Consider the following 144,179-nt stretch of genomic DNA (forward strand, 5'->3'; position numbering starts at 1 on the left):
GGGGCCCCGGGCACGACATCCAACCCGGTGACTTCGTCTTAGTGCGTAACTTCCAGCGCACCAAGAGTCTGGAGCCCCGGTGGACGGGCCCCCTGCAAGTCCTGATCACCACCCGAACAGCTCTTCGAGTGGAGGGGAAACGCAATTGGCTGCATGCACACCACTGCAAGAAGGTATCACCGACCCTGACAACCACGGACAACATTACCGCCCAAGAGGAACTTCTGGACAAAGACCGACCATCCCTGAGTCGCTGCCCGGATACAGAGACACTTGAATTGATTGAATATCCCGATCCCACTGTGCCATCCAAAGAAGGGTATAACTTGCGACGAAAGGAGAGAACTTCGGCTAAGCAGACCACAGGCTAAGTGGAAATCTCAGAGCGGTAGCCTAGTCACCTCAAAGGCCACCAGGAGAGAAACTAAAACAAAGTCTGTGGTTCTGCCCGCTACCAAGTCTCTTGAAGGTGATGGAAGCGCCCGACATGAAGATGATGGAAGCAACCGGACGTCCGAAGATCCACTACAAAAACCCAAAGACTGACCGAATGCACAGCTTTAAGACAATAGCACTTTTCATTTCCCTTCTCTTTTGCCTTCTCCTCGTGGTCACCTTCTGGATCATGGAGGAGAGCACACCCGCTCATAACACATTGCTGACCACCGTTCAACCTACCACCACGAAAGAACACCATCTGATCTCACTTTCACCCCAACTCCGAGAAAGGCGTAAGGAGTTCTGGAATAACTCTTTTGTGCAGTTGCTCCACCAACACAATCTTGCCACCAACGCCACTAACTGCTGGATCTGTGGATTGCTACCCCATGCCACTGGGCACTCAATCCCTTTCATCCCTTCACCTTTTTCTGTCCATGGTTCCTGCCTCGCCTGGCTGATCCTCCTGCAGGAGAGCTACAAGGACAATGCCACTTCCGGCAGAACCATGTCACACTTCTACCATGGGTTCTGGCTGAACAAAACTGGTAGAACTTCCGCCCTCTTCTGCCCTCTGAGATCGAACACTTCCTTTCACATGGACATCCCCGCCAAAGAACGAGTTGAAATGCAAGTGTTCAACAATCCAGCCAGACCCACCTTCTCTTACCTCCGAAAACGGACGGCCGCCACCCTAACAGTGGCCCTGTCCGTCATCAACATCACTGGATCTGTATGCCTCGAAGGCCTGGGGGCACAGCTGGTGGGCCACAGCTCCTGCCTCATCACCCGAACATTGGACTCAGTTGACCCACCCTCCTTTGTTGCCTCCCCGAATATGTACTTCGTCTGTGGTACTAAGGCCTACACCTGGCTCCCGAAAGGTTGGGGAGGCACCTGCTACATCGCCTTCGTCCTTCCCCCGACATATGTGGCTCCAGCAAACCATCACCGACAGAAACGTGCCAAAGACATTGTACAAGCCGACTCCGCCGGAGCACAGTTCATGGACGCAGTAAAAGGTCTTGTTCCGCTCTGGGGTCCGATGGCAAACAGCCGTGCCATCCGCCACTTAACCCAGGCAGTCGAAACAGCAATGAACATTACAGCTGGCGCCCTCGCCAACAACACCGCTGAGCTTCAGGCCGTCCGCCTGGTGGCTCTTCAGAACCGCCTTGTTCTAGATGTGGTTCTGGCTGATCGTGGAGGAGCATGCCGCATCATTGGGTCCAGCTGTTGTACCTACGTACCAGATAACTCACCCTCAGTCTACAAAGCAATTGAACACCTCCACAGACTGTCCACAGAGGTCCATCAAGAGCAAGAAGAATGGTCGCTGGGGAGTTGGTTTTGGGACACTATTAAGAGTTGGGGATGGAGGCTGTTTTCATTTATCCTAATACCGATTGTGATACTATGTGGATGTTGTTTGGGGATTCAGTGTCTGCCACCTTTATGTTCGCTTTTTATGAACTGCATCCGCCCTAAGACTTTGAACTTTGAAACAGAGCGGATGAAAGCCCTTTATGAGGTGGAAGTCCGCAGTATTATGGGGATAAATCCGAACTAGACAAGCTGGCGAGATATGTTAAAAGGGAGGACTGTGGAAATTTAGCGTGCAAACTGAACATTATCTGCGCCATCTTGCCTCTCCCCAGCGCCACGCACAGCGAATGCACGACCGCCATTTTAGGCACCCCACTCTCTCCCCGCTCACTCTCGATCGCCAGCGCTTTCCCCTGGCGCTGCGAGCATCCCCCGCGCGCCGGCCACCCCCGCTCTCTCATATAGGCCATAAACCCTCTCCTTCTGCGCGACCCTGCTACGGAACCACATCCGACCGACATCCCATACATGGTCATGCCTCTCCTTTGATAACCCCCTTCCTCTGCGCCCCATTGTCCGAACTGGTCCCAGGCCATCACCTAGCCCTGCGGATGCAGTTTATTGCCCCTACTGTAAGGGAAACACCCCGCATCAAAGGGATTACAGTAGATCAAAGCCCCTACCCCCTGAGACCCGGCCGGTTGCACACACCCCCGGGAATTAGCGGAATTCCCTGCTGCGCGATAGCCATCTCCCACTGCGGGTAGGGTGGGAACCTCTACTGTAACTATGTGTGGGATCGGATCTGAGCCGGGGCTTCAGGGGATGTTCTTTCATGCATCAAGAGAATCTCAAGAATGTACTATGTGTAATAAAGCAATAAACCGGTGTATAAGAGACCAGGTCTCAGAGATGCGGTTAGAGCACCTCGTGACGATACCTTGCTGTCTGATCTGATGTGTTCTGCTCCGACGGAATAAAACTTTGTTTCCTGCCTTCCAGTCTCCGGCGCCTGCCTCTTTCATTGGTAAATTATCGAGTGGTATGAGAGGCGATTACCGCCGGGCAAATACTTGAAAGATTATCGACTCAAACTGCCGCTACCATTTAACAATAGGCACAGGTGCCCTTGGGTGCATCGGGCTGGTGCATTACCTGCCTACAAGCCAGGTCCTGTGTCCAAACTCTACTGCACACACCTGAAGCTAAGTGGCTCAGTTTCTGTCCATGGTCAGGCCTGGCATCCAGAGCCCAATGCATTGCCCTTAACCAAAAATCACCAGCAGTGGACTGGTGACACAGGAGCTGTTGCTGGCCTCGCTTCAGGTGGTTTGGTGTGGTAGTGTATGCGAAAATATAATTTTAAATAGATAAGTAGGCTTCGTAGAGTTACTTTGTATCTGTATCTTGTAGGTTGGCTTCACAAGCATGAATCTTGTAAATTCTGCCAATCAAGTTTGAATGTATAGAAAGACGTGAATAGTTGGTAAACGGGTTCTATTTGTTCTGTTGTCTTGAATTTGAAAATTGGGTGTGCTGGCAGCTTTTTATATGAGAATGCGGAAGCATGATCAGCATGGTTGGAGAGATGGTGGCAAGGCAGTTCCCTGAGGAGTGGAAAATGGCTTTTGATTAGAAAAAAAGAAATTCTGTGCGCAGAATCCACGAGTTCGAGCGAATTCAGTGAGTTATTTTAAAAATGCAAGTGGCGTGGTTAGTTGCAGTACCCATTGAAAATGCATTTTTTTGACTAGCTATTAGCTTTGATGACATTTGATGAATTAACCTAAAATTTGGAAGACATTTAGCACGTTTATCTTACTTTTGGTGCAACAATTGTCGGTAAGCTCAAACAAAGGAGTAAGGGGGGGGCAAAACGTATTAATTTGATATGAACTTTGGAGCTCTTTGAGGAATCAATGAAAGTGAATTAGATCCTGGTTTGTAACACATCACTGTTAGCAAAAAGTAGCAGTTTGGATTAACCAGTTAAGCGTGATCGGGTGCTTCAAGGAGGTGTGTGACCTGCTTACAGTCATGATTTGTGTTGGGTCCTTGCCATGAGTCACCACAGCGGATGATCTTCTTTGTGTCTCTCTGGGACTGTCTACAGTGATATGACTTGGGCTAAAGGCTTACTGAATACAGTCACTGAACAGCAAGAGCCAGGTCTTCTCCCCTATTGCCACTACTAACTGTGCATTCACAACACCTACTTTAATAGCAGGTATACTTTGCAACAGTTATAGGTGTGTGAATTGAGCTCATCTACATTTCCTAATGTCATCTAGTATATGTATAGCATGCAACTGTCACGCTTGTGGCCTCGTAGCACTCTGAGACCACCCATGTGATAACAAGGGTACTGTACATTTGGTTGGAGTGCATGTTGTTGAAGTGTGTGTAAATGGGAAGACTTGGGTGTGGTAAATGTGTTCTGAGCATGTGGTCTGATTGTGTTGCAGGGAACATGTTGCTACTAGTATTCACGCTGATGTTGGTAGGGTATATGAGTGGTAATAGTGTGCTTAAGGCAGCATTTATTCAATGTACTCAAATGAGGAGACGGCTGGGTCATATATAAAGATCTCACCAGGTTCTCTTATATGTATTAATCTTTAGTTATTTGGCATTGATCGAAGCATGCATGCCCTCATGGACCATTCTAGTAATGGTCACCAGCAGGGTCGGGCTGGTTTAGACATTTTTGCCAGGTCTGATTTTGGTTTACAATTTTGTCCTACTTGCGTTTGTGGCCAAATTTCACATCTGATGTTTTCTGTTTTTTCGAGATTGAGGTTAAGATGCTTAACAGTCATGAAGTCTTTTATGATGATCAAAAAGGGTGCCGGCCTTCAGGTTTGATTAAGTACTTGATCTTAAAGATGAATTGTATGTCATCTGTGAAACTGATACCAGTAAGACCTCAAGATTGAAACAAGATTGAATCAATCAAGGCAGAAGTAGATGTTGAGTAGGGGATTGGAGATTACTGAAATGTGAGGGACCCAGTATCTAGGCAATAGATTCCTAACAGCAGGCAGATGATATAGTTACAGTTTGCCAAAAATCCTCTCTCCAATCCAAGATTTTATCATGAATACTCACTCACATTGAGTAGTCTGGCCATTATTGTTCACTGATTGAACGTGTTGAATGCAGCAGCGAGGTCTGTCAGGGTTAGAACAGCCGCCATATGTAGGGAACATCCTTATGTCAACAACCCGTTCATGTTGGAATATATACCTACGCAAACAGTAGCCCCCCCATATTCCTGAGTTATCCCTTTGGGCGTTGCCCAGTTGCATGGACCTAGGTTCCTTGGACTAATGCGGGTCTAACGACCTGGGATGACCTGTTCTCAGACAAGATTCTTTGCACGTGTGAGATCCTAACAGATGATTATGGGATACCGGAAGCCTCCTTTGTCTTGTATGCTTCACTCATTTAACACTTACATAAGGTCTGGGGTAAAACATATGATGAGCCTGAAATATCTAGAACCTTCCAAATTATAATTAAACATGGAGCTGGCCGCCTTGCTATTACACTGTTATATGATTCCATACGCAGGGACTGGTATGTTCCCCTCACCGCACTCCGTGCTTAATGGGACGGGGAGTCTCAACAAGCAGTGGGCGCAATGTTTGGAGGTGCCAAAGTGCGTCTCCATGAACGCCAGACTTAAGTACACCCATTTGAATTTCCTCCATCATACACACCTTATCCCCCACAGACTTGCACAGATGTACCCCGGGCTCCACCGACTCCTGCTCATGCTGTCATAACTCTGATGCTAACTTCACCCACATGGTATGGTGGTGTACATACTTGACATCTTATTGGTCGACGATAGCAGAGGTTTTAGCGGAGGCAGTGGGTGAAGCAGTACCAATGGATGCTCCACATTTTTTGCTAGGGATCCCCTCCAGTACGAAAGGCGCCCAATAAGTTCCTTGACCTGGCGCTGGTGACGGCCAAACACAGAATAGCCATGAACAGGAAACCATTGACATAACACACATTGCATTGTGGGTGGCAGACATACAACACGACATTGTGGCAGAAATGGAGATATTGCAGGGTGCCATGTCAGGGCATACTGCCACACCTAACCCTCCAGACTGGAAAACATACCTAGCAGCGATTGAGGTTAGACTACGGGGTGATAGTCCCTGAATGGCAGAATGCACTGGGGCCACCATGCATGGGGGGATTACACGGGTCACCCTGGCTGCCCCTACCAGCAGGACGAACACTCCCATACCTTCCAATCGTGTCCCCCATTACCTTAGTTGATATTGGTTATCCTTATGGTTGCTGAACCCACTGATCTTCTCTACTTCACTATACATAAATACTGATAACACATAACATTCCGTAGGGGCACATTGTTATACTCTTATTATGGTATATGTCATGACTATATTTTTTTTTTGTATTGGGTCTCGCACAATGGCCAATTCTTGCTCTAATGTCTTTCCACAGCTAGGCAGCTTGTGTGACACCACACAAGGTATACATTTTGTACACTGTGATAGTCCTGTTACAGGTTATGTAAAGAAGGTACAAAGAAATGTGTATTATGTTGGTAATGTACATTTCTATATTGCATAATGTCCATCATTTATTGTATGGTTTTCAATCAATAAAAAAGAAATATTTAAAAAAAAGAACAGCTGCCGTATTAAAATCAGCCTGGGCTCTAAGCTCATCTACAGTAGACACTAGGAAGGTTTTAGTCCCTCTGCAGGTGCAGAAGACGGCCTCTGCTCCAGAGAACTTTTTTTTCTCAATAAAATCTAAAGTCTTAATATAGGTAACTTTCTTTATGAGAATGTACACCGTCTTTTCTATGTTTTGGCAAAAAGCACCCATTTGCTATTGATCTGTGATTATCACTCAGGGTTCTGTCCCGAGCTGGCTGTTTAAGAAAAGGTTTAATAAATGTGCATTTCAAGTCAAATGGGATACTACCAGTAGGGAGTGGCATTAGTGTAGGTTGGTTGTTTGCACCTTTAAGCTCAGGCATATGTGGTCCTTTAACCATTCCCATGGCATCAGTCCAAGGCATCAGAAAGTGTTAGCAAGGGGTCCCTTTATCTGTAAATTTTTCAGTTTTTCTGAAATCCTCTTTTTCTACGCATGAGGGAAAAGAGAGGCGGTGATTTTGTTTTGGGTTTGTAATAGGTGGGCACATCGATTTTTTTTTTTTTTTTGGGTGTTGCCTCTAAATTTGCTCAAGTGCTCTGCTGGTGACTCTGAGGGGTGCATCTCCTCAGCAAACCATTTCACTGCCCAAGGGTAAGTCGAGGGTTGATGAATTTCCCGAGGGTGATTGTGTCAAATGCTTTAGAAAGTAGCTGATTGAGGTTTGCATGTGCTGATTCTAGGTCTAAGGAGCTGGTCTTGAGCTGGTCACAACAAAGTCCAGAATACTCAGGAAAATAACTTTCTAAACATGATCGTGTATTGTTGGAGAAAAGAGGTATTTGGAGTTGTGGAATTTCAGTGCTGCGATGTCGAAAGCAATGACCAGATGACCACCCCAGTTTAGGGATGAGGTTTGTAAGTAGATACAATGCTTTTAGTAATTGGGACATTTTGGTGCTGTGATTTTTTTTCCCAACATGTATGTGTTATTATTAAGCTGAATACAGAAGTATGCTTACGTTATGAAATGTCCCTTCAATTATAGAAAGACAGCAGGAGAAACAATAGGAAGGTGATTCCTGGTTTCCTTCCAGTGGTCTATACTAATTAGGGTTTCATTGATAATGGCCACCAACAAGCTCATCTGAGACTCCCAATATGGGCACCCAGCAAACAACTATCCATAGGAACAGAAAGAAGTACAGGCGGAACAACTAGAGGTAGAAGGACCAGAGGGGAGGGGGGGGGGGGTCAGTGCGCAGGTGTGGAGACATGGTTGAAATGAGTATGGGCAAAGGCACACGGGGGGCAGACAAAGAAGCCCATCGTACCGGAAACAGCCTGGGCCTTTACAACACAGTCCGAACCACGAATGTGTCTTTAGAACATATTACTTCACCACGCAGGTGGTTACAACGACTTACCTTAGAAAAGCATTGTTGGACTGACGTTGGACTTTAAGTCAAACACTTTCTCTACTGTTGCAAAGAATGGAGTTGGAATAGTAAGTTATACTATTCCAAAGTCCAGCGCTTTCCCTTAGGAAAGTTGTTGTGTGGTTCGAACTGTGTTGAAAAGACATTGTTTAATGAGCAGTGTGGCAGGTTACATTTTACATTTGACAGTGGAGCATGACATGGTTTCTGGGGTTTAGGTGGTTCAAACAGATGGTCTCCTGGAGTGGTAGGTTTATGATTTACAAGAAAGGACTCCCATACTTCGAATAGATGCATTTTGTTTTTAAGTTTATTGGTGGTCCGTTCATAACTAGCTGCTTTGTAGAGTTCACTCAACCTTTCAGTACACAGCAGTGTAGTAAGCTACCACCAATGATGAGGTAAGCTCAATATATCTACAGGGAGTGAAGTCAAGAGCCATCGGTGATCACGCGTCTTCGGGGGGGTCTGATACATATAAAAGAGATTACAGCAATCAGCAGTACACCTCCAACAGCGGTCATGGTTCAGGAGTTTCGCCCTATGAGGTTTCCAGGGAGACCAGTACCAGTTGTTCACAATTTTGAAATAAAGAAATTTCAATCTGCACACCCTTAGAACGTTGTCATGATCAAGAGCACAGCCGTTAAATCCTCCAATGAGTAGCCCTTACCTAGAAGCACTTGCCATGCAAGTCTTGTCTCGTTAAGGGAGGGGACAGAGTGTAGAGTTTTCTTGAGGATCCCACATAATTCCAAAACCCCGCTCTGGCATTGGCCTAGCTTGTTTATGTATTGGAGAATGGGTGATAGGGTAACTCTTCCGTGGAAGTTCCATATGTGGTGCATAAACAGTGGGATAATTGGTGGTACCACCAGTGATCTGTGTTCTGGAGCCCAAATTCTAGTTGTAACTCAGGGAATTGCTTGAATAGCCTGTCAGGAAACAATTGATCTATTTGTTTGAAACCCATCTTGTACCAGGACAGTGAAGTGGTCTCCCACCAATACGAAAGGTACCGTGATTCCATAGTGGTGGAGAAAGGTGGGTTTATCCATATACTTGTGGGCCTCACTCCAGGCCACCACCAAGGCCATTAGGATTGGATTCAAGGTGACCGTAGGATTAGAGATGACGAAATACGAATGTGGGAACTGTTTGGAGCAGTTAAGGAAATGGCATTCAAGCATACCCATTTTGGGTTTCCCACCTACCCCTCAAAAATGCAGCTAGTTGGAACAAATGAAAGGCCAGGCTGTGAGGGAGTCATCAGCCACTATCAACCACCTCCTGCCCTATCTGCCCTCAGGCGGGATGCGTGGAGCCTTGGTTTCTATCCACTCCAGATGTAGGATCTAATATGTGTCTCTATACGTCCTTGGAGCTGTCATGGGACTCTGAGAGCTATGGTACTAAATAGATAGTTGAATCGGGGCGCCACAGTCATCTTCATTGTCTGCACTTTCCTAATAGCAACAGGTTAAAGTGTGTGCACTTCAGAAAGTCCTGCTAAGTACGTTCCATCATGGGTGAGGAGGTTATCTTCTTCAATGAGAAAAAGACCTTCATTTATTAATATTCCAAAGCAGTGAAGCCCCCTGATGTATATTTTATCTTATTGCCATGTATACTGGCATTGGTGATGGCTCTAGATATAGGGAGTGCCTCACACTTAGACCAATTGGTTTTGTAGCCTGTGAGGCAGGATAAATCATTAATAAGAGACATCACTGTGGCTATGGAGGATTGTGGGTGGGACAGTAGAAGCAGAATCTTATCCATGTAGAGTAGGTAGTTTACCTCTCCAGCTGCAGTGGGGATCCTTTCTACATCTGGCTAAAGGTTGATTGCCGCTGCTAAAGGTTCTAAGGACATGAAGAAGGGAAGAGTGAGTAGAGGACGATCCCTGCCGAGTCCCACACCCAATCTTGAAGGCATCCAAGAGGAATCCCCCTCATGCTACCTCCACTGTGGGTGTGTCATAAAGGAGGGTGCAACTTCTGTATGAAATCCTCACCCTGGCCAATGTGAGACATGGTCCGGCAAAATAGATACTGCCACTCCACCCAGTCAAATGCTTTCTCAGTGTCCAGCGAGAACGCCAGCATCTCCGTAAGGTCATTTCTCTATTGCCATAAAAGGTGCACCGGTGTCGGCAGGTGGTTCTGGGAGCTACAACCTGGAACATACCCCACCTGAGATTCATGGATAAGCCGAGGGATCACTTTACCAAGCCTCATAGGCTCATAGCCAGTATTTTAGCCATAATCTTTAAGCCCACATTAAGAAGAGAAACTGTGCAGTAGCTGGCACAGTCCACCGTATCCTTGCTTTTCTCAAGAAGAAGAGTAATTGCAGCCCTACTGTAGATCATTAACCTCAGCCTCCCAGAATAGGTCAACCAGGGTGCAAGGAGGTCCTTTCACAGTTAATAGAACCCCTTGGAAACCCATCTTCCCTTTGGACCTTGCACATTGGAAATGCAGATCCACCACCTCTTTCTCCATCAATTCCCCTGCGAGGGGGACGTGACCCACCTCATATAGGACAGGTAAGTGTAGCAGTGCCTAGAAGCCCTCAATTTGTACCGGAGTGGTCCCTCTTTCCGAGGTGTACAGGAAAGTGTAATTGGTAGCAACCCAGTTGACGATGTCTCTAGCGTATACAAGCTGATGTCCTGATGCATCATGTATCCCAGGGGTGATTGTTGAGATCCCCACTGCAGCAGTTGAATCAACGCCATTGGAGTACGAGCAGCACTTGATTAGCTGCCACAGTAAAAAATTATTTTAGGTGAATTTTTCCGAGTTCCAGCTGCTTCAGCAGTGCATGCGTGGATGTTGCTGTGCAACTCACTGTAAGGATGTGGACAGTCGACTCCAGAGAGTGGGGGTCCATCCGGGCCTTAAACGTCACCAGCAGCAAGTCCTGCCACATTCTCCCTCCCAGAGTTGCCTTACCCCTGGCCCAAAGGACCCTGTGTGACTCCACCGACCCTGTTGCTTTTATGTTGAAGAGAAGGTGGGTTACATTTGTTCGAACTAGAAATGCACCTTGGCCTGACTGTTACATTTTTAACAGGCCCTGGGTTAATTTGCATTAATTTCCCCTCTTGTAGTTGCACAGTGAGCAACATAAATATGGATTAGAATGCTGCTTGCTCCTCTAATGGTAAAACAATCCTCATTTCTCAAGATCTCTCTCTCTCTCTCTCTTTCTCTCCAGTAATCTGACATGCTGGCAAGAGTGCAGAATTTGCAACTTTCTTCCAATAATCTCTTTCCAGGTTTCTTTTCTGACGTATATTTACCATCATAAACATGCATGTGAAGCTGCAAACTTTTTCTTTCATGAGTTTTCCGTAATTCTTGTGAACTGTGCACTAACTACCCACAGTTCACAAAGTTTTTTGCACTGGCGTTTTTACATAAAAATCAAAAGTGTTGACACCCGGGGCGTGGCTAGCAGCCAAGGAGAATGGCGGCTAGTTAGTGGGGCTTCTGCATCCCTGCCGTATATCCTACATCATCCTGAGTCCTTCAAAGAAACAAACTCACTTGAGGGTGACCCAATAGCTTTGTGACCCGCTGCTGCCAAGAACTGGAAGGCTGGACTCCTCTGTGGCGTGTAGACAGCGAAACTCGGCCGAACAGCGGTGCAGATATTAACATGGCGACGTGAAGACGCCCGATCACAGCACCACGATCGACGTAGGAACGGAATGCCAGAGGCTCTACAGGTGGCACATCAATAGTACGGGGTGAAGACCTCCATAGTTCCGGTGGGGGAGCCGGGGGTAGCGTGGAGTTACAGCGCCGGACCGGAGGTAACGGGCGGGAGCCGTGGGGCAGAACCACAAATCTAGGCCCCAGCTTTGGCGACCTGCTGGGCACAGGCCCAGCCTGATTTCAAGCGTGTACCCTGCCATCAAGGAGACTACGGCCAGACAAACAACACAGCCTGGGGGCAGGTTGGGCACGGGAGGAGGATGACCAGACTGTCCCGTTGCGGCACCCCCCTCCTCCTGCTACACGGGGTGGAAATCTGACCCTCGCAGCTGGCACAACCCGCGTGGATGGCCTAGATGGGGGACAGGTGACTGAGGATGACCGGTGGTGTGTAACCCCCCTCTGTACATCAACTTGCTGCTAGCAACCACTGGAGTGCAAAGCGATGGCGGGGGTTTGCACTTGAGGTAGGAGAGTGGGACCACTCGCGGCGACACTGCCGCCATGTAGCTTCCGGAGGTGAGCTCCCTGGGGTAGAAGGAGGCTCAGATGCGATAAAGGGTGCAGAAGACGGACGGGCGGAGTCCTGGGAGTTGTGGCTGGAGGACGCACATACCCAAGGTGACAAGTGGTAAAGACGGCGCAAGCCGACCTCCCCGCATACCGAAAGAGCCGGCAGATCCCCTGACAGAGAGTGGAAAGCCCCCACAGACTGACTGGAACTCTGTGCAGATGCAGCTTTGACCAGCTAGGACTCCATGAGAACGTGAGGCCAGCCACCAGTGCGCAGTAAGTGCAACCCCGAAAGCCAAGAAGCGCTCTGATCGTATTGGGGCCTTCTATTGGAGAACTCACCTGAACACAGTTGGCGGTGGGGGAGGAGACCTAGGGAAACCTGACAGGCCACCAGCGGAAGTGAGTTGCTTGCTGGGTAGGCGGCAGGGATTACCAGGCTTGCTCCTGCTTCGCTGCTGGCCCACACAATAAGGCTCAATTATGGCGACGGGCAGGGGTCCGAAGACAAATGCACAAAATAAACTCACTCGGAGATGCCAGGCACGCAGGGAGACCCCAAACAGGGGCCGGAGCCCACACTTCATGATGTCATGGAAGCCATAAGCGGCGTGCGCACCTCCCTCGATTCAGTCACAGTGGAAGTGTCCCTCATAAGGGCGGATTTTCGCAAAATGGATGAAAGGGTGAAGGAACTCAAAATTGTTGCTATGTCACTGCAAACAGACACGTCCCAACTTCAAACACAGGTGGCTGAGTTGCAGACCAGGCAGGAGAGAATAGCGCAACAGCTGGACGAGTATGAGGGGCGGGCCCGGCAAAATAACGTACGAATACTGGGAGTTCCAGAGCGGGCGTAGGGGCCAGCAGCTGATCTCGATGTTGAAGATTTAATAACAAACTACCTAAAGCCCAAGAGTTTGTCGCTGTATTTTTCAATTGAATGAGCTCATCGTGTACCAGGGGGTAGGCCGAAGCCCGGGGCCTCCCCGAGACCCATCATAGCCCGTGTCTTCAATTATAGAGACAGAGATATCATATTACAGACAGCAAGATCCAGCCCTCCACTTAAGGTTGAAAACAGCGACGTCACTTTCTTCCCGGACTTCACGGCCAAGGTCCAGGCCCAACGACAGAGCTTTCAGGCGGTGAAAAAAGAACTTCGAGACCGCAAAGTGAAGTATGCCATGCTCTTTCCGGCGAAGCTCAGAGTGAAATCAGATGGCAAGACGTGGTTCTTCGCATCGCCGGAGGAGGGGTGGGACTGGCTGGAAGGATGGCGTAGAGTGGGGAGCCAATGTCGCAACAACAATGGTGGACCCCGGCCACACAGAGAAGACACCGGGGCTCCACTTGCCGAGAATCATGCTGCCCTGATGGGGAAAGAGTCATCACACAAGTAGTGCTTAAACCCGAGATCAAGATGGCATGCTGTTCGGAGACCATGCAAGTACCGCAGCGATGGTGAGACTGTTCCTATGAACTGCTTTAAACTGTGGGTTGCCCGAGTTTTACCTATATGACTGCCAGCCATGAATGCACATAATTGAGAGATGTGCTTCCTAGCCACCTTCTTTCTACGAATGGCAGAATGACTGTGATAGACAAGACGTACAATGGAGTCAGCGGGGATGGGGGTGTACTCAACCCGCACCTTTCAGTATTTGTGGGAGGGAGAGAGGCACTCTGCCTAGTTGGGGAGTGTGTAGTTTTAAATCCACAGGCAGGAGGGCAGGGAGGGGGGCAGATGAGGGGGGAGGGATGGGCGTTCTTTTTTCAAAGTTTGGTTGATCTACTCAGTAATAATTGTATATGGTCATGTACCAATTTCATTGCTGACCTAAGTCATGGGGGAGACATGAAGAATAGTATTGAACTAGAGCAGCTTGTACCAGATGTAACTCATGTACTACTTTTGACCTGTCAAGTTATGCTTCTCTGCTTGCTGAATGATAGGGGATGAAAGGGATGTGTCACTCTCTATACTTACCTGGAATGTGAATGGGGGGAGATAAAATCAGACATGGAATTGTTCAGCAGTATTTGAAACACCATTCTCCAGTCGTGGTCCTGCTACAGGCGATGCATCTAGTAGGAAATAAATGTAAAGCCCTTACACGTTGGGGATATAAACTTCTAGTGCATGCTGACTACACCACAGGCTCTCGGGTAACCGGTATTTTAGTTAAGAAAAACCTGGCCCTTATAGCTCACCATTCGTGGGCAGACCCCGGTGGACGATTTGCCGTTCTGGAGGCCCAATGGGAGGGAAGAGGGCTCTCAATATAATCTCACTATACCTACCACCGGCACTAGGTAAAGAAGCCCTAGCAGACCGTGGTAAAATACTAACTGACCTTCCCGTGGGCACTTTAATCATGGGGGGAGATTATACCCTAACCATAGATGACACACTTGATAGGCACCCGCAACGGCCGGGGGCGAGATCAAACGTGCTTATGGCGGAATTTATCATAGCTATGGGCCTAATAGATGTAGGACGCGCACTTCACCTGAATACACCGCAATTCACCTATTTCTCCAACGCACATAAGAGTTCATCCCACATTGGCTATTTCCTGCGACATACGGCCTCAATAGGTAATTTTAGACTCCCCCAGGTTCTGCTGAGAGGGATCTCGGATCATTCCCCGGTTCGGATTGAATTCTCACATTGGGAGCGGCAGCCGCGTCCTACTATTGTCCTCAAGCAATAGTTGTTGAAAATACCAGACATTAAGGAGGAGTTATGCACACAAACCAGGAACTACTTTGAAGACAATTTAGGGTTGGTTCGTTCGGCACTCACTATATGGGAGGCATTCAAAGTGGTTTTGAAGGGGCAGGCCCTATCTCTAAAAACTGGCTACATACAGAACAAACGTCGTCTACTACTTCAGTTGGAAGATGAGCTCAAGCAACTTGAATTAGATCATACAAATGAGCCAACAGAAGACACACAACATCGTCTCACGCTCAAACAGGAGGAATACAAACTTCAAGCTAGGGAACATATGATGGCCAAGCATCTAAATACACAACACAGACTATATGAATTGGGTGATCGGGCTGGGAAAACATTGGCGTGGTTAGAGAAAAGAAAACAGGGGGATCGATGGGTGCCGAAGCTAACACTACCTAATGGTGCGACAATTATCCACCCCAGAGATATAGCGGAGGCATTTGCAGACCACTTCGAAGAAATGTACTCCCCCTTTACCACTTACACTGCAGAATACTCCCACCAACTCCTCTCTGACAGTGTCTTACCTACACTCTCCGAGTCAGAGAGAGACACTCTTGAAAGTGACCTATCAGATGATGAAATTCAGAAAGCCATTAGTCAAATCCGATCTGGGAAAGCGATGGGGCCTAACGGCACACCAATCGAGTTCTTGAAGGCAGTGACCTCCTAAGTAGCCCCACATCTACGAGCTATGTATAATGAGAGCTACGAGACCGGAAAATTGCCCAATGATCAGTCTCTTGCTACCATAGTAGTTATCCGTAAACCGGGGAAGCCCAGGAATAAATGCGGCTCATACAGACCGATCTCATTGATCAACGTGGAAGCCAAGGTATTGGCGAAGGTGCTTGCCACTAGGCTAGTTGCAGTGATGTCTTCCTTAGTTCACCCAGACCAATCGGGCTTTATGCCTTGTAGGAATACGGCACTTAATATCTGTTGTCTCCATAGCGTATTTGCACGCAGAGATTATTTGGAGGAGGATGCAGTGGTCCTTTCATTGGATGCCTCTATGGCATTCGATTCTATAGAATGGCCTTACCTATTCGCGTTCTAACGAGGTTGGGATTTGGTCCGAAGTTTCTGGGCTGGGTGCAACTGCTCTATACAGATATACAGGGACAAATAAGAGTTAATAATTTTACGTCCCGTGCCTTTACACTGCGAAGGGGTACCCGACAGGGCTGTCCACTATCGCCACTGATATTTTCCCTCATGCTGGAACCACTCGCAGCATGGATACGACTAGATGTAAGGGTAAGGGGGCCGAATGGTCAATAGACCAGGAGGATAGAGTATCGTTATACGCTGATGATATACCCCTATAAATCCATACATGCTGTCCTGAACATATTCACGAACTTTGGGAAGTACTCCGGCTATGCGATTAACTGGAGCAAATCTGTACTGTTTGTGCTTCGGGGGCAGGTTCCTCGTCTTCCGGCGAACTGTATGATAGAAGTGGCTAAGGATGGTGTCCGATATTTAGGAATCTATGTCACAGTCATAACCTGGCTCCTCCGCTGGCCCGGTTGCGAGCAGATGTAAAACACTGGAGGTCCCTTCCTCTGTCCCTTGTGGGCCGCACTGCCTTCTTTAAGATGCTGGCTCTCCCGCGGTTTTTATATACTCTTCTGAATTGTCCGAATCGTGTTCCAGATACATATTTCGCAGCAGTGGAGAGTGAGGTCCGTACATTGCTGTGGTACGGCAGGGCCCCATGTGTGTCATTGAAAAAGTTAACGAAAGGGTGGTATGATGGAGGCATAGCCCTTCCTGACCTTAAACTATACTACTGGGCTTCACAGCTGGTATTGGTGAACCACTAGATATACCACCCCCCTAATGATCCGGCGTATGTGCTGGGCAGCTACCAAACTGGGCGGACCGGCTACTTGGGAGCACTGTATTCCAAAGTCAAGAAACATAGATACATTGGGCCCGCTTCCCACACGATAGGTATCTGGCACCAAGTGAATTCCCGTTTAGGCTGGGCAAACACACTTACAAAAGCTACACCACTGTGGCAAGCCCAGAGACTGGGTACCCTATGTCGCCAACCTGGGTTTGACAAGTGGGACATGATCGGAATCTCAGTAGTGGGAGATTTGATCAAAAAGGGTTCCATTCTTAGTTTCGAGGAACTTAAGGGGCGTTACCACATGGCACAAGGGGAACTGTTCCGTTATTTGCAGATCAGACACGCCCTTCTGGTGGTTTTCACAGACCTCAAAGACATAACAGAGTGTCACCATTGGAGGACCGATTGTTAGACGGACCGCTGCCCTCGAAGGCCATATCCCTAACCTATAAAAGAATTATGTAATAACTTGCCCGACACCTTCAAGAAACTTAGAGAGAAGTGGCAAAGCGACATAGGACCCATTGATAATGAGGACTGGCAGGAGGCCCTGATGTCCCCTATGGAGGCGGCTATCACCCTCCACTTCCGACTGATTCAACCCAAGATCCTACATCGGTCCTATTTGACAGGGGTCGTCCTGGCCAAAATAGGCGCCAGGGCGGACGCGCTCTGTCTCAGGGGGTGCAAACAGGTGGCCACCTTTTACCACACGATCTGGGACTGCCCTGCTGTGAAGCCTATATGGGAGGGAGCCACAACCCGAATTCAAACTGCACTGGGGAAGACGTTAGTTCTTACACCACAGCTGGGCTTGCTTAACATATGGGCAGCCACAGACCTCACAGAAATTGAGCAACAGATGACAACACTAGGATATACCTTGGTTAAGGGAGAGATAGCACGAAATTGGGGGGCTGCAAACGCACCATCCATCCAGTTGTGGGTGAAGGAGCTTGATAGATATATGGTGGAGGAAAAGGAAGTATTCGCAACACGTGGCTGCCCTAAAAAGTGGGGTAAGAAATGGAAGGCATGGAATATGTATCGAGGAAATATATGTATATCACCAGTGGTAGAATTGAAAATGCGAAGAACTGAACTCAGAGACGTGCCACAATTGTAACTGTAATTCACTATCCCCTACTTATGTATAATATGTTTGACAACTACATAGACAGAGAAAGGTACAATGTATATGATTGTTATTAAGTTCAATAAAAAGATATATTTTTTTGAAATGTTGACACCCCACTTTAGCAGTTGCAAAAAAATAAAGATCGCCAACAACATACATCCATTTTCAAATTTGTGAAGAAAACAGTTTTAAAGTTAACTCACAAGAAAAATGGCACATTCTTTATAGCACCAACCAGTCGTTGCTAGGAAATATGGGGAGAGGATGTAGCTTTATGGCTAGAGCTGTCGACCTCGGACCTGGGGAACCGGGTTCGAATCTCGGCAACGACGCTCAACATCCTGTGATTCTGGGCAAATCACCTAATCTCCCGGTGCCTAGCAAAACAAGCATTGGCATAGCCAATAGGTCTCGCTTTTGGGACCTTATAAGTATTTAGTTATGCAGATGAATATCCTTGCTGCAACAACATCAACTGTTGCATGGCTAAAAATGTATAAGGTCCCAAAGGCGAGACTTATCGGCTATGCCAATGCTTGTTCACATTTCATGTCGGTGAAACTTTGTTGTCGCTTTTGATATAAACTACATCTATCCATCAGAAACTCCTCAGTTTGAGCTTGAGTAGTGTACATCTGCTCATTAATTACTGAATTTGACCAAACAATGCCTGTCACTGTGTCTATATTTCCTGGAGGTAAAAAAGCATTCCCATTTTTACATTTTAGCAATTTCATATGCCACAAGTCTAGCACCAAGGTGGTTAATACCATTTCCCCATCTCTTGCCGTGGTTTGTTACATGACAAACGTACCTCTTCTAAAGTAGGGTGGCTGCTACTCAATACTGCTGAAAGAAGCTGACATACGGCACTCCAATGAGAGGGCACCAGATTGCTGCTAGCTTTAATTTACTGATATGTGTGAACATACTACAAACCACACTTTGTTTGGCTAGATGGTTGGTTTTGCGAAATCCAAACAAAACGCTTTGCATGCAGACTACAAAACTAGCATCGCCATTAGCCAGTGGGTCTTATCTACGCGAGATGTATTGATTTTGCCAATGCAGCAAACTCCACACAACGGCATTAATGCAGGCTGGCTGCCCCTCAGAGGTGAGACGTAGAAGGCACAAGCCCTAGCCCGGCTAAGAACCCAGCTGGGAACCCGGCCAAATTTAACTGGGACCTACTTCTGGAGCATCGGAACAGCTGGGTTGCTTCCCATGAGAGACCAGGAAACTTGCCTGAATTGCTGGAATTAGTCGGAATTGGAGTTGGTGAGTTGTGCTTCCTGGGGGTGGGGAGGGCTGTGAAAAGTGATACACAGTTGGCAGCCCAGGTAGTCACACACACGCCTAAGTGCCAAATCAGCGCCACTTCTCATCTTCTTTCACCCTAAAGACTGCCCCAGCTTCCTCAAGGCACAGCCGGCCACCAAGGGTCAAAGCAGCAGGTGCTCTTTCAGTCAAGCACGCTTGCTGCCAGCAGTAGGGAGCTACACTAAAAAAACGGCGCACAGTTTACTGCCCAATCGCCACACACATCGTGCTGCGTACTATAACTTACTGCTCCAAGATGATAACAAGCATTTGCAATGTAATCGGTCCGATTGCATTGCAAATACTTACGTTTAAAAATGAGCGCGGCGCCGCTTCACGGACACCGCGCTCGGTTTCTTTATATATTTCTTAACTTCAACACTGAGCGCGGTGTCCTTGAAGCGGGCGCTGTGCTCAGTTCTAAAGTTAAGAAATATATAAATAAACTGAGCGCGGTGTCCGTGAAGCGGCGCCGCCCTCAGTTTCAAAGTTAAACGAGTGAGGCTCAGAGAGCATTTCCCTTGCGGGAGCGAGCCAAGGGCACAATCTGTTTGCAAGTTAATTACAAACAGATGGTTTCAAGCTCGCTCCCGCAAGGGAATCGCCAAACGTGCATGCGTTGCCATTGAAAGCAAGCCAGAATGCCGATGAGGGCGATCGCGTATCACTGAAAGAGATTGAAAGAGATTGCAGATTCAAAAGTGTATGTCCACATGTTTTCCTGGCTGTAAACTAAGACGCCAAACTGCTCGGATTCTCTCTTTAAATAATTGGAGTTCATCAAACAAGCCCCGATACGCTAATGTGCTTTAACACCAAGATTGACTACTTAAGATCCCAGAAACAACCGCTAAGACGGCAATTGACTACAAATCTGTTTGGAAATCGCTAACAAACGAAACTCAGGGGTCAACTTTTTAATATACTAGTCCTGAAGATGGTCTTACCAACGAAAGTCTAAAGAACGAAACGTCGACTCGTACACTTTTGTCTTGTAAAATAATCAACTGCAATTGTGAAAAAGTGTATAAAATTATTACAGTGAAGGCATGAATAATTGAAAGTCTCCTTCCAATATGACTGTAATTGTTCTATTTCAAGTACCCACTATGAAGCTTGATGATAAACTTTATTAGTTTTATACACACCCGTGTTTTCTCCTTTTTCTTTGCTGTTTTGGATTAATTTGTTTTAATTTTTTCAGGGATATATACTCTTTTGAGATGTATCTTTATGTGATTGGTTCATAATCAGATAGAACTGCATTGTTAAAATATAAATTGCCAAAAAGAAATTAATCTGTAAGCAAATTACAAAACCTTACATCTAGCTGAGATTTTGAACTACATAACTAAGTATTTTAATAAACCCCTTGAAGGCCCTTCTCACCTGTTCGCTCTTTCAGTCAAGCACGCTTGCTGCCAGCAGTAGGGATCTACACTAAAAAAAACGGTGCACCGTTTATTGCGCAATCGCCACGCACATCGTGCTTCGTACTTTAACTTACTGCTCCCAGATGATAACAAGCATTTGCAATGTAATCGGTCCGATTGCATTGCAAATGCTTATGTTCAAAACTGAGCATGGCGCCGCTTCACGGACACCGCGCTCGGTTTCTTTATATATTTCTTAACTTCAACACTGAGCACGGTGTCCTTGAAGCGGGCGCTGTGCTCAGTTCTAAAGTTAAGAAATATATAATTAAACCGAGCGTGGTGTCCGTGAAGCGGCGCCACCTTCAGTTTCAAAGTTAAACGAGCGAAACTCGCAGAGCATTTCCCTTGCGGGAGCGAGCCAAGGGCACCATCTCTTTACAAGTTAATTACAAACAGATGGTTTCAAGCCCGCTCCCGCAAGGAAATCGCCAAACGTGCACACGTTGCCATTGAAAGCAATGCGTGCACGTTTTTGGCCAAAAAAGCGAGTCGATTACAAGAGGTCCCCTCCTATGCAGCCCATGCGTGCTGCGTAGGCGAGACCTAAAAATGAATGCGTTCATCTGTAACAAAACTGGTGCTCATGTAAAGCACTCTGATACCTGATATCTCGATCCGTAGGAGACTTTGCTTACATAATAAAAACTTTGCACGCACCTTAAGGACCACAGCCACATACAAGTCCAGTAAAGTACTGTAATTTTTATATAGTGCTTACTACCCATATGTGGCGCTCTGAAGCGCTCATTCTACAGACTCGGTGTGAGGTGCAACAGCATTTTGAGTGAACTGAATTGTTCAATGCGCCTCCTGCAGGGTACCTGCACAAAACCGTTAGCAGGAAATCTCTATGCAAACTTCAAGTGCTGAACTATTTAGAGGAAGGCTCCACACAGAGTCAGGGCGACACCCACCATGCATTCCACAATGACTGCATGCTGTTGGTTCTGAACGAGCTACTTGCATCAATCAACAAGTACTCAATGGGCCTGATTCACAAAGATTTTGCTTTTAATTACTCCTGGCTTACTCACAAATGCCAGAAAAAGAGTCAGTACTACTCCTGGCTTACTTCTGGAATACAAGAGTAAACAGAAGTAGTACAGGTGTAAATCACACTAACTTATAGCAAAATTACTGCTCCAAACAAGAATCACTGGTAATCCGTTAAGTAACTGTCCTAAGGCACATTTACTACACATATCACTGATGAATATGGCCAGGCAGTGGCTTAGGGAACCCCCCACTTTAGCGGCTTAAGCAGGAGCTACCAAGCTGGTGACGACATGAACATTAAATAGTTGTTTATGGGCCTCTTGTGTAAGGGAGGGCGTAGTTCGCGAAGTAGCACTTCGCGAAGCTACGCAAAGTGAAGTTCGCACTACGCGAGCTACGCGTAGCACTTCGCGAACTGCGTAGTAACATGTTCGCACTGTGCAAGATGTTGTTTTCAATGATTGCACAGTGCGGACAAGCAACCGGCACTGTGCAATCATTGAAAATGGCATCTTGCACAGTGCGAGCTGTAGTTTTCTGCTGCTCGAGTAGATTTTTACTCGAGCGGCAGCTTTCTCAACGCGAACTGGTAGTTTCTCATCGCGAGCGGTCGCGAGCATACGCGACCCCTTGCAATGAGAAACCTGACCTCCTCGCGTTGGGAATCTCGCCGGGAGGTTTATTTTCGATGCTCGCGATCGCGAACAAGGAAAAAGTCTCGCCGGGATGTCATTTTGCTTGCTCGCGGTCGCCAACTTGACGTTGAGGACCGCGAGCAAGCAAAAAATGACCGCAGCACTACGCAACACTATGCTACGCGTGTTCGCACTGTGCTACGTGCAGTTCGCGTAGTGCGAAGTAGCGCGAACTTCGCAAAGTACGCGAGCGTAGCGTAGTGCTACGCCCAGGCCTACTCTTGTTTTTGCAGGTATGCAGACAAAATGCTAATAAATGAAACTGATAGGAAATACCATGAGAGAGGGTTGAGGGCCTTTATCTGGCACGCACAGGGAAGGAAACACAGAAAGAAAGAAAAAACACTGGAAAACGCAAGGAGAGGAATACATTGTAAAATAATGAGCAGAGGTGTAGTTTGAATATCAAATATCGTAGAACGGTGCCCCCTGTAAGTACTTTAATGTCCAAGAGTGAGGGGGAAAAAGCAAAAACACTCAAGTAGATACTCCTGCCTGACCTATATCTTTTTACTAGCGGCCTACTAAAGGCTCAACACTAGGGCTATTCCCAAAACATTAGTCTTTCCATATATAGTTGTACAAAAATGAATGATTTTTATTAAAATAATTTTTTCATTTCATATGTATTCATCCTTTTCTCTTTTTTCATAGAAAAAACTGGTGTTTTTAAATGTTTTGTTCAAGAGCTCAATCAGTGAAAAAATGTACAATTCTATTTTCAAGTCACAATATATAGAAGAAGGATCAAATTCATAGAAAACATTTCAATTTTAACATGTACAAAAAATATTGTTTACAGGTAAAATACACGGAAAGACATGTAAATACATTCTAATAATTCATACATATGACCCCAAAGAAAACCATTAATCAATCAAACTCACCAACCAAACCACAATCTCACAATCTAAACACTCACACACAAACAAAAATCCTGGGGAAACTTATATCCTTTTGTATGACATACACTGCTGATTATCAAGCGGACTGATTAAATCTCAGGGTTGTCCACTGTTGTGTTGTCTTGAAGGAGTTTCCCTTAATCTGGCCAACGTACGTTTCGGTGGATGTACATTGCTACCACCTTCATCAGGACCACTCTTTGTGAATTACTTAAAGGTGAGTGGGTAGGAGTCCTCTGTGGATAAATCATAAAGATGGATTGGCTACAGTCAAATCTAGGGAACTGCCCTATGTGTACTGTATTTATATTACTAATTTATTAAGATGTGATTTTATCCTAAAGTGCAAAAGACTTGTATGTGCTCTTAACTGTAATCCGAGTGATGGGTTCCATCATGCTGTGGGATTAAATAGGTTTTATAAATAATATCTATATTCACCATGTGGTCCCCTTAGAAAAACTCAAGGTTACAAAGTGCTATTCCATGCACCAAGCCATCAGAGTGAGGAGGGGGAAGTGAGCAAAGGAAATAAGCTAAGCAAAGATAAAAGGTGGATGAGGGAGAAAAAAAGGAAATAAGAACAGAAAAAGAAAAGAAAAAAAGAAGAAGAAGAAAAAAGGAAGAAAAAAGAGACATCTCTCATATGGCACCTTGTCATTCAGAGCTGGGAGTCAAGGTCCTCACTCTTGTAGATTTATTAGCATGACTCGTAGTTCGCAGGCCAATGTTATTACAACTGGTCTATACAGCAAAATTCCTCCTTTTTGGTTTGGAAGAGGGAGTTGGCTTTTTATACCTCAGTATCCAACTCTATAGGGTAACCTGACATACCATTGTGTGTCTTTTTTTCTTTTCTTTTTCTTTTTCTCTTCTTCTTATTTCCTTTTTTTCTCCCTCATCCACCTTTTATCTTTGCTTAGCTTATTTCCTTTGCTCACTTTCCCCTTCTTCTCACTCAGACGGCTTTGTGCATGGAATAGCACGTTTTAGCCTTGAGTTTTTCTCTTGGGGACCAAATGGTGAATATAGATATTATTCTGAAAGGGAGTGGCGGAAGTCTTATGATGCCGGAAAAAAATCAAGGTATCTCTCCACAGTCAAACACTATCACAGAGCTGTGTGCAGAGCTCGGGCTGCCTTCTATTCACATGAATTCAGAGCAAGTCCTAATCCATCCAAACTAATCTTTAAGGTCCTAAAGGACCTGATGGCTAAAAAAGTTCATTCGGCTGAAATTAGCTCGGTGGCTCATTGCGAAGATCTGGCTTTGTTTTTTCTTGGAAAAATTCAAGCCATTTACCGTGCCTTTCCCACTTCTGAGCCAGTTGTTGAATGTACCAGCCCCACACCAATCATAGGTGACACATTGGAGGTATTTCCTAGTTTATCAATGGACACACTTTTAAAACTAGCCCAGAAGGTCAAATCTGGCTCGCCTATGGATCCCATGAGGCCAGCTCAGTTTAGAGATTCCGCCACTATCTGCCTTCCTCCATTACGCCATCTCTTAAACCTCTCGCTTTCTACGGGTGTTGTTCCAACTAAATGGAAACAGGCTGTTGTAACACCCATTCTGAAAAAGCCTACATCGGATCCATCTAAACTCGAGAACTATCGCCCGATCTCCCTCCTCCCTCCTCCCTTGGGCTTCCAAAGTTGTCGAGTCCCATGTGAACGAGGTCCTGACTAAACACCTCATAGGGGCAAACATTCTGGACCCTTCCCAGAATGGTTTTCGGGCTGGTCACAGCACCGAGACCGCCCTGCTCTTTATGACAGAACATCTGCGTGTTACGCTTGATTCAGGTCAGACTGCGGCACTGTTATTGTTGGATCTCAGTGCCGCATTTGACACGGTTTCGCATGGGATTTTAATTCAACGACTCAGGGAGGCGGGTGTTATGGGCCTTGCTCTTGATTGGTTCCGTTCCTTTCTCATTGGTCGGACCTTTAAGGTAGCCACGCCGCCTTTTGAATCTAAGTCCAATTCGCTGGAGATGGGTGTGCCTCAGGGTTCGTTGTTGAGCCCCACATTGTTTAATCTATATGTGAGGCCGCTAGCGGAGGTCGTCAAGCATTGGGGTATGACTATGGTCTCCCATGCAGACGACACGCAGCTGGCGGTCGTCCTAAGTGGGGACTCCGACCTGGATGCACCCAGATTCCGGGATGGGCTATCGGCAGTGGCTAGATGGATGAATATCAACTGTCTCCAATTGAATGCTAAAAAACCTGAGGTCATGATCGTGGGCAAGCGGACGGATCTGTGGGGTGATAGGTGGTGGCTTTCGGAATTGGGTGCGACTCCTGTGCCAGTGTCAGAGGTAAAAAACCTGGGAGTGTGGCTAGACTCTGCCTTGAGTTTTAGTGTCCATACAAAAAAAGTGGCGGCCACCTGCTTTGGCATTCTGCGAGGGTTGCGTCCACTCCTGAGGTTTTTCGATGCCCCCACCAGACAGCTGGTCATCCAGGCATCCATATTATCGTGGCTGGATTATGCCAGCTCACTTCTGTTGGGGGCTAATCAGGCTGAAATAGCAAGGATGCAACGTGTTCAGAATGCCGCTGCAAGAGCCCTGATAGGTTTACCAAGGTCCTGCTCTGCGGAAAGCACCATCCGTGCTTTGCACTGGTTACCTATGGTGCAGAGGATTCAGTTTAAGACCTTGTGTCTTTCTTATAAGATCCTCAGGAAGACTTCTCCCCAGATCCTTTCCACTTTTTTGGTCCCTTACGTGCCCCAGCGCCCCCTTAGATCTTTAGGTCAAAACCTGGTGGTGGTCCCGCGGTTCAGGCTTTGTAGGGCTGGTGGAAGGTCCTTTCGGGTCCTGGCCGCAAAGCTGTGGAACTCTCTTCCGCCCTATTTGCGTGGAATTGACGAACTCTTGAAGTTTAGGAGGGCCATTTAGACGTATTTGTTTCCCTCCCTAGGTTAGTATTCTGTTTCTGCGCGAGTTTCCTCCTTTTCGGTTCTGTTGTGTTTGGGACTTCCTTTTCTAAGCGCCGGGACGCCCCTTAGCTGGGGCAGCCGTGCGCTATAAAAGTGCTGGTAACATAACATAACATAACATTTATAAACACTATCTAATCCCACAGCATGATGGAACCCACCAATCGGATTACAGTTAAGAGCACATACAAGTCTTTTGCACTTGAGGATAAAATCACATTTTAATTAATTAGTAATATAAATACAGTACACATAGGGAAGTTCCCTAGATTTGATTGTAACCAATCCATCTTTATGATTTATCCACAGAGGACCCCTATCCACTCACCTTAAAGTAATTCACAAAGAGTGGTCCTGATGAAGGTGGTAGCAATGTACATCCACCGAAACGTACGTTAGCCAGATTAAGGGAAACTCCTTCAAGACAACACAACAGTGGACAACCCTGAGATTTAATCAGTCCGCTCGATCATCAGCATTTTATGTCATACAAATGGATAGAAGTTGCCCCAGGATGTTCGTTTGTGTGTGAGTGTTTTGATTGTGAGATTGTGGTTTGGTTGGTGAGTTTGATTGATTGATGGTTTTCTTTGGGGTCAAATGTATGAATTATTAGAATGTATTTACATGTCTTTCCGTGTATCTTTTTCCAGTACAATATTTTTTGTACATTTGAAAATTGGAATATTTTCTATGAATGTGATCCTTCTTCTATATATTGTGACTTGAAAATAGAATTGTACATGTTTTCACTGATTGAGCTCTTAAACAATTATTTTTGTTTAACTGTCTATGAAAAAATGAAAAAATGATGAATACATAAAAAATGAAAAATATATTTTAATAAAAATCATTCATTTTTGTACAACTATGTATGGAAAGACTAATGTATTGGGAATAGCCCTGGTGTTGAGCCTTTAGTAGGCCGCTAGTAAAAAGATATAGATCAGGCAGGAGTATCTACTTCAGAGGCGTAGTTTGGTCAGTAAGACTGGGGTGTGTGAGCCTCAGATTTTCTGACAATCATGTTGACATATCATGTTAATTATTATATGAGAATCAGCGCATCAGGAGGGCCAATGGATAGGGAATATTTGTGTGGGTTGTGAGGGGTACTTAAAACACAGTATTTTGTAAAATGTCCACATTTTAAGACCTTCAAAACAGAAGAGTGTGTGTCTTTTTGTCTGAGTGAGTATTTAAAAATCCCAGGTGAAATAGGGATATCTAACCATACCCTAATAAAAGCTCCGGTACCCAACTATTTACTAAATAATACATTTATTAGGGGGGGTGTAACACCCAAAACCCCCCACTGAAGCTATGCCCTCGATAATGAGCTTGAGAACCCCTGATAATGAGCATGAGCGAGAGAAAGATATGAAAGAAAAAGTAAAAATGAAACAAAAAAGTTGGGTATTATGGATGGGTGCAATGTGAAAGGAAAGATGGAAGAAGGGTGAAAAGAAGTATGAAAGGGCGAAAGAATGACTGGATGAAACTGTGAATGGATTGAAAGATGGAAGGGTGAAAGGTGGGATGGAAGAGTGAAAGGATTGACTGGTGAACATCTGAATGGATGATTAGAAGAGTGAGTTGATGGATGGTTAGAAGATGGAAGTATACATGAACCTATTGATGGGTGGATGGGTGAAAAGATGGATAGAGGGATGGATGGGGCAATGTGTGGGTAGATGAAAAGATGAAGGGACGTACAGATGGAGGGATAAATAAATGGAAGGGTAAATGGATGGATAGATGGAAGGAGAGTGAAAGCAACTCTTCTAAGGAGACTCACATTGGCTCGCTTTGCATGCTCAGCCCAATTAGAGATATGTTTCAAGTGGGGGGAATTTTAATTTTCTGGCAATTCCCTTGTGAGCAGGCCAAAGACGCTGCTGCAGCCAGTGTTGAAACTATTCAAGTTCTCACTCTCTCCTTCTATGGCTTTGTTTCAGTCGCTTCTTTCACCCCCTCTTAATTTCTCATCTAACACTTGTTGATTTTCTTTCTTATGGTTTACTTATTCTTCACTCTCGTGACACATCTCACTTTTGTTCCCTCTCCTCTTTTCTTCCTTTCTCTTCAATCTAATCTTTCTTGATATTTTTCAATACATTTTTCTCCAACACTCATATCTTATCTCAATTTCATAAACATCTCCCTTTAATTCTCTCTTCTTCCAATATATCTCTTTCCCTCTTTTTCTCGTTGGTATCCCCTTTCTCGTTTCCCTCTTCCCGCCTTCTCTACTCGTTCTACTCCCCATTCTCTCCCTCCTTGCATTTATGTTGTTCTGTGTATCCCATTCTCCTTCCCATCTGGTCTCTTAGTTCTTATTTTTCATTCATTTCTTGTTTTCTTCTCTGACAGTTGTATTGCTTCAGCTCACATTTCCTCTTTGTCCTCTCGCTTTGACACGTTTATTCACCACCATGCCTAAAGTAACTGCATCACCCTGAGAGGGCATGATTTTTAGGTCTCGCCTAGCTATTGCGTTTACGCAATCGCGATGCGAGACTCTAGTAAGAGGGGCTCCCAAAAGTGCTCCCAAAAGTGGATTGCATGGCGAGCACGCGCACACTCACGTGCATCGTGCCGCCATGCAATCCATTTGGGGAAGCGCTACAGCCCACTGGCGCGTGCACTGGCAACGGGCGTGCGGTTACGCGCACAATGACGAGCAGAGGCGCCATATGGCTTTCCTCTCTCGTCATGGTGCGCGAACCTCGCACACCACTCGCCAGCCAGCCTGCTTTCACTTTTGCGCCTCAGTCTTGATATGTAAAGCCGAGGTTGCATTCCCAACGGCGGCCAACTTTGAAGCTGGGAACCAGGTATGAGTGTGGCGGGGGCTCGAACATTCTGTGATTGTAGACAAATCACAATCTCCCGGTGCTGAAAAATGCATCCCTCTGTAATGCAATTGGTGCTCATGTAAAGCGCGCCGATACTTTCAAGTCAAGTTCGCACTATATTTAAAAAAACAGATGATAACGTGTATCTTTTAATTTTGTTATATTGCTCCAGTGGAGAACCTTCTTTTATTTACATTAAATGATGGCTGCCGCGCATCTTCTTGTGCGCAGCTCGTCCAAATGATTTTTGTTTTTTTTTTTACTTTCAATAATGGCGCCCGCACATCTCCTTGCAGCGGGTCACCCAACACGTTTTTTTTTTTATAACTGTGGCCTTCCCAAGATTAGGAAGCAGGCATACCGAACTTTTTTTTTTAATACCGTGGCCTGCCCAAGATCAGTGTATCAGGAAGCAGGCATACCAAACCGGCACCTCCTCACCAATTCCCCTTGGCCAACAGCAACCCTCATGCCGGGTGTCACACTTAACATGTTAGCACGGCTCCCTTTCCTATTGGAACATGTGCGCCCCCGCATTTGGCAAGTCGTTTTTATATGTAAAGCCGAGGTTGCATTCCCAACGGCGGCCAACTTTGAAGCTGGGAACCAGGTATGAGTGTGGCGGGGGCTCGAACATTCTGTGATTGTAGACAAATCACAATCTCCCGGTGCTGAAAAATGCGTCCCTCTGTAATGCAATTGGTGCTCATGTAAAGCGCGTCGATACTTTCAAGTCAAGTTCACACTATATTAAAAAAAAACAGATGGTAACATGTATCTTTTAATTTTGATATATTGCTCCAGTGGAGAACCTTCTTTTATTTACATTAAAAGATGGCTGCCGCGCATCTTCTTGTGCGCAGCTCGCTCAAATGTTTTTTTGGTTTTTTTAAACTTTCAATAATGGCGCCCGCACATCTCCTTGCAGCGGGTCACCCAACACGTTTTTTATTTTTAGAACTGTGGCCTTCCCAAGATTAGGAAGCAGGCATACCGAACCGGCACCTCCTCACCACTTCCCGTCAGCCAACAGCAACCCCCATGCCCGGCCTGCACAGAGGACTACACTGCCATGGCACAGCTGTACCGACTCCCTGCCCCGTACTGTTACCCCGCGGTGCAGCCACAGGACAGTGCCTACATTCCCGCGTCTGCCCCACAACACGTTGTTCCTGCCATGGAGGTTACCCACAGCCGGGTGCAGTTAATCAGTAAAGGGGCCCGAAGGCATGTGGCATCGCAGAATAAGAATGGATGTGCTACAGGTAGGCTTTTTTATTTATTTATTTGCTTGCACTTTTATATAGCGCAAACTTTATCCGAAAGTATCAGAGGGCTTTTAATCGGCACCAATTGATTTACAGTCAGACACAAGCCTAGCATTAAAGAGAGCAGGCATGCACAGCGGGGGGAGCGCCGGCGTTTATAAAGTATGTGCTTAACCACGGTGCATGTTTGGTGAATTATGTAAAACTGCGCAGCCTAAAGTTGGGATGCCGGGGTGGGCTTGTACTTGGTTCCCTGGTTCTACAGTGCACCACTTGAAGTGCACGGGTGTAACACAGTTAAATCCCACCATGGAGGATTGACAACGTCCTCAAGAATTTATTTATTAAGGGCTGCGTGGATGGTTGTAAAAATGCTCCCATATATTAACAAGCATTTACAATTAAATAGGTCTCGCATTTGAAAGAGTTTAAGCTATTGGCATTGTAAATGACAATGCCTTTTATTTATCAGTTTTTAAAAACAACACATTAATAAAAGGCATTGTCATTTACAAATGCCAATAGCTCAAACTTTCGCAAATGCGAGACCTAATGCATTGCAAATGCTTGTTGCTATTGTGTTTTCGCCCGTGTTGTCCTTTCTAAGTCGTTTCTCGTTTTTCTCGCTCTTTGGCTGCACTTCTAAACGTCTTCTTTCATCTTTTTCTAGTTCAGTACTCAGTTTCCTGTATGACTCTCTTCCAGTTTATCTCCTTCTCGTGAAGTCCCTATCTTCTCATCCTAACTTTTGTTTTTTGTTGCTCATCCTTTCACCCACCTATGCCTGTTTCTTCCTTCCTCGCCTAGTCGCTCTCCCCTCCCCGCCCCTTATGCATCTCCAGAGTTGGAGTGCGTGTGTTTAGACTCCCCCCTCAGCTGTCGGACTAGTGTCAGGTACAGCCTTGCGAGAAGGAATGAAAGGGCAGGCCAGGGGGAGCGGACAGACACGCGGATTTCTGGATTGCCAGTTTCAGCATTAGCACGCAGTCTCTGCATCCTCCGCACGCAACGGGGAGGTGACTGACAGAAGGCACTTTAAAGGTTACTTTTTTCTCACTTTCTCCGGATCATCTCGGAAGCTCCCTGGGGACCCTGCACGACGTCCCACGTAGATTATTACTAGCACGCTGCCCGCGCGGACGAGGAAATAAAGACCAACCAACAGCCTGGGACGGAGCCGGGCTGCCTGCAGCCAATGCACACAGAGGCCCCCAGCCGTGACGAGCAGAGCCGGGATTTGTCCGGCCCCAGAGGAAGCTCCCTCACGCCGCGCTGGCAGCAGGGGGGCGCTATATAAGGCCCGGGCACGGTTACGGCTGCAGACTTTATCCTAAGAGTTGCGTGCAGCAAACTACAGCATCTGCACACCTCCTCTTAGGGCTGGACTGTAGATACACAGTGCAGCTACCTGGCGCTGCACCGGTGGTACCTGCACGGGTCAGGTGTTCTCTTCTGGTGGGAGTGTCCTCTCACACGGAGGTCTGGTGGCAGAACCTAGACTTCAGGACCCGCCGGGAAAGCTCCTCTACCTGCCGGAGGCGTGAGCGGCGACTACCTACCTGTGTGCCTACGTGCAGCTTCTGAGCACACCCAGCGCCTGGTGTCCCCTTGCTGCTGCGAAGCGCTGTTCACCCGCAAGGCCGAGGTCCAAGACAGCAAAGAGCGACCCAAGCTTTCAGCAACAGGTCAGTCTGGAATTGTATGAATTAACCCCCACCCACCCTGCTAGTGGCACTGTTGTTATGGAAAACGCGCTGCAATTGTCAATGACGTACAGAAGACACTGTCCGATGCCTCTGTTGATAGAAGCTCTTGTGTTCTCGCCAGTGCGCACTTTGTGGTGGCCCTGAGTGAGAAGCAGTAATGGTGGTACCTTATTTGAATGAGAAAACGAATGAATAAAGTGCCTAATGCAGATTTCAATCTCTATCGCAAAAAGAAACACTTTGTGTGCAGTTGTTACCTTTTAATTATGTGTTGCCATTTTTACAATTGGGTACGTTTTGATGGGTTAAGTGGAATTCAGTTGTATTATATATTTATTTGGTCGGGAAAGCTGCGCGTAAAGTTTGCCACTATTCTGAATATTTCTTATCTTTGTAGCTGCACTGTTTGCCCCGGGGGGAGCCAAATCCTCCCCACACTCAAACTGCACCTTGCATGGCTGATATTTGGAGAGCGACGGAGCATGTCTAGTTACTGTTGCGTGTGTTTTCCTTCCTAGAGAGCGCGCACATTGACATATTTTCGTTTTGATAACACAGCTGGTATGGACGCACTGAGCGCACAGGTGATATAATTGTCTTGCTCTTAAAATACCGTTGTGGAAATATGTGTATTGGTTTTTATGATGAGTATATGCGATATAGTGGACATGCCGCCAACTTCAGACCCTGAAGGGGCCAGAATACAAACATTTTGCACAACTGTCGTAGACATTTGCACCAATTTTTACACCATCTGACCAGTGCAAGAACGACGCTCTTATCGACCAGCCGGTGCATAAGCAGGTGTTTGCTTCCGACGATGAATGCAGGCGTTTTTGAAGTGGCGAACCTGTGCCAATTCGGTAGTGCACTGGTCAGTGCAAATGGCGGTACACCATATATTCGGCACTGAGGCATTTATGCGACACACATGACCTTTTTTACTCTGTTTTGCCACTTGTTAATGTATCCGAAAGTTATTTAGCGCTCACTTTGCAACTACATCTTAAGAACTCTTTGGATCTTTGTCAAAACACTTCCTCTTCCCCAGTCAATGAGCATATCTGACTCACTTATGTGAGAATTATCCAAATGCACGAATGACAAGCTGTATAAGTAACATTTTTGCTGTAATCTTGTAGATAGTCTGTATTTAATTAATTGAGGTGATTCCTGGACAGTTTTTTTTTAAAGATGAACGAGCATTTGAGTTGGTAATGTGCTGGCATAGACAGCAATGACATTCACTGAGTTGATACTAGCTTCTCTTCCAGAACCAGACTCGTTGATTAAAGTTATTGTCGGGGAAGTGGGCGGGGCGGTCTCTTTTTTACAGCGGAGGCAGCTTGTTTAATGGCTTAAATGTTTACTTGTGTAGAATTCTGCTGCTTTTTGACCACGCCTCTTCCCTACTCCAACTTCCACTTATTGTAACGTAAGGTCATTTATTTAGCGGTTACTACCATGACGATGCGTTAAGGCGCTTTTATAGGGTAGAGGGTGGAGGTAATGTACACCCCCTACCACCACCAAGAACTAAGACAGGAATACCCGCCGCACCCCGCACAGCAGCCCTAGCACGTCCTTGTGGAGGGAGCGTGGGTGCGCGTCCGTGCGTCATGAGCGGGGGCCATATCTGGAAGTTGTCCCCTTTTCACCGCCGTGGAGTGGCCCGTGAGGAGCCGGAAGGCTCGCTCGTCGTGCCTCCGGTCTGAACACGTTCACTCCAGCTAACCTCTGGAGCAGAGCGTGACCTGGCGTGTTTTCTCAGAGGCAGAAACTGCACCCCTGCCATGACAGGGGGCATGAACGGACTCATTGTCCGAGAAAGAGCTCGACGCGCTTGACCGGTGTTTAACTTGTAAAAAAAAAAAATAGCAGGGCTCTGGCGCCGTGGTTGGCGAATGCCAAGGGTGCCCAGTGGCGTAGCTATCATAGTGCAGCAGGTGCGTTGTCGCCGGAGCGCCTATTTTACTACGAAAAATGGCTGTTTTCCCTACAAAACCAGGGCATGGTGGGACAAATCCTTTGCTAGCATTAGGGCTCTGGACACTCTTGCTACGCCAGTGAGGCAGCCTGATCTTCATTCTATCTCGTACCCCTTTCTTCCACCACCCACCTTCCTGCCTCCTCATCTCACTCGTATAGGTTCTTTTTCAATTCCAACCCTCTTTTCCCACGTTGTCACTGTTTTTATATATTTCTCTTTCTCCATATTTCCCTCTTTCTAACCCCTTGATCTGGGTCAAAGTCTGATGAGGAAAAGGGATAGCCGGTACCAAAAAACGAGTCCTGGTGCCCACCACCGGCACAAATTAAGCACTGCCAAGAGAGGTAGCAGGCAATCTGCTTTGTGAGAGGGTGCGTTTTGTGAATAGCTGCGGCCGACTTCTGTAGCCAGAGAAAAAGAGAGTGCACTGGGGACGGGTCATGGAGAGAAAAAGCGCTTCAACGCCTAGCCAGGGGTAGTAAGCGCTACATAAATGCAATTTACGATACAAAACGATATGTACACATTGATTTCTCTTCAGTGGGAGCCAGGAGGAAGCCGATCACAGTGTGCTCTTATCACGCGGCAGCGCACATTGTCCCCGCCCCACACCCGTACATTAGGTGAGAGGCGCGCCTCACACACGCTGTATTATAGTTAATAAGAACAATTATAGCACATTATTGGGCGGGAGAGAGAACATATGTTGTCTTATTGTTGACACCAGCAGATTTTGAAATCACCGGCTTGGGAGAGAGCGCGCGTTGTTTTATGCAGATGCAATGGAGAACGGACCCGGAGAGTAGGGGAGAGTTTCCAATAAGCTGGTTTAAGGAAGAGCTGGCGAGCGCGCGCCTAGTGACGCCACTGAACTAGGGAGAGACAGTGCAGTGTGACCCCAATGGAGATAGAATATATATAAAAGTGACTGGCACAACAGACGAATGGATGAAGAGGGATGACCGACAGCCACTATATGTAAGTATAACTCCTTTTTAGTTAATAAAACAAAAGGTATTGGCTAACAGCAGACCTAAAAATTGCAAAATGGGGTTAGGATATATACTGAATTAGCCCGATGCAGAATTATTTTACATTTACCAATTACAGCCCACAAAATGCATAGAGGTTTGACTATAGAGAGGAATTGACACTTCTTCATCGATGTGAGAAGCTAGGGTTCTTATTGTAGTAGAAACAGGGAGAGCGCATGTGCATCAATCAATCAGTAGATTTGTAGAGCGCTGCTTGTCACCCATTAGGGTAACTAGGCGCTGGCACGGTCCAGTTGATTAGCCAGGTCTTCAGGGACTTTCAGAACTCTGGAAGAGATGGGGCGGTCCGTAGAGGAAAGGGAAGCTCGTTCCATGTCTTCGCTGCAAGGTAGGAGAAGGAGCGAAATCCCCACCTGCTACGTCGGATGCAGAGGTGAGGGTTAGAGAAAGGGGCGTGGAGCGGAGGTGTCTGGTGGGCTGATGGAAGTTCAGGAGTTGGTTAGAGTAGGCGGGTCCGTAGTTGTGTAGGGCCTTGTATGCATGGGTCAGGAGCATGAACTATTAAAGAGCGTGCATCAGGGCAATCCTAAAAGGAGTGAGATAATTTACAGAAGTAATCTTACACAGTGGAGGCGTAAAGTAAATACCATATAGAGAACAGGAATCTTGTGACCTTGTACAGAAAGTACAAAGATGTGGGAAACCCTATAGACCCTTGGAGGCTTGGGCAGTTTTATAGAGAGTAACAAGTGCCTACAAGAGGTTTCGTTTCACTATGCTAAGTTTTTAAGTGTATCAGACACAGACTCATTTATTTTGTTCAGTTAACATTGATTCTGAACCTGAGAATAATCAAAACATTTATCTATCATATAGGTGCTAAACTCCAATCATGAAACTCATATCAAAAGGACACAGGAATATCTTATTTTCAAAAGTAGATACATTTTATACAAGTAAAAACCAAAGGGTACTGATTACAAAAGTTAATACAGCAAAAACAACATGAAAGGAGGAATGTATAGATTAGCCTACAATTCATGTATATGTACATCTATTCCTATACTTTTCAGGTAACGTGTCTAAGCATACAAGTACAGTTACTGCTTCATCAAATTGTCAGGAAATAGATGGAAAGTCAACGTTTCGGTCTGTCGTGGTGTTAATCCGTCAGACCATCATCAAGACGTACAATCAGTTTGCATGAAAAAGACCCTTATATTAGTGGTCAGATTTTAATATAAGATCATGTGCAGTTCGAAAATTGCCTTGAGAACATCCCGATTGATGATACCATACGCGTTGCTACTTTTTTCAAATTTTAAACAGCAATATCACATATTGAATCAGCTGTATTGCTTAAATAAAAGCAGGGAGTGGCTTATTGCCTTAGAGTGACTTTCACGTCAATGAAGTCCAGCCTCTGGTAAAGCAGTTTACCAATTTTTGAACTGCACATGGTCCTATATTAAAATCTGACCACTAATATAAGGGTCTTTTTTATGCAAACTGATTGTACGTCCTGATGATGGTCTGACAGATTAACACCACGACAGACCGAAACGTCGACTTTTCATCCTGACAATTTGATGAAGCAGTAACTGTACTTTGTATGCTTAGACACGTTACCTGAAAAGTATAGGAATAGATGTACATATACATGAATTGTCGGCTAATCTATACATTCCTCCTTTCATGTTGTTTTTGCTGTATTAACTTTTGTGATCAGTACCCTTTGGTTTTTACTTATATAAAATGCATCTACTTTTGAAAAAAAGATATTCCCGTGTCCTTTTGATATGAGTTTCATGATTGGAGTTTAGCACCTATATGATAGATAAATGTTTTGATTATTCTCAGGTTCAGAATCAATGGTAACTGAACAAAATAAATTAGTCTGTGTCTGATACACTTAAAAACTTAGTATAGTGAAATGAAACCCCTTGTAGGCACTTGTTACTCTCTTGTACAGAAAGATCATGCATCAAGAATCATGCACTGTAAAAGGAAGGCATGCGTCAAAGTATCCCTATAGGCAGATCATGCATATAGAAACCATAGAGAGAGGACAAATCCATTCAATACGAAAGAGACATTATACATTAAATTGGAAACGATTCCAGTCCGGATCTTCCAGAAAGCTCGCAGCCAGTGTTGTTGAAGCTACTGCAAAGGTGCAAGTGACTCTCGGCTCTCTGCCGCTTCCCGCTTCCTACTTACCACGCCAATATTTTAGTCACTTTCAACCCGCCAAGCGTGCGGGGGAGTTGGGGAGCAGCGGCGGATTCCTTTGAACTTTTATCGGCTCCACAACCGCCCTGGAGGGCAGGACGGCAGTCATCGAGCCCGTTGGAGCTTGGTTGCGTAGGAGCCGTTTGAGCCGGGGGCAGCGGGAGTCATTCTACCCGTTCCACCGTTTCTGACTGGAGAGTGCAGGATTTCCGTGCTTGCTCGAGGTCAGCTGCAGGGGAGGCGCAGGCGGAGCTGGGAGCCAGTGGTCTGCGATCTTTTTGCACTCCGAAGGTGGACGCCTGAGTTTCATCAGTTTCATCAGGAACTCTGGTTCATCTTGTATGCCTGCACGCCTGTACGTGCACGCTTGTACGTCTAGGGGCAGGAGCCTCTCCAGGTGCGCTTTTAGTTAACTACAAACCCGTATTGGACCTGTATTGGACTCATATTGAGCTTTTCTGCAGACCCGGTGTGGCCTCTTCCACTTGTGTTAGACTTTTGCACTACCCCAGACTGCTCTGGTGCTCCTTCGGCCTTCGGAAGATTGAGTTGCCGAGGATTGAGCCGCGGCTGAAACCGTGCATGGTTTAAACTCGCTTGTAGGCTCCCTGTCACTGTCCCGCCACTGTCCAGGATAGCCCGGAAAGCAGCTCGTGAGGGGTTGCCATCACCACCGTCGCTCACCTCCCCTCCCCAGACCAGATCCCCGACCCTCAACCCCACTAACGTTGTGCCAGGGGTACAGGTGCGGTCCCCCCTGAGAGAGTGCATGTGGTGTGGGGGGGTAGCGGCTTGCTTAGGAGTTCCAGTTCCTGTTTTCAGACTCACTGGCACATGGCGTACTAAAAGGAAGTTTATAGCCACTTAGTGGATTTCTCAAGCACACAGACCACATAAGAGGATTGCCGCTCGTAGGCTTGTCGCTGCTTGCACGTTACTTGGGCAGCTGTTGCTGGACTTCGTGGGTCATTGTGGGCTCCGCCTGTGTACGCTATGCTGTTTGGGGGCTGTTAACATCTTGGATTATTCCTAACCGGGACTGCGAGGACCAGGCTGCTTGGCGGTGTTCGCAGCTGTCTCCTCTTCCCGGCCCCTCCCTCTGCAGGCTTTTAACGCCTCGCGGCCCCCACTTCGCGAGTGCCGCTCGTAGGCTTGTCGCTGCTTGCACTTTACTTGGGCAGCTGTTGCTGGACTTCGTGGGTCATTGTGGGCTCCGCCTGTGGACGCTATGCTGTTTGGGGGCTGTTAACATCTTGGATTATTCCTAACCGGGACTGCGAGGACCAGTCTGCTTGGCGGTGTTCGCAGCTGTCTCCTCTTCCCGGCCCCTCCCTCTGCAGGCTTTTAACGCCTCGCGGCCCCCGCTTCCCGAGTGCCGCTCGTAGGCTTGTCGCTGCTTGTACGTTACTTGGGCAGCTGTTGCTGGACTTCGTGGGTCATTGTGGGCTCCGCCTGTGGACGCTATGCTTTTTGGGGGCTGTTAACATCTTGGATTATTCCTAACCGGGACTGCGAGGACCAGGCTGCTTGGTGGTGTTCGCAGCTGTCTCCTCTTCCCGGCCCCTCCCTCTGCAGGCTTTTAACGCCTCGCGGCCCCCGCTTCGCGAGTGCCGCTCGTAGGCTTGTCGCTGCTTGCACGTTACTTGGGCAGCTGTTGCTGGACTTCGTGGGTCATTGTGGGCTCCGCCTGTGGACGCTATGCTGTTTGGGGGCTGTTAACATCTTGGATTATTCCTAACCGGGACTGCGAGGACCAGGCTGCTTGGCGGTGTTCGCAGCTGTCTCCTCTTCCCGGCCCCTCCCTCTGCAGGCTTTTAACGCCTCGCGGCCCCCGCTTCGCGAGTGCCGCTCGTAGGCTTGTCGCTGCTTGCACGTTACTTGGGCAGCTGTTGCTGGACTTCGTGGGTCATTGTGGGCTCCGCCTGTGGACGCTATGCTGTTTGGGGGCTGTTAACATCTTGGATTATTCCTAACCGGGACTGCGAGGACCAGGCTGCTTGGCGGTGTTCGCAGCTGTCTCCTCTTTCCGGCCCCTCCCTCTGCAGGCTTTTAACGCCTCGCGGCCCCCGCTTCGCGAGTGCCGCTCGTAGGCTTGTCGCTGCTTGTACGTTACTTGGGCAGCTGTTGCTGGACTTCGTGGGTCATTGTGGGCTCCGCCTGTGGACGCTATGCTGTTTGGGGGCTGTTAACATCTTGGATTATTCCTAACCGGGACTGCGAGGACCAGGCTGCTTGGCGGTGTTCGCAGCTGTCTCCTCTTCCCGGCCCCTCCCTTTCTGACCCACTTTCCTCATTGCGCAGCTCTGCTTCCGCGCGCAAGCAGGACGCGCGCGGGTCGTAGCCCGGGGCGAAGACCGGGCAAAGAGCGGGCCGTTTGAGGCCGTTAGAGGACGGGAGAGACTGGGCCTGGGCCAGTTCCCCTGACCCACTTCGGGACCGTATCTGGATTTAAAAGGGTAATTTGTGCTGACTTACTTCAGAGATGATGACCAGGGAAACAAGGAGCAAAAGCGTTATCGGCTGTTGCTGCTACAACAAAGGGAACATTGGATAATTACTTTGTGAAAGCTGGCTCCCTACTAATTGAGGATATTACGCTTCTCGAGAGGCGAATATCCCAGGAATTAGACCGGGTGAGGAGATCGTCAATGGGTCCCTTAGCTCAGGCAAAGTCTCCTGAGGCAAGCCCAGATCTCATCGTGTTGGATATGGGGGTAGAAGGCACAAATGACCCCTCCAGGACTTTGGACATTTTAAATTGTACCTCCCAGTTAAGCATGAAAGACCTTAGTGATTCTGTAGATCTTAGTATGCTAACTCTCCCGCCAGCTCAACCCCACCCCATACTTACTACCACCCTTAATTCTGACCCTGAAAAGGTTAATTCTACAGGTCCTAATGTGAATAAGCGGAAGGGGATTAGAGAAGGTGCAATTCCGAAAAAGAGAGGAGGGACCAAGAACAAGGGTGGCCGGAAGCTGAATATCTCCCCCCCGCATCCGCTATCAAATAGTCCACGTTTAAACACAAGGGGAAGAACGCAAACTGCTAGAGCTCAGGCCTCGCCTTTAAATTTTCCGGGGGAGAAAAGCACTCATCCCAATCAGAATTCTCCCGAGTCCATTGAGGAGGATGTCACCCTTGCTGATATAGGCGTACTTATAAGAAACCTTTTAAGCCCCCTGGAAGAAAGGCTAATTAAAATTGAGGCCAGGTTAGTGGCTATAGAAAAGTCGACAGTGCAACTAGCTGATAGTTTTAAAGCAGCTAGCAGTGGTGGGGCCAAGGTTTCTGCCAGAGAGACAAAAGAGGGACCTTCCCAGGCTACCAACCAGGCCAAAAGTGTTATTTACACAGCGCAGCAGGCAAAATCTACCCCGCCCATAATCACTAATATACTTCCTGAGGCTATTGTCCCTCAAAATCCTGCAGAACAGCATAATCACTCATCCCCTTCCCCAACTAGTGCTAAACAAACCAGGGATAATAACCCCGCCCCTATCAAACCACCGAATGCTGCAGAACAAATGGCTGAGGATGTTAATAAGAGGACGAAGCCTAGACTAGTACATCTTCCCCCAGAGGCAGCACCATATACTGTAGTTCTAGCAGGGATACCAGAATTGAATATTTCCTCCAAAGAATCCACCGCTTCACTGAAGAACAAGGTGATAAATTGGCTATCTACACACAGACCACTCCCGGAAGGCATATCGAGCATAGTCCTCATGGTTCGAAGGGTGCCTTGGCTGGGTAGCTCAACTAAATCCATAAATGGTGATTGTGTTATAGTTAGTTTTAGAGATCATAGGACAGTCCAGCATATATGCGGATGGATATCAGAGGATGAGGGGAGCACCATTCAATCCTTACCTCTTTCTTTTTTTTATCCCCCTCGGGTTTATGATAGAGAGGACGAGATTTGGGGGCCTCGGATACAAACACTGGCTGGCTGGAAAGATGGGAATAGAAGGGGAGTTTTCTATCATCCCAGAAGCCAATATCAAGGATCCCCTGAAATCAATGCTCAGTGCACTAACATAGAGAGAGGGGGTGGGGGGCTGACAAGTGGATGGAGAGAATTCCCCAACTCCAGAAGACACCAGCAAACCCACTACACCACGAACATGGATGACGAGGGATGGGAAACTTGCCATAGGAGGGGAGGCAACTGGGGCTCTAATGAGCAAGATTATCACCCCCAGAGATTTGCCCAGCCATTTTATCTCCCAATGCAGAACAGGTATAGCCAACTGGATAAGGTAGACTGACTATTCACACGTAGAAGCAGCCAGTGCAATTATATACCATCGGAGGGGGTGGTGGTGGGAAATAGATCAGAGATAGAGCTGGACGATGCCCAAGCACATTACGGCGATTTGGGTAATTTTACTGGTGAGTCACGAAACAATGTCGGGGAAGAAACAAGCTACCCCCTAGTATATACAGAGACCATGGCCAGTGACAAAGGGAATGATTCCATCCATACCACTATTGCAAACAACAGGCCTCTCCCACAAAAAATACTGTCATGGAATGTGGCAGGCCTGGGAAACAAGTCCAATTGCCAGGAATGGATCGAATATATCAACTCTAAAGACTTATGCATGTTCCAAGAAACTTGGGAGAGGGAGGAACACCTAAGGCAGGGTTTCGCAGTTTTCTCCATTCCTGCGAAATGGGGGTGCAGGGGTCGTCCATCGGGAGGCCTTGAAACTTGGGTCGCAGTCCATTTGGGATGCCAGGTCACGCGTTTCCCATTGGCATCAGAGGACATACTTGTGGTTATACTGGAATGGTCCAACTGCTGCAGACTAGCAGTGGTAAATGTATATTCGAGGCCGGTTACTATATCGCAGGAGTCCCCTACCATTGAAGAACTGTCGGATGTTCTGGGTGAACTCCCCAAGGGGACCCCTTTTGTAGTGGGTGGGGACTTGAACTCACACTTCGAGCCCCTAGCTGGTCTCCTGGATGGGGCTTCCCTAGAGGAAGATGCAAGTTGGCGAGTTCCACCGACAGTATCTATACCCCCCAAAGCTTGGACCCCTCTTGCACTCCAGATCACTGCCCTAACTCTGAAACATGGGGTGAGGGCCTGTAATGGGCGTGTTAAATCGGATATCCCGAGCAAACCCACGTTCAACCGGAAGGGATGGGAGTCAAGATTAGATTACATTTTAGTATAATTATCCTCGTGGTCGCATGTCATTGACTTTAGGGTAATAGACAAAGAAGATAGCGACCACAATGCTTTGGAATTGGACTTTCTCCTTCCTGGCCGGGATCATGGGGAAGTAGAATTGCCGAAGATAAACCCGGACCTAGCCCTAGAAAGCAATAGGAGGAGAATCAAGTGGGAGAAATTAGCTGCAAACACAGTTAAGCTCCCTCGGTTCTACAATAATTTTATCCCTATATTGGAAAAAATGGGTAGCTAAATGATGAACCTAGCTCAAGGGAGAAAAATAATCAAATCTGGTTGATGCATGAAGAAGTCGTTAAGACTCTGACTGCAGATTTATTCAATAATGGACCAAGGAGGGCGGGTGGCAAGACCCAGCGCTCATGGTATAATGCAGCGTGTCGCAGGGCAAGGAGGGATCTTTTGTCGAGTATCAAGAATCGTAAAAGTAGGCCTGAGATTCAAGCTAGGAGATGTGAATACAAGAAGCTGGTCTTTAATGCCAAGATTGAGTGGGACCAGAACAAATGGGAAGAACTTGCTAGCTCCCTAGCCTCCATGGACTCACAGAGGTTTTGGAGAATTGTTAATACAGGTTCTGAGGAACTCGTCTCGGCAATAGAACCGAATATCTCCCCTAAGTCGTGGCAGGAGCACTTCAAGTCTCTTTATTCAGTGGAAGTAGGGCATGGAGACTGTAAAACCCCACCCGTATATAACTACCCGGAAGGGGACCCATTCACCGAAAAGGAGGTCCGGGTTGCCATATTAGGCCTGTCAACTGGCAAGGCACCCGGTCTGGATGGTCTCCCTGGTGACCTTTTCAAACAGGAGCCAGATATATGGGCCCCTTATCTCCTGGTATTGTTCAATGCGGTTTTAAAGGGGATGGAGGTGCCCTGTACTTGACTGGGCGCAGAGGTGGTTCCGATTTTCAAGAAAGGCTCGCCTCTGCTCCCATCCAACTACAGGCCCATCAGCCTGATAGATGTGTCCCAAAAACTTTTTGGGAGGCTCATTTTAGATCGTCTCCAGAATTGGATAGAGGAAACCGCCACCCTGAGCCCATATCAGGCCGGGTTCAGAAAGGGGGTATCCACCATGGACCAAATTTTTCGCCTCAACCTTATCTATTGGAGGACGGCACTCGTCGAGGGGGGCAGCTTGTTCACGGTGTTCGTGGACTTGCGTGCCGCCTTCGACTTGGTGCCTTGATCCAAACTCTGGAATGTCCTTGAGGATCTGGGAGTCCCGCCAGACATCCTGGCCATCCTGATTAAACTACACCAGGACAATTACGCGCAGGTCAGGTGCGGCAGGATGGGGGGCTTAACAGAAAGATTCCCCGTTGACAGGGGGGTGAGGCAGGGATGCGTACTCGCACCTACCCTGTTCTGTCTCTTTGTCAACGGGGTAATAGCCCACCTGTCCAGGATAGAAGACATTGACGCCCCCAGATTGAATGGCAGCAGGGTGCCCGCCATAATGTTTGCGGATGACACCCTTGCTGCTGTCTAAATCCCCTATGGGAATTCAACGGATAGTGGATGGGTTCTTGCAATTTTGTACTGAGAGGGGCCTTGAAATTAATGCCTCCAAGACAAAATATATGATTTTGAACCCTACCCCCTCAACACGTCCTAACCCATTGTTGGGTACAGTGCGCTTGGAGAGGGTTTCCACTTTTGAATATTTGGGGGTAACCCTGAATGAGAAAATGACATGGGGGACACATATCATCAAGGCAAATATGAAGCTTTCACAGAAAGTGGGTGGTATTTCCAGAATGGTGGGCAAATCTATATACCGCCCACTGGGCCCCATGATACAGATTTATAAATCCCAAGCTCGGGGCTCAGTTACATACGGCGGCGAATTATGGGGTCACACTCCTGCTAAAAACCTAACAAGTACAGAGAACACATTTCTCAGGCAGTTGGTGGCTCTCCCTCCTAGTACGCCATTGCTCCCTCTGAGATTGGACCTAGGACTTAGGCCCATCGCCGAGGAACTTGGCCTAAAACCATTATCTTTTTGGCAACGATTATGGAGTAGCGAGGATCTAAGCGATTATAGAAGCGAGCTACAGGAGTTCCTGGCCTTACCGAACATTAGTAATATCCCATGGCTAACTTACATAAAAAGATCTTGTGAAAGTTTAGGTCTAACGGAATTATGGACCGACCCCGCAAACTCAAGCGCGAGGATCCCTCGAAAGACACTTTCTAAACTTTACTATCAGTCGAAGTTGAACACCGCTTTAGACAACACACGGGTGGGCTCACTGACTAATTTATTCATACAATCAAAAGATTCCTACCTAATGGAAAGTGTTTTGGATGGCATGGCACCTGTGCTGGCAAGAAAGCTCTTCCTACAGTGGAGATATGGCTCTCTACCCTTGAGGGCTTTCACCACCACTTGGTCCCAACCTCCAACAAGTGAGCAATGCCCAGCCTGTACATATCCTCGGGAAAGCGATTTACATGTGGTCCTTTTCTGTAAAGCCTATCGAAGAGCGAGGAAGCATTGGCTTCTACCCATTCTTAAAAATAAGGGGTTTAGGAAATTCTTGCCTGCGTTTAGAATATTAAAATCTGATTTGTCACCTCCGATTGTCTTTGCAGTGGCAAAGTTTCTAATGGCCATGCCATGTCCGATCTAGTCTTTTAAAAGAGGGGGGGGTCGTATAATGTTAAATGATTTTAGAACACCCTTTCCCATGTTTTTAAACGTCTGTTTTATGAAATTTTTGAAAGTTATTGTTTACATGTAAATGTTTATAACATTGGAAACTTTTAAATTTTAATAATTGTCAAGTATTTATATCTTTGATGATCTAAATGATCGAAAATAAAGATTTGATTGATTGACATTAAATTCACACTACAGGGAAAATGTGCATCTATTAACCTTAGTGAACTAGCATGCATCAAAGTAACCCTACAGATGGAGCTTACATCGAGTAACCCTATAGAAAGCACGCATTAACATCACAATAAACACAAAGCATACATCTAAGTAACACTGCAGACAGAGAGTACACTTCAATTATCAACATAGAGAGCTTTGGCCAAGTGACCACTACAGTGAGAATATATCAACCTAACCTTATACACAAAAAATTACATCAGTCGCACCCTCTAGAGAAGGACCTTGCAACAGGGTAACCCTATAAAGAGTGTCTGTATGAATCTCACCCAATAGGGAGAGTATTCAAAAATGTAATCCCAACGAGAGAGAGAATGTAATGAAGTAAACCTGTAGGGGCAGAGAGTGTTTGCATCAAGTCAACCCCATAGACAGAGAACATACATTAAGTAAACTCTATAGGGGTGTAATGTAGGGAGTTAAGTCTGCATTGAGAAAGAACGTACATTATTGAAATTCTATAGAGGGATAACATACATCTTGTAATACCTTCAGCTGAGTGGAGCGCAGAGATCTCACTCAGCTGTCTCCTTGGAAGCACAGTACCTGCTCTCCGTGAGCGCTGCAGTGTTGACTGCATGGGACTGACCTAGCCGACGGCATGCAGTGTCCTCTCTGCTGTTGCGCTGGCTTTGTTCAACATTTGGTTTGCTCCGGCAACCCTAGGGCAGGGCTAGTTTCCTTTGCGTCTAACTAATTGCTGCAGCAACCAGTGTGGCTGCACTAAGAGGCGTGGCAGCGGTTCCTTCACACGGGGCAATGTCAGTCCTCTGTGCCTGCCGTATTTTGCAGACTCCAGGAGTGGCAACCAGTGCTGGCCCCACCCTGGGTTATCGAACAGGAGCAGGCCCTAGGTGCAGGCTGCCAGAAAAGTGCCAAGTGAAACACCAGGTGCTTGAGTTGAAGGGTGAAATGTAAAGCACTCACAGTGTACTAATCTTGGACAAAAAGAAAGGGCCAAAGAGAGCACTCCATATGCTGGGAGGCAGTTCCCAAAACACGTTTCTTCTTTACCATAAACGGGTGAAGGACAGTCGAACCCTTCTTCTGCCTCATACAGGAGCAGCAACTGCAGGCCAATCCACCCCTCATACAACAGAAAGGGTAGCGCTTCCCACGTAGCTCTTCAGTTCTTCAGCAGGTTACTTTGGGATCCAGCAAGGCTCTTTTCTTGAAGTCTTTGATTTCCCTGAGACTAACAGGAGGCAAGCACACACAAGATCTTGGAGATTCTTCCCAAGTAGGATACTGCAGCAGGGCAAAAAGAGTCAGTCCTTTTCATCCACCACAGACAGAAGCAGCAACTGAAGGCCAATCCACACCTCACACAGAAAAGGCGGCGCTCCTCACATAGCTCTTCAGCTCTTCTTCTTGGTAGGGTCCTCTAGTTTCCAGAGGAAATCTAGGGTCTTGGGGTCTAAGGTCTCACACTTATACCCCAGTTTCCCGTTGTTCACTTTTCTTCAGAGACTCTGAGCTCAGTCCAAATCAGTTCTATCCTCCCTTGTCCAGCTTAACTGCAGGGGGTAGACACAGCATTGTGCAAGGGAGACACAGCCTATTCAGGTGCTAGCAAAACTCCTCCCTCCACTCTAAATGCAGACCAGGTCTATTCAGCCTAGCGATGAGTCACCCAGGCAAGGCAGGGCACACCTAATTCCCCCTTGTGACTGTCCAGAGTGAATGCACATCCCCAGATCCTGTAATAAAAATCTGAAATAACCTGGTATTTGTAAAGCGCAAACTAATCACTCCCAAGGGTCTCAAGGCGCTGGGGGCCGTTCGGGAGATTAAGCGAGCTATTGCCCAGAGTCACAGGGTGCTGGGCTGAGCTGCCGCTGGGAATCTAACCGTGAGTCCCGTTCTCCGGGGTCAGCCACCCTACCCGCTGTGCCACACCTCTCTGGTCACTCCAAAACCAGACGGTGAATACACAAACAGGCAGAGGTACGCAGAATGGTAAGCAAGAAAACGCAGACTTTCTAAAAGTGGCATTTTCAAACACACAATTGTAAAATCACCTTTACTAAAAGGTGTGTGATTAAATCATGAGTTCAGAGAGCCTAAACTCCACTTCTCCATCTTGTCCCAATTGAAAGTTTTACATGTAAAATATTACAGTGCAGCTCCAATGATAGCCTATGGGACATACAGCCTTTCAACAGTGAAAACCGTAATACACAATATTTCACTATCAGGACATGTAACACACAACAACAACATGTCCTACCTTTCACATACACAGCACCCTGCCCATGGTGGTACCTTCGACCTACCTGAGGGGTTCCTTACATAAAGGGAAGGTTTGGGCGTAGCAAGTGGGTGCATTTGCCAGGTCGACAGGGCAGTTCAAAACTGCATGCAAGAAGTCAATTATGATGTGTTTTGACCCAGGGTCTTCATCACATGACTTCAGGAGTTGTCAGTTGCTTACATATATTTGTATGCATTTTATATGTGTGTGTGTGTGTGTGTGTGTGTGTGTGTATCAGTGGCGGCTCCTCCGTTAAGATGGAGGAGGATCACCCCACTGCTCTCAGCAGTGAAAAAAGGAAAAATAAAATGGTAATAAAACATGTTATTATCATTTTATTTATCCTTGTTGAGCTAAGTTCAAAGCGGGCTGGGGCTGGGCCATTCTCGTTGACAGCAGCAGTGGTGACACTGCTGCAAATGCGCATGTAGGTTTGGCAACATGCGCATTTATATCTCTCCACCCGAGCTGTGTTGCTCAGCTGGGTGGAAACAGGCACAGACTTCCAGGGCATGACTGAGCATCAGGCAAGGCTGCTTAGACCAATCCTGGTACTCCTAAGTGGTTTTTAACTTTTTTTATTTTCCCCCCACACTGCTTCCTGCACTGCCCCCCCACACTTTTTTTCCACGGCAGCCACTACTTACGGTCACCAGTAGGTAGTTATAGTTAGGACCTAGTTCCCATAGGAAGATGTCATTTTCAGGTGGCTATATCATTGGCGCTGCTTGATGAATCTCCATGAAATTCTCCCACAAAATGTGCCTGGTACTTTAAATGGAGTCTGGAAAGTCTCAGGGTGATCCGTCAAGTGGGGGCTGAGAAAATGGTGCCCCAAAATGCATTTTACACATGTTAATTCCCATAAAACCTTTGAACAAGCCTACAGACCGAACTGCTGGACGGAATTACACCAAATTTTACAGGAAGCTAGATGTTTGTACGCAGATTGCGCTTTTTGTGATTTACTGTAAATCTGTTTGGAAGTTTTTGAGATACTAACTGGAGAGCATATTTGTATAGCTGGGGATGCAAATTACTTGAATATTCCCTCATGAGTAATCCCCAGATTCACGCTCACTGGTGAACTTCTGATTGGCTGGGCGCACCTTCACAAAAGTTGCTATTTTGTTTGTCGGGGAAACGGTCCTCTGGAGGAAAATGTATTTGCAAACTCAATGAAGGGGTCAGGAGAGAGGTTTCCTGACCCCTTGTACATATTATAAAAAAGGAGTGAGCATGTGTCATGGGGTCAGAAATCCATTAATCCCTCGTAAGGCTCAGCGAGGCCCCCGTGTAACTCCACAGGGGATCCGCGGAGCTTGCCCAGAATCACAGCATGTTGAGCGTCCCTGCCGACACTAGAACCTGATTTGCCAGCTCCGAGGTCAACCGCTCTAGCCATTAGGCCACATCCTCTCACCTGTGAGTGAGTAGCTGTGTGGGTAAGTGAGATGCTGTGTGAGTGGCTATATTGATGAGTGAGTGGGTGTGTCTGTGGCTTCATGGATGAGTGAGAGTGGTGATGTGAGTGGCTCTATGGGTGGGTAAGTGGGTGTGCAGTGACTGTATGGGTGAGTGATTGGGTGTTTGAATGGCTATTTGAGTGAGTGACTGGGTGTGTAAGTTGCTGTATGGGTGAGTGAGTGGGTGTTTGAGCGGGTGTTTTGTTAAGTGAGTTAGTGTGTGAGTGGCTGTATAGGAGAGTGAGTGTCTGTGTGAAGGGCTGTAAGGGTGAATGAGCAGATGTGTAAGTGCTTGTATGTATGTGTGAATTGGTATGTAGATGATTGTGTGTGAGTGTATGGGTGAGTGAGTTGCTGTGTTGAGAGGCTGTATGGATGAGTGACTGGGTGTGTGAGTGACTGTGAAGGTGAATACATTGTGTGAGTAGCTGTATGGCTTAGTATGTGGCTGTGTGAGTGTGGCTGTATGGGTGAGTGACTGGTTGTATGAGTAGCTGTATGGGTGAGTGAATGGTTGTATAAGTGGATGCACAAGTGAGTGAATGGGTGTGTGAATGCCTTTGTGGAGGAGTGAGTGGGTGTGTGAGTACTGGTGTGGGTCTGTGAATATGTATGTGAGTAGTTGTGTGGATATGTGAGTGGATGTAAGAGAGGTTGTATGGGGGTGTGAGTGCCTGTGTGAGTGGTTCTGTGGATGATATCATCGGTGATGTCATTTGAGATATATAGGTTACATTGTCAGAGGATTGAAATTTCCACTGTGTTTGGTCATGGGGATGCAAAGAAAAAAAGGGGGGTCTAAAAACATGCTTAAAATTCAATGCATTTTACAAAAACTTTTGTATTTCACGCAGCGGCAAAATGGCTGCACGGATTGTAATCAAATTTCACAGCAATGTACGTAAGAATATGGAGATGATTCTTTTTGCTATTCCAAGTGATGTTGTTATGAAGAGGTTATGAAGTTATAAGGACCGACAACTTAGTGATATCTTGTAGCACAATACTACTAAAAGTAGCAAGGAAGCCCAAAAAATAAAATAAACTGCAAATGTAAGTTTGTAAAGTGATGTTATTATGAAGAGGGTATGAAGTTATAAGGACCGACAACTTAGTGATATCTTGTAGCACAATACTACTAAAAATAGCAAGGAAGCCCAAAAACTAAAATAAACTGCAAATGTAAAGTTTCAAATTTACCACAGGATCAAATGAAAGACTCATTTATGGTCACATGCTACTAGAAACCTATAAACAAATACAGAACAAATAGAGTACATCTTAATCTACATACGTTTTCTTTGCATGCTCTCAGGCTCACAAAATAAACCTGGCCCAACAAGCCAAACAAAAACCATCTTTCTTATGCACCCCGTGTAACAAAATGTAAAATTGGCCTAGCAGTGAGCCACACAAACTACTATTTGGAGGGCATGATAATTGGCCACTAGGAAAACATAATAATTATAATTTTTATAGCAATAACAATGATTGCATTTCATTCACTTAGTTTTCACATGTAGCACAATCCTACTAAAAGTAGCAAGGAAGCCCAAAGAATAAACTAGACTGAGTATGTAAAATTTCAGATTTACTACACAAAGAACCTAAAGACCCATTTATGGTCACATGCTAATGGAAACCTATAAACAAGTACATAACTAATAGAATACATCTAAATCTTCATAAGTTTTCATGGCATTATCTATTGCTCACAAAGTAAAACTGTGCCCAACAAGTCAAACAAAAAACATCTTCCTTATGTACTCCTGTGGAACCAAATGGAACAAGCATTGGCATAGCCAATAGGTCTTGCTTTTGGGATCTTATCAGTGTTTAGCCATGCAACATTTGATGTTGTTTAATGAAGGATATTGTGCTGGATAACTAAACACTTACAATGTCCCAAAGGCGAAACCTATTGGCTATGCATTGGGGCGCCTTTTAAGTGTTTAGGTAGAGCTATTGACTTTGCCAATGTTTCTAAGCTGTGCTGTAGAGAAGTGTGGCTGCTGTGCAGTATGCTAAGAAATTGTAATTAAAAAGTGTAAGAAGCACTGAGTGATGCTGTGGTGTCATTGAGTGATGCTGTGCTGGCCCTGAGCGATGTTGTGGTGGCCCTGAGTGATGCTGTGTTGGCCCTGGTGATGCTGTGGTGTTCCTGAGTGATGCTGTGGTGGTGCTGAGTGATGCTGTGCTGATGCTGTGGTGAAGGTGAGTGAGGCTGTGATGGCCCTAAGTGAGGCTGTGATGGCCCTAAGTGATGCTGTGATGGCCCTAAGTGATGCTGTGGTGGCCCTGAGTGATGCTGTGGTGGCCCTGGGTGATGCTGTTGTCGTTCTGAGTGATGCTGTGGTGGCACGAGTGATTCTGTGGTGGCCCTGAGTGATGCTGTGCGGGCCCTAAGTGATGCTGTGATGGCCCTAAGTGATGCTGTGGAGGCCCTGAGTGATGCTGTGGTGGCCCTGAGTGATGCTGTGGTGGTGCTGAGTGATGCTGTGGTGGTGCTGAGTGATGCTGTGGTGGCCCCGAGTGATGCTGTGGTGGCCCTGAGTGATGCTGTGGTGGTGCTGAGTGATGATGTGGTGCTGCTGACTGATGCTGTGGTGATGTTGACTGATGCTGTGGTGGCCCTGAGTGATGCTATGGTGGTGCTGAGTGATGCTGTGGTGACCCTGAGTGACGCTGTGGTGGTGCTGACTGATGCTGTGGTGGTGTTGAGTGACTTTGTGCTGGCCCTGAGTGATGCTGTGGTGGCCCTGAGTGATGCTGTGGTGGTGCTGACTGTTGCTGTGGTGATGCTGATTGACGCTGTGGCGCTGCAAAGTGATGCTGTGGTCGTCCAGAGTGATGCTGGTACTGGGGATAGCATCAGTTAAAGTTACAGACCCTATGTTACTGTAACGTCTGCCCGCCTAAATATCTCCATAAAAACTTCAACACAGCTGAACAGCTCATCTTAAACACGGGCCTCAGGTGCTATACTTGACGCGATGTCTGCTACCGGAAGGTACAAGTGTTTAAGAAAATAAGCCCGCCGACCAATGTGGTCTTAAGTAAATAACATTACGCTTTTGGAGACTGCCTATGAAAACAAGGTCCTTTGGGTGTCCAAGACTCCCAACTGTGACCATCAGGAGGCTAATGAATAAGGTGCAAATAAAAGATAAGTATGGATGTGCTACTCTCTCATCACTGCATTGATGTATGAAAGTGAAGCTAAACTTCCCCTCTTTACCCCGCGGACCACACTCTACACCCACACTTGCAGCCATGCATGCTCCAGTCTACAACAGAGTGGAAAGAACGAAGCCCAAAGCAGCCACAAACGGCAGCATGGGCATATACAACTGTCGTTATTTGATGACAATAACCAATAATTCCCTTGTGAACTGATTCCCGAAACTACATCCACGATGTATTCGCCACTGAACAACGAGTGCATAACACTCAAGAATGACCCAGCTGAGCAAGGCAGCAAACACAAAAGGTCCATAGACAGAAAGAAATAAAATATGTATGAAACATGCACTGCAAAGAGTGCATGGAGCAACGCAACAAACCACGCCGATCATATGACTGACAATGAGGACGTTATCGATAATAAAAAAAGGTGGACCGTGTCACATTAGGCGCGCTTAGCAGCACCAATCTGAAGAATGAAAATGCGCAGCTACTTATCCGTAATTTGTACAAACTGCTACCACGATTAAACAAGAATTATGCTGTGAGGCATGAGAGACTGGAAGTAAGAAAGCTGGACGGCGGCAGACAGGGCGCGCGAGAAGAACTAACAGGAAACGTTGCGTGTGAAACACGGGGACGCGAGGGCAAGGTCCGACGGCGCTGGAACTGGGAGCAAGGAGGGCATAGGAGGGAAAGACTGGAGAAGACGAAGGTGAGGCATAGAGGGGAGGAGCCAAGGTGCAGGAGAAAGGAGAGCGCGAGTGTCACAGAGGAACTGTGGGAGGGGAACAAGGAGACAGATGGACGGACGCGAAGAAGAGAAAGGGGAGGGAACAGAGACAGGCGGGAGGAGTAAAGAAGGTAAAGGGCGGGTTGTGGGTGGGGCGAGGGAGGGGCGCAAAGAAGGAAAACAGGACAGAGAGGCACATGGAGGGGTGGAGCGAGGCGCACGCACTTGTGTGCGTAATTGCAAGCTGGTGGCAGGGGAAAAGCCTTTGGTTTGGTAGCACTTCGAAATGCCACTGACTAAATGTCTCAGCCAGACCAGCGCATGCGCTGGATCAGGCGAGACCTAAAAATTACCTAGCAGTGAGCTACACAAACTACTATATGGAGGGCATGATAATTGGCCAGTAGGAAAAATAATAATGATCTTAATTTTTATAACAATGATTGGCTTTCATTCTCTTTGGGCGTTATATGTAAAACAATTCCACTAAAATTAGCAAGGAAGCCCAAAAAACCAGACTGCATATGTAAAGTTTCAGAATTACTACATGAACAACAAAAAGACACATTTATGGTCACATGATTATGTAAAACAATAAACAAATACACAACAAATACAATAGATAAAAAGAAAGATATCACTTTAAATCTGATTGCCACTTTGTAGCTATAGTTAGTATTCCTAAAGATAGGAATTCCTCGTATATTATTAACTCCCTAATAACTTTCCACCCATATGACGAGTCACCACAAAACTTTCCAGACTTATAGCATTTTTACATCTTCAGATGATGTACATTTCTGTGGTAAATGGTTAAGGGGGTATAAAGATAAAAGGGGTCCCAAAACACATTTTTCCTCCAGGGCATTTTCCATACACTATTGTATTTGACATAGCACAAAAACGGCTAAATGGATTTACATGAAATTTGGTAGGATTGTACACAATGGTGCAGAGATGATGCTTTTAGGGTACTGCAGCTAAGTAGGATATTTTCTAAGTTATAAGCCATTTTAACTTAGTGATATCTATCACTGCGGTACTTTTGGGGAATTTCACAAAAGTTTGTGAGACTACCGTGGTACATGGCCATAAACTTATTTAATAATATATAAAAAATATAAATACATTTCCCTGCCTATTAATACTTTAATAAAGTGGTAATAGGTAGGGGCCGACTCCTTACCTATATCTTAGTCTCTAACACTGAACACAGCCAAAGTGTGATAAAAACAATATGGCTGCCTTTTCATTCTCTAAAAACAGTCATTACCCAGTTATATACTGGCTTGTCGTCGCTATGTACCACAGTATACTGCAGAATTAGCACAGTATTCCATGGCCCAAAATATAACTAAAGCCTAGCTGTATTATTGGAATTAGATACCCTTGCGTCATGCATGGAGTCAGATTTATAAAGCAACATAAGGCCACCATGCGAGGCCCTGAGTTAATTGGTAAACCTGGAGAAATGCAAGGCAGCACAATTGGCTGTTCTGAGTTACTCTGCGCACCATATTCTATATTGCTGTAAATTTCACATTCATATATATTCCACACCACTGTAGCCCCTCCACTATACGCTATTGCACTCTACTCCACTCCACTCTGCACTTCTCCACTCTACAAGACTCCACTCTACAACTCTACACCTCCCCACTCTCCGCTATTACACTGTATGCAACGCCACTGTATGTCACTACACTCAACTCTTACACTGTAAGCAACTCCACTCTACGCTCTCCAGTCTATGTCACTCCACTGTAGGCCACTCCACTAGATGGTACTCCACTATACTTTATTCCACGCTACGCCACTCCACTCCACTCTACAACACTCCATTGTACGCTATTCCACTGTATTTCACTCCACTGTACACTATTCCACTCTATGCCTCTCCAGTGTATGGCATGCCACTCTGTGCCACTTCATTCTATGCTATTTGATTTACACCAATCAAATGTATGCAACTCCACTGCATGCTTTTACACTCTACATCACCCCACTGCACGCCATTTCACTCTACACCACTCCATCATATGCCACTCCACTGTACACTACTCCACTATACACTATTACACTCTATGCCACTCTACTGTACAACACTTCGCTCTACGCCATGCCACTCTACTCTATTACACTGTATGCAACTCCACTCTAAGCCACTTCAGTATACACCACTCTACTGTAAGTCACTCCGCCATTCGCTACTCCAGTATATGCTGTTCCACTCTCTGCCATTCCTTTGTTTGCCACCCCACTCTATGCTATTTCACTGTATGTCACTCCACTGTATGCTACTCCACTGTAGGCCACTCCAATGTTATACCGCTCCATTCTACTCCAATTCATTCTACGATATTCCGTTGGATGCTACTCCACTGTACACCACTCCACTGTATGCTATTACACAGTTTTACGCACTTAAAATGCTTTGATGCATAAATTGAATATCCATGAGCAAATATCTTTTTTGAATGTCGCCTCTTGTTCTTGTTCTGTTATCTAGCTTTAAATGTATTTGTTTCCAGGTATTTTGGACACATTAAGTCAATAAATAACCACACAGTAAGGCATTGAAAAAGGGTGTACCCAAGGTGCTATTTCAGTAGTGACTTTAAACTGTGCTTTCATTTTAGGTTGCTTGCGATGGTTTACCCCAGAATGGGCATGGGTTGTGTTATTTCATGAGGATCCTTACATTTGATACACCATGAATAAATCAATGTTTTTCTAATATGGATCTATCTTTTATGAATGTGTTGGGATGTACCTTAATTGAGAAAACCTAGTCCTGCTCATTCATTTTGTTTTCCATCTGAAAAAAGCGATTTTTGAGTTATTGAGTACACAGCATTAAACTGCAGCTCTATAAAGAATTACTTCCTTTATACATTTTTAAAGAACTGGTAAAGTGATTTCATCTATTCCTTACAGGTCAGCCCTGCAAGAATGTATGAGGAACTCTCCACGCCCTGCCTGGCACTGCTGCTCTCTGCCCTGCTTACCATCTACCTCTGGAAGTGGCTGAGAAGGAAGGATCTAAACGGCAGGACAGCCCCCCCGGGCCCATTCCCCTGGCCAGTGATTGGGAATGCAATCCAGTTAGGGAAAGCTCCACACGTCGCCTTCGTTGGTCTTGCTAAGAAGTATGGCGATGTCTTCCAGATTAAGCTGGGAAGCCGCATTGTGGTTGTGCTGAATGGCGAGCATGCTATCCACGAGGCCTTGATCAAGAAAGGCAAGGATTTCGCTGGGCGGCCTGATTTTCTCTCCTTTCACGTGGTGTCTGGAGGCAGGAGCCTGGCTTTTGGGAACTACTGCGAGCGTTGGAAGGTGCACCGCCGGATGGCACAGTCCACTGTGCGGGTCTTCTCCACAATCAACATGTGCACCAAGAAGGACTTCGAGCGTCACGTGCTGGCTGAGGTGCGTGATCTAATCAAGGTATTTGTTGAGCGCAGTGTCAATGGTGCGCACTTTCACCCTGGGCACAACGCAGTGGTTGCCGTAGCCAATGTGATGAGCGCTCTCTGCTTTGGCGCCCGCTATAGCCACAATGATACTGAATTCCGCGCGTTGCTTAGCAGCAATGAACAGTTCGGCAAGACTGTGGGTGCCGGAAGCCTGGTTGATGTCATGCCTTGGTTGCGACTTTTTCCAAATCCTGTGCGCACGGTCTACAGCAATTTCCTGGCCGTCAATCACCGCTTCTACAGCTTTGTTTACCACAAGTTCATGCAGCACCAGAGCACAGTGTCCAAGGGGATCACACGCGACATGATGGACGCCTTCATCCATATTCTGGGAGGAGGACAAGATCAGACCAATGGTCTAAAGCTGCTGACTAGTGAATACATCCCATCTACCATCACTGATATCTTTGGGGCTAGTCAAGACACTCTGTCTGTGGCCCTGCAGTGGCTCATCCTCTTCCTCGTCAGGTAAGGTTTTACCTGCTTCATTATATTTTTCGAGTAACACTTCTATAGAGACACTTATGGTTAACTTGTTGTCATCTGAAACCTGCTTCTTAAACTCAAGAAACAACAAAAAAGGCTAAATGTATGGTTGGCATCTTTAACATGGAGCATTCTTGGTTGATTTGCATGGTTGATTACTTAGCAGTCACGTAAAACTATTTTGAAGGGTCATGTTGAGTCATAAGTCCAACTGACATGGCTCGGGCCCTTTGTGTTCATTTTCTAATGGTCTGTTGTTCTCCCATATGCTTTCCCAGCAGGACATGAATCAAATATTCATAACCAGAGCAGTATTTTTTAACTGTCTCTATACAAGGTCACCCATGTCTGGTCCTGTGTGCGGGTATGTTAAGAGGCCTTGGGAGAGAGTAGGGCGATTATGGACACTGGTTCTATTTTCATACACAAATCATTGTTTTCTCGTGTGTTACTCTAATCAGTTCAAAAGAAGCAAAACAAGACTACATCACCCAGAATGCATTAGTTTATCACATAATACTTCAGAACAAGACACAGTGCATAAAGTGTACTGGAGGGATGGGGTAACCCTAATCGAGAGTAACTAGTTCTACCTAAAATTGCCTTCCACTGCTTTTGCCAACTGCAAGTTGTTAACATGGCCCTTTTTGCCAACTAACCACATCACTTACAGCAAACAGTGGCGGCTGCCTTGGAACAGGGGTGGTGAGGAGGGAGATGAAAAAATAAATAAAATAAACGTAACTTCGCCGCTGCACACCTCTACCCCATCCTCGGCTGTACGCCTCTCCTCCGTCCTCACTCTGCTGCACACCGGAAGCAGCCATGCTCCCGGACTCTCCCAGGCAATCACAAAGCTGCATCAGGAGTGTCGTGATTGGTCTGAGCAGCCTGTTTGGCAGTGCCTGGGAGCTTGGGCCTGTTCTCCACTGGGCTGTGCAATACAGCCAGGTGGAGAACATGCTAAGTCAGATGACTGTTTGGCCGGCCCAAGAGGGCCGGTCAAACAGTCATACGCACTTAGGGAGTGCAAACCACTCCCGCTCTCTCTGACGGTGGCGAGCCCAGCCCCACCCTAACTTTGCTTTGAGTGGCACAGAAAAATAAAATGATATTAACTCCTTGTTATTATCATTTTCTTTTTCTTTTTTGCGCTGCTTGAAGGCCAGTGGGACAACGCTCCTCCGCCTTAGCAGAGGAGCCGCCACTGCCAGCCAAATCCCCTCCCCACAAATAAATACTTCCAACTATTGGATAACGTATGGAATGTGGCAGCTATTGTAAGTGTGAAGAGGAGAGGAGACGAGATGAGACAAGTCTTGACTAGGGTGAGGGGTAAATGCTGAGGCGATGGGTGGTAGAGGTAGGAAAAGGGAGAGGAGAGTATATGAATGTCTTCCTAAATCTCTGTTAGATAAAGCCTCCTGTTTTAACTCTCAGTCCCAGTAGAGTCTTTTGCTGCTGTAATGTCTGAAACGTGGAGTATGCCTCCCAAATTTAAAAATGGTGATACCTGGAAGGTCCCAATATTGGGAGTACCACCTGGGGTTCTCTACGGTCCAGGTGGATTGGTGGTGGCAAAAGAGGTCAAATTATATGAGAGCAGCAGATTCAATGGGGCAAAGCCGGGGGCTAATCAGGGAGTAGATGAGTGGGATGGAGTGTAACTTCCCCAGAGATTTTCACTGTACCTATGATGTATATAGTGCACTGCCCACCAAACCCTAAAAGACCCCTACATTTGTCTGTTTCTTTTAGCACAGGGGCACACCATTGCTATTGTGCAAAACTGTGTTTGCACATCATCCACACACTGTACATGAATCTATATGCCGTAGTACAAGGAGGAGGATTCAAATTTATGACACATACATTTAAAAAAATAAAATGAAACAAGCACTATAATCAGAATTGATTGTCTACACATAGCGCATTTTGTGTTTCAGTCCAGTAAATACATCAAAGTTAAAGTAGCAAAATTAGTAATGAAAGAACCAAGATAATCTGCTATGGACTGATGCCATGTAGAATTGTGGATCAATACCAATAACAGGGTAGTTTTACAAGGATTATATTCAAGAGGCGGCAGAAGAGAAGCCTGAGTTGACTATAATGTCACTTGAAATCCTTAGGTGGAAAACGCCCCACTATAGATTATTCCCACCTACAATTTTATGCTATGTTTGCCACCCTCAAGTGCACTATTTGTAAGCTGAACACATGGAGTAGCTGTGCAGGCAGAGAGAAGATTTTGAGCGCCACAAAATGTGTACTTCTTCACTTCACTACCATCTTCTACGGGCACTTTCCCTGTCAACTGCATACTAGCCCCCTAAGTAAGTCTCTATCCAGATATGATTACAAAATAATTCTTGGATCATATCTTTCTCATGCATTTCCCTCAGCAACACCCTTCCTTCCTCTCCCAAAAGTAGAGAAAAGAGCCTGATAACATGCCAGCCTCCCCAACCCTTCTCACTGCCTTCCTCTTATTCCTAACGCTCAATCTGATACAGACTTCTACCTGCAGATTCCTTACCTTTCGAATTTCCCCAGGCATCAAACTGTATCAGGAATTGTTTCGTGAGCAGTACCCCAGCGTGCCTGTAGGTAGCATCCATCTGCTCTGCACTCATCGGTGGCAGGAAGTGACGTTGCGGTACCTATATATTGGCGACACAGAAGCACGCTGACATAAGTTATTTTCTTTCCATGCGAGCCAGCGCTGATCCGTAGAAGAGCTACCGCTCTATCCTTTTTGACAGGCTTCTTTGATGTTTTGTCAACTATTTTTGAGGTTTACCTCCTGTTGTGTCGAGGATGTCTTCCCGCAAGTTGGTTTTTGAGCTCTGTGGTGCCTGTCACCGACCGATGTCATAACGTGCCTGCACCTCGTGTACTTTAGCGTCTGGAGTGCAATCACAATACTAAGTCGTATTCCACTTGCTGGGCCATGGCCCTGAAGGCTTTGAGGGAGTGTTCCCTGAAGCCCTGAAGCTGCTATAACAGCCCAGCATGCAACTCCACCGAAGTCAAGATCCCAGTCGAGGAGAAGGTCCCGAAGTGTTTGCAGAGGCCAAAGTCCCACCCGTCCCATTTTTAGTCCTTCAGACACTCGGGTAGAAGACACAAAAAGAAGAGCAAGAAGTCAAAGCACTTTTCAACTTCTCCTCATACATCGGCTGACAAGACGAGGGAGCCTCAAAGTTCTAGTCCTCGTTACCTAGAACCTGCATCTGAGCCTACTGTGCACCTCCCCAAATATCAGAAGGCCAGAGTGACCCCCGCCCAACTGAAAAAGTTCTATGAGGCCATATGCCTCATATTTGGACATCCCAACTCGATTGACACGCCTTGGTGTCCTGTGAAGTTGGAAGGGGTCCCATTTGGTTCTGCATCAGCAGCTCCAGTGGGGTCCCAGAGATCTATTCCTGGATCTGGACCAACACTGGTCATGTCATCTCGATCTTCCCCAGCTCCAATGCTACTCGTGCTGCCGGTGCCCCCCGCGGGACCATCCCCATTGTCATCTGCTACTCCGACACAGCCAGTAAGGCGTCACCCAACACTGACTCCGATGCCGGTAGGAGCCTTGCCTCCTAGATCGGAGCCTAAGCCTTATTTTTATTGGCTAGTCCTTGACGAAGACTGTGAGGGGTTGCTGGACCCTTTAGAATACCAGCCTTAAGAAGAACAAAATGTGGACTGATGTAAGGACCTGGGTGAGGCCAGCGGCATGGATACGTCTCCAGATGCTGGTCTGATTTCTCCCCCTACCGTGGCTACGGGGGAGGAAGCTTCTTATGCAATGGTGGTGCGGAGGATGGCTGAGGTCCTTGACCTTCAGCTACCCACTGTAACAGTCAAGACTAATCTCTTGACAAAGGTGCTGCAACCGGGCCTCTCCACATCAGAACCCTTACTCCCATTCAATGACACCCTCACTGATGTTCTGTTGGGTACCTGGTCCAAACCCAGCACAGAGACTCCTGTAAATAGGACAATTGCCCACCGCCATCGCACCGCACCAGGGACCCAAACTTCCTCACGCAACACCCTACCCCTGAGAGCTTGGTGGTCCAAGCCTCCATCTCCCAAGGTGCTTTCCCTAACGCTGCCCTAGATAGGGTGTTCAAGAGGATGGACTCATTTGGGAAGATGTTGTCATTCGCCAGCCTGGCATTGCGCTCCATGATCACCGCATGCCTTTTGGGCTATTATTCCCACACTTTGTGGGATACAGTTGCACAAGTGCTGCCACAGATCCCAGAGGAGTTGCGAGCTGTACTCTCCCAAGCTTTCACCAACGGGAGAGACGCGGAAAAGTTCAGTATTCAATGCAGACTTGACACAAGCAACTCACTAGGCAGAGTGGTTTCCATGACAGCTGCCCTTAGGCGCCACACCTGGCTGAGGACAACTGGCTGTTCAGGGAATGTCCAAGCTTCCCATATGGACATGCTCTTCTATTGCACCCGTCTCTTTGGCGACAAGGCAGATTCATCAGCCAAGCGCTTTAAGGATTCTTGTGCTACAGCCCGGTCCTTAGACCTCTCTCCTGTCCCATGTCCACCTCAATCTGCCTTTCATCCTTTCATGGCTACGAAAGGGGCTTCCAGCCACATTCCTGCCCAGCCACTGCACCGAGCAGGCTCCCTAGCTTCTGTGTGGCGAAGGGCACGGAACCCACAGACTTAGTGGGTCAGGCGGCCAGCGGCCTGGTCAGTCCGCTACCCCACTACTGTAACAACCTCCAAACCCTCCTAGTCTAACCCTTTACCACCATGGGCACCCAGTTGACAGCAGAATTGCGCATCACCTGCCCCACTGGTAGTCCATAACATCTGACAGGTGGGTTTTTGCAGATTCTCAGAAGGGGCTACTTTCTCCCATTTGAGACTACACCTCCCACATGCCACAATCTCACCAATCGGCTTATGGAGTATCATCTGTTTGTTCTCCATGAGGAGTTCATGGCTCTCTTGGCCAAGGGAGTCATGGAGAGGGTTCCTGTGCCAGAAGTAGAATGCGGTTGTTATTCCCACTACTTTCTGGTATCCAATAAGGACAAAGGGATTCATCCTATCCTTGATCTCCAAACTCTCAATCTCCTCCTCAAAACTGAAAAATTCAAAATGGTCACGTTGGCTCAGGTCTTGTCCGACCTGGTCCCAGGAGACTGAATGGTAGCATTGGACTTGCAGGATGCTTATTTTCATATTCCCGTCCTACCGGCCTTCTAGTGCTATCTGCGGTTTACGGTAGGCCACTAGCACTTTACCAGACTTCCTTTTGGCCTTACCAGTGCCCCTCGGGTGTTCACCAAGGTGATGGATATAGCTCATCTGCAGAGGTCAGGGGTGCCCATCTTCCCCTACCTCGAAACTGGCTGCTGAAGGCAGGCTCGCCCCAGGCTGTCATCCCCCACCTCCAGACTATGGCAAATCTTCTGTACTCGCTGGAGTTCACTATCAAAATGCCAAAGTCACATCTGACTCCCTCCCAGATGCTCCATTTCACTGAAGCTGTTCTGGACACAGTGCAGTTTTATGCTTATTCTCCCGAGTGGTGAGTCCAGGATATTCAGGCTATGATATCAATATTTCAGCCTCTATCCTGGGTTTCAGTGAGACTGACTCTGAGGCTGTTAGGCCTCATGGCCTCCTACATACAGCTAGTGACACATGCTAGATGGCATATGCAAGCTCTGCAGTGGGACCTGAAGTTCTAGTGGGCACAGCATCAGGGGAATCTCTCCGACCTGTTCCAGATCTCGGAGGGAACTGCGAATGATCTGCAGTGCTGGCTAGTGAACCGTGAGTGGGTCAGAGGCAAACCCTCTCCCTTCCTCAACAAAATCTCACAGTAGTGACAGATGCATCACTCTTGGGATGAGGTGGCCATCTGGGAGAAGTGGAGATCAGAGGACTTTAGTCTCCGGCAGAATCCATACTCAACATCAGCCTCCTGAAGCTTCATCCGACTGGTATTGAATGTCTTTCTGCCCTCCATCAGAGGACGGCTGGTGCAAGTGTTCACAGATAACACCACCGCCATGTGGTACTTCAACAAACAGGGCTGTGTCATGGACTTTTTGTCAAGAGGCCCAGAGTCTCTGCATATGGCTGGAACAGCAGGGCATATCCCTGGTGGTTCAATACCAGTGGATTCTCTGAACACCAGAGCTGACAAACTCAGCCGAAGTTGACTAGTGGATTACGAATGGCACCTCCACCCCGAGGTGGTGCAAGGTCTCTGTCAACAGTGGGGAGAGCCTTGGTTAGATCTGTTTGCCTCTGCTAAGAAAGCGCAATCTCAGTAGTTTTGCGCGCTAGAGATTCCAGGGCAGACATTTGTTCAGAGATGCTTCTCGTCTCAAGTGGAGCTCAGGCCTCCTGTACACGTTTCCACCCATATCACTATTACCCAGAGTTCTCAAGAAGATGAAGAACGACCGGGCCCAAGTAATCCTTGTGGCTCCAGACTGGGCACAGAGAGTCTGGTATCCCCAGTTACTGAGCATGGCCATCGATCATCTGATTAGGTTAACCATTGGGGAAGATCGTCTGTCGCAACAGTAAGGGAGGGTTCTCCACCTGAACCTGTACACTCTCTGCCCTCTTGCGTGGAGATTTAGTGGCAACAGTTGACAGCTTTAGACCTTCCCCCAAAGTCTGTAATGCGGTGTGCGCCTGCAGTTGGAACCAATTTGTGGCATGGTGTGCAGAAAAATCAATTGATCACTCTTCTGAAGTTCTGCTTTTCCTTCGTTCTCTTGCCCAGCAGGGCTCTGCTCTGGGCATTATTAAGGGCTCACAATCAAAAGATGGGGGGAGGTAGAGTTAAAGGTTAGGTTCACCCTCCTAACTGAATGAAGTTTCACAAAATCTGGAATACCAGAATAAGAAACCTAACCATAGGGAAGAACAGTGTTTTCATTGGAAATGTATGAAAATTATCTTTCAAGAAAGAAAAATTATTTTCTAGATTCCCCTCAGCCACCAGGGTTGCCCCAGGTGGCATGCTTCATCATTGGGGTCCTCCAGATCCGCTGCGGATTGAGGCGTGCTGCGACTTGTGGAACTACGTTGGAGCACTAAATCATGAAAAATGTGTAGTGAAGTGGAGTGGAGAAACAAAAAAGATTAAAAATGCCTAACTAGTGTGCTAATATTTTATTCCTGCCCCTAGTTGGTATGTCTAAAAACAGGGGTTAATAAGAGAGACGGCTAACTATAATGAGTATAGAGTCCCTAGTATTGGGTCGACATATTTTGAGCTGTACCCTCAAAGCTCTTCTTCAGGACCACACGAGGGCCAGCCTTGTGCGTACCACTCCTAAGTAAACCTATAGTTAGGAATTAATGAGGTGCACACCTACTGCGTATACACATAATACATACGGTTAATCACTGACACATAGTATTTTAGTTTAGGCAGAATTATGCCTCATGATCTGCAGGGGTAGAGGGGCTTGTAGTCACACCTTCGTCAAAGCGCACCTCTGGCAAATCACCTAATGGCACCCCCGGAAACCCTGTCCTTCCCTATGGTTAGGTTTCTTATTCTGGTATTCCATATTTTGTGAAACACAAAACATTATTAAGGGCTATCTATCTGCCATTTCTGCCTTTTTATGGTAGCCTGATCAACACTCTTTATTCAGGTCCCCTATGGTACATAGGTTCCTAAAGGGTCTTACTAATCTCTTCCCTCCTTCACCATTCATTATGGTGTGGGACCCAAATTTGTTTTTTCCTTTTTTGATGTGTGCTCCTTTTGAGCCTCTACACGATTGTCCCCTCCGGCTCCTCAACTTGAAAGCAGCCTGCCTTGTGGCAATTACATCTGCCTGTAGAGTAAGTGAGCTGCAGGCCTTGTCATCTAAGCCACCTTACCTCTCAGTTGATCCTGACATAGTGGTGTTTCGCACAAATGCCTCTTTTCTACCAAAAGTGGTCACCCCTTTTCATGTAGGCCAATATATCACCTTGCCTACCTTTGATGCACCTCCACATCCCTCTAAAGAAGAGGAACGTCTCCACCGTTTGGACCCAAAAAGAGCACTGTCATTCTACCTTGAAAGTACATGTGAGTTCCGGGTGATGACCAACTCTTCGTGGGCAAGCAGCATCTGATGGTTTGTGGGCTATGTCCACTAGAGCTAAAATGGTCACCACTGCGTTAGCATAAGGCGTTCCTGTCCTTGATAGCTGCCAGGCAGGCAGAAACGTGGGCTTCCATTAAACATTACTGTCTGGACAGTCAGGTCCGCAGGTATGGGCACTATGCCCGTCGGTCCCGCCGGAGTTTCTCAGTTGAAATTAGTTTGCAGATCCTCCTCCAGGGATGGTATTGCTTGGGTATCTATGAAAAAGGTAAGGAATATGTGGCTAGAAATCTCTGTCAGATTAACAAGTTACTTACCTTCAGTAACGCTTTATCTGGTAGAGACTATATCTAGCTGCAGATTTCTCACCCAATCATCCTCCCCACTCTGCGAACGGATTTCGAGGAATAGGGATGACTCCTGTCAGGGCCCTAGTTTTTACATAACAGTGATCAGTGTTCTTCATGGCTCCGCACTTCTGCTGTGAAAAGTTGTGAAAAGTAACTGACATCAGCACGCCTGTGTGGCGCCTATATAGGAACCGCAAGGCCACTTCCAACTCGAGCGACGCCGATGACGGACGTGGAGCCGATCAACGCCACTTACCAGCGCTCAGGGTTACTGCTCACAAAAAATCTTCCAGATCAAGTCTGACACCTAGGAAATTCAAAATGTAAGGAATCTGTGGCTAGATATAGTCTCTATCCGATAAGAAGCTAACAAAGGTAAGTAACTTGTTCTTCACAAAGACTACGCCACTGGAGTCAAGCTATCCTGGCTGAAGAGGGGTGAAACCCCGAAACCGGTCCTAGGATGCTTGATTCCGGTCCAGGGAAGACATGGCTTGGCAGTTCGGGCTGGACTGTTCCCATGAGGCACAGGGTCAAGACTGATTTGCATATGGCCATGTCTGAACTGGGGTGACGTGGTGAGCAAAATAACGATGGATTAAACCCAGATCTGTGACTGGGGGTGAATGTTTTGCCAATGTGTAACATTCCGTCCATCATCTTGTGTGTTTTGCTGTTCGCCCTATGTGGGAAGGGTATGCCCAGACGTGGGTCCCATGCTCACTACGCCACTGGAGTCAAGCTATCCTGGCTGAAGAGGGGTGACACCCTGAAACCGGTCCTAGGATGCTTGATTCCGGTCCAGGGAAGACATTACCTGCAGTTCGGGCAGGACTGTTCCCATGAGGCACAGGGTCAAGACTGATTTGCATATGGCCATGTCTGAACTGGGGTGACGTGGTGAGCAAAATAACGATGAATTAAACCCAGATCTGTGACTGGGGGTGAATGTTTTGCCAATGTGCAACATTCCATCCATCATCTTTTGTGTTTTGCTATAGGAAGTAGTACTACAGGAGCATTTTTTAAATACTTTTACGTGTTGTGGACAATCCATAAAATGGTCAACTCCCTATTAGTAAAAATGGAAAAAGACCACAGTCCTTTCAATTTCTACAAATTGTATCTGAATATTTCCATTTCATTACCATTTTAGACTCTTTTAGGGGCAATTCAGAAAGGCATGTTTAAAGGACATAAAAGAGCATTACAGGAGTACTGCTTTAAATACTCCAAAATACCTTTTTAAATATCCCCCTCAATGATTGACAAAAACAGCTAGCATGATGCATCATGCTCCATCACCTTTGGTGACCAAGCCACGCTCTGTTCAAATACAGAAAAAGTACCTGGTGTCCTGCAGCTGTAAACCACCACCTTCTGAGCCTTTTCTCCACCTGTCTAGGCAAATGCAATGCTCTGTGCTGTCAATGAGACAGTGGAATACATTTGCCATGGTGACTGTGGCTCAGACCAAGTCAGTATCAGAAGAGATTGATATCTCCTGTCAGCCTTGGATATGCACAGATCTGTAGCTGGTAAAGTAAATAGCGGTTGGTGGTGAAAGATTACTGACCACATTCCATCGTCTCCCTCATGCTTCTGGAGACAAAAGGGGCAGCCAGGAAAGAGCGGAACATCATATGCCATTCCACCAACTCTTGGGTGCTCGGAGACCTAGTAATGGTGGCAGATTAGTGTCCACCATACACATAGCTTCAATGTTGCTAGATCTGACTAAAGACAGCTTAAGGACTTTGTAGCAAGAGAGCTCATGTCATCTACACCTAAAAAAAAAGCTTTACACAAATAGTGTAGGCTTTGGGTTAGTATCTTTGAATCATTAGGTTTCCTGTTTTTTTTCATTTTAGGTGTTAGTTTGAAGGGCTGTCAATCAAGCCAATGGCGTTTTAGGTATACATTCTGCCATTTAGTTTACATTGTGACTTTATTGTTGGACTTAAAATTAGTTCCTTACTCATCAGTTATGAATTTTAAGATGCATCATGCCTGGAGACTACCCCACAGCTGCTTCTGGGTGCTCCGATCCCATTGTCCGCCATTGCCTTGACCATCATTATGGGAACTTGAGGCAATTTGTTTGGCATTTGGCAACAGAGCGGCATTTGAAGCATAATCCATGACGATTATAATTTTTTTAAAGCATATTTATGTTGGCAGACTCCTGCTTCTGGACCAGTGGCGTAGCTAGGCACTTTACCGCCCGTGGCAGTCCCTGCCTTTGCCGCCCCATGGCCGTGCTGAAGGGGAGGGGGGTGGGGTGTTGGCGATGATTCCTGCATTAGCCGTTCCTGTGGCAAACTCATGAAGGCGGGGGGCTCCGCCCCCAAAACACATGCTGCGCAGGGTGGACCGCCCCCACCCCTCCCCTTGCTATGCCACTGCTCTGGACCACTGCAAAAAATAAACATTTACCTTGCTGACCAGCTCCTGCCGTCCTGTCATTGGGCTACTGCTGTGTCCAGCGCACTCAGTGGCTTCCTGTCAGCTGCCGCAGAGCCACTGCTGGACGTCTGCATGTACAGCAGCTTCCTTGCATCTGATGCTGACCCACGGCATGCATTGGCAAAACCAGTAGGCCTGGCTTATATAACTGAAAATCTACTCCTTTCCAATACTTGTGTTTTTTTCACTGCTCTGACATAAGAGCAGTGAGTAACCGGATTTGAAAATTGATATTGTACCCAGGGGCATCCAATGGAAGCCACAAACATGGTTGTGCTTCACGTTCTATGGTTAAGGTGGTGAAAACCCAATTAATGTGCATGTTTAAGAAAACAATGCTTAATTCTATATTACAATCACACATTTCTGGCAGTTTGTCTGCCTGGGCTTGGCACAGCCTGCAGCCACTGGGCACCATTTCTGAAGTCAGGGATTCTGTCACGCACTCAAGTCCGCTAACTCATTTATGCATGTGGAAGGCAAAATACGGCTTGTAACTGTGCCTCTCAGAAGGGGCGCAGCTACAATTGATGCAGCAGGTGCAGTGGAACCGGGACCCAGAGCCCTGAGGGCCCCACTGAACCCTGATCATTTCTATATTTACTGCCTTAACAGCAGTCCAAAATACAATTTTCCTTGCTTCGGTACTGCCTTCCAGTAGACAGGGTTGTATTAAGGTTACCATCGTCAGAGACGTTTTAAGGCACGGGCTAAGTGGGCACTGGCCTAGGGCGCCATGCTGTAAGGGGAGCCCTGACACAGCCAGCTCTGCAGAGAGTCTTGCCCTGAAGACCTTGAATAATTCTTCGACAAATTGTTTTAAATACCCCTTTCCTTTAACTTATTTTTAATGTGGGTGATGTGTGAGAGTTTATTACAGACATTTTGCAGAGAAATGTTGTTTGTTTCATGCAACCTCCATAAAAAGGACCTCACAAATGAGAAATGGGAGGGTGTCACAGAAATTATTTGCAGTAATATTAGTGAGTTGCTGCTGTGTTACAATATTGAAAACACACATCACTATCCCTGGATATCAGATGTAAACACATTTAGAATATGGACCAGTATGCCTGTGCACTGTCAATGCCATGGCCAAAGACGGCCTGAAGGAGCTGAAATTGCATCATAAATTCAAAACTGTTCTGAACAGGGGCCCCCAAAATCGGTTTGGCCTAGGGCCCCGAAAATCCCTAAAATGTCCCTGACCATCGTGCATACAGAAAAAACGCCATAATTACTCGCGATGACCTATCTCCTCTTAGAGTTTCAGTGAGATACACTCAAGGATTGGGTTCAGTGCATAAACGTATCAGACTGTACACACTGGCATATTTATTAAAAAGTCCCGCTCTGCTTGATTGCAAAAGAGCAGGAATGCACCATATTTAACAAGGGTGCCTGTAGTGCAAGAGCGACACAACTCAACTTATAAATATAGCCCGAGTGTGCAATATTGGAAGTTGAAGCAATACATACTGCACTGGTGATGAGTGTACTGCTGATAACATAAGCAACATGTACCTGACTCCCAAAGAAAATCAGTGACACTAGACTGTAGTAGGCGCCAACATAAGCATTTTGCTAATTTCCGCAGCATGCCTATGCAGTTATATCTCTCTTTTTTTTTTACCCGCCATGCAGAGTGATTTTCAATTCCTACCATAGTGTTCCCATTTATAGTACTGTAAATGCACAATTTGTCACTAGTCACTCAAACTTCACTTGAAAGTAGTCTTAAAGTCCTACACTTTTTCCCATGGGTGCAACAGATCTGTTGCGCTTACAAAGTTCCCCTTTGTGATTTAATTAACGCCAAACTCTACCTGCTCATTCCCTTGGGGCACAGATGCACATACCACGCAGCACATCACCAATATTTTTTATATAATACATGGAATTCTGCAATCCCTGCATAAAAACTCTTCTCAAATTTCTTTATAATCATCAACTTGTAATTAACCAAGTCACCAATTATAAAGAAAATACTTTAGAACGCAACTGTAATAACTTATTGTAGTTGAATTCTGAGGTTACAATGTCTTCTGCCAACTCTGGCAGCAAGGAGAAAGGCAGGTCATGCCACAGAGCATAATTAAATCAGCTGGTTAAAGAATTAAAGAAAACTTTGTTTTTATTTCTTCTGCTCAACAGAAAGAAAGTATTTATGGCAACATGTATATATTTTGCATTTCTTAGGTAATCATAGAAAAGTTAGATTTTGCGTGTTTCTACATATTCCGAGCTAGTGCAACTTTTGGCTTTTTTAAAAAAACTGACTTGTTTGTAACTGATTCGGATATCTTTTTGCAACAAATATCTACAAATATCTAACAGATTTTTGGTGTGGTTAATTTTGCACTAGAGATTCTATTTGTATCGTTCCTATTTGCACACATGCTAACTCTTTCATATGGAAGAGCTACAAATCAAGGATTTAATTGGTTTGCAGGAAAGGTGATGGTGTGTCCTTGTATTATATGAGATAAAGTGTCCCCTACTGTACATGATAAGGATGTGGGACGTGACCTCCGAGTTCCAGAATCTTATAAAGGAACTCGGCGTTCGGCTTCTTTCCACTATATTGCTATGGAACCCCACTGAGTCTCGCATTGCTGCCAAGTTACCAGGCCAGGACGGGAAACAGCCTTTACCACGAAGGCTTTTCTACGCGTTATGTTTACAACGGTACACTTACCTCGTAAACGTCTTTACAACGCGTATTGTCCACGACCGTCTTTACCACGCAAGCAACGTCTTCACGGAACGTCTTCTTCCTCATCCGATTCAGTCCTTTTTTAGTGTCGGCGAAGACGTAAGAAAGAGGCAAAAAAAAGAAAAGAGGGGGCTTGGGGGGGTCTCCCCCCCCCCCCAAAAAAAATGCGTGGTAAAGGAATAATCGAGGTAAAGGATATGCGTAGAAAAATCACCGTTGTAACGCATTTGTGGTAAAGGCATGCGTTGCAATGGAATGCGTAACGACATATATTCAGCCAGGACCACACCTGATGGATGTACTGCGCCAGTCCAGGTTTCTTCTTTGAATTCTGGGACATGCAGTCTTGTTTAATTAACTATAAATCAGAACTACAAGTCCTAGAATTCAAAGGGAAAATCTGGACCTAGTGCAGCACATCACGCATGGACCTGGAAGCTTGGCAGCTATGCTTAGTACTGAGCGAATATTAACGTGATTGCGCACTTCCACTCATAGCAGCCGACATATACAAAAGTTGTGCAAACAAAATGCTCAGGTGTTCCATGCTCATGTCTGGGTAGCTCACCAAAACCAGGTTTTTCGTTCCATTATGAGACTCGTAAACCTGATTTCTTTACGGGCTCAACAGGACGACAAATCCCAGAATGCAAAAAAAAAAAAAAGAAACCCGGACTGTCTGACCTGGGGAATATCAGAGCTCTGAACAAGTGCTGCCCAGCTTTAAAACACTTTTGGTTTTGCTTGTGGATTTCCTTGCACTCTTAGCAGCTGCTTAAGTAACCCACTTTTCTGCATTAACAACACCGCAGGTAACAATTTCCCCTTCACAGGCACATTTACAATGTTCAGAACTCGATTAGAGTCCTGAACACCCACAAACCCCTCTTTGTGGCGCGCTGTAGGCCAAAGAATAACAAGGCCTGAGTATCACGGTAGTTTAGAATTAACTTGCGCCATGACCCTGGGAACGCTGCCACAGACAATCATGACTAAACGAAAGAGTAATAAAAAAAGAACAACCGGGGATTCTTTAGGAAATGCAATAAATTAACAGAATAACAAGTGCTGTGAAAAAAAAGAGCTGCAGAAAAAATACATGTATGGAAGGAATCATATCCGCTTACTCGATATGAGGGGGATCTCGCGGCGGGAAGTGGGGTACGTACGTGTTCAAGAATGCTGAAATGGAGTCCGTGCAGCACATTACAAACCTGTTACACATTTCTCCACTAACGTGACTGCTTCATGTAGTTGCGTGACAGTGAAGAACAACTTAAAACATGCTCGGAATGGGCGTACCAGGTGAGCTGCCTTCCGATAGCAGACAGCCGCTCACCTTGACTCAAGTCTGTGCTTCGGCACAAGTGTTCTGTTGATTCAGGAGTGGCAGCGCCTTTTCAACCCCGAGAGCTCAATAACATGCACATGCCTTGCACGACAGTTTCCTTTTCATCCTTTGTTTGCATTTGCCTGGACGGATATGGCTTATCTTTGCATGTTAATCATTTTCACTCGTATTGATTTTCAGCATGCGTTGATCTGCATTGATCTGCAGGGGTCCACCCCAAGTGGACCCCTGTGGTGCGGTGACCTCTTCGGCACAGGGGGTCTCGTCTCCTAAGAGGTGCAGGAGTTCAGTGCAGAATGTCCTCCTGTAGGATTAGGGGAGGAGTAGGCAAAATGATTGCGTTTGCTTTGCTTGGTCACTGAGTGTGCGTAGAAATAACCAAGGTTTGAGCGCGCCTGTGTGTGGTTTCTATGTCTTGTGGGATTATGGTGTGCAACAACTGCTCACCCATATTGGGGTTAATTTTGCCCGATGGGGATGATTGACATAAACCTCACCCCTATTTTACTCGGTCTCTGTGTGTCCACAACAGTAACCACTGTCCTTGTGTGTCTGCATTATTCCAACGTATTCTGGGGTTATGGCGTGGAACTCGTGGTCACCCGTGTTTGGGGTTATTCTGTCCCGTGAAGATGATTGGTATGAACCTTACCTCAATTCCTGCTCGGTTACTGTGTGTCCATAACAGCAACCACTCTCCAGGTGTATCTGTGCATGGATTTTATGGGCCAGATGTACCTCCATTGGAAATTGCGACTCGCAAATTGCGCCAAATTGCAAGTCGCAATATGCGAGTCGCAATTTCCAATGTACGACAGTGTCTGAGACACTGTTTGCGATTCCCAATGGGGTCGCAAATTGCATGCCTCATGAATATAAATGAGCCTGTCACAATTCGCGAACCCATTGGGAATTGCTGGCACTCCCAGCGATGGTGGCCTTTTGGGGTCAACAGACCTCCATGTCTGGGACTGCTTTTAAATAAAGCAGTTTTTTTTTTTAAATGCAGCCCGTTTTCCTTAAAGGGAAATGGCATGCATTTAAAAAAAGAAAAATATAACTTTTCATTTTAATTTTTTAAGGGCAGGTGCCTGCCCTTAAAAAATGTGTGTGCATGCATTCCCAAAGGGGAAGGGGTCCCCTGGTAACCCCTTTCTGTTCGCGAGTGCTTTACCACCCTCTGAGAAGGGTGGTAAACTGCGAGTTTTTTTTGCGACCGCAATTGCCGTTGCAAAACATTCTTACATAGCATGTGGGGTCGCTATTAGAAAGAGAATGCCCCTTCCTAATAGCGAGTCGCTTAACACTATTTTGCGAGTCGCAAATTATTTGCGACTCGCAAAATAGGGTTATTGTGACTCGCAAAATAAGGCTAGTACATGTCCCACAGGTTTTTTGCATGCGTAAACGGGTCTAAAACCCATTTGCGCATGCAAAATTCCGTTGTACATCTGGCCCCTATGTCTTCTGTGATTATGGGATTCAACAGGATCTCATCCATACCTGCATTTGTTCTGTACAGTGGTGGTAGACAACTTGCGGTTCACCACCAATCTTTGCTCGGTCAATGTGCGTGCATAGTTATATTTCCATTGTCTAGGTTTTTGTCCGGGCACTGTTTTGATGTCTACTGGCATTATGTTGTGCAATATGTGCAAACTCATGACAAGAATTACTCTGTCCAATGGAGGTAGATGGCATGAGACTTACCCCTCTTCTTGCTCAGTCACTTTGTGTGCTTAGCATAACATAACATAGCATGTGTATTTGTAAAGCGCACGTTCACCCAGATGGGTATCTTGGCGCTGAATAACAGATGTTTATTGTTGCCCAACTCAATGGTACTCATTTTATCGACCTTAGAAAAATGAAAGGCTGAGTGGGCCACCAGGATTTGAAACTGTGAACATGAGGTCGAACGCAGGCCACTACAGTGGACACATTAATCCACTAAACCACCAGATGCGACTCTGCGGGTCCACTGCCTAGGCGCAACTCTAACATGTTCCCGGATTATGGTTTGCAGCAAGTGCTCACCAATGCCTGGGCTATGCTAGTCAGTGGAGGTGGCTGCCATGAGGCTCAAGCCAGTCCTTGCTCTATCAGTGTTTGTGTACAGCTAGAAAGAGAAACAAGGGGGGGAGTAGAGAGGTTCCACTCAACGAGTGGTGGAGGTGGATACTTCCTCCCAACCAAGCGTACTTAAACAAAGGGATCCACCCGCATGTATAACATACCAAGAGATTCCCATTCATACCATGTGTGTCCCACGGTCGTGGAGAATACACATCTGTTGTTAAAATACCCCTCACACACCAAAAGGGCCCTTGGTGTCATGCTTCATCATAGGGGTCTTCCCGCCCCTCTACGGGACGGGGCGTGCTACGACCAGCGTGTACGTGGGAGCACTGTTCTTGGTAGGACTACTATGTGTAGTGCAGGGGTGTGCAAGGAAGGGTCAGGAGTGAGTGGAGAGTGATGTTAAAAAATACCTGGCTTACTGGACTAGGAAAAATTTTTTATTCTGCCATCTAAGCTGGTATTAGTAAAAATGTGGGGATGGAGGGTGTATGCCTCAATGAGCTTGACCTCCTGATGTCGACATGTTTCGAAGCTTACCCCAAGCTTCTTCGTCAGGACCTAAGAAGATCCCTTCCAACAATGCACTGTGATGTGGTGAGAAATAGTGGGTGTAAAAATAAACATAGGAGGTAAATAGCCTCCAAAAGTTGGTACCGCCCCACTGGGTCTTACGTACTCCTTGTGACCTAAATGGAGAAAATGGTATGATATGAGAGACATACAGGACATTACTGTTATAAGGACAGACGCTCATTCCGTGGTGTTTAAAACAGTGATCTGAAAAGGAAGTGAGCAATGATCGTCTTCTAGCCTTATCACGTGATCTGTGATAAAAAACATAGTGTGACATACTACATTTAAAATACACAATAACAAAACAACAGAAAACACACACTCTACTCATAAAGGAAACGAAGTTCCTGTAGGGCGAAAATGTCATTTGTGGTTGTTTGCATGCCCAACAAAGCAGAGAAATGAACACATACTTGCTGCAAAAAGGATAATTTCCTCATGAGCTCATTTACCGGGTGGTTGAAGTGCCAAAATAGGCTACCTAAATAGCGAGAGAGAGGAAAATGTACTCCCTTTGTCATTTTTAGAAGGTTGACCTTCCACCTGCCGGCTGTGCCGTACTTACGCCTCCTAGGATCAATGTCCTGCTGGAAAAACCACCCCGGTCGGCTCCGTCGATAAATTAAGATCAGAGTAAATGTACTTTAAATACCCCCTCCAATCAGGGAATGAGTGTCAGAAAACGCCCCGTATGGCGGACCAATAGACGGTCCCTGCTAGTAGAGTAACCTAAAGCGCGCAGGCGCTGCTGCACGAGACCCGGAGCCGGAAGGTAGAGGCAGACGGGTCATTGCAATGAGACTGTAAGGACCCCCAGGGAGGTGTCTAAGTAGGTGCCTGATGGAGCGCCTTACATAAACTCATAATTAAAAGAGTAAAAGAGGCTATGGGGTGTGTGTAAAGGATAATCTACATAACACAAAATCGAGTGTAATGGGACCTAGCAAAATAAATGAACTATGGAAGATATCATTATTAAGAAAATAATTAGGTGTCCAAATACTTTGCCTGTAACATACGGATTAACAGATATTGATCTGGAAGGTTGATATAAAAATAAATCTAAACATATGTAACAGGTAGGAAAAATGCCCCAACCAAGCCTAGTGAAGACACACAGCTGGTGTATGGCTGCATCAAGAGGTATGTGTATGTATCGGATAGCTACTACAGGGGGGCTTCGGCTGTGGTCAGGGGGCAAATGACAAGTACATGTAAAAACGAAAAGAGATAACCCAGTGGTCCTGGAGTGGTACCATGCTGGTTCTAGGCAGATACGAGGGGCAAAAGAGAAGGAAAGAAGGCAGACTTGAAGGGGTATCTCTAGTCAGGTAGATAACCGGTAGTTGAACAGTGCTTAGTTAAGTATGATGACGGTGGTTATACTCGGAACTGATTCCATGGTATATCCTCATTTAGTCCATGGATGTGTGTTTTGAGACGGAACACCCAACGTTGTTCCTTCTCTAGGAGGCTGTGTTCGTTACTCAATTGTTCTATCACTGTCCACTGTAAATCATCTATACAGTGGCTTTTGGAAATATAGTGATTGGACATCTTGGTAGTGCTCCTACCACATCTGACATTGCTGCGATGTTCGCCAATACGTACCTTGATTGGTCTGGATGTCATACCCACATACTCAAGGCCACACGGACAAGTAATTAGATACACAACATTTTTGCTGTTGCAATTCGTGAAGCTCCTCTGATCCCACTTATCGCCATTCCGGAATGTAATGTGTGTACTTTTTCTCGTCAGATGACAAGTGCTGCAGTTCCCACAGGGATGATGCCCCTGTACTGGGGGTAGTAGACCAACAGGTCTTGGTCGAGATATGTTCTTAGGTCTTGTATGAACAAGCATGTCTCTTAAGTTGCGTCCCCGCTTGTGGGCAAACATAGGTTTCGTTATGTTTAATCCGCAGGAATTGAGTAGACGCCAGTGTTTATTCACTATCTTAGTGATCTGGTTAGAATGTGTATTGTAAGTTGTTACACATATCGGTCTCTCATCGATCTGGTTTGCCACTTTGTCTTCCAAAAGAGCCTCTCTGTTATTATTCCTTGCTCTTTTTAAGGCTTTGTCAACGATTTTCTTAGGGTAATTGCGTTTCATCAGTTTGGTACGTAGTTCAGATGCTTGTTGTTTGAAGTCACTGAGTTCAGTACAGTTTCTCCGCAGACGCAGGAACTGGCCGTACGGTAAGTTTTCCCTCAGGTGACGGGGGTGAAAACTGTCAAACAGACACACTGTGTGTAAATTTCAGAAAAGCATTCTGTTGGTTAAGCCACAGCATGAATGCCTCTGTTGATTCCATGTCGCCCTCCCCACCTTGTAGTCTGGTGATGGAATGTGTTTCATTGGCTCTCACCCGCAATTTCTTTATGTATGCTGACAACATATATGAACAACGTCACGGTACCAGCATGGGGAGTACCTTTGCTCCAAGTCTAGCCGGGCTCTATGTACACCATCTGGAAACCAACAAGATCCTACACACGACGAACCCATACCTTGCTCACATCAAAGTATGGAAAAGGTACATTGACGATGTCTTGGTCGTGTGGGAGGGCGACATGGAATCAACAGAGGCATTCATGCTGTGGCTTAACCAACAGAATGCTTTTCTGAAATTTACACACAGTGTGTCAGCGGAAAACCTGGTATTCTTGGACCTGAATATCTACCCTGAACAGGGGAAACTCAAAACCACGACACACTTTAAAGCAACAGCTAAGAACTGTTTACTTCTGTTTGACAGTTTTCACCCCCGTCACCTGAGGGAAAACTTACCGTACGGCCAGTTCCTGCGTCTGCGGAGAAACTGTACTGAACTCAGTGACTTCAAACAACAAGCATCTGAACTACGTACCAAACTGATGAAACGCAATTACCCTAAGAAAATCGTTGACAAAGCCTTAAAAAGAGCAAGGAATAATAACAGAGAGGCTCTTTTGGAAGACAAAGTGGCAAACCAGATCGATGAGAGACCGATATGTGTAACAACTTACAATACACATTCTAACCAGATCACTAAGATAGTGAATAAACACTGGCGTCTACTCAATTCCTGCGGATTAAACATAACGAAACCTATGTTTGCCCACAAGCGGGGACGCAACTTAAGAGACATGCTTGTTCATACAAGACCTAAGAACATATCTCGACCAAGACCTGTTGGTCTACTACCCCCAGTACAGGGGCATCATCCCTGTGGGAACTGCAGCACTTGTCATCTGACGAGAAAAAGTACACACATTACATTCCGGAATGGCGATAAGTGGGATCAGAGGAGCTTCACGAATTGCAACAGCAAAAATGTTGTGTATCTAATTACTTGTCCGTGTGGCCTTGAGTATGTGGGTATGACATCCAGACCAATCAAGGTACGTATTGGCGAACATCGCAGCAATGTCAGATGTGGTAGGAGCACTACCAAGATGTCCAATCACTATATTTCCAAAAGCCACTGTATAGATGATTTACAGTGGACAGTGATAGAACAATTGAGTAACGAACACAGCCTCCTAGAGAAGGAACAACGTTGGGTGTTCCGTCTCAAAACACACATCCATGGACTAAATGAGGATATACCATGGAATCAGTTCCGAGTATAACCACCGTCATCATACTTAACTAAGCACTGTTCAACTACCGGTTATCTACCTGACTAGAGATACCCCTTCAAGTCTGCCTTCTTTCCTTCTCTTTTGCCCCTCGTATCTGCCTAGAACCAGCATGGTACCACTCCAGGACCACTGGGTTATCTCTTTTCGTTTTTACATGTACTTGTCATTTGCCCCCTGACCACAGCCGAAGCCCCCCTGTAGTAGCTATCCGATACATACACATACCTCTTGATGCAGCCATACACCAGCTGTGTGTCTTCACTAGGCTTGGTTGGGGCATTTTTCCTACCTGTTACATATGTTTAGATTTATTTTTATATCAACCTTCCAGATCAATATCTGTTAATCCGTATGTTACAGGCAAAGTATTTGGACACCTAATTATTTTCTTAATAATGATATCTTCCATAGTTCATTTATTTTGCTAGGTCCCATTACACTCGATTTTGTGTTATGTAGATTATCCTTTACACACACCCCATAGCCTCTTTTACTCTTTTAATTATGAGTTTATGTAAGGCGCTCCATCAGGCACCTACTTAGACACCTCCCTGGGGGTCCTTACAGTCTCATTGCAATGACCCGTCTGCCTCTACCTTCCGGCTCCGGGTCTCGTGCAGCAGCGCCTGCGCGCTTTAGGTTACTCTACTAGCAGGGACCGTCTATTGGTCCGCCATACGGGGCGTTTTCTGACACTCATTCCCTGATTGGAGGGGGTATTTAAAGTACATTTACTCTGATCTTAATTTATCGACGGAGCCGACCGGGGTGGTTTTTCCAGCAGGACATTGATCCTAGGAGGCGTAAGTACGGCACAGCCGGCAGGTGGAAGGTCAACCTTCTAAAAATGACAAAGGGAGTACATTTTCCTCTCTCTCGCTATTTAGGTAGCCTATTTTGGCACTTCAACCACCCGGTAAATGAGCTCATGAGGAAATTATCCTTTTTGCAGCAAGTATGTGTTCATTTCTCTGCTTTGTTGGGCATGCAAACAACCACAAATGACATTTTCGCCCTACAGGAACTTCGTTTCCTTTATGAGTAGAGTGTGTGTTTTCTGTTGTTTTGTTATTGTGTATTTTAAATGTAGTATGTCACACTATGTTTTTTATCACAGATCACGTGATAAGGCTAGAAGACGATCATTGCTCACTTCCTTTTCAGATCACTGTTTTAAACACCACGGAATGAGCGTCTGTCCTTATAACAGTAATGTCCTGTATGTCTCTCATATCATACCATTTTCTCCATTTAGGTCACAAGGAGTACGTAAGACCCAGTGGGGCGGTACCAACTTTTGGAGGCTATTTACCTCCTATGTTTATTTTTACACCCACTATTTCTCACCACATCACAGTGCATTGTTGGAAGGGATCTTCTTAGGTCCTGACGAAGAAGCTTGGGGTAAGCTTCGAAACATGTCGACATCAGGAGGTCAAGCTCATTGAGGCATACACCCTCCATCCCCACATTTTTACTAATACCAGCTTAGATGGCAGAATAAAAATTTTTTCCTAGTCCAGTAAGCCAGGTATTTTTTAACATCACTCTCCACTCACTCCTGACCCTTCCTTGCACACCCCTGCACTACACATAGTAGTCCTACCAAGAACAGTGCTCCCACGTACACGCTGGTCGTAGCACGCCCCGTCCCGTAGAGGGGCGGGAAGACCCCTATGATGAAGCATGACACCAAGGGCCCTTTTGGTGTGTGAGGGGTATTTTAACAACAGATGTGTATTCTCCACGACCGTGGGACACACATGGTATGAATGGGAATCTCTTGGTATGTTATACATGCGGGTGGATCCCTTTGTTTAAGTGTGTACAGCTAGAACCACTGTTCATATATGTCTGTGTGTGCTTTCAATGTCTTCTGAGCTTATGGTGTCCAGCGTGTGCTCATCCATGCTTGGTTTTGTTCTGTATCATGTCGGTAGATAGCATAGGGAAGACCCAATCATTGCTCAGTCACACTGTTTGCATATTATTAATCAATGTCCAGCTGTGTTTGTACGAGGTTATGATATTTTCTGGGATTATCATGTGCAGCAAACTCACACATTCATGGGGATGCTGTGTACATGGAGGCAGATGGCTTGGCATGGGATTTACTCCGAGTCTTGGTCGATCATTGTCTGTTCATAGTATTAGCCTCTGTCCAGGAGTGTCAATACATGGTTCCCATGTCTTCTGGGATTATAGTGCGAAGCAAGCATGAACGGGCCATAGATTGGACTGTTTCAATAAAGCCAGTCTTTAAAGTGCTTTGAAGTAGTATTGTGATAATTCCTTTCTGATGGGGCTAAATGAGATCGCAAATAAACAGATTCCAGAATCCTGAAGTTTGGATTGCCCAGTTGTGAAATATGAGGTCCTGAGGGCTTGGAACACCTGGTGACCACTGGTGCGGGTAAACATCTTATCTACCACTCAGTCCCATTGCACTGGCTCTCAGATTAGTTTCCCTAAGTTGTCAAACTCCTGGAATGTGTCCTGTGGATCAAACCAAAAGGTATTGGCAAGGAAAATATGAGGCCCATGAATTGTGGTCATGGCTGCAGCAATACTGTAGCACAGTTGGCTAGTAAAGGACGCCAAGAACCAAGAGGGACGTTATATCTGAAGATCCAAGAAGGCCATTCTTTCTTTAGACGTGTGAGAGTTCATGTTTGCTGGGAATTGGAGTTCATTGCCAGCATTCTTCTTCGCAGCATGCTTTTTGCTTGCACCCAGCATGAATCTAGTCAATACCAGCCCTTCTTCGCTGAAAGTGAGAGGATTTAAATTGCTGCTCTTGCACACAGACCACAAATAGCAGTCGGCAAAGTAACCAGGCCCACTCCATGACAGCCACTGACAGATCAAGTAGGGTCAACACTCAGATGCAGTACTGATGACGGGTGGTGAGCAGTCATTTCTGGATGTTTTAGATTGCTGTTTTGAGCCAAGGCTTGGATACAATGCCCATTTGCAGAAACTAAAGGAGGTGGCCAATTTCACTTGAGAGAGGAGTTATAAAGAGACCATAGAGATGACTAGGCAGAGATTATTTTCTATGAAAGGAGAGCTTCTCATGTGAGATTTGTATTTTCTTGGACATGTACCTAGGAGAGAAAAGACATACTACTTTATAGGGCAAATTGCCATTTTGAAAGTACATCCAAAGGGAGCCACTTCAGGGATTTCAGGACTGGTGGGATGTGATCAGAACGTCTGGAAGCAGAGTTGAGGTTAATGCAGCATGTAGTACTGTTTTCTGTGGGTCCAGCCTAGTTTGAACTATGTCAGCTAGTAGGGAATTGCAAAAATTAATCCTCAATAAGACAAAACAGTGGCCTACTGTACTACAGTCTGACTTGGGTACGAAAGATTTTATGCTACTGAGTATTCTCATTTGGTGAGTGCTCTGTGTGCCATGTGAGCAATGTGCATATGCAGGTTGGCCTTACTATCAAGAGTAAAACAAAATGAATCAGCACAGTTGATAATAGTTGGTGAGATGCTTATTTAGTTCAGGGAAGGGGAGGAGACAGTGAGATGAAGAAGTCTATTTTGCAAAGGAAGCTTTGCGTGGGTGAGGCAAATGAACTAATCTAGGCATTTGAAGGTACAAGTGAGAATATGCTGAATCATCTATATTTGATTTTGGATAGTTGAGTTATAAGGTTAGACACATATTCCAAGAGATAACTTTAAGATACGATTGTGTGTGATCGAACATACAACTCCCATTCTTTTTTGAAGAATACAGCCACTCTTAAAGAAAATGTAACTATAACTGAGGATGAGATTAAAATGGCGGTAGTATGACATTGGATGAATGGATTTTCGGCTGTATTTTATAAAATAGATAAACTGAAGATGCTTCATCTGCTGGTTAGGACGTACAAGTCTGCTGGCGAAAGAGACTCCTTGCCCTCCAAATTCAACATGGCCAGAGCATCTGGTATCCATAAGCCTGACAGAGATCCATTACATTGTGTCAACTATAGGGCAATTTGCTGAACATTGTCATCATCAAGATCCTTTCTAAAGATTTGGTGAACAGGTTGGGGGAGAGTGATATGGTTTCTTGTACTACCTTCTCAGGTTGGTTTCATGCCGGGTGGGTCTTTCACTAACCATCTGAGAATCTCTTGTATTTACTCTGACAGGTGATCAATGATCCTGATAAAAAATAGGCCATATCATTGGACACATAAAAAAGCCTTTTGTTAAATGGGGGAATGCATTTAAAATATTATTAGGGTGGTATTGGGGCAGGACTTGATTTGGAATGTGCAATTACTTTAGGATGAATCAATCTATGACTAGACTGAATTGTGGAGGATGTATTTCTGACTTGTTTTGTTGCCCTCTGAAGTGCCAGAGAGAGCCTCTCCAGTCTTGCTATTATTGCCGCTGGAACCATTGTCTGTCACTATTAGACATAACCAAACCATCTATGTAATTATCACACCAATGGAGGAGCAAAAGGTGAAGATATACACTAATGATACATTGGTTACACTGGCTGACCCTAACACGTCCATTCCTACTCTTATGTCTCAGATAGCTGGCTTTTCTACATTCTCATGATATAGGATTACTTAGTCCAAATGTTAGGCATTGATGATGACCAACTAAAACTCTAGGATGAGCATTTTTTTGTTTGCAAAGTGTATCTCTTAGGTGGTGGCCAAGCCATATGAAATTTCTGGATATTTATCAATAGGAGCTTGGAGAACATACATGGTAAGAGAACTTTACCCTACTCCATTAGAAATCGATGTTTGACATTCTGGCATGGTCCAAAAAACAAATATTAATGCGGGGAAGATTAAAACAATCAAAAAGGTGACTGCCCATGATTTAATTAAGTGAATAGTATGATACCCTTGAAAATCCTGACTCATTTGCTCTGCATTATTGAATGTAAAATTACATCAATTGGGGCATACCAGAAACTGAGGTTGAAGGCCTCAAAACTAGACACTACTACAAGAGAAGGGGGGCCTAAGAATGGCACATATTAAATACTATTGGCTTGATTACCAAATGGCTCGTGCAACATACATGCTGCCAGCTTGATCAGAGACTGCCCGATCAATTAAACTGTAAAGAGATTTGTTAAATATTGATGGAGAGTTGGGTTTTTACCACACAGGGAATTCAAGACTAAGTAACTGGATAACCCATTTCAGACGGTCTCTGCCTATTTGCCAATGACCATACGAAACAGGGAATAAGTAGAGGTTTCCTTCTCAATGCCTATATGGTAAAATTATGTATACTTATTGGAAAGAGACATTGAGCCCGAAACTCTGGATGAAAAAGGAAATTCTCTCAATTTACGTTTTGGTAGCACTGTTAAATTAATATTTTGATGATTTACAACAAGAATTTCACCTCCCTGTCACATAGTACTGGAAATATCAGTAGCTGCTAGATTATTTCCAACACCTCCTCCAGATTGGTGCCGCTGAACTACCCGACTTGCCTATCTTATACTGCTTGCAGCTGTGGAGTTCATTAAAGGGTACTGTTTGAGGCCTCTACAGCACCATTGTTGGTCTTTCCTTCATGAAACTGGCTGCTTACAATCTTAGAGAGAGGTAGCAAAATAGACTGTGGCTACAATTTGAAGAGGAGGACTGAGATGTCCTTCTCATGCATCATGACTTGGTGCTTATGGAATCCATCTCAAATTCAGTTTCTTCCAGACGGTATATGTAAAGTATTGTTCCCCAATATGACTACTGCCAACGAATCTGTGCTCTTACTCCAGTTCTGGAAATGTAATCAAGATGACTTTATATATAGTGCATATTCTGTGGGAGTGCTCTATCCTATCACAATATTAGACTAATATCTAGGATGGGATCTTTTCTCATCTATTGGTTGATGAACCATTACTCATGTGTATAGCAATACTACATGACATGAATAGGAGATGGTTCGCCACATCATTAGAAGTGGCCAAACTCAATATTTTGCATCTTAGGAAAATGAATAACATACCATAACAGGAAGACAGGCCTAAAGACATGTTTAGCATGGCTTGACATGAAAAAGTCATTTACAAATTGAATGATCATATACCCACATAATTGGGATTAAGTCCTATTTCTTGATGATACATCTTACCATACAGACTTATGCAAGAGACATTGACAGTTTGGGGCCCATTGTGCCTTCAGTTCTTTTCTTTCTTACTTCTCGGCCTCTCTCCATTTTTGCCTCTGCTCACCCAAACTTCTTGAATTCAGGGATCAGATTTAAGGGTGACAGCTGTACGTATGGACTACATGAGCCCTAGTATCATAGAAAGACGATTATCCTTTGATAGTATCCTACCAACCCTTATGTGTGGTATCAAACCTTCAATTTGTACTCTGCTAAAATTGGGACCATTAAAGCAACTTACAATGAGATGTGAAATACTGATGCATTCTCTAAACCGTATCAGAGATTCTAGCTATGATCAATTTTTATCCAGATCATTGTTAACATGATGAGAAACGCCACATACCCTGTTGGCGGCCATATTGAAGATGTTATATCTTCATTTTTAATCATTTTATGAGTTTATTATCTCACTATTTGGTTATTTTGTTTTCCTCTACCAGTAGTTTTCCTGTTCCCAGGGGAGCCAGTGACAGGGATTCAGGGGTTGCTGGACCCCAGTTATATTTTAATTTTCCTGTCTGTGTTTTACTATTGACTCATCGCGGTTAGCGCAAACAAGCCACATGTCCGGCCCCGCCCTGTGGGTAATGGTGAGTTATTTACAGAAGCACATAGTGCGTCCTCACAGTGGTCATGTACTGCGGGTGTGCCGTTGATGTTCCAAATGCAGGCCTGTCTGCACCCATTCATGCACGGATCGCGCACAGCACCAGCCATGCTGCCAGCCGTAGTCTCAATAAGAGCCCAATACTCTGTTGCTCATTTACATCATTGTAGGCGGTAAGCCATACAGGTAAGAATCTTGGCTGTGACTGGATAGATCTTTCAGGCCTTTCTAGAAGGGCTGATGCTATCTGCTCTGTTTGTGGGTTTCATCTTGGTGCATTAGGTACTCATACAAAGACCATACCTTCAACCCACAATTTGCCCTCACTTGACCTCTTGTCACAACCTAGCATGAGGCTACCTTGTGCGCTTATTAACGCTAGGTCATTAATAAAGCATTGCCTCACATTTAATTTGCGTGTAGATACCTATAAGCCTCTGCCTATTTTCATCACCGAAACTTGGGCAGACACCTCATCAAGCCCAGAAATGAAATTCTTACAACCATTCTACACGGTTTCTCGATTCTCAGAGTAGACTGTTCTGGTAAACGGGGTGGCGGTTTAGCAATAATATACTGATCTGATCTATTAGTCCACTGCTCTCCATTATTGACTTCTGTCTGTCTAAATATCCAAAACTCATGCCTTAACACGGATTCTTTTTTACAGGGGGGATTTAAATTTCTATCTGAAGGTGCTAGCTGATCCAGATACCACGTCTCTTCTTTCCACTATGTCAGCTTTTGGCTTATCTCAACTGGCCCCTCTCATGTGGCTGACCATACACTTGGTGGGATTTTTTCAAACAATACAGCTATAGTGAATACAAAAACTGTTCCTTTACCTTGGTATGACCATAGGGCAGTTCTCTTGAGGTCTAATATGTACATACTGGTTGCAGCCCTCCTGCCCATTCAGTCTGGACAGTATTTTGAACATGGCATAACATTTATGCAGAAGAGTTTACTTCATGCCGAAATAGCTCCCGTCCTATCCTTTCGGATGACTCAGAGATAGCAGTCGCACAATATTCCCAGTGGCTTGATGGTTTGTCTCAGGCACTGGCGCCAGTTAAAAGATCTCGGATAAAGAGGAACAATTTGTCGGCTCCTTGGTTCTCTGATGATCTTAGGCCCCTCACGCAGAACTGTAGAAATAAAAATGCATTTTGCCTACTGTGAATTGTAAGAGGCCAGCTATAAGAACTGTTTAGAGGTGTACAAGGTGCAAATTCATAAGGAAAAAACAGCATACGTTACAGCAAAGATTGAAGAAGCTAGACATTCTACCAAAGAACTGTTTTCGATTATCAAAAAACTAACTACTATAGCTCAAATCCCTTTAATGATTGTTCTCAGTCCTTTTGTAATGCACTAGCAGTTTCCTTCCACCTCAAAGTGGAGGATGTTTTTAACAACTTTAAGACTCTTACTGCAGCAGCTACTCCAGCTACTGCTAATCTACTCATCAAGTCATGCTCACGAAGCTTGAGAGCTTTATTTCCCCTTCTAGTGAAGAGGCCACAAAGTTGATCAAATAGTCAAAGTCTGGCTCGCTGTGTGATCCATGTCCATCCACAGTGACTAGCTTAGCAGCAGAAACTATTGCTACCACTCTGACTGATATTTTCCAGCAGATGTGTGTCACGGGTTTCTTTCCAACTTTGTGGAAGAAAGCCTCGGTACTACCCCTTAATAAAAAACAATCTCTTGATCCCCAGGTTACGAGCAATTATCACCAATTTATCATCCTCCTTTACCAGTGAAACTATTTGAGAAAGCGATGAATATGCAATTGGTTGCACACATTCCAAATAATAACTGTTTGGACACCACTCAATTTGTCTTCTGCTGAACACAGCACAGAAACGGCTCTTATTAAAGCCACCAAAGAAATTCGGATGACATTGGACCAAGGAGGAAGACGTACCCTTATCCTGCTTGATCTATCAGCAGGCGTTGATTCAGTCAATCATGGGCTTGTGATGGATCGTTTGAGTAGGATAGGGGTGTCAGGATTAGCATGAGAATTGCTGAAAAAGCGGTTATTCTGGTTGATTTTACATCACCCGAATACTTCCTCCCAAGTGGAGTTCCCCGAGGATCATCGCTTAGCCTAACACTTTTTAATATACATGTTATCCCTCTGGCAGAATTTATAAGATCTTTAGATTTTTCCCTAACATCATATGCAGATGATACACAAATCGTCATATCTCTAGGCCCAGGGTTTCGGGCTGTGACCTGAGATTCAATGACTGTATGCCTAGCTGTCAGTCAGTGGATGGCCAGAAATTGCCTTAAAATTAATTCAGCTAAAACTGAGATCTTTATCTTTAGGGCCAAAATATTCTTTTGGTCCCCATCTTGGTGGCCGTACGAGCTTGGCTTACCTCCTATTCCTGTCAGGACAGCTAGAACTCTGTGAGTGATGTTTAATGACACACTGACTTTCTCTAATCAGGCTAATGCAGTCATGTCAGCAGTGTTTTATATGCTCAGGCTACTGAAGAAGATTTTGCCGTACATTCCCGCCCAATTGCAGAAACTAGCTGTCACTGCTTTGGTGATGGCAAAGATCGATTACTGAAACAAGATATATCTTAATGCCCATCAGTGTGTTATGAATAAGCTGAAGGTTCTGCCACATGCAGCAGCTCGGCTTTTATTCAAAATGTTCAAATATATGTCTGTCTCTAGATTTATTAGAGAACTGAACTGGCTCCCGGTCTCACAGAGAATTGTTTTTAAAGCGTTTTGCATTACGTTCAAAGTACTGCATGGCCAAGGACCAGCTTTTCTGAGGAAAAGTTTTAATTGGTACATGCCAGGTAGGTCCCTTCACTCAGCCTCTGCCAAACTGGTGACACTGTTCAGGTTTCATCGCATGTCCTGGGGCAGCAGGGGCTTTGTGCTGGAAGCTGTTAAGGCCTGGAATGCGCTTCCATTATGAATTAAAACCATGTCCAATTTATTAGCTTTTTGGAAGGTCTTGAAATTCTTCATAATTTCACTTTTTCTCCTGTTGTGTGAGTGTTTCATCCTAGAAGAAATGTACTGCTTTGTTTACATATTTCAGAAACTGATATGGATCTAACACATGTATGTAACTTGATTTTGTATCCTAGTGAAGATATATTTTCAAAGATACAATTGTGTTTCATCAGTGTATTGGTACACAAGGCAATGCCAGTTTCATGTAGTATGAGACCCATGGGACCCATATATAGGTTGAAGAACAGAGGTGCTAGGACTGAGCTCTGAAAAACTCCTAATGAGCCATGGGAGGGAGTGGAGATGGACTTGTTTATTTGTATTGCTATGTAGCTACTTTAAGATAGGTCAAAAATCATCTCAGAGTATCTTCAGCAATTTCAAGACAAGCCTTCAGGAAATGTTATTGTGTTCAGCATGAACTGCCGCTGAATGGTCAGGAAGGACAAGCAAACAAGTCTTACCATTGCCTAGATTCCGAAGAACTTTATCAGTAATTTTTAGCATTGCTTCCTCTGCACTATGATTTGCTCTCACAATGCAGTCCACACAATTTTCTAGTGTTGTAGCTAAAAGGGGAGGTATTTCATTGATATGAAGTTGATATAGTACTTTAGATGAGTCCTGGTTTTCTGTAGCATGAGTTTTGTATGCTGTCAGAAACTGGGTTTCTTTGCAGACCCCCTTTCTGCCCCCTTTTCGACACTGATAGTGCACAGGGACCTGCTAATCATGCCCCCGTGCTAGTGCTCTTTCTCCAAAAGGTAACTGTGAATTGGTACACCCAATTGGCAAGGCACTGATCACTCCTTGTAAGTCCCTAGTATATGGTACCAGTGGTACCCAGGACAAGGTTGATCATAGGGGTCACCACAGCTGCAGCACTTTATTGTACCACCCTGTGTGACCCCAATAAAAGTACAACTGCAGGACTGCCAATGCAGCCCTGCATGAGCAGTCTGTCTGCTCAAGAAGAGCTCTGCACACACCGTGTGCTGCAGAGCCACACCACTGCCTTAATATAAGTAAGTCACCCTTAAGGTATTCCTACCTTAGCCCATAAGGTAGGGTGCATTAAATATTAATGGTGTGGATATATATGTTTACCCTTATATATCCCCACAGTACCCCTGAAAAGCCTCGATTTACTGTGAGTGACCAGCAGTCCATATAATAACATGGACTGGCTGCAGAGCAAACTCAAGATAGCCAGCTCCGTTATGGGACCACCGAACTGTGTCGTGTGTGTCCTCAAACGCTGTGCTTTTTCACCCCTGACACAATTATCGTGTCAAGGGTGAGCTGGCATGTACAGGGGTGCCACCCTGAGTGGGTGCCCCTCTAAGCCACAGAGACCCAGTGCCTTGGCGGGCTTCCCCGAGCCTTTTGCCACCAAGATAACAGTCTGCCCTCCTGTTGTGTTGTATTAGCACTTCCCAAGGATGGAGACAAAGGCCTGTGCAGGAAGGAAGTCACACCTCCTCCCTCCCAGGATGGCTAGTGTTTATGGTAATCAAGGTGGTGAGCTTCAAAGGCTTCACAGCCCTGGATATGTAACTAACTTGTCCCCAGTGGAGGACAAAGCCCTTCCCGTGCCTCAGGCAGACTAGCATGACAAGCATGCAGGCAGGCGGGAAAAGTAGCCAGTCAGGAGGTGTACATCCCCAAAAGGCTAGCCACACCTTTACGGTGGACTAGGAAGTCTGTACAGCCAAGGAAGGGGTTTGCCATTTAGCAAAACCTTGAAAGTAGAGAGTTCTGGGTAGAAAGGTGACGTACACCCACAGGATGTTGTCTTGTCAGAGGCAGATTAGTTTCAGGGACAGCTTGCCCATTGCCAACTGTCCCTCAAAACCCCTAACACTCCTAAATCTATTTAAAAAGAAGGACGCCAAAAAGAAAATGATCACTGACAACAGGATTGGAACTTTTCCACACTGTTCGAGTAGGGATGCTTAGGTCCCTGGGCACCATATACTGGAACTGCGTGAACGACTTGGGTCAGTGGCTGAAACTCGACTCTGTTTGCAGGAGGGACTCCTGTGGATGCTAGAAATTATGTCAGACTCCCCTGGGCTGGAGGGACCAGTCCCCTGTAAACTGCAGGTAAATTGAATTGCTGATACAGAAGAATTGCCATTGCTTGGGCACGCAGAGAGATAGCCTGAAGAAAAGTGTTGAAGTGCATCCTGTGAGTTGTAATTGGGCTCACACCAAGTTCCGAGCTGCTACCACACTCTCTTGGACCTCCAGCTACCAAAGTAACTTTGGATTACCTTTACCTTAACCAAAGCTTGTTGGTCACTAGTCCAGTAACCGACCCCTTAAGTGACACCTACAGCAAGAGGGCACTTCACAGCACCTGTGACTGATGTTAGCAACAACCTCACTCCTGTGTTTCTGCATCCTCAAACTGGTGTGATCGACATTGTGGTAAAAGTATCTTTGGCACAACCCATCCCCGGTGATTGACAGCTGAAGCTACCTTTGCACTTGGAGTCACCGAGCAAGGTGGAAGAAAACCACCTGTTGAACCTGGGTTCCAGGACTCCAAAGACCACTACTCTGCGAGGGTAGACCGTAATTCAATCCCCAAGTGACCTATTAACAAGTGCTGCATTTTTGACAGCTCCTGTGGCTCCCGTTCAAAGTGATTGGCAGCTTGAAGCTACCTCTGCACCCGGACTCACTGAGCAAGGTAAAAGTGAACTGGCTGTTGTACGGTGGTCCTGGCACTCCAACGACCTCTACCCTGCAAAGGTGAGAAGTAATTCAACAGAGAAGTGACCGCAATGTTAAAATCCCCGAAATTTATATATATATAAGCTCTATTTATATAAATTTAATTTAAACACAAAAAAACTAAATCCTATTATAGGGATACACTGGGTAGCATACCATGCGCATGCACCTAATATACATACGGTTACTAATGAATCGTCCTGTGTATGGTATACGCTTTTCTAATGCGTCATGGTCTATGCCAGGGATTGAGGGGAATGTAGTCAAAACTTCATCAAGGCCGTTCTCGGCTCACTTGCCTACACGATTCCCCGGAGACCGCTTCTTAAAGTACCTATAAGGAGGATAAACCTAGCTTCTACCTCTGCCCCCCCCCTTTTATTTGAAGCATCAATTACTTATGCACCATAATGGTACTGTAAAATTCTTTGCACATGTTCCTACGGTAATGCCTGACTGCTCTTTGCCACACTACCAGGACTGAGCAAAGGATTATTGTTGTTTAATCCAATCGTCTCTGTGTATTGTGAAAATATTGTATGGTAAGGCCTCCCATCCGTTCCACCTAATATTTCACCTTGCAACATATGGCTTTTTTTTGTAAGACAATAGGGTATGAGTTGATAGCTTAACTTTGTGCCTAGACAGGTTGGAGTCTTCAGCATAATTGGAGGTAGAGTGATTGAAGGCTTTAGAGGAGATAGATTTGAATGAGCCCCTAAGTGCAAAAGACTATAGAGTTGAAGGGGAGTTTTAATTTTGTCAGTAATGAGGAATACTACTTTCGAATATGGCTGACTTTCTCATAGATTAAGTCAGTTACATCAGAACAGTGTATGCTGGACTTTGAAGTTATGTATTGAGAATAAAGTAATATATGCGTGCTTTACAAATTCAAATAGCTTTTTTAGGATGGCTTTTGTGTGAGCAATCTGAAATTTTAAATATTCGACTTTAGCTCTAAAAGTTTGGAATTTGTAGGATTTTCTTTTTACTAATAGTGGAAGCGCTGTATTTTGTGGTCAGCTGTGCTCAAATTCTATCACTGACCTTCTACCTTCATTCAGTTCCTCCAAGAATCAATGAGCAGATACTGTTGATGTTGATTTTTGGATTTTAAACTGAGTAGGAAGTTCATCAATGATACCAGTCACTGCAATCTGGTAGTTGGACACACATTGTCACCTAATTGGGGAGATCAAAAGCAAGTACATGAGAAGAGAGAAGATCTCTGAGTGTGTCAAACTCCATTTTGTTGGTGTCACAACGTATTATTTTTATTTCTTACATTGGCACCTATTCTAGTTTTATCTGTGAACAAGGTGAAGGGTATATGTATGTGCTTAGACTAGACCAGTTGAAGAGAGTCTTGAATTAAAATCAAGATACTGATAATTAAGTATAGAGTAGGCTCTTTTGTGTTGAACTGTGTAGTATTGTACATGGAGTAATCTTGGAGGGAAACCATGAACTGGGAGGCTGCCAATCCAGAACCAAAGCTACACTGTAGGTTTTTGTCTCCAAGACACATGCTATCACTAACAGCTCAGTCATGAAATAGTTTATGCACTGCTCACAGTATTCTGTGAGCAGTGTATAAACTATTTCATTACCCCCATGTCGGTGGCAAATTACATTGAATCTGGCTCTACTTAAGGAGGGGAGCATGAATTCCGGCATTAGGCACTGAAAGGTAGTTAAAGTTTGGGTAATACTTTTTCTACATCGGAGTTAAATTCAGGGGATCAAGGCAACTCTCTCCTGCCTTTTTCTCATGGTCAAGGCAGAAGATCAAGTTTCCATGGGGAAGCTATTTGCCTAATTTGGTTGGGATGCAAGACTGAACAATGTCTCTGTCAGGAAGAAGAGGGAAGGTAATAGTTGATGAAGATTGAGTAACTGCCACTAGTTTTGACTTGACTGAGCAGTTATAAAGGCTTCATCTAAAGAAGATGCATACATGTGGTGCGACAATAGGTAGCCATTGAATGAGTATCGAACCTGGACCACATTAATAAAATCCCTTGGCTAGCGTATGTCAGAAACAATTTAACCATCCTAGGACTGGCCTTTTTATAGAACACACCGACCCTCTGTGAACATTTTCCTAAATCTAGATTAAAGGACAATTACCTAAATAAAGCGATTCGGGATAGGTGGGAAGTCATAGAGAAAAATACTCTTGCCGATATTAAATCATTATCTCTCTTATTTAAGTTTTGTTGAGAACAACCAGCATCATTTTATTTTGTCAAGATTTCGACTTAATTTAATTTAGTTAATGCTGAGTCACCCTAATAATACATTTCCTGTAAGCAATTTACCGCCTTGTCTGTGTAACAGCATGGCACCCCAATCAACCTTTTACTTCTTATTCTTCTGCCCCCGTATGCTCTAGAGAGAAAGATTTTTACTATCCCACTTCTAAAGAAATTCTCACTGCGCACGTCAGGCTTAGCCCTGTCCACATTTTATCCATTAGAAACGCCATTCGTTTCTACGTTCTTGCTTCCTTTTTTCTGGCATAGCATAGTACAACATCTGTCACTTCTTAAGTCTGCTGTTTTATCGATGTACCTGCTCGAACACAAGATTGCTGTTATAGCCTTGTCTTAATCTGATGTTTTTAAACCCACTGGTTCTTGTACTGTATTTATCATTTTATTTGATCTTTTTAAATGGATTTTAAGTGTAATTTTAATTGCAATGAAATGCTCTTTTTTATTGTATACTTTTATGTATCGTCTCAATGCAAAATAAAGTCGGTTGATGATGATGATGTTGAGTATCATGTTTGCTAGAAGACCCCCTAATGGAATTTGTGACACTGTCTAGGGGTCTAGGGATGTGAATGGTGAGAAATATCGAAAAGTATAAGCAAACCTACCTCTTGCAGCAGTAGTCTGGTGGTCAAAGTTGTGGGGTCATGAGGCATCACTTAGTGAACTGAAGTTATGTTGATTTTAGTGTCACCCTCTATTTCGTTTGGTTTAGATCTAGATGAATTTTGATAGATAACTTCAGTGATAGCTTCTCAAGATCACTGAGTTGATCTTATCATTTAGGTGGAGAATGGCAGAACAGCATGTCAGATTAAATTGGCTAAATCAAGGTTCATCTTTGAAGGTTGCTTTTACAGGTGTAATTTGTTTCTGGATTAGAGTGCAGGATGAAAGGGAGAGTATGTGGGAGGACATGCTGTTGAGGTAGGTAAAGTTCATACACTGGCAAAGATGAAGAGTCTGAGATGCTTTTAGGACAGGCAATAACAGGCACATTTAGTGCAGTAGTGCTTGCCCCCTTGCATATTAAATTCATTTCAGTTAGAGACAAGACAAGAGAAAAATTAGATTAAGATGGAGCACATGGAGAGAGATGTCTGATGTGAGAATGGTTGTCATGCTGCCTAGCGACTGGGTGATGGTGGAGTCAATGGTAAAAACTGGGTTGTGTTGTTAGTTCATTCAGCCCTTGAGCAAAAGATTTCATGCTGGCAAACGTTACATTCCTAATATCTTTGTGTGTTCAAAGCACAGTCTGCAAGTCCTTCAATATCAAGCCTAGGTTACCTATTTAGTAGAGACATTGCTTGGTGTGGCACAGAATAGTGTGCTTGATGAGGGTGCACCAGTCGGCATCTTCATCACTAATGGCAACTTTGCTCCCCACTCGTGCCACCTGAAATTAACAGCCTTTTCGTCAGAAGTTTGTCTTCAGCAGTTGTGAACTTAGGGCTGTAGAGCAGTTCCTCCACTACAACAACAATGTTAATCCAGGCAGTGGGGCCCCACACATCATGGCCGATGCAGTATGAGCCCTTCTAGCCATGAGGCTGGTCCATAACTATGGCAGCAATATTGATCATGGCAGTGGCACTCCACATGTCCAGGCAGCAACAGTACGAGGCTCCCAGGTCGTGCAGAAGGGGTGCAGGATTGTATGCTGCTGTTCAGGCTTCTTGTTACTTTACACAGTTTGAGACATGAACCGTCCTGGGAGACCAGGTGAACCCTCACAACCTGGATCTACGCCAGTTGCACTTCTGATGTCAGTTAGCACTTCTGAGATCCTCGCATGGCAAGAACACATCTGTTTGTATCTTCCTGTACAGTTTGTCCTACTGCTTGGTCGAGCACTCTGCTGCCCTCGGAGCAGGCAGGGAGGCCGCTATGCCGAAAGTGGACCCACATCTTCTCCAGAAAGTTGCACAGTTTCAGGTGAAGTCCCTCACCTCTTGTAGATTGACTGTTATGCAGACAACAGCCCTGGTCTCACAGCAGCTCTTAGATGACTTCACAGAGAATATTTTCATTGGCCAACAAGAACTTGGAACTGCAACAAAGTTGGGAGGAGTGGGTCACATTTTTATACAAGTTTAGACACTTCCTCCCCTTTAACAGAATCTGCTGACTCACTTCCTTTACTCCACCAACCACCAAAAGGCAGTGCTCAGGGTGGACGGAGCAGCAATTACCTGCTTAAATGGCCCTCTCAGAATCTCTAAGGATACTCTTGTCTCCATCCTCAATCAGTTCAGAGTGTGGGTCTCCAACCTCCATTTTTAGGAATGCAAGCGAAACTCTTCCACTGGCTAGGGAGCTATAGCCCATCCTCCATCTTGTGATATTGCAAACAAGGGATGATCCAAAATGGATTCCACTGGTCTCAATAATCAGACTCTCATCATCACACTAGTCTTGCTGCCATCTATACAATATATACATGCACTCAACACACACAAAAAATGTCATCACAAAGTTCTAGCTAGTGCACCTAAACACAACCTTTTCAGGAATAGGGCTGATAGGCCACACTCCTCAGAAGAGAAAACAGGTCTGGTCAGGAATATTAGTCCACAAAATCAGTATGCTGCCACCATGATTCATGTCAGCAACCAAGGATTTGGCCCTTAGTCCAAGCAAGAGAGGGCATGCTTGATGCAACCCTCAAGGTCGCAGAACATATTCTGGACTTCAGATTCACCATGGTCAGGCCTAGGCCTCAGCACACACTCTCTATGGGAGTGACAATTGGGGCAACATAAAGTCAAGATAGCAGTTTCACATGCAAGCAAGTAAATTAATGTGACTGTGACAAGATGAACATCCAGTAACAGAATGCTGTGTTTCATGCATAAATCAATAAATAAATCAGTATTCAGATGTAAATTAACATATTAGTATAACTATAGTACTGATAATGCAACATAAATGTATTGTATGTGTTACAGTCCCCTGTGATGTAACTTTATTTCTTGTTTTACAGGTATCCAGATATTCAAACTAAACTTCAAGAAGAGGTGGATAAAGTTGTGAGCAGAGACCGTCTGCCCTGTGTGGAAGATCAGCCTAACTTGCCATATGTTGTGGCATTCCTCCATGAGTTAATGCGCTTCAGTAGCTTTGTGCCTGTTACCATTCCCCATGCTACCACCACTGACACCTCCATCATGGGATACCACATTCCAAAAGGCACTGTGGTATTTGTCAATCAGTGGTCCGTGAATCATGATCCACAGAAATGGCAGAACCCAGAAGAATTCAATCCATCAAGATTCCTGGATAGTGAAGGCTTTCTCAACAAAGACCTTATTAGCAGTGTAATGATCTTCTCATTGGGCAAACGGCGGTGCATTGGAGAAGAACTATCCAAGATGCAGCTCTTTCTTTTTGCCTCACTGCTGGCACATCAGTGCACATTCACTGCAAATCCAAATGAGAGCATGAGCTTAGAATGTGACTATGGTTTAAGCCTTAAACCCAAACCATATTCAGTTACAGTAAGTCTGAGGGATGGTATGGAGTTGCTGGATATGGCTGTCCAAAGGCAAGAAACTGATCACAATTTCCAGTGACAATCTGGCCAAATCTATAAACAGTAATGGTTAAACAGAGTAATAGAAGACTTCAGTTGAATGTTGTTAATACTCCAAGTGGCAGTTTTGCCTTAAAAGCTCCAAAAGATCTTATTTACAAACAGTGAGTTAAAACAGCCATCCATCCAAATGCATCTACATTCTAAATGTGATTAAAACTATTAATTATAATGCTTGCTACTGGAAAACAGTGTCATAACTGACTGCAGCTATCAAGATTTTCATTCAGCTTGGAAGATAGTAAAGGATGGTTTCCAAAATGTACACACAGACAATCTAAGCATAAATCATTTTTGAACTGTCCCATGTGAAAAACAAAATTTTAGCCAATGTGTGGAAAGAGCAATTCTACTGGAGTGAACTCCTGGCTTCCCATCCTCTTTTCAGACAACAATAGTATTCTCTACTACATATAAACATGAAACCTCTTGAAAACGGTATATAACACATTCCATGGACAGCAGAAGACACAAAAAGGCAGCCACTGTGAAGAATGTAAATATAAAAGGAGCCTCTTATATTTCTACAGCTTCTTTGCAGTAGTAAAGATCTTGGATTTGAAAGGTAGTAGCTGAGAGTGGTAAACATGTTCGTAGGCAGTGTCTTATTGATGGAATTAGAAAGAAGTAATTGAATTGGCTTGGTATATTGAATCATAATGAGAATACACCTAGGCCCGATTTAGAGAAACTTTGTTCAACCATAATTCTTTGAAAAGCAGTAGTAATGTAATTTCTTCCATACATGTTATTTCTTCCGAAGTTTGACCACCAAAGGGATTACCATTTATCTGCTATAGGACACTAATGGCATTTCCTCAGGGAGAGAACCCTCCAATGAAAATTACACATATTGAGAAAATTAATTTAAACAACCTACGCTAAATCAGGCACTAAATAATCATGTAAATCTTATTTTTTGGCATTCTAAAATCATAGTTTTATTCAGTATTTCCCCTTGAACATATGGACAACAACATGGTTGACATTGCCACTGAGGGAATTTAAAATGGCTAAAAAATAGATTTAAAAGAATTAATCTACCCAGAACAGACTTTGAGAAAGAGGAATACCTATAATGTCAACATTGGCCAGTGACTAAACATTAGAGTGTATTTGATTTCTGTTCAGAATGTCACATCCTAGCACACTTTGGTGATGTATTTTTGTTTTCCTTTCTGGAAAGGCATATATTCTTGGCAAATCCTTAATTGGTAAAACATTCTATATTACTCTCTAATATCCTAACATCGCCCATACTTTGCATTGTGGCGGGTATGCGTACAGCAACCCCCGCCACAATGCAAAAATGAGGCACTTGCACTTCCCTGCACTACGTGGCAGGCACCATGCGGTACCTGCCGTATGGTGCAGGGATATGGTGCCCCCTGTGCACTTGTCCGAGGTCTGGGGATGAAGGGGAGGCCACTACGGGCCCCTGAATCAATTTCCGTCTTTCTTTTCGTGGCAGTTTGCCCGCCACGAAAAGAATGGCAGAAAGGGATATCGTAATCCCTACGGTGGTGCCGGCAAGGCACCGCCGCAATGTTGACCCATAGTTTAGTTCCGCAAGGTGGTCGGAAAAGGACCCCCTTGCGGAGCCGTGGCGACCGGTATTTACGACCGCCACACTGCCTCATCGATTCCCCCGCCATCGTAATATGGTGGGGGGTAAATGGCCATTCGATGGTGGAGGGACTGCCACCGCACGGCTGGCGGTGGTGGACCCTCCGCCATCCTAATGAGTTCCTAGGTTCTGATTCTGAAAATAAATTAGGTTTCATGAAATGAGGATGTGTGTCTGTTAAGTAAAAGTGGTTCTGTGTAATGTCAGCTGCTCCCCTAACTCTAGTAAAGTATTGTTTTGAGACCTACATGATCATCCAGTTTAACCACCATTATATAATTGATTTTTAATATATGAACTGTATACTTCCATTCAATCATTTTGGAATGGCTGCCTTGCTTACCACTAGGATGCTGTAATACAGACATTTAGTGTAATACTAGAACAAAAACATTAGGTTTATATTCACATGTATGTACCTGCTTAAGTGAAGAATTTGTCGCTAAACAATATTTAGATAGAAATATGTATTCTGTAAAGCTTGTGTTTTGCTTTCACAACATTTCCATTTTGTTTTTGCTTAATACCGTCATACAACTAGTGTAGCTGCAGTATATACCAGTTCTTGTGTTACTTTTTAAATATAAGCCAAAACATATATTACAGAATAAAGAAATTGTTTAGCTTGAAACTGTAAAAATAAAATTGATAATCAATATGGTATATTAAACGAGATAGTAGAAGCAAACTATTGTGTAAAAATTCAAACATTTTGAGTGCACTGTACATTTTCTGTGATACTGTGAAATTCTTCACCAAGAAGCCGTGAGACTTTTAAGCTATGTGTATTTATGAACTATCAGTCGTTTCTGGCTCTGACTTCAGAACAATTTGCACAAAGACCAACAAGGTCTCCAGTTCTGTGGGGGGATATTAATACTTTTCCTTCTAAATGTATAGGCCAATTTACTCACGCAAAACTGAAAATAATATTGCTTCACAACCAAAGCACAGACCTGTTGAGCCTGATTCGTTAGCTAAATGGGTGAGCTCAGAGTTTTATGTTTCTGATACTCTGAAACTAGTACAGGTACATGGACGTCTATTGTGTTTATAGTGCAACCGTTTCTTTAGCCACAAGGTTTGAGACACCTAATATGGTGTTTTTTATTTTCATGCAGAAACATTGTAAAACAAACATTGAAAAGGGCAAATAGGAGAAATCTATTTTGTGAAAAACATATAAACATCTTTTTAAATGTTTATGCCTTATATAGAGCTGTGCAGTAATAAAGCATGGTGATACTGAGGAGGAAAACACAGATTAATGTCCCCATACACTAGAAGAGATATCTCAGCACACCAAAGACGGTAAACACCATGGGCTGGCCGGACCTATTCAAAAAATTATTTTCATCATGGCAGCTTATGCATTTTCTGTGATAAAGACATGCTGTACTTGCAGGAAATAATCATTTTAGCTGGATGATCTTCAGATGAGGTGGCAAAGGAGGTGCTCCCTCTGCTTCAACTGTTTGGCAGCCTATTTGTCAAAGCATAAACATGACCCTTTCTCTAGAAATGGTGGTGCGTGGGTAGTGAATAATTCAAGTGCCTTCTTTTTAATCTACAGTATTTTACTATATCAGTGTGCAAACGAGTGGGATCAGTGTTTGAAGTTCTAATGAGTGATCTAGGACATTATTTTCTTGTTCAATGTCCCTTGAGCTAAAAAAGTATACGTCCTATTGGAGTTTCTTTTTATTCACAGAGAAGAATCGCCATGGATCACCTGACTTGCTCAGGAGTAGTCAATATTAAAGAACTTAGCCTTTGTCTGTGAATGTTTCTAAATAAATGTATTTTTTATATGTTTAGGTCTACATTAGATCATACAGTTAGGGACAGCGATATTTTTACAAATGTAGTTTATTGATAAAAATGTGTACAGAAGTTATTTGTAACACAAAGACCATCTGTAATGTTTTTAAATTTAATCTTCTTATATTTTTGTATTTTCTCCATTGTCTTTAAGGCATACACCTACTTACTACTAAATCGTACCTTTTATATTGTAACATGGTTTCTTGTTAATAAATGATGTTATGTATGTTTATCTATGTTCAAACATTACTTTGGTCATTCAAATATTGTAATTTGTTGAAATTCAAATTATTGGTTCCGTCATCAATAAACTACTTTTATGCCATTTGGAATTTGTACCGGAATATTGAATAAAAATATACTTTTATGAAATGTGTTGCATTATCTTTTTAAGAATGAAAACATATTATTGTGAAATGTGATTTTGTTTTGTTCCCGCTATATTAACAATACTCTAAGTCCACTTGCAATGTTAAAGGAAGGAGGAATGTATCTTTTAGTATGCACCTGTCTTTCGCTCCAAGTACCTCAAATGTTAATTTTGTGTTTTTGATACTTTTAGTAAATAAGAGCATTTTGGTTTTCTGATTATTTGAACATGCTTTTTCAGTTTTTGAAAAATTTGGAGGATTGCCATTTATCCATAATAAATTATTAGATTACATTGGAGGGTCAGTGCCTATCCTGTGACGTTTGTGTGCTTACTTTAGTAGCCTGTAATTCTGCATTACAATTTGCAAAATCTTCATATTAGAGATCATTAGCATAAGGCAAAACAAATTGATGCTGCATGTAACAGCCATTATCAGTGTTCATTTAAGTCATTAGCATTCCATGTTACCCGAGTCCCACTCTGCTTTCCTCAAATAAACACCCTGTCAATGAGTCTTTGAATACAATGTTTTGTTCTAGTTAATTAAACAACTTGCATATCAATGCTAAATTAGTGCTTAGAAACAGATAAACGTCAGGCTAAAAATATGTGAGGTTTGTCTTCTTTGTTTGGAACAGAAGAAACAGCAAATTTCTCTCTTTCAATGTTTTCACATATATTAAACCCACACAGCATTCTAGCACAAGATAGAAAGAACCCTGCTATTCAATGCATCAAATCAGCATGGAATGCTTGTCTGACATAATATTGGCAACAAAAATATTGGCAACAAAAATATGACCAATAATATATCAGAAACACAAATATTGACTTTCTATACTTTGTATGTTAAGTCAAATTTATGGACTACAAAATTATAGAAAGCCACAATATCATTAAAGAACTGGTAAGTATTTTGAAATGTAATTATAACAAACAATTTGAACTTTAAAACATATATTATGTTTAAAAATAAGATTTCATTAAAAAAAATATTTAGATTATAAAAAATATTAAGAAGTCTAATGTAAAAACATAACAGTTCTCATTCACAAAACATTTTGTAATTTCCATGTGAATAAATCTCTTCCTATGGGTGGGGTGTTTGCATTTCAGGTCAAGAATGTCCCTGATAAAGCTACACATTTGTGGGAATTCACAAAACATTTTCAGATACATCCTAACCCTGGAAATTGTCATAGATTCTCTTTTATTTCTAATTTCATAAAACCTTTCAACTTAAAGCTTCCCTTCCCTCCCTCATTACCCGCGGCTTCCTTCTTTTTCTGATCTCTTACTTGCTCTTGGCATTCAGTCTTTCGTGTCTTTTATTCACTGTTTTCTCTCTCTGTCCTTTCTGTTGAGACTGGCTTTCAACTGTTCTCATTCTCATTATAGTTATCTATGATACTCTGCCCTGTTACTTTTTAGTTCTCTGTAAAGGTTTCACCTCACCCCCATCATTGCTATACTGTAAAACATGTTGACACACCCTTATTTGAGCTGCCCTGTAGAAAAACAAGTAATAAAATCATAATAAATAAATACGCTAATATTATAATCAATATTTGTCTGTTAAATGTAATGAAGTGAGGCAAAAAGAATAATTAACAGAAACCCCATCCCTATACAAAAGAATAAAGAGACAGTGCTCATATTTCAAACAAGATGGGAACTTGCAATAAAACTTTATAAAAAGTGTGTTTTTACAAACAAAGCGTTCCTCTTATGAATCAAAGCATTTAGCCCATCTTTTTCTTTCCATTGAAAAATGTTGATTAAAAACGTTATGGGTTCGCAAAAGGTTTGAAATTTAATTCATGCTTCTAAGACTTTAACATGAATATTGATAGAACTGGAAATTAACTGGTAATACTATGTAGGATGTGTTCTATAAGAGCTACCCATTCTGCCCACAGAAACAGTTACTCAAACAGCAATAACTAGTAAAGCTTCCACAATGACATTGTTATTTTAATGGGTCATGTCATTGGGTATAAATGCTTTTTTTGAGTTCAAAAGATTGTCTATAACTACTGATTGAGATTGTTGTGATTTTTGAATAGGCAACCGGTACCAATTTTCTCCTTCTTTCGTTCGCACCAGTGAAACACTGGAATGGTTGGCTATTGTGACTTTGGAGTGCAAATTAACATAGATGAATTAATGCTCTCAATGCGGTCCCAAGAGATGCACCTAATTTAAAACTGGCTTGTCCTCGATACTTTCGACATAGGAGTTTCAGAACCCTTACTGTGTTAGTCACTCCCAACACATTTGCTGTTGTTTCTTTTCACTGGATCCTTTTTGAATCATCACTTATTTGCCTGATTTTTCTTCTAAAACTCCAATGGATGCCATTTCTTGCAGCGACTTCGATAGAAGTCATGCTGATATAGTGGCGTGTTTGCTTTATGGGTATTGATTAGTTGCCTTGTTTCAAGGATTTACTCTTGTCCAGAAGTCTAAATAGGTCGTTCATGCTGTTGCTGGAGCAGGCATCAATTCAAAAACAGTTTAGCATCTCTATCTTGAATCAACAGTGTTGATCCCCATTCAACTGTTTGTTCTTCTCTGTGGCAGAACTTTGCCATTGGTTATGAGAAGATAAGGAGCTAAGCATCACAAAAAATGTAATTACAATACTATTTCTAAGACCAGTCAATAATGAGAGTTTTAATTAGTTTTAAGGGTTTTATTTTTATTAGAAAGTTTAGTAAGTTCTCTTTTCTTTTTATTCAATTAGTTAAATGTATCAGTCAAGTTAAAGAATTAATCATAAAAATATGGTTAAAACAAATCATAACAAATAATGCATTCAGCGCACCCAATAACGGAAAGAATTCCTATTCTAAAGAATGGGGCGAACATGGTGTTAGCAGGATCCCATACAGTGTTCAAGTTTGAGAGGCAAGAGTGAGATAGAGCATGAAACTCAATACTCGATCAGTCAATAATAGCTGTACTTCCCATAAAGAAAGGTTCACCATACTCAGTAGTCTCAGCAATGAAGTAAAATAGTCATGCAGTAGTAGTAGCAACTGCAATCAGCAATCAGGTCAGAAAAGGGATGGCAAATCAGAGTTCAGCCTTCTGCATTCAGCTTCAGTGCAGACAAGTGGTATGGGTAAATGCCTGGGAAAAAGCATGTGAAAAAGCATGGAAAAAGGGTGTTAACCTACTCTACTCTAGGAACACGTGCTAATATAAACAGTTGAAAAGAAATGTTGCAGTTTGTGTCACATCTTCTCTCATCCAGCTTTCGGTGTTCTTCTCAGAACAGACTCTCCCCTTCCTTTCTCAAGAATCCGCACATTCAACGTATAAAGAATTATCATGAAGCATGAAACATTATTAAAACTATATGTATGTATGAGGCCTTTCGATTCTTGGACCTCCTTCCCTATGGGCATACCCATATTTGTAACCCTCTAATGAAATAAATTGTATGTTAGCTAAGCAATAGGCTATTTGAAACCGAAACATCAGCTACAATGAAAATTATTCAGCACCACTTCTTTTCAATATAAAATGAAAAAAATATGCTAAAAGATCAACATTTTCAAATCATGCATTGTATTTAGTGCATGAAATAATTCCTTTTATTCAATGAAAAAGTGTTTCTAGCTAAAGTTTCAAAGCATTATTAATAAACAGGAACATTCTACAATGTGATTTGAAGATTTTGATTAAAGGCATGCCAGGCTATGGTCAACTTTTGAGCATTTTGTAAATATCAGGGTAAGGTAAACTTTTAAGCATTTTGTGCATGTCTCAGCACTTTTGGTTTAGTTGCTTGTAAAATGAAGCTTGCTTCATATTTTCGAGGCCTAATACTAATATGTATCAACACCTACTGAGTTTTGCACGTTTTAGTGTCGTGTGACTTCAATATACATTGCACAATAACTTTGCACATGTGACTTTAACTATATTATTTTGCATTTTATTGATAACTTTCTTTCAATTCCCTCCCTCTGCTGGTTATCTTAACCATCCCACTTTCACGTGTAACTTCTGCTCAAAGGGCACTCTCATCATCAGTTGAGTCTGGTCTTTTTCCTTTCAAACTTTTGAATTGTGATGACTTTCTATTCTGGTCATTAAGATGATCATTTAATGGAAGTTCCTTTTCCAATCCCTTGATCATTTCTCTGTTCTTTCATCAGTTAATGCACTATTTGAATAATGCAAATGGGAAAAGTATTGGTACTATAGAAAGCTGAGAACCGGGGCAACAGAAGTGGAGAAATTCTGCTGTGGGCGAGAACTAAAAAGAAGCTAAAATTATCTGGCTTCCACAAATAGCCAGGTTTTAAGGCCCTTTCTGAACCTGATCAATGAGGATGCTGTTTTTAGAGCGATAGGTAGTTGGTTCCAGAGCATTACTGTGGTCCAAACAAAGCCCTATAATTATTATTGGCATAAGTGTAGCTTTCAGGATTCCTCCTCCTGCAGTTGCGAACCAATTTCCAATTGTGTTGTATTCCCTTTCCATAGTTTTTCAAAAATGCTAGGTGATTCTAACTAATTTAACTCAGGTTTTAAGTCTGAAATGTTCTTTGTAAATTCTTGTATTTTCTTGCTCTTATCGGGCTTGTATGAACAGCAATGCTTAGTATTCAGCATTTGGCAGACCACGAATTTCTCTTCGAGTGAGATGTATAATGCTAAGCGGGTTTGCAAAACCATGGATCTAATTGCTATAAGCTCAGTGTTCACAACTAATAAACCTCCAAATGTTCTAGTTGTCAGCTTTTCAACAACTCAACAGTTTTTTAATCTTTCCATCATTCAGTATGACTAATACAGGTGAAATGATTGCACCAGAAATATCTCCCACTAACCGGATTCCATCGTCTGTACGACAGGTGTGTCTGTGTGCTGGTGTCATTGTTAATACATGTATACTATAGACATGATACATCTTCAGAAACAATATACCTAAATAACAAATACCCTCCCACTCAGCAGGTAACTGGTAGTAAACGTCTTATCCACAAACAAAATAAAGTCCTGGAATTGCGGTTTCTTCCCCTTATAAAATTTGCCATTGACTCCAATTAATTGAAGTGTATATTCACAGCTACTAATTCCCACATGTCTGGTTCTTGTGTGTGTTCTCATTTTGTAGACACAAAATTTCTCTTTTTGTTAACTGTCTAACTTTAGCTTTGAGTAAACCATTTTCTTTTCTAAATCATCTTCTTCCTTCCTCCAAACATTCTTCAGAACCTAATTTTCTCTACACTTACTATGTGAAATGTTAGTGTTTCTTTCCTCTAATGTCATTATAAAGACTTTCTCTAGTGTTCTCCTAAAACAGGTTAGATTGTTCTGGTAATACTATCTATGGGCATAGATGGTCTAAATAATACCAAGCTGTGTCGATTTCTTTCCTTGTAGGTGTAAATTCATGCTTTGTACTAATGGTACTCTGGAAAGTATTAGATCATGGTTAGAATAAAAGTATTCAAAATATGTTTGCCTATATACAAATGTATGCAATATACTACATGAAATTCCATATGGTAATTTAATGTTATGATAGAAATTGTCTGCTGCTAATGACGGTCAATGGGTACAGACAGAGCAATCATTTGCCTCCAAAGCTTGCATGTATTCTTGCATTAACCTAGAATAAACATTAGTTGTGCATATCATGTCTCTTGTATCTTGCAAATGATGCTTTCAAATGATCTTCATTTGTTGTGTGTGCAACTTTTGGCAGTTGCATTAGTAGACCTAATATTTTTATAGGGTGTTAAATAGAAACCCTACTAACACTATTATAATCATAAACATTGATCTTAAGAATATTGAACACATAATAATCGTGCATCTATTTCTAAGGCAACACGTTTGTCTAAAATCAAATCATTTTAAGAAAAGTATACAGCAACAGCTCCAGAGTTCCATCTAGAGTTTTCTCCAAATATGCTCCTTGCAAAGTCTTTCAAACAGTCTAATTTTCACAAAGTCTTTTTGAATTCAGAATATTCGTGACAACCTTAGCCCTACTCCGTGTTCATCTAAAATGCTATCCTTACTCTTCTACTGCAACCTTAGAAAATCTTCTTAAAACAAAAAAGGAATGAATATTTTGAATTCAGCCTTTTCGCACTTTTCAAGCAGTTTTAGTCTTTTGAATGTCTCTCAGAAGTCTTTATCAGACAGTCTTATCCAAATGTTTTTGAAGTGATGTCATGGAGGTTTAAACAGTTTAGTTTTCACATCACACAGTTCATCCATTGATACATTCAGTACCTTGTTCACGTAGTATGTCAATTCAGGTGCAGAATACCTTTGCAAAGGCACTTTCACTCTTTTTAAACTCTCAGTCTTTGTTGATCTTCCCCTGTGTCACATCCACTGCTCGACTCTGTCTTCTCAGTGATAGTTGTGGTATGAGATTAACTGATAGGCTTGTTCTCAATCTCCTATAATTTCAGTTTTGTGGCCATTCAACTTTACGGGTGACTCTTCTTATTTCAGTGCTTGTTCCTTCACGCGGATCCTCTATTCGTACCCGTGCTGTCTCAGTAGTCTTCTCAAGATAAGGTTTAGTACCTCTTCTTCATCACAGACCTCAGTGCCACTCTGTGAAATGACAATCACTCGATTCAGTGTAACAGTTTACATTTCTTCTACTCTTTTTTCTCCTTGCTGTTGTTGTGATCTTGGCATCCCTGCTTTCTGTTGAGGCTTAGCTTGTGGTGTGCAGTCACCAGTGCTTTTCATTCAGGCTCATAAAACACAATTTCTTCATAAGGATTTCTCACTCTTCTGGTGTGAATTGCACGCACCCAATTTGGGACTATGGGGTATTTACCAACAGTGTTTATGCCCAATATCACCTTGAAGGAACTTTTCCATCTCCGTTCCACACAAGTCTTCCAAACATGATTTTTGATCACCACTCAGCCCCCCCCCCGATTGAGGCTGTGTCACTGTTCTCAAAGTGGGTCTTGTGCAGCAGCTGCAACCTGTTGAGAGACAGAATGCACCACATCAGGCAATCCTTTGCAGTAATCGAGTATCATATCATCTTTGATGTTCACAAGTGCATTTGCAGGTATAGCAGGCAGTCTCTTAGCACATTCCATAAGGAACACCTTAGGCGATAAACCAGTCTACCTATCAGGGATGGTTTGAATACTCATCAGCTCCAAAGAAAAAGCATCAGGCCATTTCAGTGATGTTGAGGCACAAACCTTGGCCAAACAAGGCTTTATGGTTCCATTGAGCTGCTCAACTATACCAGAAGCTTCAGGTCGATATGTACAGTGAAATCTCTGCTCAATTTGTAATTCTACACATATCATTCTCAGAACTTCATTGTTAAAGTGTGTCCCTCGATCTGATTTCAGATAAACCTGGAAACAATTCTCGCAATATCAATTTTGCAACAGTGAGACTGTCATTTCTTCTGGTCGGGTAGACCTCCACTCATCATGAGAAGATGCCCACTATGACCGGGACATATCTCAATGAAGTCCATCTGTAGTCTGTTAAGGGAATCACCTGATCTCCCTATGTGATTCAGAGTAGCGGAAGTTCTTCTCCCCACATTCCTTTGTTGGCATGTCACACAAAGATAGAACAATTCTTGTGGAAGCATCCTACATCTGGGACTAAACAAACATTTCATTGCATCTCTCTCTAAATGTGGAAACCCATGGAAGTATTGTGTCATTGGAAACAACAGACTATCAGGTAACACTGGTCTCCCAGCAGCTGACATTGAGTTGTCATTTGTACTTTTCTCACATCCTGCTCTGATCCAACATTGGTGTCCTACTTCTGAAACATTTTCTTGTACTTTTTTCAATTTTTCTCAGATTGACATGTGAAAATTCCATTAAATGTGCAAGCCACTAGTGCACAATACTGTGCAACTTCATTGGCATATCTGTTTCTGACTGCAATGTAACCATTGCCATTTGGGTATGCTGCACATTTAACCACAGCAATTTCAGAGGGCAACTGGATAGCTTCCAAAAGAGTTCTTACATGCTCCCCATTTATTATTGGAGTTCCAAAGGATATCATGAAACTTCTTTGTGACCGTAATTACCCAGAATCACGGACAACGCTAAAGCCATACAGACTATCTGTGAATATAGTCACTTTTAATTGGGCTGTCTACATGCAAGCTCTTGTACGGGCAATTCATTCTGCAACATGTGCCTAGGTAATACCTTGAAGCCATGAAGTTTCCACTATATCATTGATTGTGCAGACAGAGTAAGCTGCTCTCAGGATACCTTCATTGTTTCTCAAACATGAGCCATCAACAAAAATTATATAACGGGGCTCATTCAGGGGTTCATCTTTAATGTCGGGTCTTGGCTTTGTGCATAAATCTGTGACATCTAGGCAATCATGTTCAACTTCATCACAAACAGTTTCAGTTATAGGCCATAAATTTGATGGGTTCAAAATCTGGCAACGTTTCAGTCATGTTGTCTGCAGCCAGGATTTGTTGTTTGTACTTTGTAAGTCTATTTTGAGTCATGTATTGGGTTTTTTATTCTGGTCAGCAAAATCTCCACATCGTGTGGGACCATTACAGTTACAGGGAGTCCCATCACTATGTTGTCACTCCTCTAGATACTGACACCTACTGCGGTGACCACTTTAAGGCAGCCGGGCAGTCCTGTGGCTACAGGGTCACGGGTTGTCAAGAAGGAAGCCACTGGTTTTCGAGCATCTCCAAGCATCTGTGTAAGCATTGACAGAGTGCAGCCCTCCCTCTCACTGCAAAACAATGTGAACTTCTTTCTGTAATCAGGCACTCCTAGTGCCGGGACATGACAGAGACTTTCTCTCAGCTCTAGAAAAGCTTTCAAGCAATAGTTGTCCCAAGGAAGTGGATCAGGCACATATTTGTGTGTCAGCCTCAGTAAAGGCTTAGCCACTAACTAAAAGTTTGGTATCTACTGTCCACAGTAGCCAACCATTCCCCAAAACATCCTGACCTCTCTCTGCATTCAAGGTGGATTAATCCCGAAGAATTTTACTACTACTAAACTGCGACAAAATCCTATTTAGTACGAGTAAAGTTAGGATCCCTAACTTGAGTACTACTAAACTGAGAAAAATCCTAACTTTACGACTTTTGGTATTCACAATAGGCATTTAGTAGGAGTAAAGTTAGGATTCCTAACTTTACTACTACTAAATGCCAAAGATTTTGGCTCAGATTACTTTTGTGAATCGGGCCCTTTGTGTCCATTCTCAGCCAGGTAATTTAAGAGTGCAATTGTATCTTGTTTACAGGCTTCTCATTAGAACTAGGCGGTAAATTCCGTGCCTCTCAAGGAATTTGCGGAAGTTGGGTAATTTCGCGTTCTGCAGACACCGCTGAATTGCCAAAAATTCCACAATCGGCGGATTTGCGTAATTTTTTGCTTGTTTGCGCTTTCAAAATGCGTGTTCGCAAGATATTTCTCCCCGAGCATGCAAACAGCATTCACGAACAGGAAAAAAGCATTGCAAACTGGCAGAACAAGCATTTCCGCGTGTTCGCAGAACTTTTGCGTGCTCGCAGAGATTTGTTACCGTTTCGCGGTGCTTTGCGTAGCGCGACTACGCAAATTCCACACACCCCTACCTCTCATGTCTCTGATGCCACAAGTAAATCATCTATTTATTACACAAGTACTGATTTGTATGACTCCCGATTCTTTTTCAAGATCTAGTAAAAGATGGAAAGATTCTCTATATACCCTTGTGGGATGGGCACCATGTCAAAACTCTCTACTGAAACAAGAAGAAACAAGCATTTGCAATGCAATAGGTCTCGCATTTGCAAGAGTTTGAGCTATTTTTATTGTAAATGACATTGCCTTTTATGTATGTTTTGGTTTTTGAAACATAAATAAAAGTATTGTCAATTACAATGCCAATAGGTCAAACTCGGGTAAATGCGAGACCTATTGCATTGCAAATGCTTGTTATTAAAAGGGCACGATCATTTTCTAATCAGTTCCAAGGCAGCGTGGAATATTATGGGGGCTGATTCTATTTTCCGTGATACGTGACAAAATGATGCACTGTTTGTGAGCCTCACATATGAGGAAGATTACTGTTCTCTGCGACACCAGAATGGTTAAAATGAGAGAATCCTTGCATTTTTCTGTGACACGGATAATAGAGTCCCTGCGTTTTCTTTAACCTTGCTTAAGGGGTTGGTATTCTCTGCGACACCTGCAACGGGGGAAGGCAGGTCATGGTGGTGTTCAGATCGTTTCCTTCAGGAAACTACAGCCATCTGAATATTTGTTTGCCGGTATCGGGAGGCCCCTCCTTCCCAGTTTTCTCAGGCTTGGAAGGGAAACATGCAGGCTCCGGCCACTGTACGAGCGCTCACCGGTCCCGCCTCTGGGCAGTACGCCGAGTCCGGCTGCAAGAGATCCTCTCCCCCGCCTGGCGTGTGCTTCAGTGCGTCTCGCGTGCACCTTCCCCTCCAGTATTGCTTCTCTCACGCGGCCTTGATGCTCATGGTGCCCGTATCGCCCCCGTGAGGCTGTGCTGCACGACGGTGGCGCCTGCCCCCCCACCAATCCAGTTCACACCTTTTCCAGTCACCGCGTATCATCTGCCCTGGAGCACCCCCGCTGCTTGCCCCTTCCCTGGGTAGAAAATGCCAGTGTGACCAGTAGTCTCCACGGAAGAAGCCGGACTAACGCTGGCGGGGCGCGGGACCTAGGGGTTGTGGTGGGTAGGGCGGAATCCGATGCCCCACCTGGGCCAGGAGGAGAAAACGCGACGCCTGGTTGCAAGCCCCAGGTGAGTGTCAGACTACCCGTACCCAAAGCACAGGTATTTATTATCGGGTTTCAAATCTGTCGCCATCTTGGTTTCTTTTCTGTCTGTCCTCTCTGCTAAGGTTGGCATCCTTTATTTTAGTGATTGAGAAGACCCTTGGCGTTCTACTGGCACTGTTCAATACACTGTCGCCCCTATGAGTAATCAGTTTATGCTGTGTTTCTTTTCCTGGATAGTCAGTGTGGCGGGCTCAACAGCATGTGTCCTGTTTTTGTCCCTCACCCCGCTTTAGTTCCTTGCCTCCAGGGATTACACAGCTCGGTTTGCAGCTGGAGCTCTAGAGCTGGCCAGCCCGCCCTTCGAGTCACAAGCCGGCAGCCGGTATCGGGTATAAGTGTGTTCTGACTTTCGTGCCCCCAAAGAGAACAAGCGTGTGTGCAGCGCGCAGTGAGTTCCCGTGAAGTAGCATGCTATGCTTCTGGGGGAGGAGGAAAGCAAGCCATGGTGCGTTGTGTTCACGCGGGCATAGGAGATGTGCACGCCTACGGAGTAGGGGACAGGAGATGTGCACATCACGTGTCTGTACATGCGTGTTCACGGGCGCATTCACATTTCCAGTCCGGCCTGTGCGTGCACATCTCCTGTCTCCCTTCCGAAGCAAGTCAGTAACAATAGATCTTGCTAGCGATAGTGCTTTCGTGCTGCGTCGCTAGGCGAGACCTAAAAAAGGTACTGACTATCCTCGTGCAGTGCCACTAAGAAAAATGCTTGCCAGAGATCAATAACAGTAAACCGTTCTGCAGTGCACGGGATCTGAAAAGTATAGCGGGTGGATTTGGTACCATGGTGCAACATTAAACAACAATGCTATTCATTTTTCGGAGAGCCTGCACAATCTGATATTTACCATTGGGCTTCTGTAAATCCATGATCTAAAAGTTGCATGGACTCCCAACCAATTCCCTAAAATCCCGTTGCTCAGCACGTCAATTACAGGTGTTATTCCTGCAACTGTCTCCGATGTCAAATTGCATGGTGATGTTCTTGGATACACTACGTTTAGTTTTAGCATGACTCAAACTAGTTCCACACCTTTTATTAGTCCAATGTCTTTTCCTGTTAAATCTCATACTTCTGAGTTCACTGATTCTTTCAAATCAGGAGGTGACTCTTTAATTGTTCTAACTGGGAAAAACCCTACAACTGAATCCTGTCAGGTCATTTTGAACTCGACATCCTCATCATGGGTCGGAAACTCAACATCGTATAGTGTGCAGTAAATTGTGCTATTTAACTTGTGCAACACATCTCTTCTTGGCAGGCTTTCAGGACTACAGTAATACACTATAAATTGATGAATTTCCTCAAATGAACCTATTTTTAAAGGAACTTTCTCTGAAACTTGGATTGTGATCTGGTTTTTGAAACTCCTACAACTCGAACCTTCTTTGGCGAGAGAGTAGGTCTGGGACTTCAACTGCTCTAACAGTGGATCTAGTAGCTCTGTTATCAATCAGAATTGATATGAGGTGGCCATTCAGCTCTGCTTCTATGAATGGCCCACTCTGGTCTACCTCTAAGACTGCCCCAAGCACGCAATCTTCCTCCCCCCTCAGGCACCGTCATTGGAAATTGTCAGAGCCAAACCTATCATCATCAAATACAGGCAACTGTTGAAATGTGTTCTGATTTTGGTTCTGGAAGGGGTTTACGTTTGTTTTAGGTAACTGGTATACATTAAACCTAGGGTTTCCCATATTTTGTGGGACCATCTAATTGAACTCTGTAACTTCTCTGTAAAGGTAAACCTTTTGAAAGGTCAACATCATACTTTCGGGCCAGATCAGACAATTTATCATGAGTGATTGTTGCACATCCTGTAATATCCTTACTTGATTTAATTGATTCTTTCTCCTGAAACTGGTTCAAATGTTCAAGATCTAACATCCCCGAATAAATCTTCAAGTTCAACCTTTAATTTTGAAACAGTTAATGGTCTCTTCTTTTCGGGTTCTGGGCTAACTAGTCATTCTGCACTTTATTTATTTCTAAGTGTCTGCTGCCTCCTCAAACCATTGTGAAAAAATTCCACCCTCAAACAAATTTGCTTCTCCCTGTATTATTGGTGTTGTAAACACTATCCTTTCCCCATCTGTCAATGACTGAATCGTTTGAGGTGGTTTCCAGCCAACAATTTGTGGATGTCGGGTTCAACCCTGATGCAGCCAATCCTCCTACAGCTCATTGAGCTTCTGGAGTCGGGACAATGTTTACTTGGGCAGTCAAGTGTGGGGCAGTTACAATCAGGGCAGTCACAAATGACCTAGGCACTGTATGTACAGTTGCAATTTGTTATAACTGTACCAGAACAGTCATAATGGAAGCAATAATATGAGGTGTGATAACTGTCAGAGTCTGAACAACAGGTGGTGGGGCAATCTGGAATGTCTGAAAAGGTCTCCCAATCTGTATTATACTCGGTTCAACATGGGCAGTAGCCACTGTACTACTTGCAGTTTCACTAATATCGGTAGTAGTGGTGGGGGGTCATATAAGGTGAGGGATGCACGGCTAACATTTCTTCCAAAATATCATCCCCTGAATTACTATCTGTCCCTCCCTTCTTTTCATCCTATCCTTTGTGATTTTCCTGTGTCCTAGGGCCTAATTACAACTTTGATAGTGTTGGCGCGGGCTACCATACCACTGCCCCGCTCCCTCACCACCAAAGTCGACCATCGCCCAGCTACCAGGTTACGAGTTTCCTCATGGTCTGGTGGGCGGTGCTTTGGTGGTCCTGCAGCTGTGCAGTTCTAAGGCCCATATGTGAACCACAGAACTGCAGTGCAGAGGGAAAGGCAAAACCAGTTCCTGCATAGCACAACATGTGCCCCCCTGCATGCACCCCCATTAACAGGGACACCCTTACTTTCCTGATGTCACACTTTTCATGGCGGGCTCACCTCCATGAAAAGTGTGAATGTCTGGAAAGTCGTATTATTCTTGGCGGTGCCGCACCGTCGCCGCCAGCAAATTGCTGCCTCAGACCACCATGCCACCCCAGAGGGATCGTGGATCTCCAGTGGTTGCAGCAGTCCCATGGCGATCCGACCACTAAAGTTGTAATATGGCAGTCAGACTGCCACCCCTGCATCACCGTGAGTTTGTCGGCCCCCGACCGCCAAACTCATAATCAGGGCCTTAGTCTTTTTCAATTTCTTAAGTGTCTCAGTGGTAATAGCTGGCTACAATCTAGTTTCCCTCAACTATAGCTTTCCTCCATCTCTGCTGTTATTCATCACATCGAGTATCTGCATAATTACGAGCACTCTGTGTCGCCATCAACCAATTGCAGCGCGACAGCACACTAACCAACCAATCCTAGGGCAGCACACTAGACGTATTGTGGTAAATAAAATACCGGACTGAATTTCATACGGAATCTTAAAATAAAGTAAATAGCTCAAAATAACAAGAGGCAGAATCCGTGGTATAAGAGGTTTTCTAATGGGCTTTATTCCATTCAAAATGGCCGACTCGAGTCGCGGCCTTCAGGTTCCGTCACCACGAGGGTTCAGGAAGTGAAGTACAATAATTTATTAACAGACATGTATTTTTATAATAAGTTCATTACAATGAAACGAATGTAGAAGGCGTAACATTTGATAAGAAAAGTGACAAAACAGTGACATAATCGAAACTAGGCGTAATAAGGAATAAAAGAAACATGATTGGTTAGAATTATCAGACATAGGTGGATCTATAAGATAATACTTGGCATAGATGCGCGCGCAGCAGTATGACGTGTAATTGACGTGCAACTAGGGGGTGAAGGGGACTTGACATTTAGCTCTACATGTGGAGACGAGAAGTCTGGGGGTCAAGTCAACCTAATCCCAAATCATATCTAACATCCTATGTTTAAAGAACTATGTTATCCTCAAGGAAGAGACTCTCGGACAGAATCTATTCTATACTGACTGTGTACGTGTACAAGCGTCTAAGTGTCTATATGAGATGCGAGGGATAGAAAACTTTCCATGGCAACAGGGCTATGAATCACTTGCAGGAGGACGGAAAGGCTGAATCCCTTGCTTGTGAGCTAAAGGAAATGTTTACCTAAATCACTGGACAGGAATGCATCGGCTGGAGAGCAAAATAGATAATTCGAAGGTGAAATACAACTTCTTGGCAGACAGGCGAAAACTGGCCGAGGCAGGCACCGTTAGCTGCACAGGGAGTAGGACAAAGTTCATGGATACAGATGCGAGCTCAAGCTGAAGCTGTCAGAGACAGAGAGCAGGGAAAGGCTTTGAGGACAGAATCGGGCCTACTCGCCTGAACTGTAAAAATGGAGTAACTTAGCCATATAAAGTCGGTGGCCTGTCATACCTAGGAATCGAATATCCAGCCCATTCATGGCGGATCTGACAGAGAACATGTTGACGGTAGACACACATATGTTTGCGTCTTAGAAACTGGAACTGGAGGGAACATACATGTACTTGTAACATGTATATAGAACCGTTGGGGTCCAAGATAGGGGACATAACTGATCAGGAAAATCCACATTTCCACATTCCCTCCTTGTCCCCTTCTTGCCCTTCACGAGACATCAATCTTCATTATTCCATTGATTTGCTCATGGAGCATCATTTCTTCTTCCTTCTTCTTCCGGCATTTTGAACGAGAACTGTGATATGGAATGCATGATGTGGCACACAGACCACAAATCGCTGGTCCACATTGTAGGCATAAACAACAACTGAAGAGCATAAGAAGGCCAATACCTAGGAAGGATAGAACTCTCCATCCCCAGGCTGATATCACACTCCAAAACCACCCGGACCACGTCCAAGTGCCTGGATTCTCGTGTATCTGGCTTACAATCTTATGAAGGCGTGTTATAGCTTTATATACAGATGGCGAATTTTCTGGTATGAATATGCAGCAGCTGGATCCGATGACCCTGCAAGCTCCGCCCCTATCGGCCAGGATGACGTCAAGGACAAGACGATTCTGGAGAACAACAATTCTCATCACTGATTGTTCCTCTGTCAGATTGCCTAGGGCGGCTATAGTCTCGTTTACTACAGCTTCAAGAGTCTTGGTGAGTCTGCGTATCAGCTTGCTATTTGATATTGTACCTATATAGGGAAAGATACCTTTATTGAAATCTACATACTTGTCCCATGCTGTCTCAGTATAATCGACAACTGGGAGATCTCTTTGCTCTCTATTGTGTACTAAATGAACATTTCGATAATAATCAGGAGGAGCTAGGAAAACAGGTGGCAAAAGAAATGCTATGTAACAGGTACCATCCCAATCTAGAGGCAGACGCATATATGCCGTCTGACCACATATGAAGTAAGAATGGCGAGAAGCTCTAAATGAAGATTTACCTTGATCACTATATTCTACTGTAGTAACGCATTGGCTATGGCCCATGTGTATGGAACCAACTTTTCTTACACATAATTCACCCTTTACTGGAAATACTGACATAGTGGGCAGAATTAGTTCAACTTCGGATTTGACATTCAAAATCATAAGATTAGGCGTAAAATTACCTAATTTATACACTTCATTTTCTAAATCAGTTCCTGTTCTACTGGGGTGACCCTCCTTATTAGGGTGACAGACTTTGAATAAAACTAGATTCAGATTTCCCCATATCCAATGTTGTTGATAAACTGCTGTGTCTGGGTCTATGGAATTTAATAAACTAAACCATGCTCCACAGGAGCCATTGTGTGTGAATGGATGTGGAAAGAAAGGCAGAACTCCTTTGTTATTCTGATAGGGAGGGAGTCGGCCACACACCCAACAATTGGTGGCATTACTAGTCTGATGGGAATGATGTAACATACTAATGAATGTGTTATTGCGCAGCGCAAGTCTATAGGATAATTCATGTGGCGGTAGGTCACTAAAAGAATGTTCTGCAGCAACAGTATAAACATGTCTAGAGATAGGATGATATATGTGCAAAATCACACTCGTAATAATTACTAAAATACTCAATAAAAACAAAATTAATAATGTCCTCATACAGTAGCTACGCAGTGATTTACAATACGCCTGTCGTTTCAACATTTCTCGGGTATTTTCTCTACTCAGGTCCAAGGGATACATGTCGGAGACAATTCAACCGCTTCACCTTGGAGAGGACTTAAACAATCAAATTGCTCGACTGTTTGGGCCTAAGCTTTAATTTATAGCACTGAGAGTCATTCTGTTCAACAAAAGGAAGGTTTGAATCAGTCTGTGAGGGAGTGCAGGGCACAGTGTCTATATCTGAAGGTAGTCCATGAAATTTTTTGACGTGACTTGAATGAATCCACCCTTTGCGTCCCTCGATCTTCACGGCTGTTCTTGTGGTCAACAGGACCAACTTGGGTGCTTTCCACCTGGGCTCCAGTTGACTTTTCCTGTCGAAATTTCTCACAAAGACAAGATTACCCGGAACAACGTCATGGGGTTTCGCCTCAGTGTTGTCGGGAAAGGCTGCAGCTACCTGTGAACGAGAAGATTGTAGTGCAGACATCAAGGAAGCCAAGTAATCTGTCAGCATGTTACAGTCAATGTCAGTTATTTTACGGGGTATAGGCGTCCCCCACATATTCGGTGGTCTACCAAAGATCACCTCATACGGGGATAGCCCTGTTCTAGAGTGCGCTACCATTCTCATGTAAAAGAGTGCAACTGGTAATGCTACTATCCAGTCGACACCTTTCTCTCTACATATTTTGGACAGTCTGATTTTCAGTGTCTGGTTATGTCTTTCTACGAGACCTGCTGCCTCGGGGTGTCGGACACAGTGGAATTTCCACTGATATCCCAACAAGAGTGAGACATGTTTCATTAATTCGGATGAGAAAGGCTGACCGTTATCTGAATATACAACACGTGGTAAACCGTACCGTGGGAAGAATTCTCGAACTAGCTGCTTGGCAGTAGTCGGGGCAGTGTAATCTGATACGGGATACGCCTCTGTCCAACGGGAGAGAGCGCAGACAACTACGAGGACATATTTGAATCCTCGACAACGTTCCATCTGAATATAATCCATCTGGAGGACTTCAAAAGGATGGTCAGGAGGCTGAAATCCACCCTGCTCTACGGGAACACTCTTTCCTGGATTAAACTGACAACATATCATACAGGTACGAACTTTTTGTTTAGCTGCTGCTCGTAAATGTTTGTTGAACCAAATGTGCTGAATGCTGTCTAGCATAGCCTTCTCTCCTAAATGTGCTGGGCTGTGAACTGTAGCTATAATGGCTTGAACCATGGAATCAGGGAGAAACCATACAGATTTCTCCTTCGTCATCCATCCTTGATCTGTCTGGATCCCTCCTAGTTCAGTCCACTTCTTTATTTCTTCTGCTGTGGCATGTGTCTGTATGTCAATTACATCAAGTGCGGGATCCTTAATTGTCATACACTGTGTTGGGGTCTGAACTATTGGCTTTGTCATGTCTAATGTGCGATTCTGAGCAGTCTGTTTAGCTGTTCGGTCAGCTAAATCATTGCCTTGAGAAATGGTATCAGTAACCTTCGTGTGTGCTTTACATTTCATAATCGATATAGCAGTGGGTAGATGTATTGCGTCTAACAAGGCATGAATGAGGGGTCCGTGCTGAATGTGGGCACCATGGGACGTTAAATAACCTCTCTCTCGCCATAGCACGCCGAAGTCGTGTACAACTCCGAATGCATAACGTGAGTCAGTGTATACATTAACTTTCTTATTTGTGGCTTGAATACAGGCTTGCGTTAGAGCAATAAGTTCTGCTGCTTGGGCTGACAGAGTATCTATACAATGTGTCTCAATAACTTCAGTGTCTGTTGTGACTGCATACGCGGCCACTAAATCTCCTGTACTTGTTCTCATGCACGATCCGTCTACATACAACGTCAGGTCTGGATCTAACAATGGAACGTCTGTCAAGTCTTGTCTAGGTTTCGTCTTTATTTCAATGATTTCAACACAATCATGAGCTAGTGGGTCTGTTCCAATTACAGGTAATAGTGTAGCAGGATTCAATGTATTACACCGTCGGATCTCTATGTGTGGTTGAAACAATGTCAGTTCATAACCGGTAAGTCTTGCTATGGTCAAGTGTTGTGTTTGTGTTCGGTTCACAAGAATCTCTACTGCATGTGGTACTTGTACTGTCAATGGGTGTCCTAATACTATGGCATCGCTTTGTCTGATTGCTAAAGCCGTCGCTGCCACTGATTTCAGGCATGCAGGCAAAGCCTGAGCTACGGGATCTAATGTACTGGAAAAATAAGCACATGGCTTGCGTGATCCTGCTTGATCCTGAGTGAGTACTGACAAGGCAGTACCTTCGCGTTCTGTAACAAAGAGTGTAAAAGGTTTGCTATAACATGGTGTTGCTAAAACAGGTGCTTGACATAAAGCTTCCTTTAGGCTTTCAAAAGCTTGTGTATGTTCCTGAGTCCAAGGGAGAACAGTCGATGTGGCTGCCTCCTGTGTGGTTAACTGAATGAGTGGTTTTGCTAGAAATGCGTACTGAGGGATCCACTGCCTACAATATGAAGTGAGGCCTATAAAAGCTCGCACCTCCTTCTGTGTCTGGGGTATTGACATGTTAGCAATTAACTGGATGCGATCTGGTGTAAGCTGCCTTCCCTCCTTGGACAGCGAGTGACCAAGATAAATAACTCGCTGAACACAGAATTGCAGCTTAGAAGGGGACACCTTGTGCCCCTTGTCGGCTAGGAAATGTAAAACTGTCAGGGAAGCTTTTTCACATTCTGGCTCGCTTCTCGCGGTGATCAGCAGATCATCGACATATTGAAGCAGTGCAGTATTGACTGGCATGTGGATACTGTCAAGTTCTCGTTTCAGTGCTTGGCTGTAGATGCTGGGGCTTTCTGTAAATCCTTGAGGAGCGCGTGAGAATTTAAAGCTGCGCCCATTTAAACTGAATCCGAACAAGTATTGGCTTTCCGGATCTATTGGGACGCTGAAAAAGGCATTCTTGAGATCAATTACAGTAAAAAATGTTGCTTCGGAATCAATTGCTGTCAATAATGATGATATATCAGGGACCACAGGGAATTGTGGTACAATACACTTGTTTAGTTCACGCAAATCAATAACCAATCGGTACACTGGTGGGGCAGTAGGATCAGTTCGTTTAAGAATCGGAATTATCGGTGAATTACATACATTGGAGTCTGTTTCTACAACTACTCCCTGGGCAATTAGCTCATCAATGATTTTCAGCAAAGCCACTACAGCATCATGCGGTAACTTGTATTGTCGCATTCGTGGTAGTACCACTCCTGCTTTCAATGTAACTCGATAGGGTGTAATGTTCATGCAGCCAACATCCGTAGGGCCTTGTGCCCATAGATGTACTGGTAAAGTCTGTAGTCGGGGATCCATGTCTCTAGACACATAGTGACCTTTAAAATCACGCAAAAACAACCTTACTCCTTCCGGAGAACAACATATTATGGCTCCTAGTGCTTTCAGAGTTTTAATTCCTAACAGATTTTCTGGGCATGATTTAGTAAGCAATAAATCTGTAGTTCGTGTCAAAGGTCCTATCGTAAGTGGTAGAGGCTGTGATACTTCGTTAACAATAGGTTTTCCTGAAAAACCAAGGGAAACATTTTGAGAGCCTGAGAGGGGTGCCCCTGGAACTTCACTACTTTTTATGGTTGTTCGACTTGCCCCTGTATCGAGTAAGAATTTTCTATCTTGACCTAATAATTCACTATGTACATAAGGTCCTTCTTGATCTACCGGAATCTCGATAAGCGGTAAGTCAACTTCCCTCTCTAGGCTGCTTCATGCGTAACGCTGATACTCAGGGTATTCATACTGTGCAGTCTGATACATTTGTCGTGTTGTAGTTTGTGTGGCAGTAGCAGGCAACGGTGGTGCAGCTGGCACAAACTGTATGGGTTGCTGTGAGGCTGGCATGGACTGTTGTTGAACTGGCATGGACTGTCCATGCTGTATAGTTCCTTGTTCATTCTGATCTTGTCTAACTAATCGTGGTCTCTCTTTTGCAATACCTGTAGCTATATTACGTTTCAGGACTTGACAATCATGTACATAATGGCCTAGTTGTTTACAGTAATTGCAGGTTCCTTTTACAGGAACTGCAGAATCACCAGAATGTGTCACACCCTTTTTGTGACCATCTGCTGGTACTGTCTGAGAAACTAGCATTTTCATTTTTGTATCCTTCATGCGTCTATGCTCGTGTTCTTGTTCATCCCTAATTCTATTGTGATGATACTGTAACATTTGTAGCATTTGCGACGGAGTGTTACTTTGCCAGGTACTCTCGAATTTCAATATTCTATTCTTCACTGGAGGCAATGCATTTTCCACTAATTTTGTCACAAATAAATGTGGATATGAGTCACTACTTGCTTTTATACCACTATTTATACCAAAACATTTTTCAAATCGAGCATAATAATCGCTTGTGTCTTCATCTTGCTTTTGTTTACAGGCTGTGATTGCACCCCAATCTTCCTTTTTTGTAGTTAATAAACGTGGCAGTACCTGTACTAGTAAACCTGGTAATAGTTTAACTTTATCCCCGAGCCCCGAACCTGCAGCTCGGTTCCTTTCTTCCTCTGCTAATGCTGTCCAGTCTATCTTTTGGTCTCCCACTTCCCACTCTTTTTCTTTCAGTTTTTCATAAATGCCAGCAGGCAAAAGCACCTTTAATATCGTCATAATATCAGGAAAGGTGTACTCTCCCATCAGTAACATGTCTTTAATTTCTCGGTGGAAACCCGCTGGGTCTTTGTCATGACTAGGTACTACTTTCTTCATTTCTAATAATTCCATTTTTGATATGGGTGTGTAAACAAATACACGGTGGAACTCATTGTCTTCGCCCTTTATTGGGTGCACTTCCCGTAAAGGATTTTGTCTATCCATGTAGTACGGTGCTCTTTCTCTGGGGGGCAAGGAGAGAGAATCTGGATTTACAAAGAGGACGTACTGCTTACGTGACACTAATATCTCTTTAATTAGCTTGTTACTAGAACCTCTCCATCTGTACGTGAGTAGTTCCGTTAATATATCAGGTAAAGGACCAGGGTCAGCATGTTGGCTCTTATATAATATAAGGAGTTGCTGAATCATATAGATTCCGGCTAAACGTTGTTCATCTGTACTGAGGTTGAGAAACGTGTGTGCTACGGTCTCATCACCGTATTTTTCAGGACTAACAATCCAGTGAACGGCTGATCTGGCTAATTCTTGCTCATCTATGGAATCGAGGAGGTGATAACCCCTTCGTTCTCGTAGTATTTTATCTGCGGCTTGAAACAAATGTTCAGGAGACTTCAGATTCATTACAGGCGTCGGATACGTTCTGCTATTATTTGGACATACAGAGTGTATTGGATCAGAAAAACATCTAGTATTTTCACAAGATCTTCCTCTGCCTACATAGGCTATGGTCTCTGACTGTCTTGCAGAGTTCCCTGATTCGGACACTTCATCTTGCTCAAACTCGTCTGTTCCCAATCTTTCTTCATGAATACGCTCTATTTCTTTACGGATTTTTCGGCACATGGCTATTATACAATTTTGCTTATCGTGTCTCCCTTCTGATATATTCTGACTCCATCTTGTAAGAATAAGCATTGCATTCGGGTCTACCCCCGGACGATCTTGATTTCTGATTACACAGTTTATGAGGAAACGTAACAGTTCCCCCTGTATCTCTACTTTCTGGAATTCCATAGCTCTGTTAATACATCCTGGATCTCGTCCTGTTTGAACAAAATGATATATGTTATCTAGATGCGTAGTCATTCCTGGTAACTTTGCTAAATACTCTGCGGCTCGTCTGATACGTAATGATGCCAGGACCATTTCGTCCTCTTTACCGACCACGGGGTCATATCTACAATTTACAAGGAGTTCCTTAAGCGTACGTTCATTTACGAATTTTGGTGTACGTGAATGTGTTGACTCTTGAAAGACAAGTTTATTTATTCTAGGTGGTGTAAAAGTACTGCTAGCACCTCCCGTGGCCCCATCTGGGGCGTCGGGTGTGAAAGGGTTCGTCGAACGTGACACCGCAACTATGGGTGTCGATACCTCTGTAGAGTCGACTGCGGAGACAGATGCGGAAACGGATGTGCTTGCCGACGCTTGTGTCGGAACTTGCTGTTGCACGGGTGCAGATACCTGATCCTGACGTTGAACCCCTCCGCCAGACGGTCTATGTGGTGTGGCGTTAGCATACTCGGGGGCTGCATCGTCTAGATATGAGGAAAGGAAAACATCTTCTGCGGTTCTGGGAAGCCCCTTTGGATGTACCTTAATTGGAAATAACGGGGGTGGCAAGTCTTTTGGCACCTCCGTAACAGCCTTAGGTAGTCCTTCGGCTAGAAGGGGATACATACCATTCATAAGAGCATTTCTTTGTCTATTCACTTGTTCTGATTTCACTCGGATACCTTCCTCAATTAATAGATTTTCTTGAACTTTATTTGAACTTTCTTTACTCCTCTCTTCTTGTCTACGTGCTTTTTCTGTTCGTCTATGAGATTCTTTACGCCATAACTCGACAGCGTCTTTCTGTGACTGTCTGACCTTTCTTTTCCATAACTCTTCCTCCACTTTCATGATGCACTCTGCATCCCAGGTTCCCGCTGCGGGCCACCTTTGACTTTCCGGTAACCCCTTGGTATAATCTACCCATAGATCAAGAAACAATATGGCATCTAAGCCATGCTTATGGTACATGAAATGTCCTGGAGTGTCTCTAGGAGGAATAGGAACTGCTTCTTCAAGCACCCCTTTTCTGGTAGTAATCTGTCTTAACTTCGAGAAGAGCGGCATATTGACAACTGACCTGATACTTACTCTTGAACTTACTTAATACGAGAAACACAATAATGAACAGTGAACAATGAACAGTCATTCATACCACAATATGCAAGACATTTTCTGAATACTTTAAACATTAAACATTAAACATTTAATAATGGTCGACAATGATGACAGTCTGCTTAACTAATCACCACGCTGAATTCTTGACAATAACTGAATACTTCGGAATACTTGATATACTGCTAAACAGTACATATACACTGCTAAACAGTGCAGACCGGATTTGTGTACCCAAATCCGTCTTGACCGGCACAACCTATGTGCGCGTCAACACGCCTCCCCGGCGATGGTACTCACCGAGTAGCTCCTTGAAACGGAAGGCCTCAGAGAATGGACAGGACTCGATAACTGCGGACATCGGACCCTCTGGACGTCGGGATTTCGGAAAACCTGGTGGGCCTCTGTATACCTCGGATCTTGCTCTCTCAGCTAGGCTCTGGTCGGGATACTTCGCACTTCTCACCGCCTCGTCTGGGTTGATCGCAGCCTCAGTCGCCCCCGCTTGACCGGAGGGAGCTTACAGGAAATCCTGCTGGTACGCGTTTATGGTCCGTCCAGCTGTGGCAGGAGACCGGGCCTGCAACGCACCGCCGGCGCGTGAGATGAGAAAGTGTCCCTGTTCGGGCGCCATTATGTGGTAAATAAAATACCGGACTGAATTTCATACGGAATCTTAAAATAAAGTAAATAGCTCAAAATAACAAGAGGCAGAATCCGTGGTATAAGAGGTTTTCTAATGGGCTTTATTCCATTCAAAATGGCCGACTCGAGTCGCGGCCTTCAGGTTCCGTCACCACGAGGGTTCAGGAAGTGAAGTACAATAATTTATTAACAGACATGTATTTTTATAATAAGTTCATTACAATGAAACGAATGTAGAAGGCGTAACATTTGATAAGAAAAGTGACAAAACAGTGACATAATCGAAACTAGGCGTAATAAGGAATAAAAGAAACATGATTGGTTAGAATTATCAGACATAGGTGGATCTATAAGATAATACTTGGCATAGATGCGCGCGCAGCAGTATGACGTGTAATTGACGTGCAACTAGGGGGTGAAGGGGACTTGACATTTAGCTCTACATGTGGAGACGAGAAGTCTGGGGGTCAAGTCAACCTAATCCCAAATCATATCTAACATCCTATGTTTAAAGAACTATGTTATCCTCAAGGAAGAGACTCTCGGACAGAATCTATTCTATACTGACTGTGTACGTGTACAAGCGTCTAAGTGTCTATATGAGATGCGAGGGATAGAAAACTTTCCATGGCAACAGGGCTATGAATCACTTGCAGGAGGACGGAAAGGCTGAATCCCTTGCTTGTGAGCTAAAGGAAATGTTTACCTAAATCACTGGACAGGAATGCATCGGCTGGAGAGCAAAATAGATAATTCGAAGGTGAAATACAACTTCTTGGCAGACAGGCGAAAACTGGCCGAGGCAGGCACCGTTAGCTGCACAGGGAGTAGGACAAAGTTCATGGATACAGATGCGAGCTCAAGCTGAAGCTGTCAGAGACAGAGAGCAGGGAAAGGCTTTGAGGACAGAATCGGGCCTACTCGCCTGAACTGTAAAAATGGAGTAACTTAGCCATATAAAGTCGGTGGCCTGTCATACCTAGGAATCGAATATCCAGCCCATTCATGGCGGATCTGACAGAGAACATGTTGACGGTAGACACACATATGTTTGCGTCTTAGAAACTGGAACTGGAGGGAACATACATGTACTTGTAACATGTATATAGAACCGTTGGGGTCCAAGATAGGGGACATAACTGATCAGGAAAATCCACATTTCCACAGTATAATCTCACTCCTTGCAGCAGTTCACCTTCCTTTAAAATTGCTTTCGTACACACAATTCTACAGCTTTTAATCAACAAAAATAAACAATCTTTGTCTGCTCCGATAAAAAAATCAAAGGCAATTCACTAATTAGAATGTTGAGGTTTTTACACCTTCCAACTCTTCACATAAAAAGATTTTCACATTTGCAAATGAAATCTCGGCCAGCAGAAAATCACCCTAATCAATATAGCTTCAGACTTTACGCCAGGGGTCTCCAACCTTTACTGTAGTGAGAGCTACTTCTAATCAGTGAAAATCGTCGTGAGCTACTAAATGCCAAGCAACTCGCGCATTTTTCGGAGACACCTCCCACACCCTCATTCATTGTCTTTAAGCCAAAATTCTTTATGCCCATACTGTGGTTTGAACAAGATACATAGACCTAAGGAGCTGTTCAAAGCTGTCAGCAGACTGAAAATCATAACTTAATAAACTGTATATCTATTTCACACCTCGTTCACCACACTGCTATGCACTGTGTCCCATAACATGATAACGATAACTGCATCTTGGTGTTAATCAGGCGAGACCAGGAAAAACTTCCCACATAGGATCACAAACCAAAGAAAACACTTTGAACCACCCACCCTACACGTGCCATAGCTTGCTAACCATGCAGGTAAGTGCTTCAGTGCCACACATTAGTAAGCGCTATAAAAATGCTGCAACAGAAGGCTTCCCCTTTCTTCATTATCAAAAAAAGTAAAACAAAGGGAGAAAAGTTATGTTAGTAATTAATACATATGATTTTCTTTCATGTCCAGATCTTTGCAGACTATTCGATCAACGAATGGCCAATATTTGGAAAGGTGACAACCTTACTTTCATTATAAAGCACTTCACGCAACAGACTGTCTGCTAAGCTTTGCACTCGCTGAACAGTCCTCTTCTACTTCCAGTAATAATATAATATAATAGCATTAAACATATGGCAATGTCCCTGAGCACATACCTCAATAAACAGAAAGTTCCATGATGAACTACTCTAATATACAGATCAAATTTATTCAAACTTACACATCATGAAATTTTGAAAATGTCACAAGTGAGCATGAATTTGTTCCTTAAAACAAATGTTAATTATGATCACACCTCGTGCATGCACACACACTCCAGATATCTATTGCACTTACCAGCCTGCTTTCCTCCTACATAGGCCATGAGTTTCTAAATCAGGGCAATCGAGTCCCTCATTGAACTTTCTTCTAAGTAACACCTCAAAAACCAAGCCATATAAAGACAGAACATCAATGGGATCATAGTGCATGGGTAAAATCAGGTAAGGACTAATGAGCCTTGCTCCAAAAAAATCCCACGCAAGAAAAAATTGCATCATCTCAGACTCGGCCACTAAAATTGTAAACAGAAGCTGCCTGTATTAAACGCACAGTAGTATCAAAGTACTCAACAAATCAAATTGTTTTGCATAGCTGTGGTGCACCAAAACACAGCTCTGTGTCCCACAAGCAGAGCTGCCTTGACACAAAAGAAGAGTGTGGGAGACGAGAGGCTGGGAGTGACAGGACTGGACAGAGAGGTGAAGAGCCTGTTTTTGGAGGATCGGATCAGTGCATGTAAAGCGCTTTGATTTCAACATTGGCTGACACTGAGCTTTAAAATTGAAAGAAGATAAAATAAACCACATGTGGCAGCCGATGTTAAAATCAAAGGGCCTTGCATGCACTGAGCTGCTTTTATTGACTACAACACGAAGGCAAATTTAAAGCGTGCTGTAGTCAGTGAAAGCAGTTCACGGCAGGCAAGCACTTTTAATTTTCAACATTGGCCTCCACCGTGGTAGCAGCTCAGTGCCTGCAAGGACCTTCGATTTTATGGTTGTCTGCCACTGCACTTTGTTACTGAAGGGAGATGTAAACCGCAGTGGCAGCCGATGTTAACATCAAAGGCCTTAAGGCAGCCTAAACAACGAAGCCACCTAGTAATGAGGGGGTGCGGCAGCATTTCCTTGCGGGCAATTGATAGCCCCTTGGTTGGGGGAGGGGTCATGGGCGTTTCAGGCACAGTTGGTGTTAGTGTACCTCCGCTGTGACCAGCATGTCAGATTCAACTGTCCATCGCCAATGCAGCCCTCCCTCCACCGGCAGAGACGCAGTGCCAGCCCTTTCCCAGGCAACAGGGATGAGTGCCCAAACTCCCTGTCAGCAGAGGCCACACCCCAGCCTTCCTGGAACAGTTATAATGTGCACCCCCACAGTGCACATGCACCCCCACCCATGTGCGACCCAAACATTCAGTAGCGGAGAACCTGCGCACCATGATCTACGAGCAGCAGAAAAGAAGGAAGGGGAGGCACTCATATCTCAGATCTAAAGGCCTGGGAATCACTAGATGCGCCTGCATGAGGACATTTGACATATAGGACATTGATACACAGATGCAGGGCAAAAAAGCTCAGTGGATGAAACGGGTTGCACGCGGGACATGGGCTGGCACAAACACATGGACATAAGTTAGTGATAGTCACATGGAATGTCTGATAGCGTGTTACTGTTAGCTATTCAAAACGGGCAAGAGTGGGAGCATATCTGCGAAGACATGGCACACATTGGTCTGTCTGCAGGCGACTCATTTACTGGCACCAGAAGCCACAAAGCTAGTACGTAAAAGGAGGGGGCATTTTTATCACACAGGTTACAGCACACATTCAAAGGGAGTAGGTATATGGGTGACGCCAGGCACACCATACCAACCGCAGCACTGAAAGGTGAGTCGGGCCATTACCTCATTCTGCACGGTCAGTTAATTGGCAGGGAGCTCACCCTGGTGGGTGTTTATGCACCAAACACAGACAACACATTCTCCCCTCGTACATTAGATCTCACAACACACATGGACAGCCCACAGATATGGATGGGAGATCTTAACTGTGTACTTGATGAGATGCACAATTGTGCCCCTCACTACATACAAGTACAAAATGGCCACCTTACTTTACCGAGTGATGTTGAATCGGAACCTTTTGGATTTCTGTAGGGAACAAAATCCCCACATGAAGGAATACACACAGTATGGATGCCCCTGTCCCACATATTCAAGGCTAGACTATATCAGATTGGACAGAAATGAGGCTCAATATGCATCGTCTGTGACCCACATGGGTAGGGCATGACCCGAGCACTCACCAGTGGAACTGGACTGGATTATGTCATTGCTAAATATAAGGTGATGATCCTCACTTGGCGGCTCCCTGTATCAGCGATATGTGACCCAGAGCTTTGCCAATCCCGCAACGAGGCCAGCACAGAGTACTACACCCTGAATGCTGATACTGCTAGTAACCGAGACATGGAATTAAATGCCTTAAATTAAAAGTAGTTATGAGAGGTACTGCGCACTCAGAGCCCCAATGACCAGGAAATGGAACACAGAACTCCGAGACAGAGACATAGAGCTGACCCGCCAGCAGAACGCCTCTGGTAAAGCTGCTCAAGCTGAAATTAAACTTGAGGCTCTTCAGGCAGAAATTTTAGGAAAAACAATGCAAAGAGAACTGTTACTGTTACGCTGTTTTCGTCAGGCTCTGCACTGAGAGAGGGATAGAATGGGATGCCTTTTAGTCTTGCTGCTAAAAAGAGAACAGTCACCCACTTGTATAATGGCCAGTAGAGACACAGAGGGCGCCATAGTAACCACACGAGGAAGGGAATTAAGGCCCTTCACATGTACTATAAGACACTTTCTGAAGCTCAACAAAAGCTACATAATTTCAACAGCCAAAGCCATTCGGAAGGAATTCGGTCCAAAAAATGTACTTGTTTGAAGTACTGCTCATGTTTTATTTTAGAAGCCTCGAATAACGGCATGCACAGGCATCTATTTAAAAAAAAATAAAGCTCCTCTTGCCCACATACCTGCTTTCTGTCTGGTTCTTCTTAAGGTGGCTGACACTGCATCTTCTGTATTTCAGCACGGATATCCATATTATGCCTTCAAGGCTGCTGCTCCGGCCGCAAAAATGCACATGATCCTAGAATGGAGACATGCAGCAAAAGGCGCGCATAGTGGTTCTCCGAGGGCAGCAAACACTGCCCATGCGCTGGCCGACGTCAACCACTTCACCCCGCCCCAGATAGGCTCAAATAACAGCTGCTTCCTACCGCGGGAGACGAGCAACTTAAAAAGGCCTGAAAAACAAACAAAACGACAATGACAGGCTACTAAATTGAAAGTCAGGCCGCGAGCTACTGTCAGGGCACCTGCGAGCTACCGGTAGCTCGCGATCGACCGGTTGGCGACCCCTGCTTTACGCAATCAGGTTCTGCCAACATCAATCAATATTAGTACAATCACAACAATTTATGAATGACCCTATCTCAATTTGTGTAGTTGACTGTACCTCAGGATCTACACCACAAACCTGTAGGAGATGAGAAAACTATGAATCGATATCTATTAAGCGTATTCTACCTTCTACACTTATCTCAATATATCAGGATCTTAGGCTATGCGGAGGCTGATAACTCTTCATTTTCTTCACAATAAAAGATGAACATATACCTTCATCAAATCATTCAACTCTCACACTCCAAATGACTTCTCAATAAACACAACAAATAATCACAAACCACAATGCAACACCCTATCAGTACTCACACCTCCAAAACAGCAACCACCTTCAAAAATCACACTTTGACAGTCTTCAAGATCTGGGCATTCCGCTTTGGGATTCGGGCATTGCTCTAACTTAGCCAAGTATTTTAAAGCTTCTCTTCCCAAGACATAAACATAACTCTGCTACCAGATTCTGTTGGAGCAGGAATCAATTTAAATAGAAGTGGTTTAGCATCTCTTTCTCACACCAACAGGGTTGATCCCTGCTCGTGTGTTTATTCTTACTTTTCTGCCACAGACCTCTGCTTAGCTCAGGAGCTAAGCATCACAAAAAGAATACTTACAATACTATTTCTAAGTTCAGTCAACTAAGAAAGTTTGGATTAGTTTTAAGAGTATTATTTTCATTAAAAGATTTAGTAAGTTCTCTTTTCTTTTTTTTCAGTTAGTTAAATGTATAAGTCAAATTACAGAATTGATAATAAAAATATGGTTAGAACATATCATAACAAATAATGCATTCAGCCTGTTCCCTAAAGAAATGAATCCATATTCTAAAGAATGGTGTGAAAATGGTGTTAGCAGGAACACATAAGAAGTTCAATTTTAAGAGGCAAGAGTGAGATAGAGAATGAGGCTCAAAACTGTCTCAGAGGCTCAGTCAATAACAGCTGAACCTCACATATTGAGGGGTGCACCAAACTCAGTAGAGTCTCAGCAATAATGTAAGATTGTAATGCAATAGCGGTGGCAAATGCAATCAGAAATCAGGTCGGAAAAGGGATGGCAAATCAGCCTTCAGCATTAAGCCTTTAGCATTCAGCTTCAATGCGGACAGGTGGTATGGGTAAATGTCTGGGAAACAGCATGCGGAAAAGCATGAGAAAAGTGTGTTAATGTACTCTAGGAACACTCACTCATATAAACAGTTGAAAAGAAATGTTGCAGTTCATGTTATGTCTTCTTATCCTCTCATCCAATTAGCTTTTGGTTTTCTTCTGAGAACAGACTCTCCTCTTCCTTTCTCACGATTCCATACAATTAACTCACAAAGAATTATTACAAAGCAGGAAACATTATTAAAACTATGTCTACATATGAGGCCTTCCGATTCTTAGATCTCCTTTCCCACGGGCATGACCACAAACATTTATGACCTTCTTTTTTATGTTAAATATTTTTAGCAATATTTTTCCCCACTAGGTTCCACAAAGAATAGTGCAAATTACAAAGACATGATGTAAGTATCGTCAATTCATTAATATGTTGGGTCAGAGAGATTCTTGCTTCGATAATAGTCTAAGTACAATGCAGCAAGACATGATTCTGAAGGGGATCTTTAAAGTGATACCTTAAGCTAAGACCAGTAAAAGCAGAACTAGACCCGGAGCGGCCATCACCCTGCCCCAGCTGTAGTCTACACAACAAATCAATGTGGGTCGGAGATTTTTTTTTTTACCTTTGTTCTAAAATTCCCCACAGACCAGGACTATGGGGGATAAAACATTTTTGGGGGTAGGGGTTAGAGTAATAGAGGGCACAAGGAGTACATCATCCTGCATCGTAATGGCCTGATCACCATTTCAGGGAGTATAAAGCGATCACTCCCCAGTGGGCAGCAGTTGAGATTTGGTCCACGGTTGAAGTGGAGCCCAAATCTGTTCGCCCCTCATTCTGGCTTTTTTTCCATTACAAATATATAAACTAATTTCAATATTATAGTTCAACAGTAGTCATGGGAGTGATCCGGCCATGTGGAAGCAACAGAGAGGCAGACCACTGCCATCGCTAGAAAGGCAAAATACTGTCCCACCCTGGCAGCCATGTTTCTGTGCGTGCCAATAAAAGTAGCTTGGGCGTAATCGTTATGTCCAGCATCAGTTCCGTATTCATAAACTTGGTTATTTCGGATTTCAAGAGATTGAGAGCCGGACAAGAGCGAAACATGTGTACAAGGACTGACTCATGACAATGACATCAGGGGCAGCTCGTGCCTACACTACCTCTCCATTTAGAAATTTTGGCTGATGAATAATAAAGATCAAAGAGAGGTTTTAAATCTTGTTCCTGTAGTCGGGGGAGATAGTAAAAGAGAGCACCCGAGTTCTATAGATTCATAAAAACTACAGTCTGTGCTACCAGCCCGTCCCTCCCATTTAGTGACATGTCTTTCTAAGTCATTGGGCAATCAAATGCGATCTGAGAGGATAAGCCACTGTGACCCCCCCCCCCCCCCCCCCCCCCACCGGCATGTTGCCGCGCCATCCCTGCAGTCGGCTCCCTTGACATCCAGTGACATGGAAAAGAAAGGAATGAAGGGTTAAAAAAAATACCACGCGGCCATAACCCAAACAATCACGGACCGCATTCTTTATTGACAGGCAGGGCAGAATTATGACAGAAAAAGACCAATCCTGTGGTACCAGGCTGAATGAAAGGTAAGTGAGGAGAGCAGAAAGTCATTCTGATTGGTGGGTAACCGACTACAGGGAAATCCACTGAACCTGGGAAGCAAAAAACACTCAAAGACGCCCTGAAGCCACGAAGAACGCCAACCACCCAGGAGTCAATCGGAGAAAACATCGGGCTGGAGAACCATGACAGATTCACCCTCAAAGGCAAAGAAGACGAAGCCTGGACGAAGGAGTGGTGGAACATGCCAGAAAATGCTGTGTAGCCGCAGCAACTCTGAAGAGTTGTAGCTTAACATGTGAGTACCCAGGAACCAGAACATTGGGGATTGCACCAAGAGGGAGGAGGAATTGGGAGGGAAGTGTTGCACTCAGGGTTTCTTATAAAGAGAAAGGTGACCTTAATTTTGTTTGTATGTGTTTTTACCAGTGAAACAGTGCCTAGAGCCCAATTATTTATACTACATTTCCTAGAAGGCATTAGGGCAGATTTAAAATAATGCGGCCAGATAATCTCATTTTTTTCTTTTGTACTGGGCCAAAGTTTAAGAAAGCCTGAAGATCCTTGATTTCCAAATACTCTATAAGAGAAAAAGTCCACATAAGAAAGAATATAAAGGAAAAAGGGCATTATAAGTACCGAAAGGAGAACAGAGCGGATATCTGTTGACCTCCTCCTCATTTTTTTCTTCAAAAGCCGTTTTTAATTTTTTCTCTTGGCTATCTCCCTGCACTCTTTCCCTTTTGGTAACTGGAACATTCGAGGCGAATGGTGACATGAAAGTTATTAGTTATTCCCGGAACAAAATATTTACCACTACCTTTTCCACTTATTCGAGATTTCCGGGATCCCTCCATATCCGAAGACCTAGGAGAAAACACGGAACAAAGATTACCAAACCTTCATAATTTGCAGAAGACTCAACACAACCTTATATATATGTTTTCATGCACAACTAAATCGAAATAAAGACACCATTGCGAATGAAACCAAGCCTCCTCGCTTATACATCTGTCCCAGTCTCCTACATGCTCGTAAGTCAGACTAATAGTACAGTTAACATCACTCCCACTAACCTCAATAAGATTGGACTTGGCAAATTCTCCTTTCTATTTTTAGAAGATAATCTTGAATCTGAACGTACTTGAAAAACCTTATCTTGTGCAGCCCAAAATCCTGCTGTAATTGTTCAAATGAGGCAAGTATTTCCCCTGCGTATAGGTCACTTAACCTCCAAAGCCCCATGGCTGTCCACTGAGGACACCAATGGTCTCGAAATAGCAAGGGGAGACACTGAAATCCCAATATTTGGGTATAAAAGTTAACTTTACCCAACACAATTCTCTTCTTAAGGTTAGACCAGATTTGATATGCTGCATGGAAGGTCTTAAATTGAACCTTCTCATAGTAACTGGGTTTGGTAAACTTTAAGAGACACCGGTCGCCCTGCGCCACAAGCTGTAGTTTGTCTGTGGCGGGGATGTCACACTCTGAGCTACTCCTTGCTTCAGTCCCACCAATAAGAAATGCCACATATTGAAGGGTGGCAAACCACTCATACAGTTTAAAGTTAGGTACTGCTCACCCAACTCTTTCTCTAGGTAACATCAGAAATTTGAGACTCCCCTGGGTAAGACCAAATGAAGCTACTAAATATGGCACTAATCACCACAAGCCATCCGTTGTTAAACTCTAGAGGGATCGCTCAGAATAGATACAGTACTTTGGGGAGAAATAACATAATTACGACATTGGAGTGACCCACAATATACATATGGAGGTTATCCATCCTGTGCAAGTAATTTTTCGTTTATTTAAGAATCAGGGTTAGATTAGACCCCATGATCTGTTTCACATCCGCCGTAATATTAATTCCCAGATACATTGCTTACTTTACAGTAGCCCCACTAAGTCTTGAAGTAATGGAACTGCATTGTTTCTATCAAGTCTTTTGTTTCTAGCCTTCTGATCAGAGGATTGATATATAAGTCAAACAGCAAAGGAGAACAAGGGCACCCCTGCCAGGTGCCTCTCGAAATCCTGAGAACATCAGATTGTCCCCCCCATAATGGAGAGTCCGGTAGTAGATTTATAGTATACAGTTTGGATAGTTTTTATATACCCTTACCCAATACCATACCACTGTATAACCCCCCCCCCCCATAGATAGTCCCAGGCCACTCTGTCAAATTCCTTCTCCACAACTAATAGGTCCAGAGCCATGGGTTTTTCAAAGATAGCTGCTGCATCAAAAAGTGTGATGAAATTGATTATATGATCTGTTACCCTTCCTGGTATAAAACCATGATGCCAGGGTCAGACCAGCGTGGTAATAACTTCACACAACCAAGTGGCTAAGATTTTAGAGCATATATTGGAATCACTGTTGATCAGGGTGATCGGTCTGTATGACCCTGGTTTGCGCAGAGGTTTGCGTTTTCAAGGACTATCACAATATTAGTGGAGGCCCAGGAATCGAGTATTTGCTGACCTTTTTGTGCCATTAGAAATGTTTTGACCAAATCTCCACCTAATTCTGAGAAGAACCCTTTGTAGAATTCTAGTGGTATTCTATCAACTCCAACAGCCTTACCTGGGGGGAGTTGAAGAAGAGCTGCGTGGACCTCGTCCCAACTAAAAGAGGTATCTAAGAAAGCCCATTCTCAGGCGTTATTTTACCGCCAGAGACACTACCTAGATATTCCGTTGGATTTTTATTGCCCATTGCCCCTTCCAAACAATATAGTGTCTCCTAAATATCTCGAAATACATCTTGAATCCCTATTGAATCAGTGATCAAGTGGCCATCTTTATCAATTACTTCAGAAATCCCGCTCTGCGTAGTTGTTTGCTGGGTGCTAACAGTAAGCATCAGCTGCAAAGAATATTATTCAGCACCACATCTCTTCATTATAAAATGAGAAAAATATGTTAAAAGATCAACATTTTCTATTCATGCATTGTATTTAGTGTGTTAAATAAGAATTAATTTCATTCAATGATAAGGTGTTTCTAGCAAACTTTTCAAATGTTAGTATTAATCAGGAACATTCCACATTGTGATTTGAAACTTTTTTATTAAAGGCATGTCAGGTGAGGTCAATTTCTAAGCATTTTGTTCACATTTCAGCACTTTTGGTTTTGTTGCTCATAAAATGAAGCTCGTCTGAAAATTTTGAGGCCTAGCACTAATATATATGTATATATCCAAACAAATAGCTCCATTTTCGGGAGCCTTCCACCCTGCAGTAGGGCTTCGATGGGTGGGCATGGAGTGTCCCGCTAAATCAAACTCATCACACAGAAAAATATTGAAGCCCAATTCTTTGAAGTTCCAGGACTAATTTGAAAGTTCCAAATTGGCAGACTCTCCTTCCTGATGTGTTTCGGCTATATGGATTAGCCTTGTTCACAGGTGAGCCATACACAGATGCAAATAATCATAGTCCTTAAATACACCTTATCATGAAGCTTTTAAGGAAACTTCTACAGTTCCCAGGATGCACCTGCAGTATAAATGTGTAATTTCAAAACTGCGGTGTATATCTAAATCATGAACTCCAGGTGGACTTTCTAAACATTTTGGTAGTCCAAGTAGTGGGTATAGACAAGAAACTGCAAGCCCTAAACCATCTGATTCGGAGAGCGCAAAATCATAATTACACACAACAAGTTACATGTCAATGTATTGTATTGTATTTGGTATTTGTTAAGCGCATACATCACCCTTATGTCTCATAGCGCTAGCTTGTAATCAGGAACCGGGGAAACGAGGAGAGGGAGAACTATCAGGGGGGACGGAATCAGAATAGCAAGGTTTTGAGGGATCTGCGGAATTTCTTATGGTCGATTTCCATACGAAGGTGTGTGGGCAAGGAGTTCCATATCGTAGGGGCAATTTCGGAGAATGATCTGCCGCCATTCTTGATGGTGCGGATTTTTGGTGCAGTTAAAAGTTGTTTGTTGGCCGATGGAAGGGTTCTTGTTGGTTGATATTTTATTAGTTTCTTTGCTAGATATTGAGGCCCTTTTCTGTTAAGAGTTTTGTGCACCAGACAGCATAGTTTAAAGGTGATCCGCTTTCTGATGGGGAGCCAGTGAAGGGTTTTCAAGTTGGGGGCCGAGGGCAAGCGAGGGGGGAGGTTGAGAACCAGTCTAGCTGCTGTATTCTGCAGGACCTGGAGCTTTGTTAGATGTACTTCATTTATGGATGCTAGTAGGGCATTACCATAGTCCAGGCGGCTTATGATTAGTCCCTGCACTGAAGGCATGTGTGAGTCCAATGGGATCCATTTAAAGATTTTTCTGAGGCTACGCATTAGTCCATAGCATGTGTGAACCACATGATTGATGTGATCAGACATAGAGAGTTTATTGTCTATTATCACTCCAAGATTGCGGGCTGCTGTCTTAGGTGAAGAGCAGGGGCCTTTGGTGGACGGCCACCAGTCATTGGTCCACAACTTTTGTGCATTTCCAAAGAGTATAATTTACGTTTTACCAGCGTTAAGTTGGAGATGATTGTTTGTCATCCAATCATTGATGTCTGCCATACATTGATTAAATCTGTGTTTCGTGTCGTTAGGATCAGGTCCAAGGGTAATTAACAATTGAGCATCATCCGCGTATGACACTGTATCAAAGCCATGGGCTTTAATTATCTTGGCTAAAGGAGATAGATACAGATTAAAAAGTGTGGGGCTTAGAATGGATCCCTGGGGAACGCCCTTGTTGATGGGCTGGCTACTGGAGGTGAAGGCTCCTATTTGGACTTTGGATGTGCGGTCTGTCAGGTAACTCCTGAGCCAGCTCAATGCGGGGCCCTCGACACCAAGCTCCCATAAGCGGTCCAAAAGGATGCAATGGGAGATGGTGTCGAAAGCCGTTGACAGGTCAAGTAGGACCAAGATGGCAGATTGGCTGGCATCAAGGGAGAGCATGATGTTATCGACTATCTCCAGTAAGGCCGTTTCGGTGCTGTGGAAAGCCCGGAACCCAGATTGAGAGGAGTCCAGCAGTTTGTTGCTTTCTAGGTGTTTGGATAGTTGATTGTTTACCAGTGATTCCAGGACTTTTCTGAAGAGAGGCAGGAGAGAGATTGGCCGGTAATTGTTGTGCTGTTTTGGGTCAGCATTGGGCTTCTTTAGGATGGGTCTGACTATGGCCTGTTTCCAGATTGAAGGCATGGTGGACAGAGAAAGTGAATGATTGAATAGTTTGGTCAGACTGGGCAAAAGGGCTGGTCCGATTTTGGATATAATCTGGGAGGAGGCTGGATCTGTGGGAGAGCCAGATTTAATCCTTGTAAGGGTGGTTGAGACTTCATCTTCAGTGACTAAGCAGAATTCTCTAAGGAGGTTGGAGTGTGGGAGGAGATTGTCATAGTTTCTCTCTGAAGGTGGTGCACCGGTTGGTTGGGGAAAGAGTTTATGTATGATATTAATTTTGTTCACAAAGAAGGCTGAGAGGGAGTCAACCTACTCCTGCGAGGCGATCTGTGTTGGTTGACGAGAGGGGGGGGGGGATTGGTGAATTCCTTCAGGATCCTATACAGTTCTCTATGGGAGTTGGATGCCTGATTGATTCTATCACCTAGGTAGGTTTTTTTGGCTGCAGCTATGTGGTCCATATAGTGCGGGTGTGTTATTTTATAGCCCTGTCTATCCGTGACATTTTTTGTGTCTCTCCATTACACGTTCTGCCTTTCTGGCAGCTAGTTTGTCAATTTTTAGGTCTGGGGTAAACCAGGGGGAGAGTTTATGAGGGCATTTAACTTGTTTTATCGGGGCAATTTTGTCGAGGGTCAGGCTGATAGCTTTCTCGAGTGATTTGGCTGCCTCATTGGGGAGGTCTAGTTCTGAAGGTGAAAGGGGGCCAAAATGTGCAGAAAAGGAATCTACGTTTATTTTATTCCAGGACCTGCTTAGCCTTGATTCTTTCAAGGGGTCTTGTCCGGTCGGTATACCCAGTACTTGAAATTTTAGTACATGGTGGTTGGACCATAGGACTGGGATTGGTTGGTCAACCTTCACCTGGGGAGAGTTGGTGAATAGAAGATCCAAGGTGTGACCAGCTATGTGGGTGGGACCAGTCACCAGTTGATTGAGGCCTAGAGTGTTTTAGCTGGAAACAAGATCATCTGAATGTGGATCGGATAGTAGTTCTGCATGATAATTAAAATCCCCCAAAAGAAGAAAGTTGTCAGCGTCCAGGACATGTGGTGCGATTGCCTTTGTTAGATGGCTAGAAAAGTGAGCTTTATTGCCAGGGGGTCGATAGAGTAGGATGCCTCTCCAGGACCCCTTTCTGGTGCTGTTTTCCCCCCAATCTGTTTGGTGGGTGTCACTGGTGCATAAATTGGTATTGGCCCTCAAAGCTATAGCGAAGTCTCCGCCTCTTTTATCTTTTCTGTCCAGTCTGGTCAACTGATAGTCATGGCGGAGGGCTAAGGAGATATCGGGTTGCGAGGACTCGTGGAGCCATGTCTCGGTGATGAAAAAGAGGTCTGGTTTCTCTGAGTCCAGTAGAGACCAAATTTCTAGAGTGTGTTTTGGGAGAGAGCGGGCATTGCAGTATAAGCCCGTTAGGTTGTTATAATTAGATGTTACGGTACTATTAGCAGGTTTTCTGAGGCATAGATTTACTGTTGCAGAGGGTTGGCCATTATTTGAGGAATGTTTATGAGTAGTGGGACCCTTAGTCGCTTGAAAGGGGGTGATGCCTTCCACAGGAGGGGATATTTTATTGAGCGAGTGGAGCTCTTGACTAGAGTACCATAGTATAGCCATAGAGGGGCTGAGAGGATGGTAGGTGGCGGAACGGGCAGAGTGGCCGGCGGCTGGCGGCTGGCGGCGGTCAGGCACGGATGGGCGCAGACGGATTTGCATTTGGCTTGCCGCTGCGCGCATCAGCTCTGCGCACTTCCTTAAGAGTGATTGGAAGTGGGCGGGACTGCAACAGCGTGTGGAGCGCTGACCTCTTGTGTTCAGAGGTTACTGTGAACTAAAAATGGTGGTGCTTTTACCCTCCGCACAAAGGGCACTTGCCATGATGGACCAGGGCTGCATGGTGTAGAACAGGTGAGCGGCACATTAAAGAAGTTAAAAATGTGTCTGAGGACCAGAAACTAGGTCTGACCTGTCTTCATTTGAGTTTCTGTTTCTGACTACGCTGCGCGTCTGCTCTGCGCACTTCCTTAAGAGTGACTGGAAGTGGGCAGGACTGCAACAGCGTGTGGAGCGCTGACCTCTTGTGTTCAGAGGTTACTGTGGGCTACAAATGGTAGTGCTTTTACCCTCGGCACAAACGGCACTTGTCGCGACGGACCACGGCAGTACGGTGTAGAACAGGTGAGCGGCGCATTAAAAGAAGTAACAAATTTGGCTGGGGACCAGAAACTAGGTCTGACCTGTCTTCGTTCGAGTTTCTGTTTCTGAGTACGCTGCGCGTCCGCTCTGCGCACTTCCTTAAGAGTGACTGGAAGTGGGCAGGACTGCAACAGAGTGTGGAGCTCTGACCTCTTGTGTTCAGAGTTTACTGTGAGTTAAAAATGGTGGTGCTTTTATCCTCCGCACAAACAGCACTTGCCGCGACGGAAAATGGGCAATTTTCTGGGACAAGTCACAAGTGTTGTCTTCAATTCTCACTAATATCTTGACAGAGGTAAGATCTCAATCGGTCAGTCCGACGGAAAAGGTACCTGTTCATGATCATATAATGAAGGAAAAAACTGTTTTCAAGAATCAAACAAAGGATCTTGTTTTAATGCCCCAGCTGCACTCTTATCAGACGAACAGTCTAATAAAGGAGCAGTTATTGAGTGACAGCGAGATCAGTCTCTCAAAACAAGTAATTGAGTAAAAGGATGATGAGAACCAAACAGCCGCGAGTCAAGAAAAGGCAAAAACTGAGAAATTCTTTTCAAAAAGGGAAAAGAAAAGACAAAGGAAAGCACGAAAGAAAGGGAAAAATAGATCCAATAAAATCCATACTGCAACTGTTCTCGAAAAATAGAACATCAGTGTCAGAGGCCAGGAGAATAAAGGTGATGGAAGTAGAAACAGAAGATAGTCCGAGGGAGAATTCAAAGGACACTAAGCAAGGGAAATTAGGGTTAGAAAGACCCCAGAATGTGCAAACGGATGCCTTGCAGGTAGACCAAGGGGAACCTTCACAGAAAACCACTCAGGAAATAACCAAATTAAAGTCTTTGCCACGTTGTAAGGGGAATGAAGACCAAGATGTACCTAAAGAGGTGCAACAGGCACTAGACCAACTCACAAGAAACGAAGGCCAAAGTGGAGGTGTAAACCAGGACAACAGGAAGATAAGGTTATAAGCATTATAGGGCAAAGGCGGGATAAGCCAAAGAAGGGACCACTCCTTGGCCCCACTGTGGTAGAATCAAGGCAAAGGAATGTTTTTCTTCAAACTAATGAAACAGCAGCCCAGTACAAGAAAGAATGCCGACAAACCCAGTATATTAGTTTTCAAGAGAAGGCAAGGAAAAAGGTCCTTGTATATAAAGAGGAGCACGGAAGAGACAAAATTCAGGGAAATAAAGTGCTGCTAATCCCTAATTATAATTTGATGGGGGCTTTGATATTCTAAATAGGGGAACCATAATAAAACTCACAAGTGAAATTGACGACGTGGCACATATTACCTCTTCAGATTTGACCTTGGTGGAATTTAGACCACATCTACGCAGAAGTAACAGAAAAGCGACCCTTACAACTTGGGCGATGACGGCTATAGATTAACGAATAATGGATAATCGCATCATCTTTAACTAATGGGGCATTGAGCTACAAATAAGCTAACCTCTGCAATATCTCGGACCACTCCTACCTGATAAAACAGTTGGAGGATCAGTCTTAAAATGAGATACAGTGCTAAGGGAAGCAGTGGGAGCAAGTACAAAGACAAGATCGTTTGAAAATCTAACTATAGCGAAGCCTTCAATTAGGAGCTCTCAAGGCCTCACCCAACAGGGACAAAAATCCTCCATGTTTGCTTTTAATTGGGGGGGGAATCAGCTATGTATGAATCTAACTTTTAAACGATCCTGACAATGAAACACAAAACGCTGGAATACAGCCATCCTTTCTAAACATCAGTTCATGGAACACACATGGGTTGAGTAACATCTTACAAGAGGAAGATGCAGGATCATTTCTGCAGAATTATGATCTTTTCTAGGTACAGGAAACATGGTGATTGGAGGCACTGCATATAGTAGGCTATGTAGGGTTCCATTGTCCAGCGGAAAAATCCACATATTGTTCCACCAAATACACCTGGGTTACAGAGCAGCTGGGCATGGAACTTAATTGGCTTCAAGTTATTAAATTGGAGCCTAAGGTTGTAAGAAAGATCTGCAAGGTATTGATGCTTAAAAATTTTTATTTACATCCAAACAAGGTAAAGAAAGAGGCACATATGACAATATTTCTCAAAACGACAATATTCCTACTGCAGCAGAATAACCACGCAACAATATTGATTACCAATGGTTTCAACACAGATCTTAGTAAAATTAGTGCCACCAAAAACAATCCAATGGGTACAAATTTTAGAAAAAAACAGGAGAAACTAGGATTTTGAATTTTGAATGGCAATTCAAAGGAGGATTCCCCAGCATCGATTTCTTTCATAAGTGGTACTAAAACCTCGAAAATTGACTACACAGCAATTAATGAGGCAGCGTTGCCCGAAGTAAGCCACTTTCAAATTCAGCCACGTTTTGAGAGTGATCGCTTTCCGCAATCAATTGGGATACTTCCTAATGGTTCCCAGATGCCTTCGACAAACAACTTAGGGGCTTATTTACAAGCCCCTTGCGCCATTTTTAACATGAGAAAAGTGACGTATGGGTGGCGCAAGGGACTTGTAAATAAGCCCCTTAATGTCTCCACCGATAACATATAACTTTAAAAGCTTAAGATGGCAGTGTGAGGAGGTTGAGAAGTTGACGGCAGAAGTCTATTGCAGGGCCGGAACAATCGAGTCCATAAAAAGCAAGCTAACTGTGCAAGAGTCAACAGAATCAGAAATCGATAAGCGTGTAAAGTCATGGAAACACCTGAGGAATGTATATTAGCTAAATTTCCTCCAAAACCCCAATGGTTTAAATGCCTGCAAGGAGCTAAAACAGGAGGAGGCATTACAAGGAACCCTTGGAACAATAAGGATCTACGAAGGCAAAAATCTCAAATAATACGGGAAGCAGGATTAGTGGCAAAGGAGCAAAGAGCATACAAGAGACCCGATAAAATCCTGCTCCAAAATCTAAAAATTCAATATAAGAAAAGTTGCTGGAAAGAAAGTAGAAGATATTCAGAAGATCTATGGAACAAGCTCCTTGAGTCTAGTAAACAACAAAATAGTAAACAATTCTGGCAAATACTTAATGGCCTGGTATTAGGGAAGGAAAGGCAGAACAATGCAGGGATTGATGCAGCATCCTGGGATGCCCACGTTCCTATGTACTGAGTGCCAGAATCAATGAATCAGAATGATTTACTGTTGTCCCAAACAATTTGTAAGACTACCCAAAGAACTCAAGAAAGCATAGAGGAAACAAAGTCTCACATAAAGGAAGATTGAATAACCCTGTTTTTCAAGGTAGAACAACTTAAAGGAATACGTTTGGAGCACCACGTCCAAATGGTATCCTAAACGCTTTATTTAAAGCAGATGCAGATTATTGGGCTCAATATCTAACTCCAATGTTCAGTGATCTTTTTTATACAAACCAGATACCTGAGTCTAGGAAAAGCAATATTATCCATCCTATATTCAAAAATGGTAATCAAGCAAAACCTCTCAATTACAGGCTTATAGCATTAAACGATGTTGAGGTGGAACTCCACGCATCTTGTTTATTGCAAAATCTAAAGACATCGGCAGAAGAAAATCAACTAATACCAAAAATTCAGACAGGATTCAGAGCAGGGATGGGGACACTAACTAACTTTACAGCCTTAACCCAGTTAATAGAGAAGGCCAAATACAAAAAAAAACAAGTTTATTTGCTTGCTTCATAGACCTCAAATCTTTCTTCGACTGTGTGCCTAGAGATCACCTATGGAAAAAATTGGAAGAATGGGGAGTTCCAGATGAACTCATAAGGGAGATTATTGAACTAAATGCGCAAACATGGGCGCAAGTTAAAAAAAAGGTGATGGTAGCCAAGTAACAACCAAAATTAGGGCAACCAATGGCCTTAAACAAGGATTTGTCTTG

The 144,179-nt window shown here is 44.3% G+C and overlaps 1 protein-coding gene across 1 annotated transcript; it reads left to right on the top strand.

The window, feature by feature from the left end:
• The first annotated feature begins 31,220 nt into the window (after positions 1 to 31,220).
• On the top strand, positions 31,221 to 100,697 carry CYP1B1 (cytochrome P450 family 1 subfamily B member 1). The gene is made up of 3 exons (XM_085611416.1): positions 31,221 to 31,958; positions 55,886 to 56,892; positions 95,970 to 100,697. The coding sequence occupies exons 2-3, from the start codon at positions 55,901 to 55,903 to the stop codon at positions 96,556 to 96,558; spliced, it is 1,581 nt and encodes a 526-aa protein (XP_085467542.1). The 5' UTR covers positions 31,221 to 31,958; positions 55,886 to 55,900; the 3' UTR covers positions 96,559 to 100,697.
• The last annotated feature ends 43,482 nt before the right edge of the window (positions 100,698 to 144,179 follow it).

The sequence above is a fragment of the Triturus cristatus genome, chromosome 6, assembly GCF_964204655.1.
Source record: "Triturus cristatus chromosome 6, aTriCri1.1, whole genome shotgun sequence".
NCBI lineage: Eukaryota > Metazoa > Chordata > Amphibia > Caudata > Salamandridae > Triturus > Triturus cristatus.

What these genes read in the sequence shown, in the direction of transcription:
- CYP1B1 (XM_085611416.1), top strand. Translation starts at nt 55,901, where the DNA reads ATGTATGAGGAACTCTCCACGCCCTGCCTGGCACTGCTGCTCTCTGCC. An exon ending in CTCATCCTCTTCCTCGTCAG is followed by an intron (nt 56,893 to 95,969) that starts GTAAGGTTTTAC and finishes CTTGTTTTACAG; the next exon opens with GTATCCAGATATTCAAACTA.